The sequence below is a fragment of the Ambystoma mexicanum genome, chromosome 11 (assembly GCF_040938575.1).
Source record: "Ambystoma mexicanum isolate Mex_15411 chromosome 11, UKY_AmexF1_1, whole genome shotgun sequence".
In the NCBI taxonomy this organism is placed as follows: domain Eukaryota; kingdom Metazoa; phylum Chordata; class Amphibia; order Caudata; family Ambystomatidae; genus Ambystoma; species Ambystoma mexicanum.
This window is the reverse complement of record NC_090934.1, coordinates 471860405-472004583: the sequence shown is the minus strand read 5'-3', so window position 1 is coordinate 472004583 and position 144179 is coordinate 471860405.

Here is a 144179-nt window from a genome sequence, read left to right as displayed (position 1 = left end):
CCCATTTTTCTTTGGGAGGAGTTCCCCCATCTCTGAAGCAGAAGATCCTTTTCCCAGGATCCCCTGAGGATCCCTTTCTTTCAAACTGGAAGACTTGTACCTCCTCCACAAAATGGGTCTTTTTCGGTTCATTATTTCTCCTACCCCCTCTCTGCTCCTTGGGTTGCAGACTTTCAGGGACAGGAGATTTTGGTTCCGGTTCCTGGGTTTCCAGGGGCTTTTTACAAGTGGGGAAGGAAGCTTCCTCCAAGGCTTTACACCCCCCTTCCCCTTGTGCCTCCTCCGTAGGAACCGGTGGGTTGTCGAAGTTCTTTCCCCGTCATTGCTCTGGAGCACCAGGTCCTGGATTTGAGGCATTCTGCGCCGCCATGCTCATCCGAGGGTTATGTTGAGCCCTCAGCATGCGACCCAGATCCTGTGCCATGTTTTGGACCTGGCGCTCTAGTTATGACACCCGCTCCGGCTGGTACGGGGCCCTCATGTCTCCCCTGGGTTGATCCCGGGAAGGGTAGCTATCCCTTCTCCCAAAATAACCTGGATTAGGAAAGTTTGGGTACCCCTCCACTCTTGGCCTCCCCTCTCCCGGATTGGGTTGTCTGGGCTCAGGAAAGTGGGGAAAGGAGGATGGTTGTTTTGGGGGTTAAAGTTTTGCGGGTACCTTGGGAAGAAATTCTGTCCAGTATTTGGGGGATTACTGCCCTCCTGGGGGAAATGAGGAGGGAGGTTCCATGGGTTAGCTGCTGTCTGGTTGGACCCCTCCGCCCTGGGCTGGAGGAGTCCACACATAACATAGGATGGGTCTATTGCCCTTGTAGCGTGGGATGATTTAGTCAGGGGAGTTAGGGGTCCCATTTGGGGGGCTACCTCCCTGGCTCCCTGTTTGTGATTGGCCCGAGGGCCTTCTGGGTTTGGGGTTGTTTTGATTCTGTGCAGGCAGGTTTTTAGGCCCCCCATCTCTAAATCTAAAATGGGGGCAACCTTCACCTCCGCCACTTTGGTCGCAGCAGGGGTGTTGGTTGTTTTGGGGCTTTTTGGATTATTTTTGTTTTCCACTAGCTTTTGCACCGCATAAAAGCATGTGTCTTTTTCAAGGACCCAGTATAGTGATCTTTTCTCATGAAAGTCCCTCACTAGCTGGGTTATGATGTACTTGGGGAGAGCATTGAAGAAAGTATTTACAAACTCTTTGCTGTCACCTTTCTAGTGGTCTGCGCAAAGGCATGTTTCAACTCTTGAACAAATTCTTGTGGGGCCTGATCTTCCCCACATTGCAAATTATAGGCTGCCTGAGGATTCCTGTGCACAGAAAAGTGTTTCAAGATGGCCTCCCTATAGGTGGACCATCTAGAATGATTCTGGTCCTCCAACCCCGCAAAGAAGCTGGAGTACTCGGGAGAGAAGATCCACTTTACATATTGAATACAGCTTTGGCTGTCCTTCAAATGGAAAGTCTTCATCATTTGTTCGAAGACCTCAAGGTGCTCCCAAACCGAATATTTTGCATTCTTATGATAGGGCGTGATGACACTCCTAATGGCCTTTATTTGTTTTAGGGGATCCTTGAGCAAGACCCTCTTGGCCTTGTTAGCTTTCTTGGTTCAGGTGACCCTGGTCCACTCATCCTCTGACTCAGAGGCACTGCTCCCAGAGGTGCCTGTCTGGTCTTCTAGGCTCTCCCAGATTCTGCGAGCTAGGGAATGGCTGGCAGAATGTGGGGGCCTAGTTACCTGAGCCCTGTGGTGCACAGGGGAGTCTTCTGATTCCTATTTGCTCCCAGGATTTGCTGAGTACCCCCCCACTGTCCTAGCTGGGCAGAGGTTTTCATGGTGCCCTAAGTGGGCCTATTCTCATGGAGTTCCCCACTAAATTTTACCATCTGGTCTCTGAGTAAATGGTATTTTTGAGGATCCATTTCTCTGAGCCTCCCCTCATTGGAGTCTCCCTGATCAGAGAATATGGCCCTAGCACTTGGGAACCCATACCCAGATGCCCGCCCATCCATTCCTTGGAGGTGCTGATCTATGAGCCCCATATTCCTCATCGGATTGAAGTCTGCCAGCCCCGTGGCCCTTGGCTCATGTGCGCCAGTGGACATGGGGGTGACAGAGTCCATGGGGTAGAAGAGATGAAAGCCTTTGGTACTAGGGTTCCTGAGGTTGTGCTCAGGTGTTTCCCTTTCCCAGCGGACCTCATTTCTCTCAGCCCCTGCTCCCTGTTGCCATACAAGAACCCAACCTTGTTGTTCTTCTATCAAGGCCTTGTTAGTCTCTATTATTTGTTCTTGCATAGCTACCTGTCCATGGAGCCTATCATTTTTCTGACAGAGAGCCTCATTGTCTCTCTGTGCTTCCTGTGTAACTTTAGAATATTGGGCCAATTTTTGCTGCAGGAGTGTTACCTCCTGAGTCCTGTCCTTACAGGCCTGGTCACTCTTTGCCAGAGCATCTTCCATCCTCCTGGAGTGCTCTAACAGTTTTGTGTAATCTTTTTGGAGCTCACCCAGTCCCTGGAGGGCCAGGTGATTTTCTTCCATCTTATCTTTTAAATAACTGACCTCCTGGCCTAAGGTGTCCCTTTCCTGAATAAGAGTACCCCTCTGTGCAGCCAGGTCGTCTCTTTGTTTTGGAGTCCACCAGCTTTCTGGCGCTCCGCATCAAATTCTGCCTGGGTGGCCAGGTCTTTGAGAATTAATGTATTATTTTCTTCTTTTTCTTGGTCTAGGCGGTTTTGCAGGGTGACTACCTGCTCTGCGCATGCTCGGTTAAAATGTATTTGCTGTCCCAGCTTTTTCTGGCTCTGTAGTAGAGAATCCAAACTTTCTTGGCACTCCTTCTGCAGCACCAGTACTTTGGTATCCTGCTCTACCTTCTCCTGCTGCAGGATATCCATGTCCTCTTTTATTTTTATCAGGTACTGCCTGGTTTCATTTTCTGATTAATGGTTCTTTTGTAGCCTTTGCTCTGCAGAGTCCAGATCAGTTTGTTTGTAGTTGCTTGTTTGCCAGATCTAGGTTTTCGCCATATTTGTCCTGTATTGCTCCAATGTGGAGGTACAGATATGCCGCTATTTTGGCAATCTTACTTTGCTCTTCTTTTACCTTAGGGACCATATACAGTTCACTCAGTGCCATATGTAATGGACCCTGATCCTGCCATGTATTTAATCCTGTTGCAGTGGCCTGTTCTTTGATTTCCTGCAACCACACATTCTGATCCTGCTCTGTCCATTCACCCCTGACAAATAGTTTGTGCAGTAGGTGTTCTTTTGCCATATTGATTTCTACCAAGGTCGCCATTCCGGAAATATGTATTTCCTTTTTGATTTACAGGAGTTTATTTTATTTTTGCAAAACAGACTAAATTCCTTAGAACGTTCCTATTGAAGGGTGCTTTTCACAGTGAAGCACAGTGTGGTAGCCCAACGGGGTTTATGTACCCCGTCAGTTACCACGCTGTATTAGACTGTCACAAGTGGTATGTCTAATTCAGAGATCTCATGACGAGCCCCCAATCTTGTAAGTGATTTCAATCAGGCACGTCACCTGGGTCAATGCCTAGCGTGGGATGCACAACTGAAACCCTAAATTATTTATTTGTGTCTATAAGTTCTTTTGTTCTGAACGATGTACCACTTATATCACGCCCTCTCTTTTAAACCGCCCGGTCACACTGAACCAGGAATCAGGCTGGTTTGCAAAGTTAAAAATATTTATTTATGGATTTCACAATATATATCACACTATTTGAATGGGTATACAGTGATCACCAAAGGGGTGATGTCACACTAAACAATCTCTTTAATCACATGGAGTAATGATGGGAAAAAATAAGGCAGCACAGAAAATACTTTTGTGGGTTTGTTCAATCAAATGGCAATGTGATTACTATTGCCCCTGCACACCCCTCAATCCCCCCAATATGCGAGATAAAGAGATAGAAAAAGAGAGAACAGGTTTCAGGAATGCAGACGTCAATACAATATATCAATCCCAATTTCCCCCCAGCAAACACCAGAGAAAAACAGAATTGATTGGCAAATTGTCAAAAATGGTTTTAAAGTTGGCTTGAATGGAATGGTTAAAACACTGAAAATTGTTTAATTCACTGAAATTGTTGAAATACTAATGGGAGCCACTTTGTATGGTTTCAGACAAACACTAGCAATGATTTGAGAGTAATAAGCAAGTTGAAAATTTATTTTTGAGGTCGGGTGCAATGAGAAGCTATTTTACACATTATGGATTTTAGCCAAACGAAAAATGTGCAGCAAACTTTTCTGTCCGCAGTAATTGCAATTGCGGATGAACTATAAGGAGTTGAGATGCGGTTTTGGGTTCATTGGAAAGCTTAGGATGTTAGACACAAGTAGACACTTACATTCCGTTTCTAGCATAAAGTATGAAGAAGCTATGGACGTTTTCGTGGAGGTTGTTTTTTTCAGATAGAGGCAAAATTTTAAAAGAAGGATGCGCTTTTAAAATACAAACAAGGTTTCTTTACACTAGGATGGTCTATGAAGATGCAAACTGCATGACAGCACAGCCACCATACCAGGACGTCTCTGAATGGTCTTTGCCTGCCGAGACGCTTACCTTCTTCAGATCACTATATCAGCGCAAAGATGATTTTAACAATATTATTACAGAAGGACCATAGGATAAGAGAGAGGGTTCAGGCAAGACAAAAAGATTTCTAACAATACAGTTCTGGATATAGGATTTGATTTGGATAGGGATGACTATGGATAGTACATAGGCTAGTGACAATCCTATACTTTGGATACTCACTACCAATGTTTTGAAGGGAACCGTCAGGAATTCTGATTCTGATCATGGATATTTTCCAGGACAGTGTGCTGGGCACACCAGACTGGTCTGGTTCAGCGATCAGAAAGGTGCTCTGGACACCACACGGCAGGACTGGACAGCAAGGCGCTCTGGTCTACACTGCACAGCACGACTGGACTTGATCTGCAATGGCTCTCTGGTCTGCACAGCACAGCACGGCACCAGGCGGGGTTTAATCTGCCCTTCTGGCTATGAAGAGGATTCTTTGGCAGGCAAGCAATTACAGCTCAGCCTGGCTGCTCTTTGATTTCCCCTTTAAGTTGAGGGATGGGTTCTGGAAGTTAGGCCCAGCTGAAAATGGATCAGCTATGCTCTGAGCCTTTCTGCTTGCAAAGTTTCAGGAGTCTAGAACAAGGAGTATGAATGGATCTCCTTCAGAATGCTTTGCCAAATCGGGATGGTGAGTGGATCAGTGTGTTTTTCTAGGTCCTCAGCTGTCTCTATTTATGTGTTTGATAAAGGGGTGGGTATGCTGAATTATCCTAGGTGCACCCCCTAGGTAGTCTATTGGCTAAAGTCTGCTCTCTCCCTTGATTGGAGGAGAAAACAGTGTGTCACCATGATGATGTAGTTTATGAGGCAAAACATCCTCCTCTTTGCCTTTTGCACATAAAATCTATTTTTGATATAATACATCTTTACGTGTGTACAACCTTGATACCAATAACATACATAGATCACATATTTTGTGGAGCAAACCCTCTTGCAATCCTCGTTGCGGTGAGATCTTGGGTCTGGATTTGACATTTTTTTGCACTTTTTGTCCGGCACACATTATCTGATTTTTCCACAATGTTGTACATATGTGAGCATGATATCTGGGCATAATTTTATGAAGTTTCATGCTTCTGACATAAATACAATTGCTACAAAACCAGAATTTGCACTGTGCCTTCCCTGAACATCGCACCGATTTCTGGCACCTCTTAAAATGTGCACAAAAAATCACATTAACACTGCTACTAATTTTATAATTTTTACAAATGTGTGCAGTCCTTTGTGAGTCTTTTTCAAAAATATGCTTTCTGTGCTTTGGGAATCAACAACAATGTCTGTCTCCGCCTCCTTCTTGTAGCTCAAGAGCAATCTCCGCCCTCTTCCTCTGGCAGAGGCCACTGTTGACACTTTACAATCTGCATATCCTTTCATCCAAGGAAGGTTCATTGTCTCTCTCAGGAGCAGCCCCAGTGCCCCTCCCCCCTTAATCAACATCTGAATGTCAGTTCCTGGTCCGGAGAGCAGAAGGGAGGTGCCTTGCCCAGTGGGGGAAGTTGCTTTGTAGTTTTTCCTGAATAAGGCTTACTTTAAAAGTCTCTTTGTTACATTTTTCTTTGTTGAAAATAAACTTGCAATTTTAAAACAGGCAACAAGAACTCTAATTCCAGTCTCTAAACCATGGAGATTAAATAGTTGCAACCTATATTACTTTTGATAAGAGGCCACTTAATTTATAAACATTTGATTTTAAATGCACAAGTTTAAGCTTCTACTGCGCCCATATTTTGACAGATTTTCACAGGCAAGCACACTTTTTACTGTGGATATTTTGATGATAGATTCTGCTTTTCCTGACATTGTGTGTTCATATTGATTCCTTAAATGAAGTGGTGGGTAACACCCAGCAAAGATATTGGATGTTTTGTGGTGTTTTGGTCCTGTATTTTGTGTTTTCAGCAACCAAGAAAAAGGGACTTAAGAACAATTTCTGGGTTTCCTGCAATAAAGCACTGCCTTTCCTGCAGTGTTCATTTTTACTTGGTGGGCAGCCCAGTAACATGTTTCAGCAGTGAGGTCTCCATTCCACCACTGACAACAGGCAAAGTAGATCTGGCATCCATCGCTTCTGGTTTCAAAGCGCAATTTTCATAGGTTTGGCGCGCATAGGGCTTTTGCAGCCGTTTTTGATGATTCTTTCACCATCAGCACACAGGGATGTCTCAGGGCAGAGCCTAGTGGGCTAAAACCAAATGCCATATTCACCACAGCACAATGGTGTATGATTATCTGCTGCTAATTCCATCTCCTGGTCCTCAAACTGGCTCAATCCCAACACTCTGCATATGATAATCTGCTGCTGATTCCATCTCCTGGTCCTCAAACTGGCTCAATCCCAACACTCTGAATATGATAATCTGCTGCTGATTCCATCTCCAGGTCCTCAAGCTGGCTCAATAGCCACCACCTGTGCGAGAAATTGTTGCTAGGGTAAGTACATCAAAAAAACCTCACTCTTTAAAGTTGCTTCATATGTAAGAAAAATAGTGACCGTTGATATGCTGCAAATAACAAACTACCAGGTTCCTTTGATCTTTTATGGAAGAACCACTTGAAAAAATGTCCCTCTCATGATCTCTACTCTGTGTGTATGCTGGTGTGTGTGTATGATTTTAAAATGACTACTGAAATGTCTCTTGACTCTCTACAGACTTGAACGCAAGACCCGTGCATCTTTAGAGTTTTGCCCAAGAGGTGCTGTTGTAAATGTTTGTGACGTAGCAGTTGCTTGAAGAGCAAAGGCATTGAAAAGCATGCTGGCTCTTGTAGCAACAATGGCGAATGGGGCTGAAGACATGCCGGATCAGCCTGAAATGAATTGCTCTACACATTTGAGGCGTCAATTGTGCTCCTGCAAATGAATTCGGCAGACACCAGTTGTTGATGACCACTGTTTTTACTTTTGATGGATTGATTAATTTTAATGAAATGCTATTAGTTTCATTGTTTAATAGGATCCACATTAAAAAAGTGGAAATGTACTATATATTCTTTGAATCTCTCGCTGGTCAATACAAGGTGTGAAAAAGATGTTAGATTGTATAAAAAGTGGAGTTCTTTATATCTGTGGTGCTTTTAGAAGCTATCTAAATAGAAAAGTTGTGAGGGAGTGCGGAGAGTTTTCAGTATGCATAAGAGATGGAACAGTTAGTGTGCTTGAGAATGTGCTTTTTAGGGACAAGCGTACGAGAGCTAGAAACATATTTATTTAATTTCATTAGTGAAAGTCTTGGGAGGTGCCGGCGCAGGAAATAAACTCCATAAAAATGTACTTAATAGCGATTGTGAAAGTACAAAAAGTTTTGCATTGCATGTCCATTCATAGCGTGTTCGCAGGACTTATTAAGAAAAAGGACAGCTTGAGAAATGTGTAATAGAAACAGTTGGTTAGTTACTGCATAGCTCGCACCCAAGCAACTCTTTCTCATGCATAACACCTTAAGCCAGTCCTGGTTTTTCTTATTGCTTGCTGGCACTTGAAGTTTCATTTTTTCCATTGTACATACTGACCTACAATGTCCAGCGTGCAATAAGAAAACCAGAACTGGCTCGAGGTGTCACGCTTGACAAAGGGCTACTTGTGGAGCTGCTAAATAGTCCCAAGGGATGTGTATGATTTGTTAAAGGAGTAGTGCCAGACAAGTTTGCATGGAGTAACAGCAATGCTATTGCCTGCAACAGTTACTGTCTGCAGACTTGTGTGTTCTACAGTCTCAGTTTACCAGCCAACAGGTTCTTTAGGGACTGTTCTGTAGTATTCCTTGCTAATGGCTAACAATGGACCCTCGAATGACTGCCGTCCATAGTAATTCCGTCGTGAAACGCAGATGACGAAATGGACATCCCTAGAAGACCAGAATTGGAAAAGATATCACATCATGCCATCACAGTTGTTGTACTAAAGAATGAAAATGTGTTCTTGTCCGTTGGTTTTGCGACTTAGCTCATTTTGATCTAGCTTGAAAATGCCACATAGCTGTGACTGACAGCTGGAATAGAAAACAACTTTCTCTCATTTCCAAACATTGCCCCCAACTGAACACAAAGTTTTGTCAAGTAGACTTCGCTTTTCACAGCAACATGGTTGCAGAATAGAAAGGATGATACATACATGATACAACGCCTGATTACAAGTGTCCCTTTGTGGGTTGGTGTTTAACGCCTGCTTTTAGCAGGCGTTAAAAATCCAACCCGCAAAGGGACTTTGGAGCTAATTACGGCACCGTAATTTACGGTGCCGTAATTAGCGCCTTCCCCATTCCCATTATGCCCTATGGGGGCAGAAATGGGAATGGGGAAGGGCAAATGGTGAATGGAGAATTACAGCCCCACTCACCTTGGAATGGGGCGGTAATTCCGCCATCCACAATGGCGGAATCGTAACCTTAGCGGCATGGACCATGGTGCTAATAGCACCATGGTCCTCTGCCAAGGTTGTAATGTTAATATGCATTACTAGGGAGAGTCTCTTGCACATTTGCATGGCGATACGTGATTGTACAAATACCTGTACAGTGGTTATCCTCTGGCAGCCAGAGGTGTCACTAGCGGGGGTGTTTATCCACCTAGTACTGCCAGAGCAGACGATGACAGCTCACCCCTGTGTGGCTGGCCATCACCAGAAGTTGCCCATGGCGTACAAGGGTTGCTTGCAGTGATACGTGCATCGAAATGCTAGGGATGCTCCACAGAAAGCACACTAATTGGACATAGTTACGCTGTGCATAGTGTGTGTACTGATGACTCATGGAGAAAAAAGTGCCCGTGGTTTCTGTTCCTGTAATGCTTTATCAGCATCCTGAGAGGAACTTTAGAAACCTGAGAGCCAATCAGGAGACAGGCCTTCTGCGCATTGGTCCCCGGTGAGTTCCTGGACCCTCACATGATTCCATGCTGGGAATAACCGCCTGTACATGCTCCTCCCTTCCTACCTCTGGCTGCTTCTTTTTCACAACGATGGCTGGCTGCGATCATGGACATGTTTTTGTTCATTTTGATTTCGTTTGCACAGTGAATACTAGCGCTCAGCTGCGTGATCGGCTGCTATTAACATTATTGCCTGGGGCTACAAGGCAATATGGGACGCAGAGTGCCCTGAGGCCTCCTTATTGGCCCTCGCTTCCATCATGCCCTTAAGTCGGGTCACGGGAACATTACATCCTGTATTGCTCTCGGCTCCAGGCAATAATGTTGTTAATTTAGACCAGTTTGAGCTGACCACTTAGGCTTAGAATATTAACCTTAAAGCTCACACAGCAGGCACATTTAGCCACTGATCTCCCATAACCGTTTATAAATAGTGATTGCGCACACATAGAAACAAATCTCCAGAAATGTTTTTCGCATATCTTTTTCATCCTGGATATTTCCTTTTCTCTGGTTCTTTATTAACCCTCATCAACACCACCTATGCATTCCCTTCTGATTTACTGGCCTTAATAGTCAATTTCTTACCACATCTCTAGTCTCATCACATCCTTGTCAATGTCCCCCAACTCTGTTCGAAATTCTGTTTGTCAAGTCACAAACAGATCCTATTGAAACTGATTGCTGACATGTAGGTATTTGGACATTTTACTGCTATGTAGCTGATTCCATATGCATTTTGTAAGTAGTTTTTAATCTCGATTGGTTTCCGTCTGTGTTTTTCTTTAATCAGCAGACTTTCTCCAGTGGAGTTTCCCTTTTCTGTTGGGCAAATGGTGTGCTGTGACCAAAAATCCATGTTACAACTGGATCCAGTACAATCTGTTTTAACTGTCGCCTGGAATTTCCTCTAGGAAAGACATGCTTGGAAAGCCTTGCTAATCAATGCCCCACCAGGAGCTTGACTTGGAGCCAGCTTTCAGTGGACAGAGTCGGCCATGAAGGCCTGCCTGTTGCCGGCAGACAGCCTCAAGCAAGAATTCAGGGGGTCCTTAAGCTGGTTCGAGCAGCTTAACACACCATAGCATGGCCTATGAATAAGACCGTGTGTTCGGTCAATTTACCACTTGCTATAACATGGCTGCCCTCTGTGACACAAATAAAGAAACAGAGAGGGGAGAGGCGCCCCCTCCCCACATCGCAATAATTAGAGGATTTCTTGCTTTGTGTGGTGCCTTTGAAGCATGTTACAGGAATTAGTTGTTGCCAGTGTGGTGCCAGCGGAAGAAGGAGAGTGGCACACTCAGGATATCTGTGTGGCACAGGCCAATGTGCCTGATCCACAGTCCTGTTTGCCACGGCCTATTCGCACACTTCCTTTGAGGGCGGTCCATTCTATCTATATATGTAGCAATGCTTCCCATTGGCAGGCAGTAGACCTGAAGGCCAAGCAGCAGGAGGAAAGGACGTGCACTGAAGAACACAGTTTAGTGTTTGCTCAAACTCTTGAGGTACTCCACTGAATGCAGCACTTGCTAATAATTATTTCTTAAAAGGAAACATTAAAATGTAATAACATGTATTATAAAGGTAATACAAATTCTATATAACATTTGCCCCTAAATGTAAGGGGGGGACATTAAAAGCCTTCAGCATCTTATAGCTCAGCATTGTTCTGCCATAAACTAACATGGAAACCATTTGAAAATTCATCAGGGAACCGAGTACTATGATATGATAGGTTATTTATAACGCGCTTAATACCCAGAGGTTTCTAAGCGCAGACCCAGGGATCGAACCCGTGTTGCTCCGTGTTATTTTGCTTCCAAGGTAAGCACGTTGCCACTGTGCTGCTGAGGGCTTGTTAATAGGCTTTATTACTACATGTAGAGGCTGTTCTCCGAAGGACGATTAATGCAAGGTGCTTCACACAGTTAAAGGTGGGGCGGAAATGTGGTACCCGACTTATTTGTTTAACTCAGACATGCTTCAGGGGGCGTATTAGATGAGACCGGTGGGCCTGCTACAGGGACCCCCAATACAGTTGTTACATTGGAGCCTGGTCAGGTCCTGCTCATGGAATGCCATTTGAGAGATGGTATAAGAAGTCATGCTTGTCTCACTGCCCTATAATTGGGATTCTATGATACCGCACCCAGCGCATTTTATTAGGCAGATGGTGATATGTTAGCACGTTTGGATCCAGTGGCAGAACCGTTTAAAGTAGTGGTGCATAAATGTCCCCGATTTGGCAAAGGGAGATGAATCCACTGAAGAGGGTTTGGTGGTTCTTCACCCAACATATTTTTTTAATTAGTCAACATTGTGCATTTTACCGTTCCAATTATGGGCGATATGGATGTAAACGCCATAACAGTTACAGTTCTGTAGAGGGAACATTTCTTATACTTCAGATGTGAGGCCCCAGCTCTAACTGCCCCAGTTCAGCCCCATGTGGCACTTACTGCCCCCGTTCTGTTAAGTGTCTCTCGGCACACCGCCTCTGCCCAGTGAGCATCTCACTGTCGCAATTCTGCCTCACGTCACTTTCCCTCTATCATTTATGCCCATGTGGCTCCAACTTCCTTAGTTACGTCCTGTGTGGCTCTCACGTCCCCCAGTTATACTCCATATATTACTCACTTCCCCAGTTCTGCACCATGTCACTCTCACTTCCACTTTCCTGTGTTCGGTGGCTCTTACTGCCTCGGTTCAGCCCTGTGTTGCTCTCCTTGCCTCAATTCTGCCCCATGTCACTTCCACTGTATCGGTACTGCCCATGTTGCTCTCACTGCCTCATTTATGTCCTGCGTGGTTCTCGCTTCCCCAAGTTATACTCCATATATTACTCACTTCCCCAGTTCTGCACCATGTGACTCTCACTTCCACTTTCCTGTGTTCGGTGGCTCTTAGTGCCTTGGTTCAGCCCTGTTTTGCTATACTTGCCTCAGTTCTGCCCCATGTCACTTCCACTGTATCGGTACTGCCCATGTTGCTCTCACTGCCTCATTTATGTCCTGGGGCTCTCACGTCCCCCAGTTATACTCCATATATTACTCACTTACCCAGTTCTGCACCATGTGACTCTCACTTCCACTTTCCTGTGTTCGGTGGCTCTTACTGCCTCGGTTCAGCCCTGTGTTGCTCTCCTTGCCTCAATTCTGCCCCATGTCACTTCCACTGTATCGGTACTGCCCATGTTGCTCTCACTGCCTCATTTATGTCCTGCGTGGTTCTCGCTTCCCCAAGTTATACTCCATATATTACTCACTTCCCCAGTTCTGCACCATGTGTCTCTCACGTCCCCTTTTCTGTGTTCGGTGACTCTTAGTGCCTTGGTTCAGCCCTGTTTTGCTATACTTGCCTCAGTTCTGCCCCATGTCACTTCCACTGTATCGGTACTGCCCATGTTGCTCTCACTGCCTCATTTATGTCCTGCGTGGTTCTCGCTTCCCCAAGTTATACTCCATATATTACTCACTTCCCCAGTTCAGCACCATGTGTCTCTCACGTCCTCTTTCTGTGTTCGGTGACTCTTAGTGCCTTGGTTCAGCCCTGTTTTGCTATACTTGCCTCAGTTCTGCCCCATGTCACTTCCACTGTATCGGTACTGCCCATGTTGCTCTCACTGCCTCATTTATGTCCTGGGGCTCTCACGTCCCCCAGTTATACTCCATATATTACTCACTTCCCCAGTTCTGCACCATGTGACTCTCACTTCCACTTTCCTGTGTTCGGTGGCTCTTACTGCCTCGGTTCAGCCCTGTGTTGCTCTCCTTGCCTCAATTCTGCCCCATGTCACTTCCACTGTATCGGTACTGCCCATGTTGCTCTCACTGCCTCATTTATGTCCTGCGTGGTTCTCGCTTCCCCAAGTTATACTCCATATATTACTCACTTCCCCAGTTCAGCACCATGTGTCTCTCACTTCCACTTTCCTGTGTTCGGTGGCTCTTAGTGCCTTGGTTCAGCCCTGTTTTGCTATACTTGCCTCAGTTCTGCCCCATGTCACTTCCACTGTATCGGTACTGCCCATGTTGCTCTCACTGCCTCATTTATGTCCTGGGGCTCTCACGTCCCCCAGTTATACTCCATATATTACTCACTTCCCCAGTTCTGCACCATGTGACTCTCACTTCCACTTTCCTGTGTTCGGTGGCTCTTAGTGCCTTGGTTCAGCCCCGTTTTGCTATACTTGCCTCAGTTCTGCCCCATGTCACTTCCACTGTATCGGTACTGCCCATGTTGCTCTCACTGCCTCATTTATGTCCTGCGTGGTTCTCGCTACCCCAAGTTATACTTCATATATTACTCACTTCCCCAGTTCTGCACCATGTGTCTCTCACGTCCCCTTTTATGTGTTCGGTGACTCTTAGTGCCTTGGTTCAGCCCTGTTTTGCTATACTTGCCTCAGTTCTGCCCCATGTCACTTCCACTGTATCGGTACTGCCCATGTTGCTCTCACTGCCTCATTTATGTCCTGCGTGGTTCTCGCTTCCCCAAGTTATACTCCATATATTACTCACTTCCCCAGTTCTGCACCATGTGTCTCTCACGTCCCATTTTCTGTGTTCGGTGACTCTTAGTGCCTTGGTTCAGCCCTGTTTTGCTATACTTGCCTCAGTTCTGCCCCATGTCACTTCCACTGTATCGGTACTGCCCATGTTGCTCTCACTGCCTCATTTATGTCCTGCGTGGTTCTCGCTTCCCCAAGTTATACTCCATATATTACTCACTTCCCCAGTTCTGCACCATGTGACTCTCACTTCCACTTTCCTGTGTTCGGTGGCTCTTAGTGCCTTGGTTCAGCCCTGTTTTGCTATACTTGCCTCAGTTCTGCCCCATGTCACTTCCACTGTATCGGTACTGCCCATGTTGCTCTCACTGCCTCATTTATGTCCTGGGGCTCTCACGTCCCCCAGTTATACTCCATATATTACTCACTTCCCCAGTTCTGCACCATGTGACTCTCACTTCCACTTTCCTGTGTTCGGTGGCTCTTAGTGCCTTGGTTCAGCCCCGTTTTGCTATACTTGCCTCAGTTCTGCCCCATGTCACTTCCACTGTATCGGTACTGCCCATGTTGCTCTCACTGCCTCATTTATGTCCTGCGTGGTTCTCGCTACCCCAAGTTATACTTCATATATTACTCACTTCCCCAGTTCTGCACCATGTGTCTCTCACGTCCCCTTTTATGTGTTCGGTGACTCTTAGTGCCTTGGTTCAGCCCTGTTTTGCTATACTTGCCTCAGTTCTGCCCCATGTCACTTCCACTGTATCGGTACTGCCCATGTTGCTCTCACTGCCTCATTTATGTCCTGCGTGGTTCTCGCTTCCCCAAGTTATACTCCATATATTACTCACTTCCCCAGTTCTGCACCATGTGTCTCTCACGTCCCATTTTCTGTGTTCGGTGACTCTTAGTGCCTTGGTTCAGCCCTGTTTTGCTATACTTGCCTCAGTTCTGCCCCATGTCACTTCCACTGTATCGGTACTGCCCATGTTGCTCTCACTGCCTCATTTATGTCCTGCGTGGTTCTCGCTTCCCCAAGTTATACTCCATATATTACTCACTTCCCCAGTTCTGCACCATGTGTCTCTCACGTCCCATTTTCTGTGTTCGGTGACTCTTAGTGCCTTGGTTCAGCCCTGTTTTGCTATACTTGCCTCAGTTCTGCCCCATGTCACTTCCACTGTATCGGTACTGCCCATGTTGCTCTCACTGCCTCATTTATGTCCTGGGGCTCTCACGTCCCCCAGTTATACTCCATATATTACTCACTTCCCCAGTTCTGCACCATGTGACTCTCACTTCCACTTTCCTGTGTTCGGTGGCTCTTACTGCCTCGGTTCAGCCCTGTGTTGCTCTCCTTGCCTCAATTCTGCCCCATGTCACTTCCACTGTATCGGTACTGCCCATGTTGCTCTCACTGCCTCATTTATGTCCTGCGTGGTTCTCGCTTCCCCAAGTTATACTCCATATATTACTCACTTCCCCAGTTCAGCACCATGTGTCTCTCACGTCCCATTTTCTGTGTTCGGTGACTCTTAGTGCCTTGGTTCAGCCCTGTTTTGCTATACTTGCCTCAGTTCTGCCCCATGTCACTTCCACTGTATCGGTACTGCCCATGTTGCTCTCACTGCCTCATTTATGTCCTGGGGCTCTCACGTCCCCCAGTTATACTCCATATATTACTCACTTCCCCAGTTCTGCACCATGTGACTCTCACTTCCACTTTCCTGTGTTCGGTGGCTCTTAGTGCCTTGGTTCAGCCCTGTTTTGCTATACTTGCCTCAGTTCTGCCCCATGTCACTTCCACTGTATCGGTACTGCCCATGTTGCTCTCACTGCCTCATTTATGTCCTGCGTGGTTCTCGCTTCCCCAAGTTATACTCCATATATTACTCACTTCCCCAGTTCTGCACCATGTGTCTCTCACGTCCCCTTTTCTGTGTTCGGTGACTCTTAGTGCCTTGGTTCAGCCCTGTTTTGCTATACTTGCCTCAGTTCTGCCCCATGTCACTTCCACTGTATCGGTACTGCCCATGTTGCTCTCACTGCCTCATTTATGTCCTGGGGTTCTCGCTTCCCCAAGTTATACTCCATATATTACTCACTTCCCCAGTTCTGCACCATGTGTCTCTCACGTCCCCTTTTCTGTGTTCGGTGGCTCTTAGTGCCTTGGTTCAGCCCTGTTTTGCTATACTTGCCTCAGTTCTGCCCCATGTCACTTCCACTGTATTGGTACTGCCCATGTTGCTCTCACTGCATCAGTTATGTCCTGTGTGGTTCTCCCTTCCCCAAGTTCTGCTCTATATTGCTCTCACTGCCCCAGTTCTTCCCTATGTGACTTTCACTGCCCTACCTCTGCACCATGTGACTGTCACTGTCCCAGTTCTTCCCTGTGTGGCTTGAACATCTTCATATTCACTGCAGGTGGCCCTCACTGCCTCTGGTCTGCCCCATGTGACTCTTATATACCTGACTATTGCCCATGTGGTTAATTCCTCAAATTGTTTTCCCTATCGAGCCTTCCTCTTCTCTATCCTAAACTGAACCCCAACCGAAACCCTCTCCTTCCCCTCCTCCACCCCATTTCTGAAAAAGCAGCTTCTGCCCTCTACCAGCCCACCACACACCCTTCATTATACCACCCATCTCCCACATTTCCCCTCAAACAACCACACTTGCCCAACCCCACCTGCTGCCTCTTTTTCCCTTCGCAATCTTTCCCTTCCCCAGCCGAAGAAAGAGATCTACCACCAACACGTTCCTTGGAGAAGCGTCTGACCCGAGGGAGCTGGAGGTGGATGAGCGAAGAGCTCGAGAAGGAAGATATTTAGGAAGGGAGAGTTGAAGGTATTGAGGCCCGAGGCCCCAGAAGGCTTTGTGGACAATGCAGAGGGTTTTGAACTTAATCATCGCAGCCACTGGGAGCCAATGTAGAGATTTCAGTCCTGGAGAGATATGATCCCTGGGCTTGAGGCCAAGGGTAAGTCTTGCAGTTCTATTCTGGATGAGTTGCAGAGGGCGGAGAGCAGAAGCAGGCACATTTAGAAAGAGGCTGTTGCAATAGTCCAGCCTAGAGAGAACCAGAGCTCTGGAGACGGTGAGCTTCTGGGGGAAGGAGAGGAAGGGAAGAATACCTCTGAGGAGGTGCAGCTATTAGTGAGACTTGTTAGCGACATCAGAGATGTGAGGATAGAAGGAAAGTGTGGAGTCGAAGATGAACCCAAGGTTTTTGGCCTCAAATGTGGAAACATGAAGAGGGCCAAAAGAGGCCGGCCAAAGAGCGACAGGAAAGGAGGGAGCGGGTGTGGCGATGAGGAGAATCTCTGTCTTAATGGCATTAAGGCAGAGATCATTGGCGGCACACCACTCCTGGATGGCGGACAGACAGTCAGAGATGAGAGAGGGAGAAGAGGTGGCTGAGGGTAGCATGAAAATGAGCTGAGTGTCATCTGCATAGCACTGAAAGTTGGGGCTCAACAGAGACGGTTGAGCAGGATGGCATGGTTGACGGTGTCAAAGTCAGAAGGGAGATCAAGTAAGATGAGGACATAGGGGGAGTTGGAATCAAGGTTGGAGAGTAGGTTTTCACAGATGTTCAGGAGAGCAGTTTCCGTGCCTCTGGCAGCTCTGAAGCCAGACTGATGATCATGAGACAACCAACAGATTCAATGTGAAGGATCAAACTTTGATTCTGCTTTCTTGTTTTGTCTTCTGCACATGAGTACCTTGTCCCCCACTTGCAAGTCAGTGTTCTTGGCTCACCTCCTGTTATCGGTATAATCCTTCATGCCTTGCTTCCTGCAGACATCAAGGTCTCTAATCTGTTCTATGTCCTCACTGAAGCCACTTGCTAGGGGTGGGAGTCTGGTCCTTATCCATCGGCCAAAGAGTAGTTCTGAGGTACATTTTCTGGTATTGCCATGCAGTCAGTTTCAGTAGTCCCTCAGCATGTTGCACACCACCTGGTTCAGAGACATTGGCTGCAGCTAATTTTGTTTGAGAACCCTCTCGAGGCTGTTCATAAATTTCTCCACCATGCCGTTGGCCTCGGGCAATAGTGGAGTAACTTTTCAGTGGTGAATGCCCATGTACCACATGAACATGGCGAACTCCAGACTGCTGAAGGGTGAACCTTTGTCCGACTTTAGGACCTCTGGGATTCCCCATGCTGAGAATATGCTGTCTAGCACAGGTATCACAATGCTGGCTGCAGTGGACGAGAACATGTGCACCAATGGGAAACGAGAATGTTCGTCCATGATGACGAGCCAGTATTTGTTGTCTCCGAAAGGGCCAAAAAAGTCGATGGCAAGGTGGGTCCACGGGCGCTCTGGCATTTCAGACATTAGTAAGGGTTCCGGATTGTTTGGTCTGGAGGTGCTCTGGCAGAGGTGGCATGTGTTGACTGTGTGCCCTACCATCTGGTATATTTCTGGGAACCACATGGTGTCCCTTACTTGTCTCTTCGTGGATACCACCCTGCAATGACCTTCGAGAGCTAGATCCACAACATGTTGTCGTAGGTCGGTGGGGATTACTATTCGGTGTCCTCACATGATGAGTCCTTCTGCTGATACTGCCAATTCCTCTTGTATATTCTTAAACGCTTGCAGGTCAGCTGTGTAGCAGCTTTCCCCTCGGATGCTTGTAAGATCAATGTCTCTCCATCTTCTGGGTTATATAAGTTCCAGCACTCTCGTTAGAATGTTGTCATGCCTGGTGTGCTCCAAGATGATCTCCTGTGTGATTGCCCTTGGGGGTCCTGATGGGGGAGAAAATTGACATACTCCACCGCTATGGATTAATTGGAGGATGGTTCTGGTAAGGGGTGCTGAGACATGAAATCTGTGGGGTTATACTCCTTTCCGGGCTTGTGAACAATAGTAAAGTTGAAATCCTGTAGGCGCAGGCCCCGTCAATCTATTCGAGGGGGCATCTTGCAGTGGGAACTCCCATAAATGGTCACTAGGGCCTGATGGTCTGTTACAATTGTAAATGGTTTCCCTAGAAGGAACATCTGAAAGTGTTCGCAGACCAAAACAACGGCAAGCCCTTCCTTCTCAGGCTGCAAATATCCTGTCTCCACCTCGGACAGGCTCTTGGTATCATGGTCCTGGGAGATTCTCGCCCTAGTTGATGCTGCACTAGAATTGCCCGTAGGACAACGAGGCTGGCATCCACCGTGACTTCTGTGCATATGTTCGGACCAAAATACTTCAGTAATGGTAGCAAAATCACAGTTTTCTGGATGGTCCAACCACCCCACCCTCTGGGCCATGGTATTTCTTGGGATCAAGAAGAGACTCTGGAGAAAGCATGACACTCAGCCTGGTTTCAGAAGTCATCAGGTTTTATTTCTTCCAACAGGCAATACACAGGACACATCATCAGCAACACCTCTGGACTCTGCTCTAAATCACTGAGTTCACCACCCTTATATACAGTTCTAGGGAGATGAGGTAATGGTTTGGTCATAAAGACAACCCCTTTCTATCTGTGATTCATTGATTTTACATGGCATGATCAATGTGCTGTTCCTCTTTCCACTTGTGATTCGCGGGCTTATTGTTGTGTCTTGATGGTCGTGAAGACTATGAGAAACCTCTGTCCCCAAGTACCACACAGGGAGACAGTAAATTAACTCCCTGTGCGATCCTTGAGGCTACAGGTGTTGACTGCCAAAGGAGCAGGAACCAGGAACGCCGGAAACCCCCCGAACGCTGTAAGGCAAGCAAGGGTTAAGTACAACACAACAGTAAAGGCAGAGAATAATCAAAAGGTATAAAGGGAATCACTACAGGGCTTACCTAGGCGTAAGGGGAGCGAGATGACAAACCATACCCTGTGTTGGGACAGACAAGGCAGGAGGTGTTCCCACACCTGCAGTGTGTGGCTGGCAGCAGCAAGTGTTGGAAAACACTGGTCAGCACTCTGGATGGAAACACGCTATGACACCTGTGTGAGCCTTGATGGTCATTTTTCAGTAGTTGGAGCAGGCAATCCGTAAACAATCCAAAAGAGTTCTGAGGTGAAGAGCCAAAGAGTACAACCAAGTCCGAGGGGAAATCCGAAGGAGAACCAATTAGCAGTGCCAAGAGTCGGAGGATCAAAAGCAACATGATACAGACCGTAATCCAAGGGTGAGACAAGAGGAATCTGTTAAGCTTTCGGCAGTGTGAAACCATGATCAAGAAGGTAAGGAAACGCCAAACAATGCTGAAACGAAACAGCTGTGAAGCACTGTGTAAGCTCATACTCGCTGTCTTTAACTGCGCTGGGCAGTCAGGTGACACATGCCCTGGTGTCACGTGATGCACGTCTCTCCAAGTGCTTCCGCGTCACGTGTTCTGTGATAACATCAGTCGGTTTGTTTTTCTTGGTCACGTGATGCGGAACCGAGCTGGGCCAGAGGCTACGGCGAACTGTTGAATAACGCCAAGGCAGCTGACAATGGAGGAACGGTCACAAGGACCCTGGGTGACCATCCATGCCCGTCTTCCTCCGCGTGCGCCACCTATGAACACCACACTGCTGCTGCCACCCTGACTGGGTAAGTGAGGGTAAATGGGCAGAAAGGGAGCTGGAATGATGGGCGCCTGAAGGGGTATTGGCATTGGATTGATGGGAACCCGTAAATGGGACAGTCTGCATGACAGAGCCCCCCCCAAAGGCCCACCCCCCGTGGGATGGACGGGAAATCCCGATGGAACTGGGCGACCAAACGAGGGGCATGGACATACCGAGCAGGAACCCAAGAGCGGCCTTCAGGGCCATAACCCAACCAATCTACCAGACACTGCAACCGCCCTCTAAGGAAGCGGGAACCCAGAATGGCACTAACCTCGAACACGTCGGGGGAAATAACGTACACAGGGACCGGAGGCATTACAATGCGGGTAGGGTCAGTGCAAAGTTTGGGCAAAGAGGTGTGAAACACCGGATGAATGCACCAGGCAGGAGGGACCGAGAGACGATAAGCAACTGGATTCAGGGCCTTAGACACCCGGTAAGGACCAACAAACCGAGGGAATAGTTTGCGGTAGCCAGGTATGTGCAGGTGACGAGTAGACAACCAAACGCGGTCCCCCAAACGGTACCCAGGAGCCTACACCCGCTTCCTGTTAGCTGCCGCCTTCATGGATGACTGGGTCTCCTGCAGGTGGGCAATAGTATGGGCATGGACCATGGCAAGATCGCGGGCACAAGCAGTTGCAGCAGGAGTACCAGATGATGATAGATCAGGAAAAGGAAGGGTCCGGGGATACTGGCCATAGAGAAGATAGAACGGGGAGAAGCCTGTGGAGGAATGGAAAGCGTTGTTGTACGTGAACTCAGTGAGGTGTAGTAAACTGACCCAGGACTTCTGGTACTGTAGAGACAAACAACGTAAGTATTGCTCCAAGGCCTGGTTAACCCTCTCCGTCTGTCCATCAGTCTCCGGGTGGTAACCAGAGGAGAATCGGGCATCAATCCCAAGCAACTTAGTGAGGGCTTGCCAGAATCGGGACATGAACTGTGATCCCCTATCAGACACCAGGATCGTTGGCAGCCCGAATAGACAAAAAATAGACTTAAAGAACAGGTTGGCCAAAGCAGGGGCAGAAGGGATGCCTGCACAGGGGATAAAGTGGGCCATCTTCATATAAGAGTCTACCACCACCCACACCGTGCCGTAACCTTGTATTCGGGGCAAATCAGTAATGAAATCCATTGTGAGGGTATGCCAGGGTTTTGGGGGCACAGGCAAAGGCTGTAGCAGACCCAACGGGTGACCCCTTTGTGATTTGCATTGGGCACACACTGAGCATGTATTCACATAGTTCTCAACGCCGTGTCTCATCGACAGCCACCAGCACCAGCGTTTTAACAGGTCTAGAGTGCGCTGTTGACCAGGGTGCCCATTGACGGCAGCGTTGTGAGACCACTCCAATGCTAGGTTTCGGGTGTCACTAGTGGGCAATACCAGTCTCCCCTGTACAAAAGGCAGTCCGTCATGATAAACGGGATCCCACTCGGATAGCAGATGGGGTTGTTGGGAGACCCAGAGTGGTATAGTGGAGATCATGGGTGTGATGGTGTGCAAATGCAGACTACGTGACCCTGGTCGAGTACTGTTTCCAGAAAGATCAGAAGAGAAACCCCCCCAGGAGAACGGGATAGTGCGTCCGCCTTCCCGTGGGTCACACCCGGCAGGTGTTTGATCAGAAAATCATAGGCCGCAAAAAACAGGTGCCATCGTACTTGCCGGCTATTGACACACTTGAGAGAAGCGAGGTCCTGCAAGTTCCTATGGTCAGTGTGTACAATGGTCTGGTGCTTAGCCCCCAGAAGATGATGCCTCCACACTTGGAATGCGTCCTTGATAGCAAGGAGCTCCTTTTCAGTGACCGTATAGTGTGATTCTGTAGAGGTGAACTTTCGTGAGTGATACGCCACCGGATGTAGGCGGCCAGATTCCGGGCATGGTTGGGAAAGTACGGCCCTCAATGCAAAGGATGAAGCGTCTGCTTCCACAATAAAGGGGAGTTCCGGGTCTGGGTGTTGGAGGACAGGGGCCGTGGTGAAGGAGGATTTGAGCGACTCAAAGGCTGCTTATTGTTCAGTAGAACATGTGAAGGGAACGTGAGGGCTGGTCAAGGCCGTCAGTGGTGCTACGATGGAGGAGAACCCCGGAATGAATCGCCGATAGAAGTTGGCGAAACTGAGAAAGGACTGCAGAGTTCTGAGATTCACCGGAACCGGCCAGTCCACAACCGCGCGGACCTTGGACTGGTTCATGGTTAGTCTGCCTGGGGAGATGTGGAATCCCAAGAACTCTACCTCCTTCGTATGGAATTGACATTTTTCTGGTTTTGCAAAGAGAGCATTCTTGCGTAATCGGGATAACACTTCTCTGACATGGGTAACATGTTCCTCCAGCGAAGGGGAAAACACAAGGATGTCGTCCAGGTATATCATGACGTAAGTATCCAAGATATCACTGAAAACATTGTCCATAAACCGCTGGAATGTGGCCGGGGCATTACACAACCCGAAGGGCATAACTGTGTATTCGTATAGGCCCTGCCGGGTGCAAAAACGCCATCTTTCACTCATCCCCCTCACGGATACGGATCAAGTTGTATGCCCCCCCTAGGTCTAGCTTGGTGTAAACGGAAGCATGAGTCAACCTATCCAGGAGCGGGGAAATGAGGGGAATTGGGTAACGGTTCTTGACCGTGATGGCGTTTAGACACCTGTAGTCCACGCAAGGGAAAAGATCTCCTTCCTTCTTCGGAAAAAAAAATATTGGGCTTGCTGCAGGTGAGGTTGAGGGCCGTATGTGACCCATACGTAGAGCCTTTTGTATATAGTCCTTTAAAGCCAGCTCTTCGGAAGGAGAGAGTGAGTAGACCCGACTCTTGGGTATCAGAGAATTAGGGATCAGGTCTATGGGACAGTTGTAAGGTCTGTGCGCAGGTAGACCCTCAGCTGACCCTTCGTCAAACACTGCCCGGAAATCATGATAAACCGTGGGGATGCTAGCCAAGAATGCGCCTATAGTATGCGGGACTGGTGCGAGTGGTTCATTTTCCTCGGCCACAGCAAGGAGGGCAATTGCACCAAGTGCTCGTGCTGGTGTAGACACCCCCTCAATTTCTACAAGACAATAATGTTGACATATCTCGGACTCAAAAAGGACTTGACCTGTTCCCCAGTTGATAAGTGGGTTATGCTGCCGTAACCAGGGTATGCCCAGAATGACCCCAAACTGGGGTGTGAATATGAGATCGAAAGTGAGTGTTTCCCTGTGGGTATCCTGAATGACTACCTCAAGAGGGGCGGTCTGTTGCCTAATCGGGCCGGAAGCAAGGGAGGTCCCATCAACGGCTTGCATGGGCTCAGGGCACTTCTTGGTAACCAGGGGCAAGTTAAGTGTATTGGCCAGTGTAATGTCAATAAAGCAGCTTGTGGCCCCAGAGTCAATCACTATCTGAATGGGGTGTGTGGTGTCAGGGTGTGGTCTCAACAGGGCATGGACTATGATGGGTCTTATGGATCCAAATGCAGGGGTTGAATCGGAGGGGGACTGATAAGTGCTCACCCTGGCCCCCAATCTCAAGGGCAAGCTTTCTGAAAACCCTGGTTCTTGTTTTTTGGGCGACCTGGGCAGTCTTTGACGTAGTGTCCATTGAGGCCGCAGTAAAAGCAGGCATTGTCCGCCCTCCGACGTTCCCGTTCCGTGAGGGTTATGGGACTACGTATCCCACCAACACTCATGGATTCACTGGGTGCATCAGTTAGAGGGAGAAATGAGTGCCAGAGAGACCGGCTTCTGCTCTCGGCTCGGTTCTTCGAGCATCGAACTGCAAAGCCAGGTCGACCAGATCGGGGTATAATGGCGGGAGTGATGGTAGCACCGAGAGAGTATCTTTCAAAGAGCTACTTTACCCCCTATAGAATACCACAGCCTTTTTGTTCTCAGGCCAAGAGGTCTCTGCTGACAGCTGATTGAAGCGGGTTATGTATTCAATGAGGGTTTGTTTACCCTGAGCAAGGTCAAGCAGCTCCAAATCCCGGGACTGGGCCATGTGGCTAGTGTCAAACACTTTGGACATCTCGTCTACCAATATGTCAAAGTCATATAGGGCTGGATGGTCATTTTCTAGCAATGGGTTTTCCCTGGTAGCTGCGACGCCAGACAAATGGGATAACAGGAAGGCAGCCTTGGTGGTGGAGTCAGGGAACGCCTGAGGTCGGCAGAGGAAGTGGAGCTTACATTGGTTCAGAAAAGTGCGGAACTTCCTGGGGTCACCGTGGTATCTTTCGGTGGCTGCTAATGGGAATGGGGTAGGAACCACCACTGGTATGGGGGCGGGTAGAGTACTGGAGGGACCTGGGGGTTGGGGTGTTGTATCCCCGAATTCAGAGTCAGCTGGTAGGGGGTGCCGTGTACTCTGAAGGGAATCAAGGCGATGATGGATGGCCGTTGTGGCTGCAGCCATGTCCGCGCTTAGGACAGTTATAGCTTGCACCAAAGCGGCCACGGGGTCCCCGGCTGAGGCCTCCATAATCCAGACAACCAATGAGGCTTCACAGTCTGTTGTGTCTTGATGGTCGTGAAGACTATGAGAAACCTCCGTTCCCAAGTACCACACAGGGAGACAGTAAATGAACTCCGTGTGCGATCCTTGAGGCCACAGTTGTTGGGTGCCGAAGGAGCAGGAACCAGGAACGCCGGAAACCCCCCAACCGCTGTAAGGCAAGCAAGGGTTAAGTAAAACACAACGGTAAAGGCAGACAATAATCAAAAGGTATAAAGGGAATCACTACATGGATTATCTAGGTGGAAGGGGAGCGAGATGACAAACCATACCCTGTGTTGGGACAGACAAGGCAGGAGGTGTTCCCACACCTGCAGTGTGTGGCTGGCAACAGCAAGTGGTGGAAAACACTGGTGACACCTGTGTGAGCCTTGATGGTAATTGTTCAGTAGTTGGAGCGGGGCAATCCGTAAACAATCCAAAAGAGTTCCGAGGTCAAGAGCCAAAGAGTACAACCAAGCCCGAGGGGAAATCCGAAGGAAAACCAATTAGCAGTGCCAGGAGTCGGAGGACCAAAAGCAACACGAGACAGACCGTAATCCAAGGGTGAGACAAGAGGAATCCATTAAGCTTTCCGTAGTCCTAAACCGTGATCAAGAAGGTAAGGAAACGCCAAACAATGCTGAAACGAAACAGCTGTGAAGCACTGTGTAAGCGCGTACTCGCTGTCTTTAACTGCGCTGGGCAGACAGGTGACACATGCCTTGGTGTCACGTGATGCACGTCTCTCCAAGTGCTTCCGCATCACATGTTCCATGATAACATCAGTCGGTTGGTTTTTCTTGGTCACGTGACATGGAACCGAGCTGTGCCAGAGGCTACGGTGAACTGTTGAATAACGCAAAGGCAGCTGCCAATGGAGGAACGGTCGTAAGGACCTCGGGTGACCATCATTGCCCGTCTTCCTCCGCGTGCGCCACCTATGAACACCACACTGCTGCTGCCACCCTGTCTGGGTGAGGGTAAATGGGCAGAACGGGAGCTGGAATGATGGGCGTCTGAAGGGGTATTGGCACTGGAGTGATGGGAACCCACAAATGGGACAGTCTGCATGACACCTATCAGCCACTGGACCTAGTCTAGACCGGTTTTATCCACTCCTTGCACCGTCCTTTGTCCCCTACATGAACTCTTTATAAAGAAAGATCTCCACTGGTGTCATCATGACTCACAGCAATCCACCATTTTAGGAATTGCCTGACCATGCCTGACCTATCACAAAATGTTGGATCACCCTATTTCTGGTCATATTTTGATACTTGGTCCGATTCAAGTCTAGTTTTTTAGTAAAATATACTTAACATGTACTACTTAACAAGCCGTCTATCTTTTAAAACATTCTGACCTCATAAACATGAATCGGTTTTAAAGCCCTTTGCTGGGAAGCACTATAATTCTTATTTCTACAACATTTAGAGTCCTTGATCCGCCCACCAAGTTATCTATGTTCGGTTTGCGGGGGAGTGGGTCTATCTCCACTACATTCAGTTTGAGGGGGAGGGGATAGTCGTTCCTTTACACTCCCCCATATTTTATAGTATTTAGTCATGTACTCAATGCTTACAACTACACCCATGTCCACCCTCCTTAATTTTCAATGTACCTACACATCTCTAACCTAATCACCCTTTTCTATAGAAAATTTACTTTATTCTAAGAGGTATTCTAAAACATTTCTACAACATCAGTACTAACACATTATACTCTCCTAGTCTGAAAATGTATGTGTTTCTAATACTACTTTTATTTTCTTTTATTTAAGCCCTACCTCCATTCCCCAGTTTACTTTAAACTAACTATATGCCTCAGATAATTTTACAGCCACTATAACGTGAGAGTTTGGTCAATCTTTGGGGTAAACCATTAGCCCATGTGTCTTCATTCATTTTGCCCATATCATGGCTCATAGTCCACATCCTTTCTGCTACTCCCTCCACATGAACAATGATTTCTTTCCCTGGTCCCATTTTCTTGCTCATTCATATTTTCAAAGTTCAACATATATTTTTCTTCTCATCAATACATCTTCAACTCACATGTCTTCCACCCGACTCATCTCGGTTTGGCATCCGTGGACCATCTGTGTCCTGACGATTATGGCCTCTTTTTTTTTTTTTTTTTAGCTGTTTTGAAGCAAGTTCTTAGGCCTTTGATTCAAGCCCAATTATTTCACTTTGGAGTGTCTCTTTTTGCATAGAGCATGCAGATCCATTGTTCAAATAAGTTCAAAAGAGGGGGCATTTTAGCAAGGGAACACAAGGATGGGGGAGTTTTTTGCAGACAACAACTTTGAACAAAATCGGGCATGTAATTGGGTTCCTCAGTGACTTCTCTCTCTCGTTGTGTGGTTCAATATCAATTTTTTGAGGCATACAGGTCCCTCATTGTCCATCTGTAATAAAAAACTGAATGAGTTTCCTTTGTAAAATAAGTATGTCTCTATTATCAGTACATTTCCTGTCAACCCAATCCCTTAAAAACCTTGTGCCCTGACAAACTTCACCTGCCTTCTAAACAAACTACATTCATCTTATGTTTTGAACGTCCCTGTCTCCTAGAAAAACTACATTTATACATTTTCTGGAGATTCCTACCTCCTAGACACAGCTACATCGTATAGTTTTGTTCTTTGCGAATCAAAGCTACTAATTCTTTTTCTTTGGTGTACACATTGACATTAATTTTACTCTATGTGGTCAACCTGCTGGAACCTAATTTGTTTACAATAAACATATATATTTAGGCACTAAATACATTTGCCTATTTCCTCATTTTTCTCCGCCCTTCTTTTGTCTGGGTTTTCTCTTTATACACATTATTTTTCCTTTGGGGGACACATTTCCTCCTAAGGTCGACCCTTTCAGACCAAGGATAAAAAAATAACAAACAACAAATAAAACACATTTAAAGAAGGACGTCTTCTTTTTTTTCTGTCTTCTAGGCACATCCATAGTAGAAGAGAACACTGCCGGTAGGGATCCCTGTTGTCTGTAGAAAATCAAAATAGAGACAAAAGTCATTCAAGGACTGGCAAGGGGTTCAAGTTACTTCCTAACCCAAACATTTTCTCCTGGCTGCTAACAGAAAATGCATACGTATGATCATTTCTCACTACTTTCAGCCGATTTAAGTTATAGGCTGTCTCTGACCCTGTGATGCACATAAGAACAAACTTGTTTATTGGACCTGTACAACATTTATGCCTATATTTAGCCTTTTTCTCAGCTCAGTTGAACAGTCTTCGTCTGCTTAGCGGAACGTGCTTCCTCTGTTTTGCTGAACATGCTTGCCGCTCAGCTGTAAATGCTTCATTCAACTATGCTGTAAATACTTCCTGATCAGCTGTAAATGCTTCCTGCCTTTGTGTCTCCATCTTTTTCCTGATTGCGTTGGACCATGGTCTTTTCTTCTGTGCTTTGCTTTCATCCTGTTGAGACAAACTAAACGTTTCATTGCACATCATCCCCTCTTTACCCCACTACATTCAATCTAGTCTACCCCTGTTTTTCCAGACTATGGCACCAATTCTTACTATGTGCTTTCATTTTTATCATAAAATTACATTGTTTGTCTATTCTAAAAAAAATGTGTACCCTCACCAAATCAAGCCCCTTTGGCACCATAAATACAAAAATAATTACCCAACTTCAATTTGACTTCTGTTGTCAGCGTTTGTCTGAAGTGGCCGTGCTTTCATCTATGTTCTACTCTCCTTACACCTTATTGCGCCTATCTTGGGAAAAATGGCTACACACTCTGTGTCTCTATCTACCTCTTTTTCTGTTACTCACCTGGATCATCTTACTTTTAGTAATGATCAACTGTGTGTCCACACCCTTGTGGTGCGAACCAGTACTTACCTCTTTTTCTTTTCTCCCTATTTAAGGCCATGCAGACATTCCTCCTACGTTCACGCAAGATCCATGATTTTCATCTGTAACATAAACCAACATCGTTACAGGCACTCAAAAAATGGTAATTTACTTACCCTTGTATTTTCTTTTTAAAATGGCTCTGGCTTGGAACCCTCATTGATACTATTTATTTTCAATTTTTTGATTTTGTACCCATTTTATGCTCCTTGTTTAATTCCCAAACCATTCATTCATTCATCCAATCATTTCTTTATTCATTTTTGATTTATTTATTTATTAACTGAGCTCTTTTACTCCTATATGGTTTTAGGGTAAATCAATTATTTTTATCTTCTCCTAATTCATTTTTCTGGACCTATGCGAAAAAAGGTCCAAAATCTACCCAACGATTTTGACATTTTTTCCAATCTTCTTTTATTTATGCTGGGTGCTATTACATTATAGTATGCTCCTAAAGAAAGCACCACTTAATACTCCATTAAGCCCTATATAGGTATATCACCATCTGTGATGTTACTTAACCTAAACCTTTTTATGTGAACCATTACTATCCTTCATGATCTTATTTTTATTATTCGTTCCTTAATCTTTTGACCTGTTTCTTACTCTATGGCTGTCTCTAATTTCTTAGAGGTCATTTGTCCCCCACACCCTCTTTGCTCATAAATATCCGTGGTCTGAGACTGAATTCATCATATACTCTTACCACCTTTCCACCAGGTCACACAATTATCTATAATTCCACGCTTTTGCCACAACAATTAAAGCCTTTAATCTCTACCAGAACAATCTCATTGGCCTTCTGCCTTGTTCATGCCCCTATAAATATACCCATATTCAAATGGTGTATTTCTCACAATAAAACAAAACACACTTTTCTTTAATTACCTAAACAACATCATCATGCTTAGGCTTTGCCATCCAATCCTTTCCTCAGCCACTGACAAGTGCCTGTTACCCATATACAAAAAAATCACCTCCTCCAGAAACTGTTAATGTCTTACTAAACAAAAACTGCATTTATAGTCTTCAAAAACCATCCTCAGCCTTATTATAGTCATCCACCACCTTTCTGTCTTTGCTCCATGGACACACAGTCCCAATGTCTACTACGAGACCTCAAAATTGTTCTCTCTTTGCCATATTAGTTCTTGGCACCTTTAAAACCTAGTGCCACTAACAATTCTGAATGCATCAAGCCCCTCCTGTCAGGCTGTCCTACTGTTAATGCATGTATTCCTCTGGTTTTGTGGAGGCATTCCTTCTTTTTATATTAACACCTTTTATTCTTGTGTGTCTTTATGTATTCTGCGTTTACACATTGCTGAGCCTCCATGTGGGCTCACTTACTTACCCTCTGCAGTAAATTTATTTTGCATACGGTGCACTTTACTTATTACAAAATTCAACGTTTTCTTCTTTATTCAAACTGCACCATTCCTTGCACTCATTGCGGTGTGGTTCTTTTTTATTGACATACTTATGACAGTGTAGCTATCCTATCACCCTACTATAATGACTACTGGGAGTCGTAGTGCACTCTCACATGGGTCTAATCAATAACGCTGTATGCTGCACAGGAGTGCCGCCCACTCGGGGGTCACCCCTCCCTTTTCAATGTGCTAGTTTTGCGTGTACTGATGACGTCACATGGGCGGAGTCACTGTACACCGTTACTTCTGGATCTACAAGATTTCCATGGCGCAACAATAAGCGCCACTATTTCAACAGCCTGTGATGAAAAGCACGACAGTAGGCATACATTTTGTCAATACCTCAACCATCTCTATTAGTCATGCGCTTTACCCCAGCGGCACCTGTATCTCTAAGTCTATTACCTTGATTGATTTTTAAAGAAATGTCAAAAAAGAGAATCTCTCCCACTGCCACTATCTCTTCCTTTACATTCGAGGGTTCATCATGAAGTTTCTCAGAATACAAACAACAATGAGCTTGCTCAGTTTCTGCTAGTACTTTCCGCTGCACCCATGGCAGAATTCTCTTTCCAATGTCTGACTATTTCATCACTAGTTTTAACACAACCCCCTCATAGGCTGTAGCCCTTGGAGGCGCCAACATACCCTTAGATTTTCCTAAACAGAAAAACCCCTACATGTTCAATACTTTACGTCACAAAATCATTTTATCACCGTACTGTCAGCCCTCAATGGCTGTCATCTTTAGTCGCAAGGGGAGTGACCCCTTATTACTGAGTCCAAAAAATCCCCCAGTAGTGCGTACAAGGCCCACCCTAATATGAGTCACTGCATGTGCACATTTATTATATCAATTCCATCTGCATATGTTAAAAAGGACATTTCCTCAGTATAGTTTGAGCATCCTTGAACGGGAGGGCACTTTGTATTCCTTCTCTCATTCATCAAAGCCCCTCCTTTATTTGTGAGCTGTACACTAGGGGGCGTGCTGTCCCCCTCTCAAGAATTGTCCATTCTGCATGAATCCTTGCTTCTACACATGCGTTCACGGTATTCTGGCTGACATACCGCATATTGAACATACATGAAGTCTCCTAACTTGCTCCTCTCATATGCTTTGACTATTCTCCTGTGTGCTTTGAAACCCACCTTGGTTACTCTGAATGCTTCCCTAATTATTCTGAAAGCCTCTTCCTCGCAGACCCATTATTACTCTGGTCAAACTGCCTTTGGTTATTCACCTGCAGCATATTTGCAATCTGCTGTGAATTCGATCCATCTACACTCATCAACATTGCCCTTCCAATGGCATACTTAGATAGTCTTTTCTGCACCAATTTTGCCTTCTTGCCTTTGCGGGCATCGTCTTTTTTGCGATTCTTTTCTTACAAGAGTCTGCACTAATGCACGATGGTCAGCTGCATCTCTGACCATGGCCTTGCTTTCAAGTCCACTACTTCCTTAAGCTGCGCCAGCACCAGCTCTGACAGCTTTTGGCATTTGATGGCTCTCCCATCTGGCATGTCTGGATACAGTCAGATTACCGCCCTACAATTGTTTAAACAGCGCTCCATTATGAGCGGTAATGCTTAATTATCTCACCTTTGACCAACTGTAATTAGCTTTTGTCCCAAAAAATAACCGCTAGAAAACCTCTACTGTCTTCTGTGCCTAATGTGCCTCTTTTTGTCACTTTTTCTAATACATATATCCACTTCTCAGCGCTAGAAATCAAAACTCGGGAATTTGTACCTTAGATCACCCTTACCCATCTGGGGTCAAGGTACATACTGTGATCTGGCTCGCCCTTTCTCTAGCAAGGGAAACTGTAAAGCCCCAAATTCATTCTCATTTCTCATTGTCTGTCTGTCCATAGCAAGGGCAATGGCTCTGCACCGCCTTTTACCTGGAATGATCTAAATTCTGTTCCCATGAGATAGCAACTTCCCCGCACTCACCATGAGGTTGCTTTTTAAATTGCTCTAACTGCGCCAGTGATTCTGTTGCCTGAGATGCAAATGCATCTAAACCTGCCCATCTCCTTTTTTTATACACTGAAAAACACCCTTCAAGGCCGCACTGTCAGGTTGCTCTGTCCTGGCCTGCATGTTTTAGGCAGAACAAACCTTTCACATTTTCAATCTGCATTGGTGCAAGCTTTTGATTCAAAAGCCTACCAGTGGTGCACTAACTCGTATGTGGTTTGTAACTCTTCCCATTACCTCTTAAATATTTTCTCTGTTTAATTAGCTGTGGGCTTTGCAAGCTGTTACGTACAAAAGTCTCAATTTTTTGAAAGTACAAATCATTCTTAAAAAGGCATATCTTCTCTACTCTTCATTTCTAACAAGCCAAATGCAAAACCTTATTGTATTAGGTTATTTGGACAGCTCAACTGGTCTATTTTTAGCAAATACAAAGATTAACTCCATACTTGCTGGACTTTGATTTTTATGGAGTTTTTAAATGGAAGCACTTTCTTCCTGTTTATTTCATTTATTTCAAACAGAGAAGAGAGTGGGCACCACCATGTATTCAAAAATGTTCAGAATATTCAAGTAAAAATCAAATATTTCAAAAAAGAATATACATCCAATTGAAAAGGAGCTGGCTGTGACAAGTCTGGAGACACCCGGACTTATAATTGCAGCCCTGCAGCTGCACAGTGGAGGATCGTTTCTCTCTGTGTATTACAAGATTGGTTTCCTTGTAAGCACGAGTGGATTTTCTCCATGCCTTTGTGCATAATGTCATTTACAACCCACTGCTGAGTGGGCATGAACGCAGGACGTTCTGTTTTTCACCACTGACCACACCAATGAGACTCGCCCTGATGAAGGAAATAATTTCCGAAATGCATTGGCTTTTTTAGTCTAATACATGTGGATTGTGGCAACTGCTTCCTCACTAAGGATTATTAGTGATAGCTTTTTGTTTGAACTACTATGGATAAATCATTTTTGATATGAATCAGAAAGACTCATCTTCCTTTCTCTAAGAAGTATGGTATATTATGGATACTTGAACATATTGTCGTGAATCAGATATAAATACGTGCCCATCTTGGGCCCCATATGAGAGCGGTTGTGTGACCCAGTATTTTTACTTGGTCTCCAGCGTGTATTTCATTTATTTCACCAGGTATTATTTTAATAAACATAAAAACACACAAACCTGTTTACTTTGATCCATAATATATTTTTAGCTCACTTATTTTCATAATAGATCACTTTTAATTCCTGGCTTAATGACAATTTTTTAAATCAACAAAAAAATGCATTTACTTACTCCTAACCAATAAATAAAAATGTACAGTGCACACATGTGACATAAATCACAATGCATAAAACAAAACATACAACAACAAACAACAACAAAAAACAGACTCGACCGTTCACATGTATCTCCTATGGTTTCCTTTCCAAGACACATCTTGCCCTCTAAAATACTTCAACTGGAGTGTAAGTTACCCCGTTAAACCCCTCTTTAATCGGTTCAGTTTCCTTATGTGCAACTATGGGATTTTGGGTTCAATCTTCTTCTAACACTCTTTAAAGCTTAGTTACAGGGCGTATCCTCTTTATCGTGGCCTCTCTCGCGATTATACATTGCTCGGCCACACTCAAGTCAATATTTCACTAATTCAATTGCTTGGCCTCTCTCAAGTCAATTGCTCAATATATATATATATATATATATATATATATATATATATATATATATATATATATATATGTATATATATATACACTACTCATTTCTTTAAGCTACATTTTATACCATTTTCCCGTTACACCCTAAAAAAACATACATTTTTCCCCCAAAAAAGATTCTACAGGGCGTCCCCTGTAGAAGTGATAACCTTGTCTCTAAAAGCTGTGCGCACATTAAATCAAAAAGCTTTTTTCTTCTAAGAGTGCTTTCTCCAAGTGGCTTTCATTTTTTCTTCAAAACATTGAAAAATGTGTTTTCTAAAGTGCTTCTCCCAAACATTAATTTTTAAATAATTAATGAAATTATTTTTGAAGACCCTCATATTTTTACAAAATTCTAGATGTTTTTGAAGTTTTCCAAAAAAGGACTCCTAAATAATTTTTCTTGAGAAATTGCCAAAAACAAAATAGTCCCCTTCACTAGCCTACTGCCAAGGCCCTCTGCCATGCTATCAGGCCTGCAAGTCCCTTCTCTTCTACCGGTAGGCTGGCAACTGCAGTTTGTCCTCCCCCATCTGTCCTCCTGCCTCATTCTCTCTCCCCTCTATCAGGCGTGATAGCATGGCTTACCTTATCTTCCAGGTTCATTTAGTCCTGGAGATATCAGCTCTGGACTCCTGGCTTTGGCTCTCCAAGTGTTCTCTATGGTACAACCACCCCACCCTTTGGGCCTTGGCATTTCTTGCAATCAAGAAGAGACTCTGGAACAAGCAGGACACTTAGGTCGGTTTCAGAAGTCATCAGGTTTTATTTCTTCCAACAGGCAATACACAGGACACATCATCAGGAACATCTCTGTACTGTGCTCTAAATCACTGGGTTTGCCCACCCTTATATACAGTTACAAGGAGATTAGGTAATGGTTTGGTCATAAAGACAACCCCTGTCTATCTGTGATTTGTTGATTTTACAAGGCATGATCAATATGCTGTTCCTCTTTCTACTTGTGATTCGAGGGCCTATCTGCCACTCGACCTAGTCTAAACCGGTTTTATCCACTCTTTTCCCCCCTCTTTGTCCCCTACATTAACTCTTTATAAAAAAGATCTCCACTGGTGTCATCATGACTCACAGCAATCCACCATTTTAGGAATCGCCTGACCATGCCTGACCTATCACAAAATGTTGGATCACCCTATTTCTGGTCATATTTTGATACCTGGTCCGATTCAAGTCTATTTTTTTTGTAAAATATACTTAGCATGTACTACTTAACAAGCGGTCTATAGTTTAAAACATTCTGACCTCGTAAACATGAATGAGTTCTAAAGCGCTTTACCGCGAAGCACTATAATTCTTATTTCTACAACATTTAGAGTCCTTGACCCCCCACCAAGTTATCTACATTTGTTTTGAGGGGGAGTGGGTCTATCTCCACTACATTCAATTTGAGGGGGAGGCGATAGTCATTCCTTTACAGCAGAGATACGGGCCACAGTAACCAGCCATACCTAGAGTGATCTAACTTCGCTGACGTCTTTAGGGGATGGGATTTCTGAGATGGTGGCAACCTTGCTTAGATCAGGGCTCATGCCTTCATATGAGAAGTTGTGACCGTAAAACTTGAGGCGAGACATGTGAAATACGGATTTCTCCCTATTGAAAGTCAGACCAGCCTCTATTAGTGCTGTGCATACGTGTTGGAGTGCTTGATCATGTTGTACCATGGTCACCCCGAAGACCAGAATGTCGGCACTGTAGTTGAAACAGTTATTCACAGAACGTTTTTTTCCGGGGACTTCCCTTTGTATTACGTGAAACTCGACCTGTGCTCGCTTTTCCTTGTATTGTAGGTTGTAGAGGAGCAGCTGAATGCCTCAGCAGGAAGTCCCGGCCCCATTCTGCCTATATGTTGGAAGCTAGAAATTGTAACATGCGCAATGCCAGTGATGGTGCCTATTCCACCAAGAGCCTTTGAGACAAGGGCTCTCATTCCGAGTTTGGAGGTAGTCATGGCGCTATTTGCACCATGACTACCTCCAATACCGGTATCGAGTCCGCCCTGGTTCAATGGGGACTTACCAGTCTATTCTGACCTTTGCAGTAAGTCCCCAGTGAAAAAGCCATTCCCCATTCTCATTTCAGCCCCCATAGGGCTCAATGGGAAGGGGGAAGGCGCTAATAACGGTACCGCAAATTGCGGTACCGTTATTAGCTCTGAAGACCCTTAACGGGCCCCGTCCATAACGCCTGGTAAAACCAGGCATTAAGGAAGAGACCCGCTAAGGGACCTCGGAATAGGGCGCAAAGGGATTACCGGCTCTGATGTCCTTAACGGTGCCTGGTATCCCTTTGCGCCCAACTCGGAATGAGGGCCAAGGTATCGGTTGAGAAAACCCTATATGATGTAACCTCTCAGAGAGGACAATCTCTTGGAGGAGGTCCCTGAAGGAATATGAAGATGAGAAGAATAGAGGCTGGTGATGTCACAAGAAGCAAGTGTGACGCACTGAGAAGAATGGTTGAAGAAGAGAATGCATAGACCTTACATAATCTGATAACAAAGCAAAGAATCGAGTGAACTTTCATGTGCGGAATGAAGAAAGCACATTTGAAGAGCGCTGCAGAAAATGCAAGCTGTTTTATAACTGTACATTTGCTGTAATGCAAGTAAACTAAGTAATCATGAAGGCTGGCTATACGTAGTGAATAGACTGCAGGCGGTGCCACCATTATATCGAATTCTGGACATCAGTGTCACATATTTAGTAAGCTCAGACCCGTGGAGAAAGAATGATCAGAGGGCTGTGTGTCACAGTAAAAGAAAAACAGCTGAAGATTGAGGAAAGGCCTGGAATAGCTGTCTGGCCTGGTGTCAAAGGATGGAGTAGCTAAGAACCGGTTATCTTTCCTTGAACAACAATGGACGCAAGAAGCAGAATCAGCCCTTGTAAAGGTGCGAGGAAAGAACACCATGTGTGCCAAGTTTATTAATTCAAGACAATTAAATGCTGCAAACCAGGCCCAAATACGGTTTCCTGTCGCGTGAGTCAAGGATGGAAATAGGAGTGGATGTGCAGACCTGAGCTACGATAAGGATGTGCCTATACTCCCTTTTATTCTAAGGAGCAATGATACTTTGCAAGGCCAAGTTCAAAGACATGAATGACAGATGGCATGGTTGTTGAGAGAGGATTGGCTAATTGGGTGGGGAGACATGGTCAAGCCCACCCACTGGCACCTGGGCTACCAGCTTAAGTGCTGCTATTGAGCCGAATATTCCAGAAGGGCAAGAGCGTGCCAACTAATTGTAGAAGGCCATATAACGAAGGGCCTTATAGTTTGAGAGCCAATAATATGCCATGTACTTAGTAAATGATGAAGATGACTTGCACTAGGAGTGGGCATAAGTTATCCACCTGACTGTAGAGACCCAATCACAACCCAACCCCTTATAAAAAGTATACTTAGATGTTACCCTTAAACCAATCACAATCCGACATAGGTTTTCTTAGTTTGCCATAACGAATGACGTCAAGTATGACACATTTTACTATATAAATATGATTTTTTATTAAATGCTTCAAGACTGTGCTGTGTGACATCCATTGATATCTCTTCTAACTCCCTGTTTTAGACAATTGAAAATAAAACAGTCAAGAGAGACTTTATGACAACTTCCCGAGTCAGTCTTATTATTTGGTGTCAGAGTTATTCTGCATCCCCATCCTTTTATGACGTGTTACTGATTTTAAAGTGCCCCTCGTGGTTACACGTGGTAGCATGTCGGATGGTTGCATAGAAGACCCATTAACCTGTTGACTCCAGAGCTTTGGACGATCGTACATCCTTCACCATCTTGTGGAGGGCGGCTGAATAGAAAACGTGCAAGTAGAATCGAGACGGTGAGTGGGGTCCCTCTTTGACAAATACCTACTTGGTTTCCACAGGTGCTTTGTGCACAGAAGGCAAAAGTGGTTGATCGGAGGGGGAAGTCTTCGAGCTGAACGAGCGAATGGTGAGTAGACTAAGGGGAATTGAAAAACGGAGAGGATGGGATGGTGGTAATTTAGAAAGTAACAGGAAAGTAACAGGAAAGTAATGGGAGAATTTTCTTGTGTAAAGAGAGAGAGAGAAAGCCCAGGAGTCCTAACCCAGGGGGTTTTAGAACAGATTGTTTCACTCTCCAACAGGAGCTAACTTGCAGGACAGGTACGCATAAGGCATAAGGTGACAATCTAAACTCTGTAAATCAGGGTATTATTAGGGGCAAAAAGTTAAAGAGTGATCACCAAAGATTTCATGTGAATAGTCGACTAGTTTGTCTTTTTGTGTATTTGTGTCAACTTAAGGTGTTGAGGAATGACACGAATAAATGTGCGAGAATCAAAACAAAGTTAAGAAGTAATACTGTTTATCTAGGGAAACTGTTGGTACCAACCCAGAGGTAGGCAGAGTTTATTGTAGAAATAAAGGTTTTGAGCGGCAACTGTTGGAGTGCGCTCATATTTGTTGTTTTCATAAAGGTATTTTATAAACGCTGGTAAGTATTGACAGTCAATTGAGACTCTTCACAATGGGAGACATTACTCCTGTGATGCATTTATGTAAGACATTGCCAAAACACATGCCGAAGCTCAAACAGTATAGTGCGGAATGGGTGAAAGGCACGGCAGATAAGATGTTCATGCCATGCCCACAAGGGGGATCACTGTCAAAAGTGGTATTGCAATACATGACCAAATACTTGCACGCTGCGAACAAGGGAAAGAAGTTAGAAAGAAGATTAGCTATTTTAGATGTTTGGAAGATGTATCAAGAAGAGAGGGAGGATCCGCGACCTGAAGAGTGGAAGCTTAACCAGTGCAGGGAGGAAGGTGTCGAGCCTTCTTCTCTCCTTAAACTCGCAGAAAAAAACAGCTATAGTGCAGAAGACGTAGGATTGCATCCTTTAAAGGAATTGAAAGCGGCAAAGGGGTGTAGTAATCCAATATACAAACCACCCGCTTATAGCCCAGAGGAAAGTAAGAGAAATGGAGAGATCTTTAAGATCTTACAGGACAAAGGGGAGAAAAATGAACGATCGTATATATCCACCAAGCTAGAACGAGAGATTAAGAGATGGAAAGGAGAGCAGGATAAAGCTGATGAGGTAACGCTTCTACATAATGAATGGATGAGAGGAGTTATTACTCAAGCTAGATGGGAAAAGCATTGAGGAAGTCAGGCAAAGGGAAGATCAAGACCAACAGATAGAAAAGACAGGGAACGAGAAAAAGGATTGAAGGAAGATGAGCATAAAAGTAAGAGCAGACAGCAGTGAGAACAGATGTATCAAGAGGAACAACAAAAGAAAGAAGAAAGGACAGAGGATCAAAGTAAGCATGACAACATGCAGAGAGAAATAGAAGAACTGGGCAGGCAAGAAAGGAATAGAAAAGAGGAGGAAGTGCAGAAATGAAGGGACAAAAGAATACAGAGATGAAAAAAGGCGGAAAGGAGAGCAGGGGCAAGGAGAGAATAAATAAGACAGGAAGAACAAAGAGTTAGTGGGAAGAAAGGAAGTGAAGAGAATTAGATGAAGCAATAGAATGCAACAGGAGACAGCGGGAGCGCGATATTGATTGCATTCAAAAGGAGTTAATGGAGCAAAATCCAGCAGTACAATGGGGTAGCATAGAGAAGTTCCTCCCGTTACAGGGAGCAACGTCAGGGCCATCTAGAGTAGCCTTAGAAGAGATCTCTGATATAGGAAGCATCAGAGATAGGATTGATAAAGTCTGTCAAGAATTAAGGGAAGGTTGCAAATCGGGAAGCCGAGGGAAGGGAGATCTAACACTGGTCTTCCAATCATGAAGTGAAGAGGAACATCCATTTAGCCTTGAGCATAGAGCTTTATCATTAAGTAGACTGATCTTAGATAAAGGTGAAGGGGACGAGAGTCACACTAGTTGGGGACTAGATATGTCAGACGAGCAAAGGGAATCCTTCCATGGAGAAGAGGGAGGAGGTGCATGTGCCCCTGAGGGAAGCCTGCAGGCAGACAAGGAAGTAAGATGGTCTGATGTAGAGCAACCTAAGGATATACTGGCATTTACAGGGCAAGTGACTCTGCAAGGAGTTCCAATGGAGCCAAGGTTTATCTTTATGGTTTGAGCATTCTGTTGACATGGCTACCTGGCTTAGTGGGAAGGACTTTGAGAATACCTGATGGATTTCTGTTTAGAACACAGATACCCATTAATGAAGAGGGGGGACAGACCATCCCAATAGATATAGATGCAGCCATAGTACAAGGGGAAAGGGCAATGCTTGAAGGAACAGATGACGAGGGTAGGCCATGGAGAATATTGATAGCTATTGGATCAGGATACAGGTTGACTGACATCACTGAAGATTACATGTTTAGAGATGATCCATCAGATGATGAAGTAGTGTTCTTTATAAGCATTACATCTTGGATTAGAATAGAGAAAAGGGAGATCCCACAGCGCATGATGATAATGCGGCAGCGCACACTATAGTTTGACAAAGACTTGGAGAAGGTGCCAAGCGCCTTATGGATTACAGACCCTTATGACATAGGCCTATTGAAGGGGATATGGGTAGTTGAGATAAAGCTGAAACCAGGAGCAATTTTACCTCAAGAAAGACAGTATCCAATGTCTCGAGAGGCGGATGAGGGCATTTGTAAGACTATCTCAGCATTGATGGAACAAGTTATTCTGATGCCATCAGAATCATCGTGCACACCGTGGTGTACCCTGTGAAAAAATCAAACGGAGGGTTGTGGAGATTTATACAAGATATGAGACTGATTAATCAGATTGTAGAGGCAGAGTTTCCTTTAGTTCCTAACCGAGCAACGATACTATGCAGTATCCCAGTAGTAGCTCGACATTTCACAGTGATCGATTTGAAAAATGCATTTTTCTCAATCCCATTGCAGAAGGACTCACAAGACTTGACGTCATTTATGTTTTGCCAAAATTGTCTGAAACACACTTGTTTGCACCAAGGGTATTGTGAGTCCCCATCAATCTTTAACAGAGTCCTGCAGATGGACCTATGTAATATTGATTTGATATAGTACGTAGATGAAATTTTAATTTGTAACACTACAGAAGATGAGTGCAGACAAGACTCAATTCAGTTAATGACTATCCAAGTAGACAAGGGATATAAGCTAGACAAGGAGAAGGACTGTCAAGAAGAGGTGTTGTACATAGGCCAGGTGATCTCACATGAGGGTAAAAGGTGAGGCAATTATGAAGACTGCAAAACTGCACACGGTGAAGCAGATGCAACATATATCCATCGTATCCCTTTCATGATTGACACGCAACATATATCCATCGTATCCCGTTCATGATTGACACGCTTAACCCCCAGGGCAAGCCCACAAGCCACTCCCTGCCCCATATTGCTACCATGGGTGAAGCTGCCCGCCCCCAACACTCACCCGATGCGCGCGCCTAAGAGCCCGCACCTACCCCCAGCATTACCTGATGCACCCAACTCCCTCCGCCCAGCGTAACCGCTACCTCTGGCTCAGAACCCGAGGGCCTCGACCCACAACATCACACCACCTGCACCAAAACGCAAGTAGACTGCACGGAAAAATCACCCCGTCTACTGCCGCTGCTCAAGCCTCGCCTGACGAACTTGACGTTAGCCCTGAAAGCACACCCACGTTGGATCTAGACGCTGATGCTGTGCAAACCTCTCAGGTACACGCTTCAGACTATGCTAATGCAACTACTACCCACTCTGTGTTTGCCACTAATATGTCTAATGCAGATGCTACCTATACTATGATTTCCCCCATTATGCCCATTTCTGATGCTACCCACTCTGTGATTGCCCCTATGGAGCCCATTTCTGATGCTACTCGGACTGTGATTGCACCTATTGTGCCCATTTCTGATGCTAGCCACTCTGTGATTGCACCTATTGTGCCTATTCCTGATGCTACCCACACTGTGATTGCCCCTATGGATGCTATTTCTGATGCTACTCCTCGCACTGTGATTGCACCTATTGTGCCTATGCCTGATGCTACCCACACTGTGATTGCCCCTATGGAGCCTATTTCTGATGCCTTTCGCGCTGTGATTGCACCTATTGTGCCTATGCTTGATGCTACCCACACTGCGATTGCCCCTATGGAGCCTATTGCTGATGCTACTCGCACTGTGATTGCACCTATTGTGCCTATGCCTGATGCTGCTCGCACTGTGATTGCACCTATTGTACCCATTCCTGATGCTACTCGCACTGTGAATGCCCTTATTGCGCCTAAGGCTGATACTACCCACACCGTGACTGCCTCACACATCAGATGTGCCCTAGTCAATGCCCGCTCCGTTAATGCCCATGCACTAGACATTAATGACCTAATCATCACACATGACCTAAACATTCTGTTCATTACTGAATCGTGGTTACACGAGGCCTCAGGTCCAGCACTATCACTAGCACTACCCGCTAACTACTCCATCATCAGACAAGACCGACTTACCAAAGGCGGAGGAGTAGCCATGATAGCAAAAGAATCACTTTCTTTTAGAAAAACAGACAAGATCATAGACAACAACAGTGATTACCTCCTTACCAAAATCAACCTTTCACACAATTGCACTATCTCACTGCATCTGGTATACCGCCCACCTGGACCAGTAGGCGACTTCCAAGCAGCCCTCACTCATCTCCTATTACGGGCCCCACACATATCTAGGGTCGGTCCCTCGACTGGATTGCCCAACACAACTGCCCCCTCACAATCACAGCTAACTCACCGACCCCTTGGTCGGACCACCACATTATACACTTCGCCATCCCCACCGCCAGAAAGAAACACATCGCACCGCCACTCATGCCAGGCACCATCGCCAGAAGCTCCAGGCAACTCCCCAAAGAAAACCTCCTACCGCACTTGTCAGGACCTGCCTTCAAACCCCCATTCTCAACTGATACAGAAATCCTTGCTCTCTCTTACAATAAAGCCATCAGGGCAGCAGTAGATAATATCGCACCACTGAAACTGCGCCAAGCCAAACCCAAAGGCCATGCTAAAGCATGGTTCACCACCGACCTCCTAACAATGAGAACCAACAAACGCGCAGCACTAACACTTTGGCAATCCACCCAAACTGACAAAGCTAAACTTGACTTAAAAAATATTGCCAAAGAATACAAAAAAAGCCATCATCAGAGCCAAAGCCACCTCCTTTGAATCCAGAATCCAAGAAGCACAATCCCACACCAAAGAAATCTTCTCCATTTTTAGAGGCCTAGAGACACCCACTGCCACACCACAAAACCTCAACAAAGACAAAACATGGTGTGAAGGAATCCAATCAGCCATGCTCACTAAAATAAACACACTTCAAACCAAAATTGACTCATCCAGACAATCACTAAAGACTGCCCCACCACCGCCAACTGATCCACCCTCACTCAGAGACCCTTGCACTCCCTTCTCCTTTAGTAAAATTTAAGAGAAGGACATGATTAATATCATGAAATCCATCAAGCCTTCCAAGTGCAAATGGGACTCATGCCCGGCCAGTATCATTAAAGAATGTGCCAGTACACTAGCACCCTTCCTAACAGCTTTTGTAAATGCCTCCTGTGCCACCAGCAAAGTTCCAACCTGCCTTAAAGAGGCCTGGGTATGCCCACTACTTAAAAAACCTACTCTAGACCCAACGTCTCCCAACAACTACAGGCCCATCACTACTGTACCCTTCCTGCTCAAAATACTGGACAAAGCTGCCTACATTTAGGTGCAAAAATTAATTGAAGATAACAAAATCTTAGGGGTACGCCAATCAGGCTTTCGCCCAGGATATGGGACGGAAACCACCCTATTGGACTTGAAAAACCAGATGGACGAGATTGGAGACACCGGCAAACCGGCCCTCCTCCTCCTCCTAGCTCTCTCCGCAGCATTTGACCTCGTAGACCACAAGGTCCTATGCCACCACCTAACGAATACAGCCAAATTCTCACCGAAAGCCACAGCAGGGATATCCTCCTTCCTGCAAGGAAGAACCATGCAAGTCTTCTCAGACTCCGCCTCGGCCTCCCCATGATCATCCTTTGTGGGGTCCCACAAGGATCCTGCATCTCTCCTACACTCTACAACATTTTCACGTACCCCCTCTTTCTCATTCTGGACACACTAGGCATCTCGTATACTAATTACGCCAACGACACACAGATCCTCCTAACCCTATCAGGAGACTATGACACCGACTCCACTACACTAAATAACATCTACAACACAATCCAAGCCTGGATGGCTGAAAACAGGCTCTGCCTGAACTCTGACAAAACTGAGCTACTACTAGTAGGCACCAATGAAACACTCAAGAACTTAGACCCCAAGTTCAGTCATTTCAGCATTGACAATAACAAAATCCCAGTGGCCAGCTCGGTAAAAACTCTAGGATCTACATAGACTCCAAGCTATCAATGTCAAAGCACGTAAATGTGATTGCCTCTGCCGCAGCCTACCACGCAAAACTTATCACAGCAGCTAGACCCTTCCTATCCAAAGAAAACTCCATCACCATCGCCCGAGCCATTACTGTATCAAGACTAGACTACTGTAATGCCCTCTTCTTAGGAACTTCCTCTAAGAATCTGGCCAAACTACAGGTCATCCAAAACAATGCCCTATGTGTAGCGCTAGGCATCCCAAAAAGACAGCACATCTCAGATGCTAGGAAAGAAGCACACTGGCTACCTATCAAAGAAAGAATCATTTTTGAAACCCTTGCACTTACACACAATTGCATTCACCATACCGCTCCCACCTACCTCGCTGGAAAAATCCAGCCCATCCTCACAAACAGACCCAACAGAACGCCTTACGCAAACATGCTCACGGTGCCCAAATTCAAGAGAGCCTGAGCTGGAGGCACCAGCTTCCCCTACCTAGCAGCTACACAATGGAATGCTTTGCCACCAGCACTCCGAGGTGAACACTCGCACATAACCTTTAAAAAAGCTGCCAAACACTACTATTCACATAACGGCGTCATACCACAGCCACTCATACAATATGTGTATACCTGAACACATACTGTAATGTACTTTTCTGCCTAAATGCACTGTTGTTTTTATAATGACCCCTGTTTTTTTCTGTAACTAAGTTGAACTACATGTAAGAGCGCCGCGATGCCCTGGGGCTGCCTGTGCGCTATACAAATGCAAAAAATAAATAAAATAAATAAACAGTTCTTGGGACTATGTTATTATGTAAGAGCCTGGGTATTTGACTATAGTTCGTACATAAGACCACTTTTGCAGGCTTTAAAGAAAGCACAGGTGAACAAGGAGAATATAGAATGTACTGAGGAAATGGAGGGAGGGTTTGAAGATTTGAAGGAGGCAATTTGTACAGTTCTGGTTTTAGGAATTCCCAATTATTCTGAGGAGTTTTTCTTGTTTTCACACACAAATGGGACAGTCATGACAACAGTTCTTACACAAAGGACTACATTAGGGTAAAAACCTCTGTCATATTATTGTGGGATTTTATATCCAGTTATGAAAGGTCATTTTCCTTGTGGACAGTCATTGGCAGCCGCTGTGTTTGCAATTGAGAAATCTACAAGTATAGTAATGGGCTGCTCTATGACGCTTTTTGTGGAACATGCTTTGTTTGCCATATTAGAGAAACCCAAGGGTACATTGACATCCCAGAGAGCTTCGGCATATGAAGTGATGATCTCAAACCCAGCAATTAAAATTGTCAGATGTAAAATACTGAACCCTGCCACGTTTGTACCTGAGCCAGTGGCAGAGGGCGAGCATGTGCATGATTACGCAAATTATATAGAGTTTTATGATGATATACCGTGCGTAAAGGAGAACACATTGTCAGGAGGGGAAATTCTTTTTATTGATGGTTCTTTGAAAATTGATCAAACAAGTGGCTGTAGTGAGGTACATAGCAAATTGCGAATTGGAGGTTGTAGCAAGTGCATGACTACTTTCTCACTTTTCAGCACAAGCGGCAGAAATGGCAGCGCTCATTATCGCGCTTGAAAATCATGCAGGGCAGGATAGATGGTGTACAGTGACTGCGCCTATGTGATGTCAACTGTACACGCAGGGCTAACAAGTTGGAAAAGGAGGACTACCTCTGAGCGGACGACCCTCCAGTGCAGCACGCATCGTTATTGGACAGGCTTATCAAGCAATAGTGATAGTTAAATGTGCAGCAAACTGTATTCAAAGACCTTGGCTGTGAAGCCAGCGGTGCGGGCTGCACTCCTGTGCCCACTGTTTAGTGGTTTCTTGAAACTTAAGATGGGTTGTTATCCGAACTCATAAAAAATCATGTATGCTTAGATTCTTATTCATATAGTTATATTTAATTCCAAAAAATGGTAAAGGTAGGTAAATTAAATTAATGCAGGTGCCTTTAGGAATGGCCAATGCATTTCGGAAGTCAAACTTCCTTCATCAGGGCCTGGTAAGGGTTATCATTACAAGAGTATAGCGAAACAACATTAACAATACGACCCGGTATTATCAAAGTACCATATTCAACCATGTTATACAAAATCATTTGATGCATGAATATTGAATCACAGTTATTATGCAAATCGATCAGACAGTATTCATCCGTTAAATGTCCCAAAAACACAACCCAAAGTAATATACATTCATACCATTAGAAATAGAAACAAATAAAGTATACATACGGGTTGAATGAAAAAATGCAGCATGTGCATGTAATCCCCACGTGTATGTAGAATTTATAAGAAGAAAAGAGAAAGAAACAGTATGAGCGATGGTGAATAGTCGTTCCATGGGGAAAAAACAACTTAATACATGAAAACTCTGCGGGGAAACTGACCTTGTTTCCCTTCGGTGTAGGGGTGCGTGTAGAGTTGAGATTAGAAGTCACCCTGCTTGTTGTCTAGTGAACGCGCGTTCATACGTAGCGCTTACACTTAAGCTCTGTAATAATAAATTCAGGGTCAATGTCAGCTTCACCGATGGGTCGGGTAAACTGAGTAATTTAGCGCACGGATGCTAAAGCTTACCTTTATTCATCGAAAACGATCGTGAAACTGAGCGAGAAGCCGCGAGGACGCGTGTAACTCGGCAAATGGCTAAGTTGTTGTACGTTGTTATGGTTACCAATATAGGCTAGACCGGGAAGTGAGGTTGGGTCGTTATGGCGGCCATGTTGTAATATGACAGCCTCTCTATGATGGAAAGTAAAGCGTGTTGTGTATGGTGCAAGCTGAGAGAAAGAAACATTAGGAAAAAGAGAAATACTCATCAGACTTGTTGCCGTGCCGGCTCGTGGATCTTATTTACCATCGATCCGACATACAATCTAAAGTAAGGCTAGGTAACAAATAAACTGCTGCCTCGGAGATCGGAAACAATCTATAGATCTCAAGTGAGGAAGGGGAGAAAAACAACTAATATTACCATCTATAACCGAACTCATGTGTGAGTCACAAATTGAAATAATGCGAATCCATGAAAAGTTCAAACAACTATTTCACAATTACATACATCAAAGTAAATTTTGAGTCCTATATTAAAGTAACTATTTCAGAATAAAAATATATACGATCATCTTTAAACTCCTTCTTCTACTTCCCAGCTATTGATACTAATAGCCCTAACCACATGATTTAAAAAATCCCGATCTACATCATTGAATACTGTGATTTGACATCAGTCTATTCCACAAACATCATGAAAACAAATGAAAATTAATTACAGTCATGAAAATTCTTACACATAGTTAACACATAATTCAATTTATAAAAAACAACTCAAATCGAATTCTTCGTTAATTCCATCAGGTGACAATGCATCAAGTTTATCAATCCAGAACGCTTCCTGTTGCGCCCTCCATTTTTTCATGTCCTTATTAGCCTTTCTTGTGGGTTGTACTTCCAACACTGTAAATCTTAATTGTGTTACCGAATGTCCATTCATCATAAAATGTCTTGCTACTGCTGAAGTAGTATTTTGATTTCGGATACATGACTTATGTTCGTTTATTCTGACTCGTATCTTACGAGCTGTTTCTCCCACATAATATATGCCACATGGGCACCTTATGGCATAAATCACGTTTTCTGAAAAACATGTCGCATGATATCGCAATTTAATTTTTGCACCAGTTTTAGGATGCATTAAGGTATTGCCCTTCATCACATTATTACAGTTGTTACAACTCATGCACGGGTATGTTCCAGGATGTTTGTCTGGTTTCCTACTTGTATCTTTACTTCTCGTATTCACTAACATGTTGCGTAAGTTATTACTTCTTTTATACGCAAAAACACACTAAGCAAACTGATGTTATCTCATGCAGGAATGAAGCCGCAGACGCAGAAGTCAAAAGGGTTGCATATTTACCAGATATTTCATTTTTTGATACTCCAGATGTTAAGGAAAAAGTAGTCACGATTAGGTAGTGAACAAAGGATTTAATCATTTACCGAAATCCCAATTAATGGAGATTCAAGCAAGTGCACTATAGGAAGAGCAGGAATTATGGAAACAAAGGGGGTGTTCTTTATCCCCCACTGAAGCATCATTGCGACAGGACAGCACTGGAAATACAGTGATTCCAGTAGACTTGTTAAGGGTAGCGCTTGAACAGCTGCACTACCCTGTGCATGTAACAAGTAAAAGTCTTGCTGCAACAATTGCTGAAGACTGGTTTGTGCCAAATTTGTTAGAACACATTGCGTTTTATGTCGTAAACTGCATCGAATGTCAAAGGTTTACTGCTGGGCATACACTGCGAACGATTAGAGGAGTAATTCCTTGACTGAATGGTCCATTTCAGCATTTACATATCGATTATGTTGATATGCTGCAAGTATGTAGTGGATACAGGTATTTGATAGTGGTGGTGTATCCCTTCTCTGGGTGGTTTGAAGAAGGTCCATGCACATACCCTGATGCCACTTGCACAGCAAAGTATTTCGTGCTTGAAGGCTTTCCAAGATGGGGAGTGTGTGAAGTGCTGAGATCTGATAATTGGCCACATTTTGTTAATGAAGTATTTGAACAGATAGAATGATTGTTGAGCATTAAGCACAAGTTGTTTTCTGCTTATCACGCACAAGCGAACAGAAAATGTGAGAGACTCAATGACCTCCTTAAAGAAAGGATTGCCGAGCTCAAGTTGACACTGAAAAGGGGATGGCTATATTTCCTGCCCTTAGCTTTATATGCCCTAAGGAACAGCCTGGTTTGGACCATCACCTCACACCCCACAAACTAGTGTCAGGAAGGAGAATTAGAATGCCTTTAACTCCTCCATCGAGGATTAGAAGTGATGCCCAGAGTACAGCAGAAATGTTTGGAAATTAATTACGTGATTATTTGACATGTATGACCACTAGTATCTCTGTCATTTCAGATCAACTCAAGCATCAGGGGGGTTGGTCTCAGAACACAGATGAAAACAATTCAGCAACCGGATCTTCAGAACTGTTATCAGTGCCTAAACTCTTTGTTGGTGATACCGTGTTGATAAAAAACTTAACTAGGAAGTGGCATGAGCCAAGGTTTGATGGCCCATATGTAGAAGAGAACATTACTCCCTCAGCAGGGAAGGTTCAAGGCAGACAAGCTTGGATCCACCTGAACAACGTCAAGCTCTACACCCTTGATGCCACTGCACCACCAGCCATCGATACAGAAGAAAGACAAGAAGAATTTCAGCGTGTGCAGACTCGATCAAAGACAAACAAGAAGGACGATAAGGCTACAACCTGACTCATAAATGTGATTTGAATTTGGACTGTGGCTTGGACACTCCTTATAGCTATCATAGCAGGTGTGAAACTCTATTTCTGTGGCTTGAGCCACAGGAATCTTGAGAATGAACTTTAGAGAAATACCGATATATCGTGATTATGCTTAAATAACAACATTTGGTTAATAATTTGAAACGTGAACAGTACCGCGATTCATTTCTCACTGAATATTTGTTTGACTCATTTTATGGTTCTCCCGAAAGTAATGTGCGTTGTATCGTGCTTGCTATTTTTGTGTTTATTCTTCGAGCTTATTTGGCCATTGTTAGAAGAGATGTGGACATCAACACTTTTTTTACAGGATCCTAAGAATGGCCCTCTAATCAGATGGTTACCCATTGCAATAGTGGAGGAAGTACTGCAGCTGCCAAACCTATTACGGTTAGCTGAGTAAAGTGTTTTCCTTCCTTAAATTGGAGCAAAAATGAGAAATATTGAAGATAACATGATTTTAAAGAATGAGCAAGCTCAAAAAATTCCAGAGTGGCACAAGTGGTGGGGATTATTATGTTGGTTTGCGATATTACACGGCCATGGTAGTGGCAGTGTACTTATGGTTAAGTTGCTAATCCCATAGGAAGAGCACTTTTTGGGTGGCTTATAACTTCGTTCCCCCGGACAAATCCTCACCAAACTTTAGTATATGGCCTACTCTGAATTTATTTGCAAAGTTTGATGAGGTTTGGTCCATTGGGGCAAAGTTAAAGGGGGGGGTCCCAAAATTTATTTTTTTCCCATAGACTGAATGGGGGAAAACTTTTGCGCACAGATACAGATCAAACCGCTGCATGGATTTTTACCAAATTTTCGGCAGGAGCAGCGGATTGGTCCCGAAAGCGTGCTTTTGCAAATTTGGTGAAAATCCGTCCAGTACTTTTTTTTTAAACGATCAAAAAGTAGGTCTAAACAATTTTGTGATATCTATGTCCGCTCCGCAGTCACACTTCCCTGTTCGCTCCGCAGACAAGATAACGATTGGCTAATTGGGCGCTTCATGTCCGCGGACATGTGACGCGTTTGCTCATTGGATGGTGAAGAGCGTGAAGTGCGTCAAATTGCTCCGATGTGCCTGCCATCTTTCATCTGTGTTTTGATGTCACAAAAGTTATACCGTACATTTGGAGGTGTTCCTCAATACAATATGCGTAAAGTACAGGCAAAGGACTAATGTGACTGTGTTACAATGCATTTAAAATAATATTGGAGTCAGACTGGTGCCCCCTAGAGTTTGGCATCTGAGGCAGCCACCTGCAGTGTTTGATGGAAAAAGCGGCTCTGCACGTGTATGCGAGTACCAGTTACATGAATGCGTTGAGCCATGTTGTTGCAAAGTGAGAATGTATTTGATTTCCGAGTGAAGGTCAACAGCTTTGATTTGTTGGTTGCGAGCTAAGGAAGCCCACGCATGGGACAGAAACTATAAGGGTCAATTGTTTTTTGACCTTGAGGGAAAGGGAATATTCAGTAAGAATGCAGCGAGGAGGTTTGGAATAAGGAACATTTGATAAGGTTATGCATTCCAAAGGTTTGTAAGGAACATGTAAAATCAATTCAGGAAGATTCTTTGGTGCGAGCGCATTGAGCATTGCAGTCTAAATTACGCGAAAAGAATGGAGACAGTGAATATCATGTAAGTTTGCTTTTGACGACTGTACACTGGAACGAGCTTTAATTTATTATTATATGAACATTAATTTTGGCAATGTAACTGAAGTACTATCTTTCTGTGTGGTTGTCATTTTTTTGTGGTTATGGGGAGTGCAGAATCTAGATGTATGTAGACTATCAGTAGATTCACCCAGGTTCAACGCTAATATTTCTTTAAAATGTCATGTATGACCATATCGATTTGTGTATCAGTTTCCACGTTCTTTTTGTCTTTTTTGAGATTGTTTGCTGTGCATGCTAATCGTTAGTTTAAACTGTATGCCGAGTTAAGAAATCAATAGATGTATTGTAATAAAGGTTGGGTATTGATGTATATTTTCTGTTATGTTTTCCAAATAGCTACATCCTGCCTTACTGTGATTAGCATGGATTCCAGATGCCTGCTGATGGATTCTTTATTCGCCAGGTGCACGTAGTCGTCAACGGCTGGATCACCGTCACGATCGCCCAAGGCCCATGTGCCCGTACGCTGCACTAGCGATTAGGAGTAACATAACATCTTTTATGGTGATCTAGGCCCAAGTTCGTGCAGACACCCTGGAATTCACTGTGCGACCCAAGCGGTTCCTTTATCGAAAACAAACACTTTGTGTATGGGAAAAGAACAATGTGTGCCTCACGATTAACATTTTCGATCACGAGCGAAGAAACAAATTTGCAATTTGATTGAATATGGGAATAGTCGGATGTTCTCAGAGAGTTTATTGTGAAATAAAAGTACTTCACAAATTGTACAGTCTTATTGTTTTCTTTTAAAGACCAGTTTAATATTTCAAATTGTGACGTGCTATGTTGTTAGTCGATGTGTGTTGATTTTCGGGTTCTGCGTCACGGCACGGAGGTGATTATGGGTGCTTTTGGCTACGCTGAAGAGGAACGTCATTGAGAAAGGTGTTGAATATCACTAGGGTTGGTTATGTGAGGGTCAAGGGCGGAGCATATGATCAGGGTCAGGGCGGTTCACCTTAGGCAGATGCAGCAATGGATGAGAATAGCACAAGATGGACGCGCCCTGCTATCAGATTTTGTATGTTTGTAAAAGAGGAAACATGAGGAAAAATGGAAATGTTTGCGATAGATGAACGTATGTACAAAAATACATGGTCGAATCCTCGGGACAATAATATTTTCTGAGCGTTGCACTTGTGAAACTTATGAAATAATGTTTGGGGAGGTGAGGGGTAATGCTGATGGGTGGAATATTTCTGACGTGATTTCGAATGGGTTTACAAAGTTTGTTGGGATTTTGTGCACACCTTATATGACAAATCATTTGTGTATTCTTTTGACAGTTTTGAAAAAATAAAATGTGGGTGGATTTCCAGCAAATTTGTGTAAGGCTCATTGGCAACGATCGAAAAGCATAGTTTTGCAAATGTGGCAGTGTTTTTTTATTTGACAAGTGTCATAATGTAGTTTAAAAAATAGCGGTACAACTTTAGTGACTGAGGGATAGGCTGTAGCCATGGGCAGTGGCCAGAATGTCGGGGTCATGGTATTAGGTCATGCTCCGGACAATGTGGCTACTGGCCATGACCAGAAGGGACAAAACATAGTATTAAAGTGGCCATGTCCACCTGGGACTGGCTTTGTGGTATAGTTATTCGAAATTAGGATAGTTTTGAAAGGGAAGAAAAATGTGCTCATGGTAATATGGTCACAGAGTTTTGTTTTTGCCTTTTGCAGGCTGCCATGGAAAGCGAAGAGGGGCCCTGTATTGAACCCCCACCTTGCCTTTCCATGGTTGCCATCTTGGAAAAGGATTTTCCTTCCTAAACCGGGACGGACGAAAAATCCTCTTTTTTTAGTAGCACGGGTTACCGCTTTGGAAACCTAGCTTGCTAATGGCATTCATCCCCCATTTTAGGGTCTGGATTGGGGGGTAATGGCCTACAGACCTCGTTATCCACTCTCGTTTCGAGTGGGCTGCTAACTTGGCCTGCTGGCCTTTTATCCACCGTTCCAGTCCCTGAAACGGAGGATGAACGCCACAATATTCCCATTAGCATAACACAAAATGCAAATTGAAATGTTGGAAAATCTTATTGCGTCTATGTACTTTACTGAGAAATATAAAGTAGATGGAGTCTATGCATTTTTTTTAGTTCTATTTTTTAACTGTGCAAGGTGATTCCTAAAGGAACATTTATTTTGTTTTTGGATGGCTTTTTTTTGGCAGGAGAGCTAAGAACGAAGGTTGGGGAGGAAACTGAGGGAAGAGGCACCAAACAGTAATATGGAGGGCCAGGTGGACAGGGGAAAATGTTGCGCATGTGTTATTTCTAAGGTAGGGCGCAGTGTTTCTCATGCTCCTTCATTACAGCAGTGGTGGTGTCTCTTGGGGAGGAGGGATGGCTTTAGCTGATGTCATTTTAAGATAAATAGCAGTTTTGCTAAAAGTGTGTACTTTGTACTACATTGTTAATGGCTGAGTATGAATAGGTGTTGGAGCTGTGTGTTATAATGTGTGTCTTCCCTCCTGTGTCTTTCCTCCATTCCATTACCTCCCTGGAGTGGTGATGTCAGTGGAATGAGCTGATGTCACTGTGCTTAGAGTGTTGACATCTGAATATATGTTCCATGGGGGGCAGTTGGAGATAGAGAGCTGACTGGCAAGGATGTGCCAATGTTCCTGCTGTGTACTTAACTAATAAACCCAAAGTAACTTACCTGCTGGCTCAGGAGTATTGATGACAAGTCCACATTGTTACACTGGCGACGAGGATGGGATCCTGTCGTGGAGGGGACAGCAGTTGAACAGGACACCGCCCTCCAAGTGTCCACATCTTGAGTAGCAGCCAGCTGTGCAGCCTTGGGGGCCCAGACCGAGGTTGCAGCCCAACAGGCCGGGTGGTGCTGGAGGAAGAAGGCTCCTTTACAGTGGGAGCTGGGGCCCTGGAGGTGTAGGGTCCTTAACTTTGAGTGGAGAGAGGAGTTGGAGTGACAGCATTGCAGTGAGTGTATTGCGGGGGGGCCCAGGTGCGGCCCTTCCAGGAGACGTTGAGGACAGTGGAGCGTCTTGCTGCCTGCACCTTGCTGTTTTGCAGGGTCCGGGGGGGCCAGGAGCAGCTCTCCCAGGACACGCGGGAGGACAAGTGCAGTGTCTCCTGGCCTCGTTGTGACTGGAGGCCGGGTGGTCCAGTCGTCTGTGCGGAAGGATCAGTCATCTGGTGAGGAGACCTGCTGGTCCTCATTGTGCCGTGCCGCCTGCGCTCCCCGGTGCAGGAGGGCGTTGAGCGTGGTGGCGGCAACCCAATAGAGAATGGATTTGCCCTGCGGTCGCCTGGCCCCAGATGGTCCAGTGTTGTGGCTGGCGGCCGCGTGTCCAGCGATTCGGGTATGGAAGGTGCCAGGTTTGAGGTCCGCACTTGCTGGGAGAGGTGTCTCATGTCTCCACAGCATTGCTGGAGGAGTGCTCATGTCAAGGACGGCGTGGGCATGGACAGGCGCCCTAGTAATAGAACTGGTCGTCCTGTTGGGGGACGTTGGAGATGTAGTCCTGGTGGATGCAGCCGTGTAATGATGATGTCTCCGTTCCAGGAGATTCCAGAATGCATGGCGCCTGCAGTGCGCAGCGAACGCAATGACGCTGCCATCTCTGTTACGTGTACAGGGTCACGCCTTCCTGTGTCCAGGGAAAACTGTGGACCTAGTCACGGCGTGTTCGTGGAGGATTGAGGATGTGCGCTTTACTACTGCGGGGTGCCGGGTCATGGCAGAAGTTTTTGAACTGATCGTCCTGGAGTTGCTTCAGGAGCAGGGAACAAAGAGGTTGAGGTTGCTGGAGAGAAGATGTTTCCTGGGTGGAGGAAGGAACTTCTTTTGCCTTAGCTGGAATGCAGCGATGTTCGTAACCAGGACGTTTTGAGATTTGCCGGATCTGGTTGCAGTAGTAAGGCCTGTGTGGTGTTGTCGCGTGTATATGTTGTGGCCTTTAGTATTAATGCAGTCTTTGGTGTCGGGCCGGTACGCGAGTGTGTGGATGTTTATGTTGTGGCCCGTTTTGCATTAGTAATGTAACTTTATTGCAATGTGCCGTATTTATCTATGTATTGTTGTTAACTTTATTTTTATTCCCTAGGAAGGGTTTGGTCTGGGGCATTGGATTGGCGCTTCCCACCAGTTATTGTATTAATCTGTGAATGGGGGCTGGGGGGCCATTTCTGCTCTGGGACATGTGTAGACGCTAACTAAATCATTGGGAGTTTGGTTTGTATTGAATTCGGCTGGTGTTTCATTTTCTTTTCACCAGTTAAGTTTTGGGAAGATTTTATCCTTTTCACCATTTCAAGTAAAGAAATGTTCTACCATGTAGCATATGCCAGTATGTGAAGACTCCAGCAATTGTGATGGTGTTTTGTGACTTTTGGACGTTTGCCATTGAGTTAAGAGCTCCAGTGATATTTATTATCTGTTGTGTGTCTTTGTTGAGGTGTGAGTGTGGGTGCGAGTGCGCATGTTGAGTGTGCACATGTTTATGGTGCGTGTGTGGGGTAACACCTGTGGTAGCCTATTAGGTGTTGGGGGTCCCATTGTAAGGTAGTGTGTGCCAATTTGGACGTTTTTGGTGGGTGTGACCACCGTGGTAGCCTTGCCGGTGATGGGGGGTCCCACATTAGCGGGTGGTGTACCGTGTTTGGCGGGGACTTGGGGTGCCGGGGAGTATAGAAGTTTACTGTGTTTTCCAGGGATTATGGTCCCGTGGTGTGTACAGGTTCTGTGTGGCAGGGAGTAGGGGTCCTGTGGTTGTAGAGGTGTTCTGTATTTGGCAGGGACTAGGGGTCCTGTGGTGCATTTAGGTGTTCTGTGTGGCAGGGACTAGGGGTCCCGTGGTGTTAGGTGTGGTGTCTAGGTTGCACCGTGATATAGGGTCTTTTTAGATCCTTTTGGTGAGCTTGTGTGTTGTTTCACAGGGACTAGATTTGCACAGTATTTTCAGGTTTGGTTGAGGTCAGAGTTAATGTGTTCCCTGATTTAGGGTGTTTTGGGAGCTAAGGTTGTTAGTTGTGCTTGTTGTACTCTTTTGAGTGGGTTAGTGCCCGGGGGTGGCAGCCCTGGTGCCGTGGTGTGCAGACCAGGGTGGAAGGATGTAGGTGCACTGAGGATTGTGATTGTTAGGTAGTATATCCATTTTGGGGACACTGGGGTGTGGCAGGCTCTAGGCTTCAAGGGGCAGCTTGAAGCAGGTGGAGTGCTTGTTTTTATTGTTTTTGTTCCTCGAGTTGTAATTTCCAGTTCAGTTGAAGGGAGGTGCAGCCCTTACTACATGTCAGTGGGTTCCTCTTTTGTGAGTTTATTGGTGGACAGTTATGGTAAGATAAGCAACCACAACTCGCGCCACCACCGTGCACTGCTAAGACTAACACCTGGGACATCAAAGATGACATCACAAATGTCATTGATGACATCACTGATGACATCACACATCTGGGCCACTTGTTTTTGTTCCTTGACATATATAGGCCAGGTGGTTTTGTTCACTGGCAGTCAGAATAATAAAATGTAAAAATGTGCTATATATCTAGATGTTAACCTTGTCATATGTTCTTTAAGTACTTTCCTTAGGGTTTGGTCTCAGCTCATGGTGCACATACATGGGGAAATGAGCAGGCCTCAAACACACAATTCATTTGTATACATGAAGATAAACTTTAATGTCATTAACATTTTCTGATGATACAGTTTCTTTCTTCCTTACTTTAGTTTCCCTGTATGTGCCTCTGATTTGTATGCATTGTGGTGCTTCATATATATTGTTTGTATCTTCACAAGTGCTGTAAGTCTTAAATTGTTAGCTAGTTATTACATGTTTAACATTACTAAAAACTCTGATAAGGGAGCATTCATTATTGTACTATCAAAAATTACAATATTATAAATAGTGTACTTCTATGGTGCATGCTGCAGTCATTGCCTATGTTTATATATGATTACATTTCTGTATTAACAACAACACTCCAATACAATGATTTTAGCTGAGTACATTCTTTAATAGATTAAGTAGTTCATGATAGGTCTCCCGATCACTCCTGGCACTTTGTTATCAACAATATAAACACAACTCCTTGTAGAGACTTTTCATCAAAATGTATTTCACGTGTGATGTCATCAGTGATGTCATCAATGACATTTGTGATGTCATCTTTGATGTCCCGGGTGTTAGTCTTAGCAGTGCTCGGTGGTGGCACGAGTTATGGTTGCTTAGCTTACCATAACTGGCGAATTTCAGGGGTTTTTCGGTTTTACTTGGAACCATCACGTCCGTTTAACAAAGTATTTTCTTTTGAATTTCATAGGTTTTTATTAGTCCAACTTAAACATAACGTCTCTTTAACAAAGTTTTTTCAGTGAATTTCAAAGGTTTTTATTAGTGCAACTTAACCAAAACGTCCCTTTAACAAAGTTTATTCATTGAATATATATATATATGCACAGTTATGCTTTGTGTCTTTCTGTTTCTTGTGATTCACCTTTTCTATACTTTTGATCCAAAAAAGGCAGAAGTCCCTTTGATTCTCCCCACTCCAGGACCTCTTGTAGGTTTGCCCATTAGCAATGGGCCAAGGTCTCGTGTTTTTTTCTCCACAGCATATAGCTGCTTTAGAGTTGTTTCCATGGGCTGCAGACATTTTGTTAAAGAGACAAAGGAGAAATATAAAGGAAGACACTAATGGGATAAACACATATCTAGACAGTACAGCACACTTGGGTAATAACATGTGGTATCAGCACATGGAAAAATTGGGAGAAAGAACATCTAAAGAGAGTTGCTATGTCTGTGCTCTCATACCATGAAAGCCGCACAAACTTCTAACACCTGAGAAGTTCCGGAAAACGACGCCAATTGTCTTGTTCAACTTGCAGCATGTAAGACTATGGGACAGTTTCAAGTAAGTTGAGCCGCTCTGTGATGGAGAGAAAAATGGTTGTTTCCATTCCAGGATGATTATATCAAGACTACACAGATGGAAAAAGAGCTTGAATGGAAAGACAAAAAATGCTTGGGTATTCTCCTGCAGGACAGGATGAGGTAATTGTTAAAGTAATGAAGAGACTGAACTGTCCTGATAAGCTGCTGATCTATGAAGAGTGGAATCTAAAAAGGGATGGGAAGAAGGGCTGATATCATGCACAGCTCATTTACTAAAGAATGAAAATAAATGAGAAGTATATAAGGTTGATAGTGAGTCTTCTAAGTTATGGGCCAGGTATGCAAACTATTAACGGGTGGAGGGTGAATCAGACCCAATGATGGTGATTCTATTGATGAATGCAACATTGTGCTTCCGAAGAGAAGGAAGCATTTGTGTGGGAAATAACAGAGGCTTTAAGAAAATAGTTGATGTCTCCAAAATGGGAGAAATAACAGCTGTCTTAAAGGACCACTATTGGGCTTGTGGGTCCAGAGCCTACATGAAGCTGCCCAAGGACTGCGGAGGAATGGGTTCTATAATGCTCCATCATGTTCCAGCATTAGTGATTCCGAAGAGTGAACTGAACATTGGAGAGTTTACAAAGGCAGATGCCAATTTGAGGAGGAGAAGATCATCCGAATTTCTCAACCGAACAAAGAGGGAGAATTAATTTTCAGTTAAGTCAATAGAAACCTTTCATTCTATTCCATATGAGCACAGGTTGTTCAGCCAGACTCCAGCAATATTTACAACTATCTTTATGCCAGGAATCCAGACAATGGTGAATGCAAAGTGGTTACAGATCCCTTGCTCCGAGCTCCGGCAGACGATCAACACTACCATAAAGATATTCAATGCGATCAAAGAATTGAGGGCCAATGATGACCCCCCAGAATAGATATGTCCTGTATATTATCACAGCAATACCTTCTCATGATGACAAGAATGGGACCTTGCCAGAGGCCGTAACGTTGCTGACGAAGCTGCACGATAAGATCGAAGATCAGACAGAAGACATTGCAAATGACAGTTGGTTTGCGTCTATTTTCTCATGGGTTCCACAATGGATGGCGAACATCCTTAAGTTCCTGGGAGCAGTATTGGTGATGATAATGTTTGGACTCTGTGTGATTAGGATAATAATCTCACAGTTCAAGAAAACAGCGAAAAAGGCAGCAGGAATGAAGATTTTGATTGATGTGGAATCAGGGTTTGGACTCAAGGAGCTAACGGATGAAGAAATCAGAAAATATGTAGAGGACAGCATCTTATCACCTGAGGGAACAAAGTTCCTGCATCCAAGAAATCACAGGAAGTACATGGCACGATGGATCTACTGTAGCCCGAATGGACAGTGCAGTCACATAACCTGGAGTGTTGATGAACATGTAAAATCAGCAGGCTCCCTTAAGGGAGTATTGAAGATATGGACTCCGAAGAAGCACTTCTTCAAGAGAGGATACCAAGATGTGAAGACTGATGGAGGAGTGGTTGATGAATCAACCAGAGGACGGAGTGTAGAGGAGCAGCTGAATGCCTCAGCAGGAAGTCCCGCCCCATTCTGCATATATGTTGGAAGTCGGAAATTGCGACATGCCCAATGCCAGTGATGGTACCTATTCCACAAAGAGCCTTTGAGACAAGGTATCTGTGGAGAAAACCCAATATGATGTGCCCTCGCAGAGATGACAATCTCTTGAAGTAGGTCCCCAAAGGAATATGAAGATGAGAAGAAGAGAGGCTGGTGATGTTACAAGAAGCAAGTGTGATGCACTGAGAAGAGTGGTTGAAGAAGAGAATGCATAGACCTTATAGAATCTGATAACAAAGTAAAGAATCCAGTAAACTTTCATATGTGGAATGAAGCTTGCACGGTGAAGAGCACTGCAGAAAATTAAAGCTATTTTATAACTATACAGATGTTGTAACGCAAGTAGACTAAGGAATCATAAAGGCTGCTATATGTAGTGAATAGACTGCATGTAGTGCCGCCATTATATATAATTCTGGACATCGGTGTCACATATTTAGTAAGCTCAGACCCGTAGTGAAAGAAGGATCAGAGAGCTGTGTGTTGTAGTAAGAAAACAGATTAAGATCGGGGAAAGGCCTGAAATAGCTGTCTGGCCTGGTGTCAAACGATGGAGTAGCTAAGAACCGGTTATCTATCCTTGAACAACAATGGACGTAAGAAGCAGAATCAGCCCTTGTTAAGGTGTGTGGAAATAGAGGATGGAAATAGGATGGAAATAGGAGTGGATGGCCCAGACCTGAGCTACGATAAGGATGTGCCTGTAATCCCCTTTATTCTCAGGAGCAATGATACTTTGCAAGGCCAAGTTCAAAGACAATCTGAATGGCAGATGGCATTAGTGTTGAGAGATGATGGCCTAATTGGGTGGGGAGACACGGTCAAGTACACCCACCAACACCTGGGGTACCAGTTTACGTGCTGCTACTGAGCCGAATGTTCCAGAAGGGCACAAACTTACCAACCAATTGTAGAAGGCCATATAAAGAAGGGCGTTATAGTTTGAGAGACAATAATATGCTGTGTACTTAGTAACTGATGAAGATGACTTGTACTAGGGGTGGGTATAAGTTGTCCACCTGACTGTTGAGACCCAATCACAACCCAAGACCTTATAGAAAGTAAACTTAGATATTCCCCTTAAACCAATCACAATCCCACATTGGTTTTCTTAGTTTGCCACGAAGTATGACATCACATATGACACCGTTTTACTATATAAATGTGATTTTTATGAAATGCTTCGAGACTATGGTGTGCGACGTCCATTGATGTCCATTGTAACTCCCTGTTTTAGACAATTGAAAATAAAACAGTCGAGAGAGACATTTTGCCAACTTCCGGAGTTGGTCTTGTTATTTGGTGTCAGAGATATTCTGCAATTTTCTGTGAATTCGCAAGGGTCCTCTTGCGGCCCACTGGAAGATCTTCAGATTGGATGGCTGTAGTTGCGGGGGAGACATCATCTTGCGTTACTCTGACACACACATGATGTTTAAGGTGGCACCTCTGCCAATGATAAACTTGGCTGGGTGATTTCCCACTAGCAGACTGATATCGCCCGCCGGCAGAGTCGTGGTCCCTTTCATCATGTACTCATAGTCTTGCTGGTTAGCCTCCCAAAGGGGTGACGGTGATGGGGACCTTCCAGTAACTTGGCTGACATGTCTGAGAAGATCCCCCGCATCTCTTCTGTGGTCAAACCCACGTGGGCCCGATTCTGGTTTGGAGAATGGGGAGCATATCCTGATGATCATCCAGGAGGGGTGTTGCACACAACTGCTAGGTGGATTTCTAAGCCACACTTGGCGCACGCTTGTCCAAATGTAGGGCATCTGACGCCTTTCATGTGAGGAAAGGGAAGGCCACATTGGTAACATCTCCCAGATGATGAAGGTCCCTTGGGTAGATGTCCACTCATCTGATGTCCTCGAGTCACTGCCACAACTTGGCATATTTGTTCCCTTACAGCGGTCCTGGCAGTTTCAATTTTGGAGGCTTGAGTGTCCGCTCTGGATTCCATCCTAGCCATTTGCCATATGGTGGTGAGTGGGAGCGACTCCCTGAGAAGCTTGTTTCTGAATGCCGAGGAGAGGCATCCTTCCATTATTCTTAACCTAATGGCCTCTTCATTCTTAAATTTGTGTAATTCGCAGTGTTCCACCAACTTGCGAAGGCGAGTCGCAAAGACATCCATGGACTCGCCAGACATCTGGCATGCCATGTTGAAGGTGTGCTTCTCATGGTCGATGTTGCGTTAGGTATCCGAGTATGCACTTAGCGCTTCTTTGAGGCCTGCATATGTTTTAACGTCATCTGTTGGGAAAGTGGGAATGAGATCTTCCACCTCGTCCCCCACCAGGCTCACTAGCAGCCTCTAGGTGAATTTGTCAGGCACGTTTTCATCATGGGCATGTAGGTTTTCTCGAACCTTCTTATCCACCTTCCCCAGCATGGGTCCAGGGCTTGCTGATTGCTCATGTCAAATGGCCCTGACAGGCGGAATGCAGCTGCGCTGCGCACATCTTGCTCTGCTGGCTCACCTTCTGACATCTCGCCGGAAGGTGAATTTCATCACATTCGGGGGCAAGTGGTTTACTGCTGGGATCCTTTCACTCCCTCCACTTGATAGGCCACTGCTTGTGTGAATGGCAGCCCCTATAGGGACAAAGACCCCATCCTCATCACCATTGTCAGCTTTTTCAGGGATTTTACATGAAGGAACACTGGTGGACAAAGTGTAGACATGTGTGCCATGCAGTGTCAAGAAACACAGTAGCGGTTCTGCAGAGATAACCATCTTTATTCCCCACCGCAGTGAACTGCCTGCTGCACAGGCTTTTCAGTGCACATGCGCGCACATCGTCGCATCCCATTGGTTGTCAGAGCTTCCTGGCTCCACTAACCGTGTCCTCTCTGAGACATGACACCCTCCTCGCTCCTTCTCCCATTTTTGAATGTCCGAAACCCTCCAACATATCATTACCCTCTGCCCCTCCTGACCCTATTATTCTCAACATTTCTTCCCTCGCCACCACAACGGACCCTCCGAGTATGCACAGACATGTAATCAACCATGTCTACCACCTTCTAACCTAACCTTTCTTGTTCCAAACTCGGTAATACCACAAACATGAACCTTATCCACACCTATTTCACATCCTCCGAGATCTTCTTCTGGGCCTGATTTGGCCATTATCCTTACTGCTTCCTTTCCCACCCTCTCTAGTCCTCCTTCCGCATATGGTCCTATCTCCCCTTCCTGCACAATCCCAGCACCCTCTCCTTTTACAACTCAATTGTCCATAAAACCTTTCCTCTGCCTTGTGCACTCTTTCAAACTGGCTTCTTCCACTTTCCCTAACATCCCTCACCTCTTCCTAAGTGTTTTGATGCAGTGCCTGTAAACAGATCCAGTCACTTTCTCACCTCAATGGTGGCCTTCCACTCCATTGTAGCTCGAGGTGAAATGGCTTCTTCCCTTCCTCAAATATTTCTCTACCACCTTGCCTTCTGTCCAGTCCCACCCTTTGAAAAAGAACATTCCATCTGACCTTACCCTTCCCTGCCAAGTTGCCCAGTTCCAATGCGTGACACCTCAAGCCAGTCCTGCGTTTTGCTTCGAATTCTGGAACTTGTAGTTTCATTTTTCCCATTACAAGGGTGGGCCTAAAAATGGGGAAACTTGGCAGCTATGTTAAGGCCCTGACCAGTGGAGGCCCCAGTGTGCTCTAGTCTGGAGGGAAAAGCTCTATCGACCTCCAGGAGGGTGCTGCACCTGGGCACCTGCCTTCCATGCTTGTCAGCTGCTGACCAACCTAGTTGTAGTCCCTGCACATCCCGGCAAGGGCCCCATCCCTCCTGGGAGGGAAAAGCTCTATCACTCCCTGTCCAGAGCTCCAGGATGGCCGGGGGTGCTACCCCCTTCCTTGGGTGCCTGCCTTGCACCTGGGTTGACTGTCCAACTGCCCAGCAGCAAACCTGGGGTGCTCCTGCATGGTCCTGACCCTCCCTCGAGGGAAAAGCACTATCACTGCCTGGCCAATGGTCCAGGACGGCCGGGGATGCTGCCCCCTCCCATGGGAACCTGCCTTGCATCTAGGTCGAAAGTCTCCCTGCCTAGTGGTGGCCCTGGGGCACCCCAGTGGGGTCCCTGCTCCTCTCTGGAGGTCAAACTCTTTCCCGCCATGGCATGAAGGTCGACGGTCCCCCAGCCCAGTGGCAGTCCCGGGGCCCTCAGCAGGGTCCCTGTCCCTCTCTGGAGGGAATCTCTGATGTGCCCCGGCCATAGCTCCAGGACAGCCGGGGGTGCTCCCCTCTCCCTTCAACACCTGCCTCATGTATAAGTCAACTGTCCCCCTTCCCAGCAGCGGCCCCGGGGAGCCCGGCAGGGTCCCATCCCTCCCTATCACTTTGGCCAAAACTCCAGGACGGCTGGGGGTGTTGCCCCTTCTCTTGGGAAACCTGTCTCACACGTAGGCCGACAGTTCCCCTGCACAGTGGTAGTCCCGGTGTGCCTCGCCGCGGTCTCCATCCCTCCCTCGAGGGAAAGGCTCTAATGCACCCCAGGCAAAGCTCTGGGACAGCCGGGGGTGCTGCTTACTTCCTTCGGCACCTGCCTCAATCCTGCTGCCCAGCGGTGGTCCTGAGTTGACCCAGCAGGGTTCCCATCCCTCCCTGGAGGGAAGCTCTATCATTCCCCGGCCAGAACTCCAGGAGGGCCCTGGACACTGTCCAAAACCCCTGGGAACCTTCCTTGCACGTAGGTCAACCATCGCCCAGCCCAGTGGAGGTCCCGGGGTGCCCCAACAGGGTCCCAGTCCCTCCTGGAGGGAAATGTTCGAACACACTCCAGACAAAGCTCCAGGACAGCCAATGGTGCTGCCTTGCACGTAGGTCGACCATCCCCTTGTCCAAAGGCAGTCCCGGGGTGCCCCGGTGGGGTCCCCGTCCCTCCCTGTGGGGAAAAGCTCTAACCCACTCAGCCCAGCCAGAGCTCCAGGACAGCCAGGGCAGGGGTGCTGCCCCCTCCCTTGGGCACCTGCCTCGCACGTAGGTAAACAGTCCCCATGCTGGTGGCAGTCCTGAGGCGCCCTGGCAGGGTCTTCATTCCTACTTAGATTGAAAAGCTCTATAGCTCCCAGGCCAGAGCTCCAGGACAGCTGGGGTGCTGCCCCCTCCCTTGGGCAGGCGATTGTATAGTTGCGTCATTGGGGTACAAGCTGTGTTGGTTTATTTTGTGGAGATGGACACGAGTGTGGTAGTTAGAGTCATGCAGTGGTGAGGGCTCATGGTGGACGAGTCAGCACCAAGAGGTATCGCATGTAAAACAGCAGCCTTTCGCATTTCAACAGCGGGAGTGTGCCATGATGCATGGTTAGACACTGGACATTCTTGTGCTAACATAGGGAATGGTGAACCCTTGGAGAGGGCTGATAAGTACTAACACTGAGAGAGTGGTCGGGCCTGTGGAGACGGGCATTGTGAACGAATGGAGTGTATGGTAGAACGCGTGGAGAGGGCCAGAGTGAATGTTGAGAGGAGTGATTGGGAATAAAAAAGGGGGAAGAGTTGAGAGAACAGAAGGAGGAGGAACTCAGGGCAGTAGAATAAAAAGAAAGGAAAAATGGTGTATGTGGACAGCCCCCTAGACCACATGTGCTGCAAATTTCCCCCATATCATGAGAAACTATTCAAATACAATTTTCAGTCGGCCGGGAAGGCTGCAGGGCAGTGTTTCCATGTGTGTGTGTCCAAGGGAAGGGACATTTGACAGTAGGATAATAGAGAATATGTTCTTGTACCTGTTAACAAAATATAAAGGCTCTAAGATAAAAGCAGGCAAAACATACTGGGTCTCTGGAAATTATACGAGGAGAACAAAGGGGAAAAACTGAAGGAAGAAGAAGATTAAACTGGATGGAGCCCAGCCGGCCCATAAGACTGGCCCTTTAAGATGAATAGCAGCACCCTCGAGATAGATGGGGATGCAGATTTGTACTCTTGCATCAAATAATAATGACAACTCAATAGTTTGGCAAAGGGAGTCCGTTTAATGACAGAAAACAGGGAGTTCAATGAACATCAGCAACCGCTCGATGTTCCGTCTCGCTTAAACTCCAATTAAATTCAGAAAAAACACAACATTTATACCAAAAACTCGTCATCATTGATGTGTAATCTTAAAAACCTAACATGCAACTTGATTGGTTATAGGAAGGTAACTTTAACATAGATACTATATCTGTATATGGCAATGGAGAGAGGGGTTTGGATACTAATGTCAGGTGGGGAAACTAAGCTCTTCCTTCAAACTGCCCACTGTAAACGTCACTAAAGGTACGACATCCCATTGGCTCTACTCTCTATAGGAACCTAGATTACCTGGTCCACTATGATTGGGTTGGCACAGAGCCCATGAATACTTTTCCATTGCGCTTAGCAGCATGGAGAATAATTAGCAGGTGCAGGGAGTAAGTCTGCACCCCAGCTTCCCTCCAAGGCATGTTACAACCATTCATTACCTTGGTGGCCGTGTGTTAATTACTGCTTTGTAGTTTGGCCTTGAGTCTGCTTCTTGTTCTGAGAATGTTAAGGAGTATGGGCACGGCAAGGCTCCATGCGTAGGTGTGAAAGTCCTTTCCGCCTGCCTTGCCACGTGACTCGGACACCATGCAATTGGACTCTTCTTCATGCACTTTCGGGTATTTGATTTACTTCTGCCAGTCTTCTACCATCTGCGGTTTATCTTGACCTTGCGGAACAGGAGACTCTGTTATTTTTTCTCTTTAATTGTAGGCATTGCTAGCCTATTCCTGCCTGATACGACCTTGGCTTCTTTGCATGGTTACCTTCAGCTGGGTGTCTCTCCGTCTTTAATTCTTGATTTGTTTGCTGCAGCCCTCTCCTCTTGAGACTTTTAATAACCTCTATTCAATTCTGCTGATGTGCATAGTGGATTTTCACTCATCTATAAAGTGCTTTTGAGGTAGATATATATGTATAGTTGACGCTTGCCACAACCTATTTTCTACTAAGCATACCAAGTTTCACAATTTCTTTGCTCTTGCAGTTTCTTGCGTATGTACATGTTTAAACTGGCTTATGGTCTTCATCATGAATATGGCAAATTGTTTCTTCATCTTGAAGTCAACTGTTTCACCTTAGGCTCGAGATGTCACTTATCCATGGTATTGCGTCTCTGTATCAGCATTCCTAGGTCATTATATACTCTATATGTGCATCAGTCCGATTTCTCATGACGTCACCAGTCGTCTTCTTTTAGTATCTTGTTGGCTTCTTCGGGTATTCTATTCTGACAACCGTCCTTTTGTCATGTCTATAGATATTGATTTCTGGTTATCAGGAAGAATAACATTTTCATTAGAATGGGAGGAACAACCGGAAGAAAGGAAAAAGAACAATGAAGGGGATGAGGAAGATGTAGCCTCAGACAAAGGGTTATTAGGAGACAAATGGAGTGACGGGGGCAGTGACAAATAGACACCCAACAAACTTAGCAGAAGGGGAAGAAAAGAGCAGAAATGACAGAAAACTGACAGTTGTGACAGGGACTGGTTCACCTCTTTGCGTAGGAGGACAGGGAAGGTGAAAATGGGATTCATAAAAGCTTTCAGAGAGAGAGGGATGGGACCTACAACAAGGGTAATGCTGTTACTACAGAAGGGACGAGGGGGGCCCATTATGTGCACTGTCAAGCAATGGACATGGAAAACCTAATATGTAGCTTTCCCTTCCTCGTAGCCAGGGTCAGTAAATGGATGCATGCACTTGAGAAAAAGATAGCAGGGGTGACACTGGCCATAGGGGACATGAAATGTTTGTTTGACGAATTTATAGGAGAACAGGCAGACAAAAATTGGAATCCAGCTGGCTATAAAGGTGTGAAATTGAACACCAATGCTCATGATGGAGCTCCATTTAATAATTGTCGAGCACATGTCTGGGAAGTTTTAAGAAGCATGTATTCAGACAGTTATGACCTGTGCACAGTGATGGGTTACAAAATGAAAAGTGATGCTGACCAGCTCAATATGTGAAGCAAGTCCAAAATGTATGATCTCAAGAGACGCAAAGGTCATTGAACGAATGCATGCCATTGTTCTATCACCTATTATTAAGAGGACTGCTAATAGAAGTACAGGCTTCCTTGCACAAGGTAATGGGTATAGAAGCTAAGGGATGGCCCAAAGTACAAGCAACAATAGTACATTACTGTAAGAGGAAGCATGAAAGTAAGAGGCAGCCAGCTGAGAATGCTGCGTAGGCAGAAAACAAATTAGTACAAAAGAAACAGGCCAAATATACCATGGAAGGAACACTGTTAGTGCCGGACGCCACCACTGTGGTGCCAGCACCACAGGGAAGGTTTCCTATAGGATAAATACCACAACAAGGAGGGTAAAAGCAGCCGTAATATGGACCACAATGTGGAACACCAGCACAGGGGAATTATATGCATGGGGAATACTTCCCCATAGGAAGAAGGTTTTCACAACGGTGAAGAAGGGGGCATCAAGGAACAGGATACAGGGTTTTTGGACCATGCTACATATGTCAGAACATGGGACATGTGGCGCGCACCTGTCCATTTATGCAACAGGCACAGGCAATACAATTAGCGCAGCACAGCAGGGGCTCCAGTGGCAGCAGATACAGTGTCCTCCAGGGAAGTTACAACAACACAGATACCAGCACATCAGGGAGGAGTGCAGCCCCAAGGAAGGACCACTGACAGTGGGTAATGGTCCCAGTGATGGTTCAGCCACCTGCAGTAGCAGGCAGAACCAAAGTGATGCTAGGAAAATGTGGTGCCCTATTACACAGGGGTCAACGTGGTAGGGGGAACCCTTTTCCCTTACTGCCGACTAACACACAGCAATAGGGGGGCCCACAGAAAGTGTGAGCGTGTCCAGTCCTAGCTTGTAACTGAAGAATCTGAAGAGCAACCCGAGGTAGCAGTGAAAATAGGACCAAAAGAGTTCTCATTTCTCATAGATACAGGAGCAACCAAATCCTGCATCAGGGAAGGAGGGATTCTCATTATCTAAGAAAGTGATGGATAAGCAGGGGTTTTCTGGGCGGTGGTCGTAGTTCCAGTAATAAAAGATTTATCATTAACGATAGGGACAGAACACCTCATAGCTCCTTTACTGTACTCCAAAGACACAACGCTCAATATCTTGGGGAGAGGCCTGCTCAGCAAACTGAATGCAACAATATCATTCACAGAGAAGGGACGGTGTGCTCCACACCCAGCATTTACTTTGCCCGGGTAGCAGCTCTTCTCTTGGCAGCACATGTGCAAAGCACATTGCAAGCACAGCCACTATACCACAGCATGGTATACTATACCCCTGTACAGGGTTGAAGTTCTTCTGGATTGGGTCCTGGGAATAAAGGGGAAGATGTTCCAACTGGCTTTGGAATTCTTATTCAAACCACAGTGCCAGAAGGATGACTTAAAGGGGAAACAATGGTGTTACAGCTGGAAGAAGCAGTAATACGCAAAGACATGGGGATTCTGTGTGGAAGAGACGATGACAACATGGAGTAGCGAACAGTACTGTGCATTTACTCCACCTTGATAATTACCGGAGTAGCAGATGAACAGTTGTTGTGCCGATGAGGAGGAGGAAGGGGAGATGGTGTTCCAGATACAGATACCTTGCCCAGTTCAGATATTGGAGAAAATGGTGCCCATGTTGACACAATTAGTGAAGAGGGAAAATAAACAACACAGAGGGAAATCTCAAAAGGGGGCCAGATAAGTTGTGGACCAATGGACCTCACGATGTGGGGGTACTGTAAGGGATTGGGGCAGTAAAAATAAAAATAAAACAAGGAGCCCTGCTGACCAGGGCAAAACAATAGCCATTGACCAGAGAAGCAGATGAGGGATATATTCCACTTTGCATGCATTATGGCAGCAAGGAAGAATTCAGACATCAACATCAACCTGTAACACAGCAATATATCCGATAAAGAAATCAAAGGGCGGGTCATGGCATTTCATCCAGGATTGGAACCCCCTAAATGAAGTGGTGGAAGACGAATTTCATGTAGTTCCAAATCCCACAACCATATTGTGCAATATCCCAGCGAAGGCAGAGGACTTCATGGTCATTGACTTGAACAATGCCATCTTCTCTTTATCTATGCACCCAGACTCAAGGTATCTGATCGCCTTCACGTATTGCGGATCTAGATTCGAAAACACACACGTTTGCCCCAGTGGTACTGTGAATTGCCCAGTATTTTCAACAGGATAATACAAATAGATCTATGCAATGTGCAAACATCAAGCACTGTGATTCAATATGTTGACAATCTGCTAATATGCAGTAAGACAGAAGAAGAGTGTAGAACAGACTCAGTACCCATTTTGTCACTACTTTCATAGAAATGGTACTAGCTGGATAAGTCAAAATTACAGTATCGCCTCGAAGAGGTTGTGTACCTGGGGCAAATAATATTGATTGAAGGGCGTAGAATAAAACCCAAAAGGACATTCCACCACCTGCCCATGAACAGTGAAAGAGATGCAGAAGCTTTGAGGTCTAAGCAGAGCATGGGTATTTCATTATGCCGCATTTACTTAGCCCCTACTGCACAGTCTCAAGGAAGCACAATAAGAAAGTAGGGAAATAAAATGGACATCTGAAATGAATGAACGTTTCACAGAACCAAATGATGTACTGACACATGCACCAGTGTTAGCTACCCCAAATTACAGTGAAAACATAATATTTGTTCTCACATTCAGATGACTCAGTGATGGATGGCTGTCCTCATACAAAAGAAGCTGCAGGGACATCAACCACTAGCTTACTACGCTGGAAGCCTAGACCCAGTAATGCAGGGGAACTTCCCTTGCTAACAATCGCTTGTGGCTGTAGTGTTTGCATTTGAGAAGGCATCAATGATTACCAAGGGGTGTCCTGTAGTATTGTACATGCAAAGCTCATTATTCGCCATTCTTGAGAAATCAAAAAGTACACTAACTGCCCAAAGAGCATCGGGATATGAGGGCATATTAACCAAGCCGGCCATAGAGGTCGTAAGGTGCCTGAGAGTAAACCCAGCAATCTACCTAGCAGTACCAATACAGGGAGGGGATTACATACATGATTGTGCAGCACACATGGACAGGATGGAAGGGAACGTACAGGTAAAAGAGGAGGAAATAGTAGGATCAGACATGGTCTATCTTGACGAGTCATCAAGTATTGACCCAGAGACAAGAAAGAGATACTGGTGCAGCAGTAGTGTGCTGCATAAACAGGGAATATGTAAAAGCATCTCAGAAGCGACTACCTTTGCATTATCCAGCACAGGCAGCAGAATTAGTGGCAACGATAAGAGTACTAAAAATGATGGAGGGGCATAAAGCAAACATATTTTCCGACTCTGCCTATGTCATGTCAACTATCCATTCAGTGGGAAACAAAAAGGGGGGCTCCAACCACATATCAATTTGCTGACACTATTAACACATTTTGAGTGTCTACTGTGCTGTGTCAGTTAACATTATGTATTAGTGCTTCAAAAGTAAGCTAAGTACCCCATAGTTGGGTTATTTTACTCTGGGTTTCAATCCATGCACACACTTTGAGACATCAGTTTTATGCTCAAAACAAAGCTGCGTTTATTTAGCAGATCCAGTCCTTTGGCTGGGCTTACACATATCATATTCAAGTTCCAACAAATGGGTAGAGTATAGATATTGTAATACTTATAACAGTACTTGAACACAGTGCAATGTTTAAATCAATGGTGTGTTAGTATTGTTTGTGAGGTAAATAAAGCAAGAGGCAGAGTAAACAGTGTTGACACATAAAACAAATGCAGAAGTGCGAGAAGCGCACACAATGGTATCATACATTTTCCCTTGTACCTATTCACCACAGGGATGTGTTGATACAGTTTGTTTGAAGAGGAATAAAAGTAGAAGCTAGTCGGGTGGTTCTAAGCTAGCTAGAGAACTGGTGCTATTTAGGGTGACCAATTCTATGGTGGGTTAGCTATTCCCACAGAGGACCAAACCGTTGAACTATCCATTCAGGACTGGCATGGTGGGAAAGGAGGGGATTCAAAAGAAGTGACGGGTCACCATACAACATGCAGAACTATTAAAAGAATTAAGTGAGGCCATAAAAGTTCCAGTAGAGGTGGCAATAATAAATGTGCCGCACAAACAGGAAAACAAGGCAGCATATCAATGGGGAACGAAATGGACGACAGAGCAACAAAAGCAGCAGCATATTTACCAGACAGAGGGGGATTTGAGAGGTACAATGGAGAAGGGGTAAAGGTGCCACTCATTGCACCAGAAAGGAAGAAGAGTGGGGAGGAAGAAAGGGAGGAACATGTAAACACAATTCCCATAGTACATATAATAGAATTACAAGTAGAGGTACCAAAAGAGGAAAAAGAACTGTGGATAAAAGAGGATGTTCACTGTCACCAACAGACCTGGTTTGGCAGCCGAACAGCACAAGCAAGCCTGTAATGGCCCAAAAACTGTTACATGTAGCTTTAGAACAGCTACATTTCCCCACTTGTGCATCCAAAGAAAGCATAGCTGCAGAACTGAGTGAGGGATGGTACGTTTCAAACATGCACGAGCCAGTGAATAAGTTCATGGGAAATTGTAAGGTTTTCAAAGAGTTTCTGTGTGGCCATACTTTAAAAACTTTGTTGAGGGGGTCTCAAACCCCCCTAGCCAGCATACTCCCAAGATGACGGATGGCACCCATTGAAGCAGCCCCACAGACCATACCCGGATGACATCACCAAAGTTATCATGAAAAGGCGACATGGCTGAACAAACCGCAGAACATTAGCCTGGTGCAAAACAACATACATGAATTGATTGCACACACCAAAAAAGTGATTATAAGCAAAATGGAAGCCATAACTGCATTGAAAGGAAGTGGGAAAGCTCAAAACACATGGCTGAGGCCTGATACACTGACTTTTCGGAGAGATTTCAAACAGGCCCGGCAGCATGTCCAGCCCTGCCAAAAGATACAGCACCTGCAAGGACAAAAAGTCGGAAATCCCTCATAAATGCCAGCAGAGAAAATCATTTTTACAGTTCCTGAAGACGTGACCTGGAGAACAAAGCCCATTCAGACAGATAAGGTTGTTCCCATCAAACTGAAGACAGAAGATGAAAAAAAATGCAATACAACATGAAGATGGAGAATGGAGTGTCCTTGGTCAAGGTCGGGGAAGTCACAGGGGTGAAACAATAGTGGAAAGTTGGCGGTGCTCTGAGCTCACCTTCCCCACCCATCATTTTTGCTCACATGTTGGTAAATATCCTAAACTGACAAGGCTGGCACTGATCTGGGGGGTTATGACAGGTGGAGCTACCAGACCTAGCCAGACCAATCAAATTATCTGTCCTCTATAGACTGTAATTAGGCCTATACTGTTCACCCAATCCCATTTTCTCCTAAGAGCAAGGAATGTATCCTTTCGTTGTGAGGTCACGGCAGCTCAAAAACTCACTCTCTGCCTGTAAAGAGCTGAGAGTACATTTGGAGCTGTGGATTCCGTGCGTGTATCCCTGCTTGGACTAAATAAAGCAGCAATTTGTCACACATCTGGACTCCTCTGTTTCTGGGCATGAGGGCATTTCCCTCAAGCCTATTTCTGTTTTCCCAAGTACAATTCAAGTGGTAGCAGAAAAATGATAGCTCATGCTCTCACAGGCAAATCATATCCCTCTACCCCCCTTCACTCCTACCTGCTATGGATAGCAGAAGGTGGGGATGGCAGGCTGGGGGATGACAGCGAGTCCGCGAGCTGCAGCAGACCAGTGGAGATGTAAGTATGAGCCAAGGAATCAGACAAATACAGGGGGGAGGGAACAACTATGGGACTGTTAGTTCTTTTGTCAGCAGATTATGGTATATTATATTGCAAACAGGGTAGTGTATGGACAGGTTCCGCTTGGTGTTTGTGTTAAAATGTTCATTTTATATGGAATGTTGGTGTTAAATATTTTCTTCATGGTTAGGGAGCATTTGGCAAGTTTTGGATTTCATGTCAGATACGCGTTTTAGCTTCCTTCAAGGATGAGGGTTTCCTGTGAGTAAGGTTGGTAGAAATTGCTAGCCCTTATCATGGAAGGTGAGTGCCTTGGTTTTTTTCCTCGCGGAGGTAGACCTCTACAGGCGACGAAGTAGATAAAAGAGGACCACAAAAACTATTGGAGAATTGTTGGGGTTCCCTGTTAGACAGGATGGTGGCCATGGATTGTTATTTATGTATTGTTATTTTTGTCAGTGTGTTAGCAAAAAATGAATAGTGAACAACTTCTCCTTCAATACAAGTCCGCTTCAAACACTTCCTGTTTAAAGCGAACTTGTATTGAAGGGGAAGCTAGTCACTATTTATTTTTACCTTGCTGTAGTTTCTGTGATGTCACAAATTATGTTATTGAATAAGACTTTTGTTGTTATGTGGGGAGAAATGTTTTAACATTTATGCATTTGAAAAATGTATTGTGATCCATAGTAGAGCATGGGTTTGGTGGAGAACATATTGAGGGGTTTAAGTATTGCAAAATGAAAACAAAAATGAAAACCAGAAATGAAATGAGAATAATGTGACATTATTGGAGTGGATTTGAGAAGCAGGTGAAAGAATGGTGGACTGGCCTAGGGTGGAGTTTAAAGTTAAGGTAACTTCTGATATGCAAAACAAGGGGGGTTCTTGGAGTCCCTCTTCAGGCACGAACATGGCCCATTGACCTGTTCCTGGGTGGATGGCCCCCAGGATAGTCTCAACCAAGTATTTAGCTCACTGTCCCTTTCACTGAGGAGAAATATCTGTGCAGATCAGTCTTTGTCCTGCTCAGGGGCAGTCCAGCACTGACACGCTAGGCAATTCCCCTCTGAACAAGAGTACCAAATGCAACCCCAGACATGTGTTTCGACCTAGTCGGACCTCATCAGTGAGGTGGAGCTGTGTAAGGGGTCCACGTCTGGATTCCCCTGGTAACCTAGGGTGAAACCTAAAGTTACTTAATATGCAAAACAAGGGGGGGTTCTGGGAGTCCCTCTACCGGCACAAACACGGCTGATTTACCTGTTCTTGGGTGGATGTCCCACAGGAGAGTCTCAACCAAGTCTTTAGCTTACTGTCCCTTTCACAGAGGTGAAATATCCCTGCATTTCATTTTTTGTCCTGCCCAGGGGCAGTCCAGCCCCGGAATGCTAGGCAATTCTCCTCTGAACAGAGCACCAACAACAACCCCAGAAACGTGTTTTGGTCTCGTCAGGCCTCATCAGTGAGGTGGAGCTGTGCCTCTCTAAGAACAGTGAGCAAGGGATCCATGTCTGGATTCCCCTGGCAATTTAGGATGAAACCCAAAGTTACTTAATTGCAAAAACAAGGGGGGTTCTAGGAGTCCATCTACTGGCACGAACACAGCCCATTGACCTGTTCTTGGGGGGATGGCCCCCGGGAGAGTCTCAACCAAGACTTTAGCTCACTGTCCCTTTCACAGAGGAGAAATATCCCTGCATATCAGTCTTTGTCTTGCAGAGGGGCAGTTCAGCAACAAAATTCTAGGCAATTCTCCTCTGAACAAGATTACCAACAGTAACCCCAGACAAGTGTTTCAGCCTAGTCGAGCTTCATCAGTGAGGTGGAGCTGTGCCTCTCCAAGAATAGTGAGCATTTGCTTCTTGCCTTGGTGTATGCTCCACTGTTTGAGTACATGGTTCTTGTATTATGCTCTAATTGGTGGACCTCTGACTATGGCATTCTCCCATCTGAAGGCAGCCTCCTGACCCTTCAGTGTATGAACTGATGCCTGTGCACTTGCTGAAGGAGGGGTGCCCACTCCTCTCCCGTGCCCCGCACTGAGTACATCAGTGGGAGCCAAAATTAAGGGCTCAGGATTTTATAGATGCAGCTTGGTCAGTCCTCTTTATGTGTCCGTGGGGCTGAGCCTCCTCACCTCCCATGTGACTCTTTGTCGGCATTTATGTGCCGGAGCACATGCCCGCACAGCGGATGGGTACAGCGGGCATGCTGTCAGCGCGGCAAAGCATGCTTAAGGCAATCCCGTCTGTACCCATCTGTGCACGGTTGAGGCATACCACCACAGATATGCCTCATAAAACATAATCGCTGACTCGTAAAATGCTGCTATCTTTGCCCCCTTCAGAGACCAGATGGCCTGCTGGTTTTAAACCTCCTAAGGCTAATGTTGTTACATCTTACAGCCTTAAATGCGGCCTGTTAAATGTGCGCTCACTGGTGGCGCATGCTATGCACTGCCATGACTTAGAGCCTCATTACACGTTGTGCGGTAAAATCTGCAAATTACCGGCATGGCGCCCTTAACGTGTCCGCCCTCGCAGGAGGGCGCTTATAGCGTACCATTACAAGTACGCGGACACGAGCATTGCGCCATGCCGGTAATGCCCCTGCTGCCTTGCCGCTAAACTCCCCCAAATGTCACTCACCGTCTTCCTCGACAGTGCAGATAGCAACTCCGCCTTGACGCAGCATGCAAATAGCGGCCACCGCTAATAGCGGTGACAGTTAAATACCGGAACCGGAAAAAGCGTCATCGCACAGGAACGGGAAAGAGCACGGCGGCCATCTTTAAAAACACAAGCCATCCTCTGCCCCCTGGTCCTGTTTGTGTTACCTTGCTGTCTGAGATCCATTGCAACACCGTTACCATGCCCAAGGCACTTAAAAAAAACACAGACCGCTAGCGGAAGGAAAAGTTCTCTACTGAGGAGTTACTCATGCTGACTCAGACCTTATCGGACAATGCTGCAGTGGTCTTCGCAAATGACATGCGGCGGGAGACCCTCCTTAAGAAAAAGGCTATCTGGGACGAAGTGGCAATGAAAGTGAGTGCTGTGGGCAGCAGCACGCGCACTGTACGTGAGTGCAGGAAAAGATGGGATGACCTGAGACTCTGGGTCAGAATGATCCTGTCAGAGAATCATAAGACTGCCACCGCTGGTGGATCTGGGTCGCCAATCAAGATAAAGGAGTGGGAGGAGACATGCGCCAACCTCATCGGAGTCGAATGTTTTGAGGGAGTTGGGAGGATGGAGCATGGCGTGGCAGACACTTCTGATGGAGGTAAGTGCACTGATGCAAGCATGCAATGTGAATGTACAGGTCCCCACAAATGTCAGCCCTGGATCACCTCATGGATGGCCAAACATAAACACATGCATCCCACCCTGCCCATGTCAGTGCCAGACCCAAAAACACACACATGCACACATCAACAGAGCCAAGTGCCACACACATCACCTGCGTCCTTCACAATGAAGTCCAAACAGCCCCAACTGAATTCATGATGTAGCCTGCATTGAGTACATTGAACCATAACCAATGACATCCCCCTTCTTGTCCCCGAGAGGGTCACATACCGACAGTGAGGAAGCATCCCAGGCACCCCCTGTGCAGAAGAAAAAAAGGCCACAGCCCAGCGAGGACGCCCCAACGACATCAAGGGGAAAAGGCTCAAGGCTCCATTTGCAGCATTCAAAACATCCTTTGAGCGCCACTGCCAGTGCCACGCAAAACCCTACTGCCCCGCCTCTGGAGGTTCACTCCCCCCCCAATCACAGCCACCGAGGGTCCACCCTCAGCTAAAGCCAGTTCGGCAGGAGAGGCGACAGCCATTACCCCATTGTCTGATGTGGATGAGCCTACAGATCTCGACCTGGCCATGCACACCCCAAGCTCTGCTGGAACCCCAGGGCCATCACCCCAACACACACTTGTCTCCAACGTCACTGGTGACGAGACCATGGAGGCCTTCAGAGCCCCCCAGAGCCTACATCTGTACACCAGCCAGCATCAGAATGCACAGCAGCCACACCCCCACCGCCCGACACCGCCCTTGACCTGCCCAGCATCATCCAGCAGCAACAGGCTCTCACTGTGCTGGTTGGTCAGCATGTCGAGGAGGCTGCCCGTCTCAGGGCGGAGCTCGGGGAGACATCCAAGCACTCAAGGGAGGGGATGGAGTTGTGCACAGACAGGCTGTGTGGGAGGTGCTCACACGCATTGCGGATGCAATGGACCGCCAATTCCCACCACCACCAGCACCAGGACAGTCTGCCACCTCTTCGTCCACCAGTTCGCGGCAGACAAGCCCACTCAGACGCTCTGCACGCACCACCAGGCGCACCTCCAGCCAGCCCCCAAATGCTGGTCCCGCCAATGACCAGTAGGGTGTGAATGTCCATTCCCCTGTGTGCATGCCTGGACACAAACATTGTTGGAGACTCATGAGGGACAGTTGTGGGGGGTGGGGGGAAGGGTGTGATGGGACAGTTGTGGGGGGTGGGGGGAAGGGTGGTGGGATGATTGGGGACTTGCACATTTTTCTGTTTCAGTTCATAAATACACTGTTGTTTGAGCAAAACACAGGCCTAGACTCCTTCATTGTGTATGTGCAATTTATTGACGCCAAGGTCCATTGTGAGCTAGCAAACAGACACCAGTGCATCACTAGCCATATACACGTGACAGTACGAGTACATGGTACTCAGAAGATTTGGTTGATCAAATGCTGTCCCACAGCACGTCCCTCCTGGCCATCCCCTCTTGCATGACCTGCATCCCCTTCACCTCCATCCTCATCCCCATCATCATCCTCATCAGGTGCCACCATTTCAACGTCAGGGAGCAGTGGCACATTCCGTCTGATACACATATTGTGCAGCATGACACATGCCATGGTGATCTTTGCCACCTTATCATGGCCATACAGGAGAGCGCCACCAGACCTGCTAATGCACCTAAACCGTGACTTCAAAAGTCCAAAAGTCTGCTCGATCACGAGGCGGGTACGGGTATGTGCACGATTGTATTCTTCTTCGTGCCTGTTCTGTGGGTTCCGTACAGGTGTGAGGAGCCACCTCTTCAGGGGATAGCCGGCATCACCTATATGGGGGAAGGAATGGGGTCCTGTTACTTTTCAACACAAGTGTGGCCTGTTTATATCACATACTTTGACCTATCATTGGGATTCATGTACACAATCAACTACATAAATGAAAATGGTCTGTGTAACTGCTTTGTGCAAAGGTGAGCGCAAGCCTGCAAGTAGACATGCCCCATTGATGCCTCCAACAGTAATTGACATGTTCTGGGTGAGGCCAGGTCATATGTGTCCATGTGGCCAGGCACATTTGGTACCACACTGGTGGTGTACTGTCCTTCCAACATTGATGTTGCCATGCTGAGAGGCATCACTTCAGTGGTGCCATGGGTTTGTGGTGCATTGCCATGGCTAGGGGGTATCCCTTCACATGCATCGAAGGGCACAATGCATTGTTGATGTTGTTCTGTAGGAATGCTGCATGACTGTTGACGGCATGGATGCCATTTGTGTATTTCGTGGCGTGGAGTGTCGTGCAATGTGGATGAGGATTGATGTTTGATGTTACTAGAATTGGATTGTCAGCTGTGTTGTGTAGCATATACTTGCATGTCCGTTCATCTCAAGTACGTTGCTGCTCTCCCAGATGGACATTTGCGTACACCTGTATGTGCATTTGGGCGACGGACTACAGGCTATACCCAGTTGGAGTATCTATCTACCCCCCCAATGCACCCCGAGTTGGAGTATCTATCTATCCCCCCCCCAATCACACTGCCATGTGCTTGGCCTGCTACTCACCAAGTAGCCACGAACGTTGTCCCATTTGTCGCTCCATGCAGCGGGGGATAGTTGAGTTCTGCAAGACCATGGAATCATGGGTAGATCCTGGAAATCGGGCACAGCAATGTGTGATTATCTTGTTGGCGTCACATACCATTTGGACATTGATGGAGTGGAATTGCTTCCTGTTTCGGTACACTACTTCATTGTGATGTGGGACGACCAATTGCACATGTGTACAGTCGATGGCCCCAATGCAACTTGGGATGCCTGCCAGTGAATAGAAGCCAACTTTGGTGTTTGCAATCTCCTGGGCAGTCCGTGGCATGGATATGTGTTCGGGTGCATGCTTCAGGAGGGCATCGAGTACCTGGTTCAGTATGCGTGAGAATACTGGTTGGGAGATGCCATGCATCTGCCCCACTGTATGCTGGTAGGTTCCTGTGGCCAGGAAGTGGAGCACTGTTACCACCTTCAGTAAGGGGGGATGGCAGTTCTGATGTCTATGAGGCTCACAATGTTGTTGTGTATCATGTCCACGATGATGGTGATGGGGTCCCGGTCCAGACGGTACAGGGTGTGTATCTGCTCAGGTGTTAGGTTAAATGGACTGGCTCTGATCCGGGGAATTGGTGGGTGCCTCTGTGGTATGATTAGGTGGCGTGGTGGTGCTTGCTGTGCCTGTCTAGCCCTCCTCTTCCTCCTGCCTCTCCTCTGTGCTGCCTGTTGTTGTAGCAGCAGCGCTGCAATCAGGTCCTCCAGGCCATGTAATGCTGCCAGTATTGGAACCATCTTGGTGTGTGAAAGGGTGTGGGAAGGGGTGTGGTGTGCTTCTTTTGAGCAGCCACAGTCTCCATTGCCTCCACCTGTGCTGATTTTGGCCACCTGTGGTAGGTGTTAACACTGCTCAGTTCTTTTAATGGGTGGTTCGCGATGGCGGTATTAGCGCCATGCCGCTAAGGGGTTTTGGGGGATTTACCATGCCGCTATTGCCATGTGCACTTGCCTTGTGATGGTGTGCTATTAGCGGCATGTCGTTATTTACGGGATGGTGGGTCGCGCGCACGCAGACTGACCGCTATTAGTGGCACCGTACTTAGCGGTGCCGCTAATGGCGGTGAGCCGGGTCGTAATCCGCATGGGCATTTAACGTTACCGGTATTCCATTACCGGTAACGTTAAATCCCTACCGCCATCCGTGTAATGAGGCCCTTAGTGTCTGCATCTCAGTTTGATTTCATTATTCTCACGGAAACCTGGCTGCAGGAAACCTGCGGACCCCCCATTGTCCAAGCTCTGCCTCTAGACTACAGTCTGGCTAATGTGGACCGCTCCGCCCCTCACCCTGGGGGTGGCCATTATGCATAAGGACATATATAAAACTCGGTGTAGCATACCGGCTCATTCGCTGAGGATGGAGTGTTTGCTTACCCGTATCTCTATTTCACCGAAGCTTAGGCACACTATCCTAGTAGTTTATTGCCTGCCTGGAGCTGACACTACGTTCTGCACTGCTTTTCCTGAACTGGTATCTGAGCTTCTGATTAAATACCCCAATCTCTGGGTTGCCAGAGATTTTAACCTGTCGGCAAACACCTTGAACCAAAATCAGGTAACGACTTTCTTACATTAATGGAGGACCTTGGGCTCCTCCAGTTGATTACGGAACCTACCTATCAACTGGGTCACACTCTTGGCTTAATTTGTGCTCCTAAACTCTCTATGTCCATTTTCATCCCTTATCCTCTCTTATGGTCTGATCACTTTTTGATTTCCTTTTCTATCCCTCATCTGCTCCCTACCTCTCTGGCTTACAGACATTTTCTTCTTAGACGTGACTGGCATAAAGTATCCAACTGTGAGCTACTGCCATCCATTCAGGTGCAACACAATCTAGATAGCTTCTGTTCTTTTACTATTCTGGAAACTGCTTTTTCTGATGTGGCTGACCAATTGGCACCTCTGACTTTCCAAAGGAACTAAACACAGATCTGAGCCATGGTTTTCTGAGGTACTTAAGGCAAAGGAACTGTGTTGCAGACAAGCTGAAAGGAAATGGAGGCTTGGCTATCTACCTGAGGCAAAGCTCACTTTTCGAAACCTCTTGACTGACTATCAAAAAGCTCTTATGCTAACAAAAAAAGCTTTTTTAGCACAAAGGTAGAAGGTGCTATGACTAAACCCAAGGCCCTTTTGGAATTGGTCCAATCCCTCTCCTCCCCGACAAAGTGGGCTCTGTGGTCACTTCATCTCAAGATCTCTGTGACTACCTCTCGGCCTTCTTCTCTCAAATCGTGAATATTCGTAATGATGTTGAAGACGTGGCTGCTCACTCTCCAGCTGCCCCTATTTTTTCTGTATTGTCTGCCACTAGAGTCGAATAGTCCACCTTCCCTGTATTCTCTGACCTTGAGATATCTCAAGCTATTCACAGTCTTAAATCTGCCTCTCCGGCCAACGCTATTCCTCTAACTTTGCTTAAAAATATTTCAGGTGAGCTGTTTCCGCACATTGCTGTCAATTTGTGGGCTACATTGACCCACTCAGAAGAATTCCCTTTCATAACCAAGCTGCGCTTTCGCAGCACCATTGCATCAAAACTGCATTTTGCAGCGACAAAAGGATGGCTGCACCATCTTGCCAAACCCCTATTGGGCGAGTTGGAAAAGGGGGAACACTGAGAAATGTTTGTTCTTGGGTGCACCCAAAAGACGTGAATCAAAGCAGTGCTGTTCTGCTGCTTGCAAAAAGTTCCCATTGAAAAGGGAATATTTTACACTGAAAAGGATGCTGCCTTTTTCAACTTTTCTACATCACATTGTTTTAATCAAAATGAACCTGCCATGCCCATCCATATCCACATTGTGCTTCAGCAGAAGAAAGCATGATCCCTGAATGACAGGCTGTGCCAGCCAAATCTGAATAAAATCAAAAGAAACTTCATTTTTAGCTGCAGAAAACGCTTGACATTTGAGTCACAAAATGTAAAAAAGATCAATGCTTCAAAGAAACCCCAGCTCTCTGGGCCTATGTCAATGTCATTGCATCTGTGTTTCAAACAAGTTGCTGCATTCAAGAAACTAACTATGGCTACAAAACAATGTGGGAATTCAGATGGAAGAGAAAAACCCAATTTGAAAGGAAAATGGCAGCAGTCACCACATGTTTAAATGTACTTTTGCAAATAAGAAAAATACCTGTTTAAAAGTGTATGTTGGATAAGGCCCTTCCCTTATCTAGCAATGCAAAGGGGTTTGTGCTATGAAACATATATGGGAGTTTTTATTCAACAGGCTTTCTTCTGATTCTGAACAAAAATAAATAAAATAAGGATTTAAATTGCATTGGCTACATGGGGGAAATCAGCCCCAAACAGGTTTCTGCTTGAGGGTTGCTAGCAACAGAACGCCCCTCACAGTAGATTCTAGCGCACACATGGGTGATAATTGCTACCTTGGCAGACTTTTGTCTGGGCTGAGGCCTCTTATAATAGAAATTCTGGGACACCAACCTGTGAAGTGGAGAAATTACAATAAACGTTCAATCAAACTGGGAAACCCCCATCCCTGCCCTGGGCTGAAATGACAGTTGGTGGTAACTGAGAAAAAAATGGGCCAAATGAAGGACAAAGGCCCGCCCCATTTCAAAGACCATGTTATTAATAAAATGTTAAGACTTTTATCTTTGCAACAGGACTTCGCAAAAAATTTAAAAGTTAACAGTGTAAATGTTATTTTGGGTTTTTTAGTTTAAGACGTGGTAGCTTTCACTGCCATGTTGGGAACAGAAATGTAAGAGAAGTGGACATTCTGAGGAAACTGTACATGATGCCATTGTCAATGCTGATATGCCTAATAATAATCTATACACATGTATAGAGTTATAGAATTTTAGGCTGAATATTTCTCACTGAAAATGACAAAAAATGTTAAAGGGACAAAAAAAGTCCTACACCTGTGAGAATTGGACTGCCATGCTCTACATAAAATATGTAATCTGCCTATGTGATTTGTTAAGATGCCACAACTGTAAAAATGTGCCATTTATGTCAAAACTGGGTTGTGGCAAATTAACGGTGGGAGGTTCCATACATTTTAAACCCACATCATAAAGCTGATGTCATGTCTTTAAGAGTCCAATCAGTTAACAAGAAGGTGGTAACAATCACCCTTGACCAATCCAGTTGTTTAAGGGCGTACTCAGCTAGGCCTGCCCTACCATATAATTCTGTGATTTCACCATGCTTTATATAAAGGGTGGCTGATAGGACTGATAGGACTCTCCTGAATTTCCAGCGCCTGCGTTCCTGATCTTCTACATCCATCTTGCCAGGTTCCAGATTCCACTGCCAGGCCAAAGCATAGCTGACCCATCCCAGCAAGGCCTTGATCTAGACATCCCACTAAAATTCCATTAACCAGGGAAAAAACAGTGGTAACCTCTTTGGGGGGCATCTTGAGACCAGACCGGCTTGCTGTCCACTAACTGCATCCAGCTGTACCTGTGCCATCCAGTGACCAGATTTGCCCAGCTGTTTGCTGTAAGGGGCGCCCACTGTGAAGAGACCCGAACCCGGGTGACTGTTCCCAAATCCCAAACTCAAGCATGGACTGTGAGTGTTTCCCATCCCATAGAAACACATAGCCTACCCATCTTGACCCTTTTATCTTTATTCCACTCTCTAAGCCATCCTATCCATGCCTTGATAATTTGTCCTACTGTCAGAATTCTTTGTGCATCTTGTCTGTGATTTCCTAGTGTTAGCGCCATTCTTTCATTTACTCCATCTTGTAACTCCTTAGTAATAATCAGAATAATTGAAATCAGTTCCCATATAGATCTGAACACAGGGTGAAAGGGTTAAGTTGCAAATTAACCCAGCATCCTACCGTGTCTTTCTTTAACAATATAGGGCCTCATTACGACCCAGGCGGTGGACCATGGTGCTAATAGCTAATAGCACCATGGTCTATGCCGGTAACTTACCGACTCCGCCATGGCGGAATGGGGAATTACCACCCCATTCCGAGGTTGGCGGGGTGGTAATTCCCCATGCCGCCATGGCCCTTCCACATTCCCATTTTTGCCCCATAGGGACCTCGTAATCAGGCGCTAAGTGTTTAACGGCGCCGTGGCCTTTTACGGCGCCGTTAAACACTTAGCGCCAGGGTCATAATGACCCACATAGTCTTAATAATCTAGTTTAAGTAAAATCTGTCTTTCTTTCCGAGCCAATTTTCTCTCTTTCATGGCTTCACTTTGCCAAAATCTGGCAGGAACTGTATTACCTCCCCATTCCCTCTCCTCACCTGTGTCCTCAAATGTTTCGTTGGAGTTCTCAGACACCTTATTCCTCTGGGTCCTCTTGGTTTCCTTAAGCTTCCTTTCCTTTTTTACGTGCAAGTAAGGGCGAGCTCCCTCAGAGGCCACAGTGACCTGCAGGGGAACAGGTTCACGGGGAACTCCAATGAGCAAGCTCCCAAAGTTCCAGGGAAAAAGTCAGTTGTGGCAGAAAAAACCCTGTTTGAAAAGGATGATCAGATCCTGAAGTTCTATGAATTGTGTTGGTCTTGAATAAAGAAGCCCTGTTAAATGTGTGGAAATAGTTCTTCCTTACAGCAGGTACGGACGTAATATTGTCAGATGAATACTGGAAATCCGATATGACCGCATCCTGAACTCCACAAGAGAAATCAAAGGTAGACAACAGAAAAAATGTCCAGATAATGCCTAAGAGGAATCCCCGAAGAATGGAGATACCCATTGATATGAAATAGTAGTAACAGAAGGGAAAAGGAAAGACAGTCAGACCAGAGGAAGTAGGATCTCTCGACAGGACGTCAGAAATACAGGTAAGGATAGAGTACACTAAGATAGTACTGAGAGTAGCGTATCCGATACCACAGTCCAAACCAGCAAGGTGTGTGCCTTGTCGGTCACAGAAGCAGATTAACCGAAAAGAGGAAAAACTGAGCACAGGGTGAAAGAATAAGAAAGTAAATAACTCAGAGGGAAAGAGAGAGAGAAAGGACAAGGCAGATTGCCTAATGGTGATGTAAGGAGAAAGACAAAACGAAAGTAAACCAGGTACCGTAGAATAGCAAGCAAGAAGAAAAGGAAAATCTGAAACTGAAACAGAATGAAAACCTAATACAGAGAGAGAGGAGTGAAAATGGCCAAAATGGAAAAACTTAGTCAAATGACTAACAGCGAGAGAGCGCTAGCACTAGCAAAACAGGTACGAGCAGTGCAGGTCCAAAAACGGATACAACGCATCATGTATCTGGAAGTGATCGCCTATATTACCCAGGTGGCCATCTTGGGAGTAGACTAGACCATTGAATGTGGTTCAAGCGCACCTTACCACCCAACCTCCACTGAGACCAGCATTTCCGAGGACGAAGCATGACAAAATCGAACCTCCTTTGATCTTGCAAATCTCACCCGAATCTTCAGCTACAACCATCCTTTCACTCTTATATTGTCTCTGTGATACACATCTATTCCCGAGTCCAAAGAATGCATTCCAAATCCATTTATTTCACCTCTTTTTCATAAAAACTGTTTGTGACATTTAAAAATGCATCCATGTAAAATTCAACTTTACAACGTGTGATTCGGCTGCATCATGTTCTTACTTTCAACTTGTATTTGAACTGTATATCTTTTGTTGAGATAGTCTTAATAATCTAGTTTAAGTCAAATCTGTCTTTCTTTCCCAGATGATTTTCTCTCTTTCTCGGCTTCATTTTGCCAAAATTGAACCTCCTTTGATCTTGTAAATCTCATCCAAATCTTCAGCTACAACCATCCTTTCACTCTTATATTGTCCCTGTGATATACATCTATTTCCCAGCCCAGAAATCGCATTCCAAATCCGGGTATTTCACCCATTTTTCATAAAAAACTTTTCTGACATTTAAAACTTCATCCGTGTAAAATGCAACTTTCCAACGTGTGATTCGGCTGCATCGTGTTCTTACTTTCAACTTGTTATTGAACTGTATGCCTTCTGTTGAGAACTTGCCTTGTGATTGCCAGTGTTTATCCATTCCTGCTATCGTGAGAAATCATATTTTCCTCATAGATTTAACCGCACATTAATTATTTATTTGTCAATTTCTGAGTGTCATTTTGTGCCATTACAAAGAGCTTTAAATTACCTCTTATTTTATGAGGGAAGGCCGGATTTTGATTCTGTTTCCTGCACAATATCCCTGACTCCCTGTTGCTTCTTTCTGTCCACTCCAAATTCGATTCCCAGGGGTTTGGGAGAACATTGCAGGGGGAAATCTTAACTCAGGTGCTATCCACCCAAAGAGAAAAAGTGCTCCTATTAATTTGTGCTTTGTATGTGTTCTTGTAGAAGGCTAACCAAGTGTATTGTTCAGTTTCCATTGCAATTATCACCCCATTGGTGATTACTGCCCAATATTAAAATTTGTATGATTTCCTTTGAATTTTAAAAATAAATAAATATTGCATTCACACCAACGGCCTGGTTTCTGGTCCATTGGGACCCGGGGTATTTGAAAAAGGGGGTGTGAGACAGGTTGTGTGCCATCTCAAATTTAATTAGTAGACTATAAAGAGAAAGCATTCCAATTGTGCGCTACATATTAGGCTAAGACCACGGTGTGTCGCCCAATTGAAATCCTTAACAAACCAATGCGTCTTTTCAGGAAGGTCTGATTCCTAGCCCTCTGAAACATGTGCTGGTACTTCCATTATTGAAAAAACATCCTTTGACTCTGAGGTGTTGGCCAATTTCCGCCCCATTTCTATTCTGCCTCTTTCAATGAAGGTTCTTGAGGCTCTGGTGTCCCCCATTCTCTCTTCTTTTTTGGAATCATCTAGTTTCTTTGATCCATTTCAGTCTGGCTTTTGACCAGGGAGGGGGACTGAATAAGTCATCAGCTCAGTAATGGACGATCTTGCCCGTCTGGTCAACCAGGGTGGGGTTGGAGCGGTACTACTGTTAGATCTGTCTGCTGCATTTGACATAGTATACCACCCCATCTTGATGTCCCGGTTGTCGGACGCTGGCATTTCTGGTCAGGCACTGGACGGATTTCATGCCTTTTTGGCATTCCATTCCCAGTCAGTATCTCTTCCCCCTTTCTGCTTGCAATCTGTGCTGCTGTCGTGCGGGGTCCCTCAGGGATCTGCACTGTCCCCCATTTTGTTCAATATGTACATTCGGCCGCTCCTTCTTCTTATTCTTTATCATGGTTTCAGATATTATTCCTATGCTGACGACATACAGATTTTGGTCCATTTGAACTTTACCTGTGCTGATACTGTAGTCCGGCTGAGATGTCTGGAAGATCTGGCCTCATAGATGGTGAAGCTCAATGGCTTTAAGACAGTGGTGCTGGTTGTAAGTACCCCCCTTCCTCTCTCTTTTTGGATGTCGGAATTTTGGCCCGTTTCACTGGGCCCATGCCCTATGCCTTCTGCCTCAGTGAAAAATCTGGGGGTTATAATGTCATCTTCCTTATATATGGCATATCAAGTGGCAGCTGTGTGAAAATCGGGATACTTTAAACTGTGCATATTGTGCAAAGTGCTTCCTTTTGTGTGGCCAATTATCATGCTCCAGAGGTGGCCGCTTTGGTGCTGAGCAATACTGACTACTGTAACTCGCTTTATCTGGGACAGCCACGCTACCTCACAAATCGGCTTCAGCTACTTCAAAATGCAGCTGCCAGATCAGTGCTTCACACCACTTTTTGAGCACACATGTCCCCGCTCCTTAGGCAGCTTCACTGGCTTCCCATTGAGAAAAGGATCCTTTTCAAATCTATGTGTACCATGCACCGTGCTTTTTATAAGCAGGGCGCAGAATACATTGTCTCAGGAAGATAGCTCAGGGGCAACATGATCGCCTTGGAAGCAAGATGACACGGAGCAACACAGGTTCGATCCACTCGCATAGGCGGACGTGCTTTTTCGATGATGGCTGCAAAAGCCTGGAACGATTTCCCACTGTCTGTTCGAGCTGTGGACGACCATCTGACCTTTCGTCGGTCTTTGAAGCCTTATCTGTACTAGGCCTCTTCCGACTGCCACCGTCCCTCTGCTCTACCCAGCGCCATGATGCCCTTTGGCGTACGCGCGCTTTAGAAATATACATAACATAACACAAGCAGCAGGTCAGGGTCGCTCGGTACTGGGAGCAGTAGTTTTTGTTGTTGTAAGATAGTACCTTCCAGGGCCCTCCATCCATTTTAGGTGCCATGTCGGTGCTGTGTACTGTCTGACTGGTGAGAGGCCTGGAAGAATGTAGAGTATTTTCTTGGATGGGATCTTGCGACTAGTTCCCTCGTTTTTAAAACCTTCAGAGATCTAAGTGATCATGTGAAATTGTAAAACAAAAAGAGTGCAGATAAAAGGAACACTAAAGACTGGTGAAACACAGTCATTGACTAACACAGGTCTGTGCTCAAAGGGAAAACATCAGTTCCCCAGAGAAAAAGTCTTCTAGTTATTGAGTTTTCTGTGTGCTGGTCAGGGATGTTTGTGAACTTCCAAAAATGTTTTACAATTCGGGCAAATGGTATTCTAAAGCAATTGTATTACTATTTTGGATAATGAGCTATAAAATTGGGACACTTGTGTATAGGAAGGGAAGCCCATGCGACACTCCAGTACTTTAAAGTGTGATACAGCAGTCAAAACACTACCTCACTGAAGTAAAAAATTGAATTAATGTATCCGTCTTAAGCATTCTTCTTGGTTCAGTAGTAGCGTGCTGGGAAGGAGTCAGGACTTTGAGGTATCAGGTAATATTATCCACACCAATTATATCACCATATAGATAGTCGTGGGGTAAGGCCATAGGTGATATTATTAGTGGGAATAATGTATGGGATTATTGGGACCGGGGGTTGCGGGTTTGTCCCCTGCTCCATTAAAAAAATGATGGGGGTTGCGGGGTTGTCCCCCATAGGTTCCATGTCTTAATATCACAACAAAAATATGGTGATATCTTTGTATGGCGATATTTTTGCGGGACTATTAACACATGGAACCCACTGTGAGTGGTAAAACGTCCTCTCACTGATTATGACCAACAAGGCAGAAACATGTGTCACGGTTTGTTTTTGATACTCTTCGTCAAGGAATTGCCTTGCACTTTGTCCTTGATATGCAAATGGCATTTATTCCTTCCTGGTAAAGCACAGTGGGATGAAGAGAGATTATAGACTCTTTCATAGAGCTTCCCACAGAACAGGCTATTTGAGCCGCGCTCATCCAGAGTAGATGGGCTCTTACATTTGCGTGTAATTCTGAAAGATTTGGGGTTCCACCCTAAGTCAGGGGTCTGCAACATTTGGCTGTCCAGATTTACTGAACCAGAACACCCATCAGACCTGGACGCATAGTCAATGAGGAGGGGTCATAAAAGCCATAATCGAAAACTTCTGAAGAGTGGCAGCTTGCAGACCCCTGCCCTACGTTACAAAGGCCCCCTTGCTCTCTGTGCCTAGAGAGGCACAGATTTCCCACACAGATGATGCCCACCGAGGCAGAAACACGTGTCTGGGATTGCATGTGGTACTCCTGTTCAGAGGATAATTGCCTAGCATTTTGCAGCTCAACTGTCGCCCTGGGCAGAAGCAGAAAGATTTTAAAATGTATATTTTTCCTTTGGTCTAGAGAGTGATTGTGGACCCTCCTGGCTGGGCATATTCACACAGAACAGGCTATGTAAGCACTGTTCATTCTCATTAGAGGAGCTCTCACACTTTTGCCTCATTTTGAAAGACTTGGCATTCCATCAAATGCAAATGTTTTGAAAGGGAATCCAGACGATGGCCGCTTGCTCTCTGTGCCACTGTTTCACTTCATTGATGACACCCAATAAGGCAGCATCTTACAATCCATAGGGGTGCACAACTCAAAAAAGGTCTTTATTACAGACTAACAGTCTCATTTAAAGTGGGGTACAGTGGAACGTCATGATGTGAAAGCAAGGTGTAGTATCTTGTGCCTTGATTGACCTATTTGCCCCATTTTCCAGCAGTGACAAGAAGGGGTAGGTAGGGCATGGAGCAGAGGTAGGATCTCTAATTCTTCTATCCTTTCATTATTCAATTTGGTATCTTTCAGAGGATTCTGCATTAAAGATGTGATTGAATTCCAGAACCCAATGGTAGCTACTATTATAGATCCAATCATGTATTTTCTCCTCTTATATTGGTTCTTCGTTGATGCTGCTTTTGAAGAAGAACTGTTATAGAAGAAAATAATCCTGCCGGCAATTGGAAAATAATCAATGAATTACTAGTGCCTATTGCGGTAGTAACACTGAGTAATGTTCTTTAGTTTTGCCCTCCGTCTTGGGAAGAAATAAATGCTGGTTGAAAATTACGCTTTGCAGGCAGCATTTATTCATGGATTCCTATGCAACCCGCCTGGGCTTTAGCAGCTGCTAAACCAGGGCATATTCCATAGGAGTAACGCATTGACAAGACAGAGGAGGAATGCACACCAGAGGTCTATTCCTCTTGAAATTCAGTAAGGAGAACTGATCCGGACAGCTCCTGAAGAAGGGTACAAAGCCCGAAACGTGTTAGGAGAGGATCATTTCAGATTCTATTTAGAGAGATTGTCTGATTCTATCTGTGAGAATAAGTGAATTATATCTATGACAGATCACATTGTATCTGTTTATTTCTGGGAAATGACATTGATAAACATTCATCAGTTCGAAAAAGTATATCTTTAGTAACATGAAAATAATTGATAGCTTTATGAGCATATGCAAACACAATTAGATTCCATCTGTACGTTATAGACTAGATTGCAATTAATACATTTTACATGTGATGAATACGTGATGTGAATTAAAACCTTCTACCCAACAAGGCGGTCAGGTGTTGCTGTTGGTACTCAGGGGAGAATTGCCTAGCATGTTGGTGCTTGACTGTCCTTGTGGGCGAGATCCGACTGATATGCAAATAGTTATTTCTCGTCTGGTAAGGCACATTGTGGATCCTCCTAAGTAGGCACCTTCTGACAGAACAGGCTATTTAAGCTATCATGTTTTTGCCTACGCATGGAAACAACGCTGGCAGAATTGTTGGGCCGTGGCCCCTGTTTCAAATTAAAATCCCATTCTGGGAACCTGACAGCCCTGGCCCAAAGAAAGCACTGGCTGGAAAGGTGGGGTCTTCCAACGCCAGCACATCTTTGTACCTCCATTACACTTGATTTCAATATGGCAGTATACGTGGGGACACTTTAGGGGGATTTGTAAGACCTCTGTAGAATGCAGGGGTCTTTCAAACCCCTAAGGTTTTCCAATTCACGCTGCTACGTTCGAATAAGAGGTTTAAGTGACCGCTGAACATATCTGTGTGTACATTTAAGACCACTGCCTTGAATGCTGTTAACATTGGTTCAGCGTTGGTCCTTCTGCCATTGATAAAATAAGTGCCTTTATACTTCATGGACAAGCGGCATTGTAAGGGGGATTTTCGAACGCCCTGGGACTTGACACTAGTTGTCCCCACTCATTACTTCTACATCCCTCTTTATCGTCACAGTACCTATCTATGGGGCGTGTACTGTGACGAGGAAGAGTAGAACTAGGAGCAGTGAAGATTACTGGTAAGTAATCCAATCATGAATGTCAGTGGTTTGAACAGGCGCCGCAGGTGTCTTTGTGTAACGTAAAATCCACACCAGGGAATCCCGGTAGCACCAACTAACCCTTTAATGCTTCTGAGAGGGGTGCAAAGAGTAACGTCGGCTACCATTCATAACACAACCGCCTGTTCTGCTTATGGCATGTGCTGCATCAGTTGTCTAGGCATCCTGCAACTCGCTGCTGAAACATATCAGACAGCAATCCAAATACATGTCAGATTAAGTGCGATGGAAATTGTAAAATTGCTTATTCGATTAAAGCATTCTCTGCGGAGATGTGTATATAACTAAAGGTCACGTGCTCCAAGTTCAACGTGGCTACTCAGCCTTTTATCATTCTGAACGCGATAAAATCAGAATCAATTGTGTTGGGTACGGACGTTCTACTGCAAACTTTAAGCAGTTGGTCACTTTAAAGGGAGAGCTTTGTACTGTGAAAAAAATGCATCACAGCCCGATTTTAGCAGGAAAGTCAGCAATATCCGTTTAAGATGAGATAGTTACAAATATTACCGAGGGAGACAGGCTTCCGACACACTGCAATGAGCAGGCTTAAAGCTACGTGGCACCTGGGTAATGGAAAGCACTTACGCAGTGCTTAAAGTGAGCCTCTCAGTTTGAGCCATCCTATAAGCTGAAACTATTGTATTAGAGTAGGAGGAATGGCATACAGGAGGGACACACAGCCTGTAGGTGTTGTCTGTCTATATTCCCATGTATTGACTTCCCATGGCCATGCTAATCCCTATGGCCATTCCCATCCAGTTCTTGCCCCTCCCCGCCCAAAACACCTCCGCATGGGAACTCTTTGAACTTGCTTTAATAGAGTCTTCTGAGAGTTAATGACTTAATTGGCGTTGTAAACCCTCTACTGGTGTAATGATGTGTTACAAGGCCTGCCTTCAGCCACTCCATTTATAAGCATACTGTGTGTCCTTCACTGAAGTCCTGTTAAAAACAAGCATTGGCAAAGCCAACCGTTTTGACATGTGTATAAGTATTAGGCATTTTCCCAAGTACTCAAACCATTTTGCACCTTCTACCATCAATGGACGGTTAATATCAGTACGGCCATGCCTGGCAAGTAGCTTTCCTATGCCTACCCAAATGCCCAAACTCTTGGCATTACCAATGTTTGTTTGTTGCTGTCCGGAGCCCCACACTGAATGCCTTTTAAGCTTCCGTCCCTGGAGGAAAGCTAACTGCATTCGTGGAAGGATTGTCAGTGTTGTGATCTTGGGCACACACTTCATGGTAGGAGCTCTTGTTTTATCAACTAATGCAAACAAAACACGAAATTAATCTTTAGCAACATTTTAAACTTTATTAACTTCCATTAAAATTAACCAAATTTCAAACAAGTGTCTATCCTAGCCTCCTCCTTTTCTGTAAACTGACCATTTGATTCGGTCCCCAACAATACAGATGTGAACCCAGCCCTAATGTAAAGGATATTGACTGGGCTCAGACTGGGCCCTGTGTCTCCTTAAACAGTCACATGCCCCCATTGATAGCCCATTAATTTGCGGCAGGCTGCTCATTTCCATCGGAGGAAGTCGAGGGGAGGGTGGAGGGGCCTTTACCATAGCTTCCATTATTCTCAAAAGCGCCCCCCTTTCTAATTAACAATTACACGCGGGCCAAGCGTCCCTTCCTAGAGCGTCCGTGCATTATGGAAGACAGCTAAATAAACCCCCTCCTCGTAGGGCTCACTGAGGGCGCAGAGGGACAAGAGCACTGGCTGTGAGTGAAAAGTGGAACACCCACCCTAGGGGCCTCCGAGCCCCCAGGGGCAGGAGGACCACTCGAGGCTCCAAGATCCAGCTGGTCGACCTTGAGAGCCTTTCTCCTGGCCAGCGAAAGGTCTTCATTAGGGGATGGCCTCCGGGCTCAGTGTGGGCGCCTTCACCTTTTGCCCTGGAAGACACAGACAGTTTATTAGTGCACGGTTCAAGCCCATGTCAGCAAACGGTGGTGACAAAGGAGCCCATTGTCGGCCCTCAAGCACGCCAGACAACGCATGTTCAAAATGGCCGGTCAGTCTGGCCCAGTGTTTGGTAAAGGGAACACACCGTTGTTAATCTTGGGAGTCATGAAGCCTCTTCCTACTGTTTTGGCAGGACACAGGGGAAATTCCTACAAAATATGCATGTCTTATTTTGTACCCAAAATAATGTCAATGGAAACTTTGAATGTGTAGCTATTATCACCTAATCAAGTTATAAAATTCGGCAAATGAAATGTCTGGGTTGCTCTGGTGAAGTTTGAACCGGCAGCCTGCGCATAGATCTAAGGAGCGGTTCTTGGAGTCTGTTTCCGGCAGTAAAACGGATCTGCCCTATTAGAATTATAGCTCTGAAGGCTTCGCCAACACTTGGTGAATGAAGGTCCAAGACTGCCATTCTCCGGGCTCAGTTCCCCTTCGATTTACTTTGATTTCATTTTAGACATTTTTAAACGATTTTCAAATAGGGAACACAGCTCAAGAGTCTCTGTTTGGAGTCAAATGTGAAAGTAGTTGTGTGCCGCATATATGTGGGTGCCGTAGAGTACACGTTGCACAGAGATCACGTGGGACACCATTTCGATGGTTAAAGTCGCCCCTCACCTTACTGTGTCTGAAGACGAGGGGATCATAAAACGTGATACTTCTCGAATTGGTCTCCTGTGCTCAATTGCAGAGCCACGTGCTATGGTGGAGATCAATACAATAGCGGTCTCAATGCAAAGAGGCTTGCCTGGAAGCTTGTCTATTGTGTAACCACCTGGAGTAAGCTGACCGTAGTGTTCAGAGGAAAGAACAACATATGGGGGCTCCTTGTGAGTTGGCTGGTGCAGTAACAACATGCTGATATTAACGTATACAGGCACATTACCGCACCGGTCAACTACAAGCTTACTGATGAGGTGGCGGACTGACCTCCAGCTAAAGGTCATTGAAGGTCGTTCCACCACCTTAATGGCAAATATCGCTGGTATTACACAGGCACGGGTAATAGCGGTGCCTGTAATACCAGCAAAGTCTCCAATGGAGTTCAATGGGACTCCATGTAATCGCGACCAACACCGTCTACCAGCACTCGTAATTCAGTGGAAATACCACCGTACCGAGTTGCAGCATCAGAAGTCTTTTTGCCAGTATTCTGGCACATTTACCGCCAGAGTACGTGCTAACTTGTAATGAGGCCCATATGCCAGGGGCACAGAGGGCCAGGGGAAGATGCTTCAGATGAAACAAAGAGGAGTTGCAACTGAGGTGGGGCAGGTTAAACGAAGAAGGATTGTGTTCCTGACCGCTTGGGTGTAGGTCAACACAGCCAGAGCAGATCTATGATCTGGATTGCAGGAGGTTAGGTGGAAGGATAGCTCTGGGGCAATCCGTTTTTCATGGAAGGATGACAACCAGAACGTCATAGCTTGAAACCCAATACCGCGTCTCTGGCGAAATAAAAGCTATGTTTTAATTCTTTTTTTTAATTCTATGGAATAAGAAGGAGAAGGCAACCCAACATTTACGTGGGGGACAGTTTCTGAGAGATAAACAGGTATTACGGAAAGAAGAGTTGGCTGTGAGATGGACGTGTGATTTTCTCAAGCAAACCACTGAAGTATGTCAACTTACAGTGCCTGGGAGTGCTTATAACATCTCTCACAAAATAAACGCCAGAGTAGTAATTATTTGACTGCCAAGCCTAGTGGCCAAGTCATGAATAGGCTGTGTGAAAGGAAAATGTATATGAAGAATCGGGGCAGAGCCAGTCTGAAAGGTTTTGGGAGACTGGATGACAGTTTTGAAAGCTGGTCGTGAGTGGGGCCAGGTACCCATTGGGCTGCCAGCCCCCCTGTCAAGCCCCCTTCCTCTGAGCCCAGGGGGCTTACTAGTGAAGAGGAAGTGCCAGGCATCGTCCGCATGCCAGCCACCCACTTCAAAGTGCCAGGAACGTTCACACCAAAATATGTGACGTATGGAGAACAGTTAAACGAGCAGAGAGCCACAGCGGGGCTCTGCCCAGTGCCTATTGGAATAACAGCACCTATTGAAATACCGACACCTAAGAAAACCTGGACAGTAAGGTACCCACTGAGGAATCCATAGCTACAGACACAACAAAAGGACGTTTGTCAGAAGGGAATACCCGAAGAAACCAAGAAGATATTAAAAGAAGATGACAGGTGACATCATGAGAAATTGAACTGACCACATACAGAATATAATGACCTAAGAATGCTGATAAAGAGACGAAACACCATGGATAAGTGACATCTCTAGCTTAAGGTGAAACAGTTGGTTTCAAGATGAAGAAACTTAGGCCATATGCCAGATGAAGAAATTAAGTCAGTTAAAACATGTACATATGCAAGAAACCGCAAGAAGCAAAGAAATTCTTACGCTTAGTAGAATAGATTTCGGCAGGTGCCAATTATACATATATCTACCTCAAAGGCACTTTTAGATGAGCGAAAATCCACTGCGCACATGAGCAGAATTGAATAGAGGTTTCTAAAGGCCTCAAGAAGAGAGGGCCGCAGCCACAAATCAAGAAGAAGAGGCGGAGAAACCCCGCTAAAGATAACCCTGCAAAGAGGGCAAAGTCGTATCAGGCTGGATCGGGCTAGCAATGACTACAGGAACTGGCTAGCAATGACTACAGTTAAAGAGAAGAATAACAGAGTCTCCTTTTCAGCAGATGGAATACGACTGACAGACCTAAATCAAATACACAAAACTGCATGAAGAAGAGGCCTATTTCACTGTGTCCTAGTCACGTGGCAAGGTGGCAGAAAGGGATGAGACATTCACACATACGCATGGAACCTTGTTGTTCCAATACTCCTTAAACTTTCTCAGACCAAGAGGCAGACTCAAGGTCAAACTACAAAGCAGTAATTGACACACGGCCACTGAGGTGATGATTGGGTGTACCATAAATTGAAGGGAAACTGGGGTGCAGGCTTACTCCCTGCACCTGGCTAATTATTCTGCATGCTGCTAAGCGCAAGTGTAAAAGAATGTGTGGGATCAATGCCAACCCAATCATAGTGGAACATGTAATCTAGGCTCCTATAGAAAGTAGAGCCAATGGGACGTCATACTTTTAATGACGTTTACAGTAGCCAGTTTGAAGGAAGGGCTTAGTTGCCCCACCTGACATTATTATCCAATCCCCTCACCCCGTTACTATGTACAGATATAGTACCTATATTAAAGTTACCTTCCTATAACCAATTAAGTTGCATGTTAGGTTTTTAAGATTACACGTCAATGATGATGAGTTTTTGGTATAAAGTTTTTTTTTAATTAGTCAGAGTTTAAGTGAGAAGGAAGATCGAGCGGTTGCTGATGTTCATTGAACTCCGCATTTTTTGTACTTGTCATTAAACGGACTCCCTTTGCCAAACTATTGAGTTGTCATTATTACTTGATGCGAGAGTACAAACTGCGTCCCCATCTATCTCAAGGGTGCTGCTGCTCATCTTAAAGGGCTGTTTGGAGACCCCCAGTCTTATGGGCCTGCTAGGGTCCATCAAGTTCACTTGGTAGCAGAGATTAGATGGTTAGATTAGATAAAGACATAAGACACGTTTTGACCGTCGACATAAGTAACTTCGGGTCCTCTGCAATATCACGAGTCCTTTGCCATCCGGCTGATAGAACAAGAAGCTCCCCGTAAATAATGGCTAGTTTAACTTAAAACCCTGCAGGTTAGGTCTAAAGGAACCTTTGTTTTCCCCCAAGAATTCCTCCCAAGCGTCCGGAGAGGAAAAAAATGCGAACGCTGAGTGAATGCTTTGGCAAAAAGTTACATGCCTTAAAAACAAGTAAAGGGAAGGTAACGGAAGGATGCAGGAACAAAAATAACACCAGAGTAAGAGTATAATGTATATAAGGGGAAAATATTGACTCGAGGCTGGCCGAATAAGAGAGAGAGATACCAAGAGTAACTGAGGAAAAGAGTATACGCCCAGTTTCCTAGGTTTTTAAAGAGCGCTAGAAGAAGCCTTCATTTAAGATCCTGAATTAATAGGACGACGTAGAAGACCAGAATTGATTAAAGACTATCTGAAAGAAATGGGCTTACATTCCATGTCAGAGTACAATTAGGAGCAGAATGCATCCGAGGAAGCAGATGGCATGAGATTTGTGTAGCCGGCCGGAGTCTGTCTTGTCCATTTTATGTTTTATGTTTTTTTTCTATGACGATATAAGGTAACAAACTTTTTAAAATAGCAAGAAAATTGCACAATTGCGATGAAATGATGTTGCATGGCATGGATTAATGCTTGTGGTTAACAAATAGAAAAATTAAATTCTTGTTGAAAAAACGGGATTGGAGCTTGCGACGATTGGTGCTCGCTCATATTGTTGATCCTGTTTGTGAAACGTAAAGCATAATAAAGTGTTATATAAGGATAAGATAAACAGGTTAAGCATGGAATACATTACCCCATTGGCACACATGTGCAAACAGCGGCCGAAACATGCACCTAAGCTTAAACGGTACCGTGCAGAATGGGTTAAAGGGACTGCAGACAAAATGTTTATGCCATGGCCCCAGGGAGGATTGCTATTGAAAATGGTCCTGCAGCATATGACGACATATTTGCACACCACATACACGGGCAGAAAGTTAGACAAATCCCTAACTAGTTTAGAACTTTGGAAAATGTACCAACAAGAAAAGGAAGAGGAGCCACTGTTAGATTGGATACTGAATTATGCACAGAGGGGGGGGGTGAAAAGCCTTCTGCGCCATCCGCCCCGTCTAAAGCAAAAAGCTAAATTAGTAAAGACGAAGGATTATACCCGTTGAGGGAATTTAAGGCAGCCACGAGATATAGCAACCGAGCGCATGAGTCACCAACACAAAGTAGTGACGAAAGCCAGGAAAAGGGCAAAGGCAGAGATATTACCTCTATGGAGAGGTGCGAAAAGGAAAGAGGAGACCAAACACCAGCAAGTACATCTCTAGATACGGGAAGAGAGGGAAAGAGATGCAAGGGAGATGAGGATAGGACTGATGAGATGGCATTCGCACAGAACGACTGGATGGGAGGTCAGATTTTATTGAAACTCGATGGTAAAAGCATTGAGGATATGAGAGAAAACGGTGAGAGGAACGAATTAGAATGGAGGGAAAAGGAAAAATTATCTAGAGACGAAGGGGCTAAGAAAAAGGATAGACAGAAACAAGAGCAGTTATATCATTACGAACAGGTCAGAAAACAGGAAAAGGCAGACGAGCAGAGAAAACGCGATCATAAGCAGAGAGCAGCAGAGGATCCAGATAGAATAGAACAAAGAAGGATAGAAGAAGAAGAACACAAGATACGGGAGAAGAGAATAAAAAGACAAAGGGAGGAGGAAATGCAAAGGGCAAATGAACAAAGAGATGCAAGGAGACAAAAAGAAGATAGGGTCAGAGAGGAAGTGAGAAACTGTAGAGAGTTTCACAAAGACATAGAATGTAAGCAAAGTCAGAGAGCAGGGGATCTTAAATATCTGGAAAGAGAGGGTAAAAAACCTGATCCACTAGTAGACTGGGAAGAAATAGAAGAATTCTTCCCTGAGTACGATTCATTACCAGGCACGTCTAGGGCAAATATCAAAGATGACTTTGACACCAGAAGCATCAGAGAGACGATCAATAGAATATATGATGAGATGTGGCTAGAAGGAGTACCCCAAAGGGAAAGAGAGGATGAGCGTCTGGAGAGCTCTCAGTTGTACGATACTGAGGACACCTCACAAAGTTGCAGAAACAGAGAGCTGTCATTAGATAGGCTGACCCTAACCAGAAATAAGGGGAATGAGAGAAGTTGCACGAGTTGGGCACAGACAATGTCAGACACAGAAAAAGGAGAATGTCAAGAAGACGAGAAGAGATGCGAAAAGGGGAAAGGTAGTAAGATCGTCAGATTCTAGTGGGTCTGCACCTAAGACATCAGAGTCAGCCACAACAGTAGATTGGCATGAAGGAGTATAATATGGTCAGAGGGGGGCGTCTCGACCTCGCTATGTGAGCAGACTAAGGACATTGCCAGGCAGACAGCGATGCAGGAATATTACCCCTGCGATAGACAGAAGAATGATGAGAGAGGAAAAGGAGGGTCATGTGTCACAGTTCCCTTTACTAGAAAAAGGAGGTGCAAGGCCACAATATATACCTGTAACGCTCACCTGATTCCCACGGAGGCGCGGGTCTTGGCAGGAAGGTGTCTGTAACACGAAACGTGATGTGCAGGATTCGGTTGGCTTCTGGGGTCGACCCTCTCCGCACTGTGTGTCGAACTCGAAGGGTGAGGTTTCTGCAGGTGAAATAATATGGGGATTAAAGGTCTGGGTTGCTGAATGTCCCTATCTCTCTCCTCCCAGCTTGTCTGTTGAACCCCCCTCCCAGGTCAACGTGCTCACCTTAGATAGGTGAATGCTGGGCTCTCCATCTGCGTCTAGTGCAGGGTGCCGTTGCCAGTTCCTTCACTGGTGAAACGTGGGCCTCTTGACTTCAGAGGATGGGTACCGTCGTTGACTGCACGACCGGTAAGTTTCTGGACACCTTTAGTCTTTATAGTCTTTTATGCGTGGCACTGAAGCGCCTGGAGTTGCGTAAGTATGGCAGCGCTCTTACTGTCTCTTTCTTTGTCTTTGCAGGAGACGATGCAGAATGAAGAAATCCGGAATTCGCCGCGTGCCGGTAAGTGTGACACTGCTGTTGTCTTTGCAGGTGAAGATGCGGCGTGAAGAATCCGGAATGCACTGCGTGCCAGTAAGTAGAATAATGCTGTTTATCTTTGCAGGTGCAGATGCAGCGTGAAGAATCTGGAGTGCACAGCGTGCCGGTAAGTATAATAATGCTGTTTATCTTTGCCGGCGAAGGTGCAGCGTTAGACACGGCCGCTGCCGATGGATCAGGTAAGCAAGCACCGCGTGTGAAAGTTCGTTCTGCTAACCTGTTGTTTCTGGTCTTTTGCAGGTGCTGATGTTGCTCGGGTACAGGAATGGTAAGTATAATTCTTGCAGGTTCAGGATCCCAAGAAGAAATGCTGGAACAGACTCGGTGAGCGTTCTGCTGCAGATGCAGAATAACGCGAAGCACGTTTCATCAATCGGGTGTGGTTTAAATAGCCTTGGAGTGATGAGGAATCTCCTTCCACGGCCCCGCCTAGGTAAGAAAAGAGTTCCTGCTTCCAGAAGAGTTCCAGTGCTGTATCCAGGGAGTGGAGCTGCCCCACCCAGGTAAGAAAGTAGTCCCAGTTCACCGAGGACTTCTAAGAGTCTGGCAAGTAAGCAGCATGGTCTGCCGCAGGTAAGTCCACCCAAGCACCTTCACACCAATGATGAGCCCGGCGCTTCCAGTGCCGGGACCGATGCTTCTGATGAGCCTGGTGCCACCGGCGCCAGGACAAGGTCCAAAAGGTCCCTGTGGGGACCGGCTGGTGCCTAGGATCACGGTTAGGGGCCTGCTTCCAAGGACGTTGGGCTGATCCTGGCTCCTTGGAAGCAATGATCATGACAGTATCCCCCCTCAAGGCCCCTCCTAAGTGTGTCTTCTCCGGGGGCTTTGGCTTGTCGGGGTGATTCAGATGGAATCTCTTGACCAGACGAGGTGCGTGGACGTGTTCTGAGGGTTCCCACGACCTTTCCTGGGGACCGTATCCTTTCCAATCAACCAGATAGTATAATTTAGTTCTGGAAATTTTGGAGTCTAGGATGTTCTTCACTTCGAATTCGAGTTCTCCGTCTACCAAAACGGGTTCTGGGAGTTCAGTCAATCGGGTTTCTGGTTGTACTGGTTTTAATAAGGAGACATGGAATACTGGATGTATTTTCATATGCGTAGGTAATTCCAATTTGGCAGCCACCGGATTGATTATGGCAGATATGAGGTAGGGCCCAAGGTATCTCGGGATGAAAGTGCGGGGTCCTTTTAAAGGCAGGTGCTTAGTGGATAACCAGACTTGATCTCCTACAGCGTAGTGAGGGGCCTCTTTACGGTGCCGATCGGCTGCCTTTTTGAATTGAGCTTTAGCTCTTTGCAGATGGGCAGTGGCTTCCTTAAAAGCACAGGTAATCTCCGAATGCAAGTGATCCACAGCCGGTGCTTCAATTTCTTGGGGAGGATCCAGGTTGGAGGTTCTAGGATGGTGTCCATATAATAGGAAAAAAGGAATCTTCCCGGTTCCAGAATGATTCGAATTGTTGCACGCGTATTCAGCGATCCAAAGAATGTCCTTCCAGGGGTTTTCTGTTTGTTGGAGCATGCAGCGTAGATATTGTTCTAGTGTCTGGTTTGTCCTTTCGGTTTGTCCGTCCGTTTGAGGATGGTGACTGGTCGAAAGTCTTACATCAACTTGGGCTAGACGACAGCAACTGCGCCAGAAGTGGGAGATGAATTGACTTCCCCTATCGGAGACTAAAACCGAAGGAAAACCGTGTAAGCGAACGATGTTCGCCAAGAATTCCCGGGCCAATACTGAGGCTGAAGGCAGACCCTTCAAGGGTATGAAGTGAGCCATTTTCGAGAATAGATCCACGACTACTAAGATGGTAGTATATCCCAAGCATGGAGGTAAGTCCGTGATAAAATCCATGGACAGGGTATGCCATGGACAGGGAGGGATGTCAAGTGGCTGTAATAGGCCGGCTGGTTTTTGCTTTTGACTTTTATTCTGGGCACACACACCACAGGAGATTACAAAGTCTCTAATATCCATTTTCCACGATGGCCACCAGAAATTTCTTTTAATCTTTTCCATGGTTTTGGTAATGCCAGGGTGCCCCTCCATTAGAGAATCATGATAACCGGAGATTACTTGTTTTTGTAGTCTCTCACAGGGCAAGTGCAATCGTCCTCGGAAATATGGTAGGTCTTGATCTACTGAGAAATCTTTTCCCTTTAATTGCCAGTCCTGCAAATCGGTCGGAGTTAGGAGCGATTTCACCGTGTTCTTGATGTCTTCAAAAGATTGAGTGCTGACAAAACCCAAAATCCATTGTTCTGGGATTATGGGTATTGGATCTGGATTGATCAAATGTTCATCTACTCCCATTCGGGAGAGGGCATCCGCCTTTCCGTTCTTACTACCTGGTCGATAAGTAATTATAAAGTCAAATTCTGCTAGGAACAGAGCCCAGCGAAGTTGTCTGGAAGACTGAGCTTTGGCTGTCTTTAGGTATTGTAGATTGCGGTGGTCAGTCATTACGGTGACTGTGTGTCTGGCTCCTAGAAGATAATGCCGCCAAGCTTTAAAGGCCGATCTGATGGCCAAAAGTTCCTTGTCCGTAATTGAATAATTGATCTCAGGAGGCGAAAACTTGCGGGACCAAAAGGCAACCGGATGTAGTAGGTTTGTGACCGAATCTCTTTGTGATAACACTGCTCCCATAGCAAGACTAGAAGCATCCGTTTCCATGATGTAAGGAAGTTCTGGGCGAGGATGTTTTAAAACAGGTGCAGAAATGAATTTAGCTTTTAAGTCTTGAAAAGCTTGTTCCGCTTCAGAAGACCACTCAAAACGTTTGTTCTTTTTCAACAGAGCGGTGATGGGCTGGACTATCCGGGAAAATTCAGGAATGAATCTGCGGTAAAAGTTAGCGAATCCTAACATGCTTTGAACTCCTTTTACAGAGGTTGGTGATGGCCACTTGATAATTGCATCACCCTTCTTTGAATCCATATGGACTCCGTTAGGTGACAATATGAAACCCAGGAACTCGACTTCTGTTGCGTTGAAGACGCATTTCTCAAGCTTAGCAAAAAGACTATGTTGACGCAATCTCTCGAGAACCTTTTTAACATGTCTCTGATGTTCTTCTTCCGATGATGAATAGACGAGGATGTCGTCAATGTAGACAACTACACACACGTCAATGAGTTCTCTAAGGACATCGTTCATAAAATATTGGAAAGCAGCAGGAGCATTACACAGTCCAAAGGGCATCACTTGATATTCGAATAGCCCGTACTTGGTGCAAAAGGCCGTTTTCCATTCATCGCCCTCTTTGATCCTTACCAAGTGGTAGGCTCCTCTGAGATCCAGCTTTGTGTATATACGGGCATCTTTGACTTGGTCCAGGAGTTCAGGGATCAAAGGTAACGGGTATCTGTTTTTAACAGTGATCTGATTCAGGGCGCGGTAATCTATGCAAGTTCTAAAGTCTCCTTCCTTTTTCGGAACGAAGAACAAAGCCGATGAAGCTGGAGATTTGGAAGGACGGATAAACCCGTTAGCTAGGTATTGGTCCAGGTACTGTCTGAGGTGAAGGTTCTCTGGCTCGGTGAGGGCATAGATCCTGCTGCAAGGAGGAGTTGTTCCAGGTATCAGATCTATTTGACAGTCGTAAGACCTATGAGGGGGTAGGGTGTTAGCTTGATCCTTCTGGAAGACGTCTTGGAACTCCTGGTATTCGGGAGGTAATTTGAGAATCTCCTCAGAAGAGATCGCCGCCAGTGAAACATCAGGTCGAGGATAACAAGTGGTAGAACACTCTGGAAACTGAACCGTCTTTGCTCGCCAATCAATCTGAGGATTGTGCTTCTCCAACCAAGGGATTCCCAGAATGATCTGGAACTGAGGGGCCTTGATTACATCGAACACTATTCTCTCCCGGTGTCCATTATGACTCAACAGCGTCACTTCTTGGGTGGCATGCGTTACTGGTCCGGAGGCTATCTCCGTGCCATCCACAGTAGTGATGACGTCTTTTACTGCCTTAGGGACAAGGGGTAGATTCATCCTTGACACCATTTCACGGTCCACATAGTTACCGATTGCTCCGCTGTCAATGTAAGCTTCAATTGCGTGCAAACGATCCGGACGTTCAGGACTAATGAGGACCATGGGTATCACGAAATGCGAGGTCACGGGACAGATCTTAACGCTCGGCAAGAGGACCTCTACTCTTGTCGGGCGAGGTCGTTTCCCTGCTCAGAATTTGTGGTACAGGTATCCGCGGCTCCTGCAGTCTTCTTAGCTGGTTTCACGGGACAGTCCCGAAGAAAGTGTCCTGAATTACCGCAATAGAGGCATAATTGCAGCTGCCTTCTTCTTTCCCGCTCTTTCTGGGTTAAAGGTCCTCTCATGCCCCCTATTTGCATGGGTTCCGCAGTGTCAGCTCCCTTATTCGAGGTCTGTGGTTTGGAAAACACTCGGGTATCAAATCTGGAGCGATCTGCCTTCCTGTTCTGTAGTCTATGGTCTAGTTGGACAACTAAGTCAATATAGTCTGAACATTCTTGTGGAGGATTCACAACCTGCGCTATCACATCCTTGAGCTCTCCACGCAGACCTCTGTAGAAAAGCGTTATTCTCTTGTCCTCGGGCCATTGTGTTTCCACTATGAGTCTATTGAAAGAGGCTATATAAGTCAAGAGGTCTTGGTTACCCTGTCGTAATGAGAGAAGTTCATTGTCCAAGGCCTGCCCTTGTGCATGTCTTGCGAACAGTTTCTCCATGCTGGCCTGGAAGGCTTGAAAATCGTGTAAAACCGGATCATCCTGGGTGACTAAAGGGATCGACCAATCTGCAGCGCTGCCACTGAGATAAGAAAGCACGAAAGCCACCTTGGCCTGGTCAGTTGGGAATGCAGCTGGTCGACATAAGAAGTGCAGGCGGCACTGGTTGATGAACACTGCGAATTTCTTTGGATCACCAGCAAAGCGTTCGGGCGGAGCCAAGGGCACATTACCGGGCAGATTGATTTGCACTGGATTTGAAGCTGAGGCAGAAGGGTAACTTCCTCCTGGAACGGGCAAAGGTGTCTGTCCTGCCTGCGTTTGTAACAACTGCCTAGCAAGGTCCTCTGTTCGCTCCTTAGAAATTATCAGTTCTCTTCTTAGAGAGCTTGTTTCCTGGCGAGCTGCATGTACGTCTGCTCTTAATTCCCCAAGCAACTGGGCTAGTTGATCAGTATCTGAAGTTTCCATTGCGCCTAGGTAGGAGTTTAGTGGTCGGCTTCGCGTTCTGTAACGCTCACCTGATTCCCACGGAGGCGCGGGTCTTGGCAGGAAGGTGTCTGTAACACGAAACGTGATGTGCAGGATTCGGTTGGCTTCTGGGGTCGACCCTCTCCGCACTGTGTGTCGAACTCGAAGGGTGAGGTTTCTGCAGGTGAAATAATATGGGGATTAAAGGTCTGGGTTGCTGAATGTCCCTATCTCTCTCCTCCCAGCTTGTCTGTTGAACCCCCCTCCCAGGTCAACGTGCTCACCTTAGATAGGTGAATGCTGGGCTCTCCATCTGCGTCTAGTGCAGGGTGCTGTTGCCAGTTCCTTCACTGGTGAAACGTGGGCCTCTTGACTTCAGAGGATGGGTACCGTCGTTGACTGCACGACCGGTAAGTTTCTGGACACCTTTAGTCTTTATAGTCTTTTATGCGTGGCACTGAAGCGCCTGGAGTTGCGTAAGTATGGCAGCGCTCTTACTGTCTCTTTCTTTGTCTTTGCAGGAGACGATGCAGAATGAAGAAATCCGGAATTCGCCGCGTGCCGGTAAGTGTGACACTGCTGTTGTCTTTGCAGGTGAAGATGCGGCGTGAAGAATCCGGAATGCACTGCGTGCCAGTAAGTAGAATAATGCTGTTTATCTTTGCAGGTGCAGATGCAGCGTGAAGAATCTGGAGTGCACAGCATGCCGGTAAGTATAATAATGCTCTTTATCTTTGCCGGCGAAGGTGCAGCATTAGACACGGCCGCTGCCGATGGATCAGGTAAGCAAGCACCGCGTGTGAAAGTTCGTTCTGCTAACCTGTTGTTTCTGGTCTTTTGCAGGTGCTGATGTTGCTCGGGTACAGGAATGGTAAGTATAATTCTTGCAGGTTCAGGATCCCAAGAAGAAATGCTGGAACAGACTCGGTGAGCGTTCTGCTGCAGATGCAGAATAACGCGAAGCACGTTTCATCAATCGGGTGTGGTTTAAATAGCCTTGGAGTGATGAGGCGTCTCCTTCCATGGCCCCGCCTAGGTAAGAAAAGAGTTCCTGCTTCCAGAAGAGTTCCAGTGCTGTATCCAGGGAGTGGAGCTGCCCCACCCAGGTAAGAAAGTAGTCCCAGTTCACCGAGGACTTCTAAGAGTCTGGCAAGTAAGCAGCATGGTCTGCCGCAGGTAAGTCCACCCAAGCACCTTCACACCAATGATGATCCCGGCGCTTGCAGTGCCGGGACCGATGCTTCTGATGAGCCTGGTGCCACCGGCGCCAGGACAAGGTCCAAAAGGTCCCTGTGGGGACCGGCTGGTGCCTAGGATCAGGGTTAGGGGCCTGCTTCCAAGGACGTTGGGCTGATCCTGGCTCCTTGGAAGCAGTGATCATGACAATACCCTGGTCTCACATGGACAGAGAGAATCTGAAAAATAAGCTCCCAATGCTGACCTTGGGAGCCGGAAAATGGATACATGAGTTAGAAAAATTGACAGGGGGGAACACGTTAGCTATAGGGGATATTAAGGGTCTTTTGATCGCCAAAATTGGTGATAGAGCTGACGATGTGTGGGCACGAGCAGGTTACCCTGGAGTGACTACAGTTAATAACACGCATGACGGAGCGCCATTTAACAATTGCAGAACCGCGGTATGGAAAGCGCTTTGAGTGGTATACCCGGAAACGTCTGATATGGGAGCTTTAATGTCACGCAAGATGAAGGAGTCAGATGATCCTTTGCTTTATATTCAGAATTTCCAAGACACCTGGGTGCTGAAAACTCATGAGTCTGGGGAAAATCTATACCCGTGTTTTATCATACACTATGCCAAGGGCTGCCAGAACAGGTGCAGAAGCATCTCAAGAAATTGGTAGGGATCGAGGCTAAGCCATGGTCTGAAATACAATTGACCATTGCGCACTATTGCAGGCTATTGCAAGAGAACAATCGTAAAAAGGATGTTGCACAAAAACGTGAAGAGCCAAAATTAGTGCAGAAGAAATTATCAAAGTATGCCATTGAGGGGGCAATGATAACTAATACAGATGGATCAAACATGCAGCAGGCCAATAGCCAAAGACAGTTTGTTCAAAACAATAACAAGCTTTACCCAAGGGGAAGAGGCTTTGAGGAAGAGAATGGCAGAGTAATCAAGGAGGTTTTCAAAATATGCAAAATGGGCAGATAATCAGACCACCGCCAACAAGTTGGAGGTGTGGAATGACAGGGCATCTAGCACGTACATGCAGAAGTCAAGGCATGGTGCAGAACGACCACGTCACAAGAGGAGGGATGGTGAATCCACCTGCATTCTCACAGCAGGGTGGAAATGGAGATGCGCAGAATCACACGGTGCAGCAGCAAGCACGAAGAGTGCAGCAAATTCTGCAACCCCAGAACGTGACACATTTTCCACAGGGTCAGTCTCAACAGTCGCCAATGCAACTGTCACAAATAACAGGTACAGGACAGATACTGAATTCAGGAATGAGAAAAGGCACAAGTGACCGAGGAAACCCGTTCACTCAAAATGGGACAAGATTATATATAGATTAGGACAGATCACTGGGAGACCTGATGTGTTCTATCCAATCAGTGACACCGGACCCTCACCAGGAACCAAGGGTAGATGTTTGTATAGGGGATAAAGAATATTCTTTCTCAGTTGACACACGTGCGACATGCTTGTGTATACGTGAAGGCAAGTTTTCTTAGTCTGGCAATGCCACAAATACTCAGGGCTTCACAGGTGCAACAAGTCGTGTTCCTTTTACAACAGAACTTCCAGTCTCCGTAGAAGAATGTGGCATGAATGTGCCACTGCTATATTCAAGGCAACTCCCGGTGAATATATTGGGATGAGATCTGATGACAAGGTTAAACATGACTATCTCGTTCACGGAGAAGGGCATAGTATGCTCGACTCCAGGAATGCATTATTTGAATGTGTGCAAAATGATTAGAGCACACGCAGGACAAATGGCTATGAGAGCTATTCCATTGGAACCAGAAATATTTGCTTACAGAGTGTGCATATTAATCTCATGGCTGCCAGACCTTGCAGACAAAACCATGAGAATGCCAGATGAGTTTTTATTCAGACCAGGGGTACCTATGCATGAGGAAAAGGGACAAATGTTTCCCTTGACAATACAAGCAGCCATAGTGAGAAGAGAAATGGCTCTGCTTGATGGTTGTGATGATGAAGGCAGACAATGGTGTGCAGTAATCACCATTGGGGAAGGTTACAGATTGACGGACGTCACAGATGACGATCTGTTTGAAGAACAAACAGGTGAAGATTAAATGACAGTTGAGGTTAATCTCATCTGTTTGGTGAAAATGATCAAAAGAGAAGTGCCCCAGAGAATGACGCTGGCAAAAAAACATCCTGAATATTTTGATGACGACATGGCAAAGGTGCCTGTCTCAGTATGGACTACAGGCCCCTATGACGTACGCTTACTGAAAGGAGTTGGAGAAGTGAAGATTAAATTGAAACTAGGAGCAATTCTACCAAAAGCACGACAGTATACCATGTCTAGGGAAGCAGATGAAGGGATTTTTAAGAGAATTTCTGCCATGATGGAGCAGGGCATCTTAGTGACATCAGAGTCGTCATTCAATGCTGCGGTTTATCCAGTGAAGAAATCGAAGGGAGGGTCTTGGCGTTTAATCCAAGATTTATGACCAATAAACCAGATTGTCGAGGCCGAGTTCCCTGTAGTCCCTAACCCATCCGCGTTCTTATGTATTATACCTGTTGAAGCAAGGTATTTCATGGTGATTGACTTGAACAATGAATTTTTCTCAATCCCATTGCACAAATACCCACAAGATTTGACATCGATTACTTTCAGACAAGTTTGTCTGAAAAGCACAAGGCTGCCTCAAGGGTAATGTGAGTCTCCTTCGATTTTCAACAGTGTCCTGCAGATGTACTTGAGCCATATTGCATTAGAGAGTGTTGTCTTGCAATACGTGCATGACATTCTAATTTGCAGCAAGACAGAGGAAAAGTGCAGACACGATTCTATTCAGCTATCGACTATACTGGCTGAGAGAGGATATAAAGTTGACAAAGAGAAGTTACAATATTGTGAACAAGAACTGCTGTATATAGGTCAGCTAATCTCACATGAGGGGGAAAAGGGTTACCCCTGAAAGAGCTGAAGCCATTTTAAGGACAGCCAAACCACACAAGATTAAACAAATGCATAGCTTTCTCGGATTGGGCAATTATGATAAGCCATGGGTCTTTGACTACAGTTCATATACCAGACCATTGTTACAAGCCTTGAAGAAAGCACAGACAATGAAAGAAAAAATTGTCTGGACCGAGACCATGGAAGAAGGGTTTGTTGAACTAAAAAAGGCCATTTTCACAGCACCAGTTTTAGGGATTCCCAATTATGCAGAGGAATTCTACCTGTTTTCACACACGAATGGTAGTGTTATGACAGCAGTACTCACAAAGAGAACCACGTTGGGGTACAAGCCCCTTGCATACTACAGTGGGAATTTGAACCCAGTGATGAGGGGTCACTTCTTGTGTGAACAAAGTTTAGCTGCTGCAGCGTTCGCCATAGAGAAGGCTACAACCATTGTAACGGGATGCCCAATAACGTTGTTTGTCGAGCACGCATAATTTGCCATTCTAGCGAAACCAAAAGGCACATTGACATCTCAGAGAGCTTCTGCTTATGAAGTGGTCATATCAAATCCAACGATCAAAATAGTTTTGTTGCAAAATAGTGAACCCAGCTAGGTTTATAGCAGAGCCAGTCACTGAAGGAGAGCCAATACATGATTGTGCGAACTATGAGGAATTCTATGATGAGATTCCCCGAGTGAAAGAAAATGTATTTGCAGGAGGAGAAATCGTCTTCGCTGATGGTTCGTCGAGGATCGATCAAAATGACGGACAAAGGTACACAGGCGCTGCTGTGATGAAACACATGGCAAATGGGGAATTTCGAGTACTCATTAGTGCATGATTACCCTCACACTATTCAGCACAAGCTGCAGAATTAATGGCATTGATACTCTCACGTGAGAATCACGCAGACCAGAAAGTGACAGTGTACAATGACTCCACCTACGTGATGTCAACAGTGCATGCAGGCCTAGCACGCTGGAAAAGGTGGGGCTACCTCTGAGCAGACGGGACGCCAGAGCAGCACGCAGCCATATTGGACAGGCCCATTAAGGCACAACAGCTCCCAGTGGGCATAGCGTTCATGAAATGCGCCACCCACATGAAAGGGACAGATTTTGTCTCATGTGGAAATCAAGCAGCAGATGATGAAGCCAAGCGTGTGACGGCTAAAGATGAGACAATAATGAGTGTGAAAATAACTAATGTGCATGAGAGAATGACTGTTGCATGAAGCGAGCCTGAAGGTTATAGCAATCTGGCGAGAACTCAGTTAGTAGAGCTACAAGGGGAGGCACCAAAGGAAGAAAATAATTTATGGAAGCGACAAGGGTGTTCTTTAAACACCTCCGAGAGCTTGTGATGACAAGACAGCACTGGTAAACCAGTGATTCCTATAGCCTTATTGAAGATAGCACTGGAAGAGTTACACTATCCAGCGCACGTGACAAAGGAGAATCTAGCAGCAAAGATTGCTGAAGACTCGTTCATACCGAACTTGGCAAAACACGTTGCATTTTTTATGGTGAACTGTGTAATTTGTCAGGAGTTCACGGCTGGGCATACACTATGTGTGATTAGAGGAGTTATCCCAAGGCCTAATGGGCCTTTTCAGCACCTGCATATCGACTACGTCGATATGATTCAAGTATGTAACGAGTACAGGTATCTAATTGTTGTGGTGTGTCCATTCTCTATATGGATAGAAGCAGGTCCATGTACACACCCAGACTCTACCTGTGCGGCTAAATTCTTGGTGGGGGAGGTGTTTCCCAGATGGGGTGTGTGTGAAGTCATGATGCCAGACAATGGTCCTCATTTTGTTAATGTAGTATTTGAACAGATTAGCTTGTTGCTTGGTATAAAGCACAAGTTTTCTTCGAAGTATCATTTGCAAGTGAATGGTATATGTGAGAAGCTCAACGGCTTGATAAAGGAAAGGATAGCCAAGTTGAAGCTTACTCTGCAGAAGGGATGGCTACACTGTCTTCCACTGGCACTGTACGCACTCAGAAACCAGCCTGGTTCTGACCATCATCTCACGCAGCACGAAATCGTGACAGTCAGAAGGATGCGCATGCCATTGACCCCTCAAAATAGAGCTAGATGTGATGCCCAGCCAACAGGAGAAGTGTTAGGATTGGAAATGCAAAACAATTTGAATTGCATGACATCTTGTCTTACTGTAATTTCAGGACAGCTGCAGCAACGACAAGAAGGGTGCAGAACAGCACAGAACACAGAAGGAGATACTACAACAGATCAAGTTCAGAAATTACGTGTTCCATCTGTTTTCCCTGGGGACACATTCCTGGTGAGAAACCACGCAAGGAAAAAGTGAGATGAGCCAAGCTTTAACGGTCCCTTTAAAGTAGAGGAAGTGACAACCTCTGCAGTCAAACTACAGGGAAGAAGAGCTTGAATCGTCCTGGGTGACATCAAGCCGTACATCGGAGAAGACCCTCTGCCCGCACCCCACCGCGTAGAGACTACAGACAACGGGGAAGAACCACAGCACGGGCAGACGAGATCCATGACGAGGAAGAAGAATGCATGACCAGCAAAATAGAGACAAAGAACATTTTGTGCAAGATGTGGTGTGATTTGGACACTTCCATTGAGCAAAATAAGGGAAAAAGGGACATAAAAACACAGACACTCTGTGCATCCTAGTTGCAGGGTGAAGAAGAATAATTGCACATAAGCCACAAAAGTAGCTTGTTGATTTTGACTTTGGACTGAGGCACAACAAAGCCTTGAAAATAAAAGATATGCCAGATTTCGATAAAGGACACGTAAATCGGAACAAAAGACAGTATCCTGAATCGTTTGATACAGAAGCCTTATTTGGACTTACTCATGGTGTCACCCAATAGTGACCTCACCAAAGACATTCGGATCTATTTTGAGTTACTATTGAGGTCATTCCCATCGTTGGTGGGAAGAACCACAAGCATAACAGAGTTTCTTCAAGACACTGAAAACAAAAAGACAATCAGGAGGCTGCTCACAGTGATCACAGAGCAGTTCCTTTTGCTTCCGGAAATACAACAAGGAAAAGACAAATGTCCGTGTCGCGCGAAGATAGCAGACTAGCTAGTAATGTGTTATTTCGCTTAATTGAAGCCGTTCCAGAACTTGTGGGGAGATATGCCAGTGTTGATGTCCCCAATTTCATTACAGACCCAGCGAACTCTGTACAGATGAGTATGCTCCTGCATGGCATCGTAATACAGGTCGAACATTATAACCAGCAGCAGAATCACCGGAGAAGATCGTAAAACCTTCCGTTGAGGGACAGATCTTGAAGGTGTTGCCAATGACTTTGGGTTTTTGTTTATGCTGACAAAAAGGAACGGCATGTCATCCAGAGCGAAACAGGAAAGAGACATTGACTGGGAACTGGTTGATTTTGAACATGAAAATTAAAGGACTTGCTGAACTTATTGCCTCATTTTTGGAATTTTCGTTTTTAGAAAAGGAACTGTTTTCAGAGACAAGAGACAGTCTATTATTCAAAAAGGATAAGCAGTTAGCTTCTGTAACCTGCAAACAGAGACAGCAGAATCCAGATAAAAATGGCAAATTAGCATGTATTAAAAGTTAGTTTTGCTCATTAAACGATTGAGATGGGAAACCAGAACCATAACGTTGTCCTCCCTCATGAGGAGAGATGTTCATATTGGCAAAAGGAACACATGCTGTAAGCTCACATATAAGTGCATTATTTACATGTGTATAATATTCATTATCATATTACTGTCATTGACTGCATTTTTCATTGGTGCACAGTGCGTTCAGTTTCCCGTGCACCCACCTAATGATGTACGCATGCAACCTACAAAGGTACCCAGACCTTACATAGCCATTCCAGTTCCTAGAAAGAATGACAGAGTGACTGAACTTGAAATGGATGCGATAAATAGTGACACACACATGAAACATGGGGCAACAAAAGAATTGCAACGCCAGAGACAAGGTCGGCAAAGTGAACCCAAGAAGGAGTTGGGGGAAGACGCACATACACAAGTAATGAGTATGTACACACCTGGTCTAGTGTCAACAACTGCAGAATCACCTTCCAGAGAAGGGGAGAAGCTTGGACAAACAACAATGAGAAGTTCCACATCAAGAGAAGTTGAGAGACAAATGGAGAAAACTGAACCTTCAAGAAGACAAAGGACTAGAGAATGAACGAGCAGAGATAGCACCTATGAGCATGTCTGATCCAGTAATGAAAGAGATGAGCACAAGGCCTACAAGACAACCACGTGCAGAAATGATAGCAGAATCAATACAGCGTTTATAGCTGCTGCCAGAAAGAGGCAGAAGGATAAAGAAAGACTCGCTGAACTTTGTTCTACTCAAATGATACAGACGAAAATGCCTGGATCAGTGATGAAGATACCTGAGAATCCTCCAACAAGAAGAAGCCATACAGATGTGATTAAGGATGTGGTTATAGTAAACTACAGGAAGACCATAAGAATTAGAAGGAGCAGACAAGAAGACAATAATGAATTGAACGATTACTTGGACAGCACAGCACACTTGGGGAACAACATATGGTACCAACACATGAAGGAAGTGGGAAACCAAACTTCAGAGGAAGAATGCTTTGTGTGTGCGCTCCTACCTTACAGCATGGGAAAGTCAAAATTCTTCGTAGCTGTTGAAGTAGATGTGCAGACAGCACACTGTCACACATAGCAATGTGCAAGACCAGAGGTCAGTTCATGGGTGGTGATGGTTCACTCAAATGGGCAACCGAAGTGACTGATCCAAATAAAGATGATTATGTACAAGACAAAAAGACAAGAAACAACGGCAAAACAAAGAACATTGTGATAAGATATGAAAAGCCTGGAGTTAAGGGGGCAGAAATTCGAAGAGAAACAAACAAAAACCTGAACGTAGAAGGGAAATCTCCAGAAGAAGCGGGAAGATGGAAGAACAGAGGTCAGATGCAAATCTGTGAAACAGTGCTTTCACCAGACGGATGGGAGAAGGGATTAGTGATCTGCAGAGCATGCATGATCATAGAACGCTATAATGAAACCATTGAAAATGCACAGAGGGTATGCAAACCATTATGGCCGAGACTGGCAAAACTGCTAACATGGGTTGAAGACAGAGGAGGACCCCTACAGATAGTGCCATTGGAGAATTCCAAACAGTGCTTCAGAAACAATGATACAAGGAAAATGGGAGAAAATCAGAACTGTGGACGAATATTCGATGCTACAGGAATGATGCATGGAACAGCAGTAATCATGGATCGCTATTGGGCTTGTGGATCCGAAGCCTACATCAGACTGCCTAAAGATTGGGGAGGAATTTGCACATTGGTAAGTGTCCATGTTCCAGCGTTGGTGATCCCAAAAGGTGACCTGAATATCGACAGTTTCCCAAAAGCAGATGCTCATATGAGGAAGAGGAGATCTGTGGAACTGATGAGCTGAATGAAGAGAGAAAACTACTTCTCTGCCAAGTCAGAAGAAGCCTTTCATGCAATCCCATACGAACACAGGTTGTTCAGTTTGACCTCATCAGTGTTCTCAACAATCCTGATGCCAAGAGTTCAGGTTGGATCCAATACTAAATGGTTGCAGATAACCAGATGGGAGCAACTGCAGACCATCAACACCACAATAAGGGGATTCAATGCAATCAAAGAAGAGTTAAGAGCGATGCGACAAATGGCTCTCCAGAACAGACATCTCCTAGACATGATCACAGCTATGGATGGAGGTGTTTGTGCAAACATCAGAGATCATTGTTGCACATTTATACCATCTCAGGATGACGAAAATGGAACCTTAACAGAGGCCATAGGTATGCTGACAAAACTACAGAATCAAATGATTGATGAAGCCGACGAAGTCGATGATGACAGTTGGTTTGGATCACTGTTTTCATGGACCCCACCATGGATGGCAGATGCATTCAAGTTCCTAGGGGCCCTGTTGGTGATGATATTGCTTGGATTCTGTGTTATGAAGATAATAATCTCTCAGTGCCAGAAAACTGCAAAAAAGGCCATAGGAATGAAAATCATGATTGATGTTGAGTCAGGATGGAAACCTAAGGACCTGGCTGACGAAGAAATAAGAGACTTTGTGAAGGCCAGCATTTATGCACCAGAAGGAACAAAGTTTCGGTATCCAAAGAAAATGAGAAAATATGTGGGAAAATGGATCTATTGCAATCCAAGTGGAGAATGTCAACTAATGACATGGAACAAAGATGAGCATGTAAGAGCAGCAGGATGTTTAAAGGGAGTGATAAAGATATTGACCCCAAAGGAACAGTTCTGCAGACCTAGATGTCTAGATCCAGAGAATGACAGAAAAGGAAATACAGAGAAAGAAGTGAAGATGAAGTGCCAGGCAGCATCTGCATGCCAGCCACCCCCTTCAAAGTGGCAGGAACGTTCACGCCAAAATATGTGACGTATGGAGAACAGTTAAAACAGCAGAGAGCCACATAGGAATAACAGCACCTATTGAAATACCGACAACTAAGTAAACCTGGACAGTAAGGTACCCAGTGAGGAATGCATATCTACAGACACGACAAAGTGACGTTTGTCAGAAGGGAATACCCAAAGAAACCAAGAAGATATTACAAGAAGACGACTGGTGACATCATGAGAAATTGAACTGATGCACACACAGAATATAATGACCTAAGAATGCTGATAAAGAGACGAAAGACCATGGATAAGTGACATCTGGAGCCTAAGGTGAAACAGTTGATTTCAAGATGAAGAAACTTAGGCCATATGCCTGATGAAGACATTAAGTCAGTGAAAACGTGTACATACGAAGAAACAAAGAAATCGTGGAGCTTCCTTACGCTTAGTAGAAGAATAGATCGCAGCAAGCGCAAACTATACATATATCTACCTCAAAGGCACTTTAAGATGAGCGAAAATCCACTGCGCACATGAGAGGAATTGAATAGAGGTTTCTAAAGGCCTTGAGAGGAGAGGGCCACAGCCACAAATCAAGAAGAAGAGATGGCGAAAAACCCTGCTAAAGATAACCCTACAAAGAGGCCAAAGTCGTATCAGGCTGGAACCGGCTAGCAATGCCTACGGTTAAAGAGAAGAATAACAGAGTCTCCTGTTCAGCAAGGTCGAGATAAGCTGCAGAAGGTATACGACTGACAGACCTAAATCAAATGCACAAAACTGCATGAAGAAGAGGCCTATTTCACGGTGTCCTAGTCACGTGGCAAGGCGGCAGAAAGGGATGAGACTTTCACACCTACGCATGGAGCCTTGTCGTTCCAATACTCCTTAAACTTTCTCAGTCCAAGAAGTATACTCAAGGCCAAACTACAAAGCAGTAATTGACACATGGCCACTGAGGTGATGAATGGGTGTACCCTAAATTGAAGGGAAGCTGGTGTGCAGGCTTACTCCCTGCACTTGGCTAATTATTCTGCATGCTGCTAAGCGCAAGTGGAAAAGAATGTGTGGGATCTATGCCAACCCAATCATAGTGGACCATGTAATCTAGGGTCCTATAGAAAGTAGAGCCAATGGGACGTTGTACTTTTAGTGATGTTTACAGTAGCCAGTTTGAAGGAAGGGCTTAGTTGCCCCACCTGACATTATTATCCAACCCTCTCTCCCCGTTAACATATACAGATATAGTAACTGTATTATTAAAGTTAACTTCCTATAACCAATCGAGTTGCATGTTAGGTTTTTAAGATTACACGTCAATGATGACATGTTTTTGGGATAAAGGTTGTTGTTTTTCTGAAATTAATCGGAGTTTAAGCGAGAAGGAAGATCGATCGGTTGCTGATGTTCATTGAACTCCCCGTTTTTTGTACTTGTCATTAAACGGACTCCCTTTGCCAAACTATTGAGTTGTCATTATTACTTGATGCAAGAGTACAAATCTGCATCCCCATCTATCTCGAGGGTGCTGCTGCTCATCTTAAAGGGCTGTTTGGAGACCCCCAGTCTTATTGGCCTGCTGGGGTCCATCCAGTTCACTAGCTATTATGTCTGCCTGTGGCCCATTAGATCCATCCTTCAGCCCAATTCAGAGGATACTCAATCTCACAAAGTAATGCTGATCATTGCAGCTGTGTGCCATCTTAAAGTGGTCCAGCATTTAAGTCTTTGGCTTCACCATGGGGGGGTTGTATTGATGTTCCTGCACGAGCTGTTGTCCTCTCACTCTGTATATTTACTACTGCTGACACATTAATGATTGTTTAATACTCTGTTCCCCTTTCCCATCGGAGTCTGGGGCTGAGCATCATGCCAGAGTGTGGCCTTCTCCCGCTACCTCCTGAGTGTGGGAGGAAGTATAGACGGATGATGCAGATGTCTGTCCTTCTATTTGCAGTTACAGCCTGGCACCGTTTTGTGTGAAATGTTTTAGTAATGCAAAGGGATGGTCATGCTGTGAGGCCTTTTGTCTGCAATGTCAATGGGCCTCATTACGAGGTTGGAGGTAGCCATGCCGTCATTACCGGCATGGCTACCTCCAAACTCGTGTCCGGGTCCCAAAAAAGGGGAATTACCGGGCCATTCTGACTTTTGCGTGCCCGGTAATTCCCATTTTCGGGACCCGAACCCAGTACGTCCCCATTCCCATTTGAGCCCCCATAGGGCTCATTGGGAATTGGGAGGATGCTAAGAACGGACCCGTTAATGACGGGTCCATTGCTAGCATCCTGGTCTGCTCGCGGGTGCCGGTATGCACTTTTGGCCAGACCAGACGTGCATATCGCCACCCGCGAGCAAACTCGTAATGTGGCGGCCAGGTATGAACGGTGCTGTTACCTTACCGGCACCATTCATACTGCGGCTGCCAGGGTCCTAATGAGGCCCAATGTGTAATTATTAGCCTAGGTATGTTGAAACTACGCAAAATGGACCAGGAGAGTAAACAGCCACCTACATATTAGCTAGGCACCAGACTGCTATGTTCCTTAGACAGGAACTCTAGGAAGAACTACAGACACATTTAACTGAGGGTGGGTTTAGAGCTGTGGCTCCTATGGGAGTAGTGCATTGACTGGGCAGCCTGGAACTTCTTGAGCTCTGCTAAGACCTCTATGGGGTGGTTATGGGGAAGTGGGAGGCAGGATTCTCTGCTTAATATAACCTTGTCTGCCCTTCTCGATCCAAGCTAAAAAGATTTCACCCTGTAAGAGACCAGCCCGGAAACCTTGTCTCCTGCCAGTGTGTCAAGTCTGCTTACCAGGTCACATTTGCAGGTATACTTTGGACATTAGTGCCCCTTTCCTTAAAGGAATGCTGTTTACATGTGTTATTTATTTATGTGGTTGTTTTTTGGAGGGCTACATATCCTCACTCATCTTTGTCGGCCTTGTACAAAGTTATATGTTGTTAATGTGAAATGACTTAACAAAATATGACACAATGGAACTCATGTTCCATAAGGGCGTAACGTTAATGCAAGGCATAAAAGCCTTGAATAAGGCTTTAACGCCTTCCATTAGCGTCACGCCCCCTATTTCAATCATTGGTATGGTGGAGAGGAGGGGCTCCAACATTTGTGCTGGCATGGATTTTCATTTTCATGCAAGTTCCACTTGGACAGGGTTGGTTTACTATGCCTGACACTTCCATCATTGTTAAGTCATACTTTCTTTGCCTTATGTTCTGTCTCCTAGTTGCCTTAGGAGGCAGTGCAATGATGGCAGACACTTTTAAGAATTAAATTGTTTGAAATACAGAACAGTTTTTGAATTGACAAGACTCTTTCATGTTAAAAATATTACTCGCTTAGTGGGGTTGTGGATCATTTCTCTCGAGATTCTAAGTTATTAAATGATGTATTAATTTTTACTTTGTAGATTTGCTGTCCAATTTCCCCATGTGATGAAACTGGAACTGCCCTGAGAAAGGCTGGGTAAAGGAATTACTACCCCCATACAGCCGAAACTCGAGTTGGCACACAATGACTCAGTCTTTGGGAAATGTGTTGATTCTTGGACAATATTAAGTAAGTATGGCCTAATGCCTGAGTTTCCATTTCAGGCTCTGCACGAGTATAAATAATGTAGGAACATGTGATAAGACATAATTAGATGCCTTGGTCACATCATTAATGACCACCTTAGGTTGTACTAACTGTTAGCTCTTTGCACACTTAGGACCTCATCACGAGTTTGGCGGTAGTCCTTAAATTCAGTGGTAACCGTGTTACTGCCGCTTTTAAGGCTCCCCCCAATCACGAGTCTGGCGTGTTTACCCCCAGCTCATGGCTGGGGGTAAACACGCCAGAAAAATGCAAATTTTCAGTGCAATTACCGCCAGCGGTATTACCGTACAGTAATTGCGCCGAACATTCCCCATTGGGTCCATGGTCAATGGGGAGTAACATTTAGCGGCCAACCCATGATCCAGCGGTAATACCACCGGACGTGTGGGTGCTAATGCAAATAAAGTTGGGCGGTTTCTCAGTCGGGATAACGCCCACCTCGTGATGAGGCCCTATATGTTTTGTGGTATGGATGCGAGTATGTGTGTATGGGTTGTGCAAGGATGTCACTGGGGATTGTTTTTATAATTGCACTTATTGCCCTATGGAGTATCAATTCATGATTTTCACTTGTCTAAATGTATGTCTTTCTGTACAATTAGTACCCAGCGGGGCATGGCTTCGGCCTCCCAGCCAATGAGGATGCTTTGAGCCTCCTCTGAGCTGCATGCTGCCAATCATCCCCTGCTGGATAATCAGGTAAGTGCTCCCCTGCACCCTCACGTCCCCGTTCCCCCACAGCCACCACCCTTTTCCATATATTTAGCCCCAGCTCCACCCCACTTACCTTGCACTGCTGTCCCTTGCCGGTGCTGGGACAGTAGTGTTCCCGGCGCGTCCCTGATGTGCAAATATACACCATAGAAAGGGAGAAGGGACTACGATTAGTTCCCTTCTCCCCAATCAATGGCAGCCATTTTATTTTGTAGTTTTTTTAAAGTTGAGAAATGGCAAACACTTTGTTTCCCAACTTAAAAAAAAACACTATTTGTATCCCACTACAATGTGTCGGGGTACTAATAACAATATTACCCTTACAGGTGGGGCTATAGTTAAAGCCCTCGCTTCACTCGGGCTTCTAACTGGCCCAGTAATGGCCCTCCCCCTGCTCAAGTAATATTGCTTAAATAATTGATGCCCCCTCACTTAAAATAAAAGAATGTAATACTAGCTGTTTCACATGAATACTCTATCTTTATAGATTGCTATAACCCAATGATCTCAAATGCATTACTTGGATAGCAACCATTGAATCCTGTGTTTGTTATTGCCATTGCTGAGTATTCCAGTAAGCAGCTCCCATTGTTGGCCTTCAAGTTGAGTGCATGCCATAGCTGAGAATGCAAATAGGCCAGTGCCAATGCTTGTCTGAAAGTAGACTGCTGCCATTGATGTTCTTACCAGCAGATACCACCATTGCTGGGCTTGCCAGTATCTTGCCATTGCTGGAAATGCCAGTTTACTACTGATCCTCATTGCCGGGTTTACCAGCAGGCTGAAGCCATTAATGTTTATTAGTAGGTAACTGATATTGCTGGTCTGCTGTTATTACTGGGTCTCCCATTTAGGGCTTCCCAGTGGACTGCTTTATTGCAGTGCTTGTTGGTACGCCAGTGCCATGGCTGGACCTACTGATAGACCACAGCCATTGCTGAGCATGCAAATAGGCCCCTGCCATTGCTTGTCTGCCAGTAGACCGCTGCCATTTATGCCTTACCAGCAGATACCACCATTGCTGGGCTTGCCAGTAGTTTGTTGCCATTGCTGGGATTGCCAGTTTACCACTGAGCTTCATTGCTGAGTGTACCAGCCGGCTGAAGCCTTGACTGTGCTTGTTAACAGGTCACTAATATTGCTGGACTGCTGTCATTACCTGGTTCCCATTCAGGGCTTCCCATAAGACTGCTTTATTGATGGGCTTGCAGGTAGCCTGCTGTCCTTGCTGGACCCACTGATAGATCACTGTCATTGCTGGGCTTGCCAGCAGTCTGTTGCCATTGCTGGGATTACTAGTTTACCACTAACCCTCATTTGTGGGGGTACCAGCCGGCCGAAGCCTTGACTGTGCTTGTTACTAGGTCACTAGTATTGCTGGACTGCTGTCATTACCCGGGTTCCCATTCAGGGCTTCCCAGAAGACTGCTTTATTGATGGGCTTGCAGGTAGACTGCTGCCATTGCTGGACCCACTGATAGATCACTGTCATTGTTGGGCTAGCCAGTAGGGTGCTGATGTTGCTGTGCTTGCTGGTAAATCATTGCCATGAATTGCTTTGTTTGCCACTAAGCCGCTGCCATTTCTCACATGTCGCTATAATTTCTCTGTTTGCAACTAAGCCACCGATTCTTTTGGGTTTGCTGAAAGCCCTTTGCTCAGACAGGGCAGCCAGCATATTGCTGAGCTCTGGGTTTGCTGCTATGGTACTGTCGTTGCTGGGCTTTCCAGAGCATCTTTGCCATAGGCGAGACGTGATTTGAAAGCAGACTGCTATGTTTAAGGACTTCTATCAGTGCAGAGGGTGTCGGCTCTTCTATTACCAGAATTCCGGCTTCTCTTGTTTTCCTCTACCAGTAGTTTCCAGTAGCCTTGCTCTCTTATCTGGCCTATCCTTCTCCTGTGTCTATCCTCTCCATACACACACATTCATGTTGTCAACACACGACCAAATGCGAAGGTGCAGTGTAATACATAAGAACAAGCAGCTATTGTATATGTATAGAGGCAGGCTTGCCTAGAGAGAGGCAGATAGGCTGGCTCATCTGCACCTCTAGTAGTTCTTGGGCAGAGCCAGATTCTGCAAAGCACACCCAACAATGCCTGGGGTCTATGTACAACACTGGAGAAAGTCTGGAACATACACTATCTGGAGGGAATGCCCCCACCTCCCGAGGATGACGCATGGACCTATCCTTACCCATAGACAAGTCTGATCTCCGCTGGGATCAAACGTCTGCTCCCTCCGTGCAGTAATCCACGATTGGCAGTCAATCAGACAAATAATTAGCTATTTATTTGCAGAGCAAAAAGGGTTGTTTCACAATAGTTTTTCCCATCAAAGTGATCTACGCAATTGAGTTAAAGAAGCAAAAGTGCTGCAGGCAATGGTTAGAATCAGATTATCATAGAGTTGCCAAGAAGGAAGCGTGGTTGATCAACACACGCTTCCCAAATATGGAACATCGAAGCAAGCTTGGAGCTGTAGCACGTCTGAGATGTGCCAATATCGTCTCTTTTTGCGTATCCTTACTAATTACTTTGGTTCAACCTGGGGTCAGATGCCCTTGCCTTCAGTAAGGTAAAGGTTGGCTTCTGTGTCGAAGATAGGCCCCTATTGGGAGCCTACACATCTTTGGCCGCTCTACGTTTCACCCAAGCGGTTACATGTGAGGGTTGCACAGGTGGTGCCAGGGTATGTGGTGGGTTTTAAAGAAGGTGAATCTGAACATGTCATATGTAATGAGCAATTATAGTCAGATTTATATACTCATGCCTATACTTAGAGTCGCAGAAATATACTGTGAGCTTCATTTCGTGATATTGCGGAGGTGGAGTAAGTCTCACGCATGCCTAATTCGCCATTTGGTCATAGAGAAATGGAGAGACTTTCCAGCAAGACCGTACCTGTATGACCGATTCTATCCCAACCATAAGGGCCTTTCTGAGACTGTGGCCCATCAGGGAGGAATTTCCTCTGGTGAATTGCGCTACATGTGGTATTTTTTCTATGTCTAGCATGAACACTGCAATGCCTACTGTGCCTGCTTGTGATGATGTTGCTGCTATTGTAGGCCCTAACGCCACTGCAATGCCCACTCTGGCCACTATGCCCGCATGTAATGATGTTGCTGTTACTGCATGCCACTCCGCTACCACACACCCCCACACACCACCCTTAGCTGTGCCCTTTATCAATGCACGGTCCTCCCAGCTCACGCCTCAGACCTACACAACCTGATCACTGTTCATAACTTCGACCTCCTGGCCAGTACAGAAACTTGGCTCCATGAAGCATCTGGCCCAGCTCTAGCATTTGCACTCCCCACTGGCTACGCCATCTTCTGCCATAACCGCCTTCACGCCAAAGGGGGCGGGGCAGCCCTCATAGCCAAAGAATCCATCTCCATTCGAAAGATTGAAAAAGCAGTCTCTAGTAACTGGGACTTCCTAGTCCTCAAGCTGAACACCTCCCACAACTGCACATCATCTACCGCCCACCTGGTCCTCTTGCTGACTTCCATTCGCCCCTCACACCTCCTCTCTGACAACCTGAAGATCTCCTCCAAGGTTATCCTGGCAGGCAACCTCAACCTAGGACTTCACGACTCCAATGATGTCCATGCAAAATCCCTTGCTAAGGCTCTGGAAACACCAGGATTCAAACATCCCACACACATCAAAGGGCATACCCTAGACTGGCTATCACCCCACAACTGCCCACCGGTCATCACTGCTAACTCTCCCCTCCCATGAACTGACCACCACCTTATCCAGTTTACCCTCACTCCTCCCAAATTCCAGAAACTGCCCGCTATGCCTCTCCCCCTCCTTAGCCAGAATCTCACGCCTCCTCACCAAAGAGACACTCGCTCCCTACCTACGAGTACCAACTTTGAGGGCCCCATTCTCTAACAACCCTAATATTCTTGCACACTCCTTTAACACCATTCTTACATCTTACAGAGGCAATAGAAGCCACCGCATCACTAACTGCCCGAAAACCAAACCAACTAAACACTCTAACTCATGGTTCTCCCTGGAACACCTTGACCTACGCTCCAAAGAACATGCAGCCTTGTCTCCGTGGCAATCTAATCATCTGGACACAGCCAAACTCGAGTTCAATAAACTCTCCAACGAATATAAAAAAAAACAATAATTCAGGCTTAGGCCAACTCTTTCAACAAAAGAATTGCAAATGCCAAGTCCGGCTCAAAAGAAATCTTCACCATCTTCAGAGAACTGGAAACCCCCAGACCATATCGAGAGACGCCGTCTGGTGTTCCGACATACAATCAGCCATGCTGCGCAAGCTAGACACCCTGCATAATAGAATACTAGCCAACAAACTTCACCCTCCCATCCCTAAACCCGTCCACTCACCCGCTTCTAACTATGAGTCCACCAACTCACCACACTTCTCATTCAGGGACGTCAATGAAACGGAAGTCATCTCGCTCATGAAGAACATTAAAGCATTCATGTGCAAAGGGGATATATGCCCTGCCACCCTCATCAAATAATGTGCAGGCACGCTTGCACCTTTCCTCACTGCATTCATCAATGTCTACTTTGCTTCAGGATCTGTCCCATCTTGTTTAAAGGAGGCATGGGTACGTCCCCTCCTACAAAAACCATCACTCGACCCGTCCCACCCTAACAATTACAGACCCATAACCACTGTGCCCTTCTTATTAAAAATCCTGGACAAAGCAGCTTATTTACAAGTCCAGCACTTCCTAGAATCTAACAACATCCGTGGCTCCCGAGAATCTGGCTTCCCTCCTGGTCATGGAACTGAAACCGCCCTGCTAGTCCTCAAAAACCAAATTGACGACATTAGAGATGCAGGCAAACCTGCCTTACTTCTCCTTCTAGACCTCTCGGCTGCCTTTGACTTGGTGGACCACAAGCTACTCTGCCAACACCTCTCCTCAGCCAACTTCTCCATGAATACCATCAGCTGGATCTCCTCCTTTCTTCAAGGCAGAGCCATGCGAGTCTTCTCTGACCCACCCTCTGCAAAACCATCCACCATCCAATGCAGAGTCCCACAGGGCTCCTGCTTATCCCCAACACTATACAAAATTTTCACCCAACCTTTCTTCAACACACTTGACTCGCTCAGCATCATGTACACTAACTACGCCAATGAAACTCAAGTCCTCCTTCCTCTGTCTGGTGACTATGATACAGATGCCAAAACCCTTAACTCCACCTATGCCACCATCACTCCTGGATGGCTGAAAACTGGCTGTGCCTAAATTGGTAAAAAAAAGCTGCTAGGACCCACAGACTCGCTGAAAAAACTTGACAAACGATACTCATCCTTCAATATTGACAACACCACCATCCCGGTTTCCCAGGCAGCCAAAACACGTGGTGTCTACCTAGACGCTAACCTAACCATGACCAGACAAGTCACTGCCATAACCTCCTCTGCAGCCTGTTACACAAAACATCTCAATTCAGCCAGTCCATTCCTCTCCACCGCTAACTGTCTGTCCACCGCTAGAGCCCTAATTGGCTCCAGGCTGGACTATTGAAACGTTCTCTTTACGGGCACATCGGCAAAAAACCGGGACAAACCTCAAACTGTCCAAAACAATGCCCTATGCGCCACCATAGGCATCCCTAAAAGGGAACACATCGCCGCAGCCAGACTACAAGCTCACTGGCTGCCAATCCACAAACGTGTCCTCTTTAAAACACTGGCCCTTTCTCACCTCAAGACCTACAAGAGCACCTTACGCCAACATGTCACCTGTACCCATTCACTGCTGCGAGGCAATGGAACTCCTTCCCTCTCGCCCTCAGACCTGAACCTTCACACCTCGCATTTCACAATGCTATCAAAACCAGACTATTCACCTAAACCTCCCAAGTAACCCAGTAACGTTCCCCAGGTCCACCCACATGTATAACCAGACTACAACAGATATATGTAATTTGCTATGCAATGATATGCTACACACTATGTAACCTTGTGCAGCCCTATCGCCCTCCATGTAACGCAGCCTGCACAACTAAGTATGCATATGTGCAATTGTAACTAAGTCAAGTCCATGCAACAGTGCCACAATGCCTATGGGCTGTTTTGTGTGCTTTATAAATGCAAATAAATAAATATAGTTTGGAATGTTGTGTTTTGCAAAATCAGATCAAATTTTGTTTTCAGATATTTTTCTTTGTTTTTTGGTGTTCATCCTTTCATTACAAATGTTGACAAAATTAGAGGAATAACAGGAACATGGAATCATATATGTGCAAGACTGCTTTTTTTGATCTCATTAATTGTGTATATCAGGCTTGGAGCTTTGGTTATGAATACACAACTATTATTTGCGTTTGATTTCAGCTGGATGGTTCACCAACTTTTATGTAGTGAGTGCAATACTAAACTCTGCAATAAGTCATATTTCTGATAAAATGTCCCCAACTAAACATTATAGGGATAGTGTAAGTCACTAAGTAGAAATATCACAGCATAGGGGCGTCAGACCACAGGCCAAATGCCCTTCTAAAGTCTGAGAACTACAAAGTTACTTGAAAATACTTTTTAGGTGCAGTGTTGCGTACCTTTTGCCATTTAATAGATGGCTACATCAACATTTTCAATTCTTTGGGACTCATTAGAAGTTGATCAGTGCGGGTTAAATGCAGGGGTATTACTGTATACCGCCCCATTATGTCACCACTTAACTATAGGTGTGGTGGAAGGTTGGAGGATTCACCTCCAGAAATGAGCTGAAGGTAAATCTGCCAGTTTTCTGACAATTTTCGGCAGAATTACTGCTGCGGAATTATCACAGCAATAATTCCACTGAAAATACCCTACTGAGTCCTACGGAATATCATAAAATGGGGATTTATACCGCCAGCGCCACTTGTAGTCCAGCGGTAATACCACTGCACCAAGTAGGGGTAACAGTAATACAGTTTGGTGGTATCTGAGCAGATTTACTGCCCAGATACCTCCAAAAGCTTAATGAGACCCAAGTCGCTTGTTCCCTTCCATGCAAGACATCTTTATGTTGTGAAAACGTAGACACATGTATAATGTGTACTTAAACAATGAGTACACACCATTGCCTAGCTTACGTGTTGCACATTTTTATTTTTTATTGTTCAGTAAATATCACTTTAATATCTTTTTTGTGGTTTAAAATGAGTGTCACTGTAGGTCGATGCTCATTCTCCTGTTCCACTCACCAACAGTGCACTAACTAAACATATAACTGCAACATTTATCCTGACCAATTTACAACTTGATTGTCAGAGAAAATTCAGGAGAAAGGGATGTAAAAAGTGAGCATCAAGTATATGCTCTGACCACAGCCACATTGACGTCACAAATCACCTTTAGTACATGATTGTAGTTTGTTAGTGTTGTTAATTTTTTTGCACAGGTGAGTAATGAGGCCCCAATTAGATAGTTATATATGTAAATGAAGGTGGGTAACTACCAACAATGGTGATATATTCCACTGAGGGGCTCAATGTCACGCAGAACTCTGAGGCTAAATGCACCACAGTGTTGATAGCTGACCATCTACAATTTGAGGTTGCATGTGTCTCCTTGCGCCCCTCTTCCACTGTCTGGGATGGCCCAGAATTCAAGATGGGCATAGATGGGGTGCCCCTCACCAACCCTTGCTACCACTGCATCCCAAGCCTCCTGTGTGGCTCAAAGGGACTTTGGCCTGGGGGTGAGGAGCAAATGGCACTGGCAAGGGCTGTCTGACTCAGACAATACATCATCTTTTTTTGGGTTGGGTGGGGTCAGTAAACCCACACATTTGAAAAATCTCTAAATATAAAACGCTTAGGTATGTTTCTTTACTCAGCTGATGCAATTAATCAGTGATAGGTTGTCCTCTGCTGTCCAAATGTTAAAGTGCACCTCTGTATGCCCTTCCAGTTCAACAACAGCTATCATTTTAACAAACAGAATGAGCACAGTTCTATGCAGTCACCGTCACCTTCCACTATCGCAAACATTTGGAATAACTTCAAGTTACTTCTTCCCATCTCCACTTCTCTTCACACAGGGCATAGCGGTTGCAGTGTCATTGAACAGTTAATAACCAGCTCAAGGTTGCAGGCTCTAAAGAGGAAGAATGCCTCCTCACAAGCTAAAACTTAAAGTAGGTGCTGTAATTATGCTACTACGCAATCTTATGCCATCACATGGACTCTGCAATGGAACAAGGTTGAAAATAACGCATCTACAAACACACATCATAAAGGCCTGTGTAATCAATGGAACTTAGATACTTTTCTTGTACCGTGCATACCTCTCATTCCATATGATACAAATATGCCTTTCAAATTCAAAAGAAGATAGTTACATATACTTTTAGCCTTTTCAATGACCATTAATATGTCACAGGGAGCTATGCCCCCTTCCTGGAAGCAATCCGTGATAATTCCGATATTTAAGAAGGGGGACAAAAGTGAACCTATGAATGACCAACCGATATTGACCTTTAAGATATGCTAGATTGCCATATGTCACACCGGGAATGGCTAGTTACAAATATATTTCTTTGTATGGTGAATATGTTGTAACAAAGAAATCATTTCCACTATGCACAAAGCCTAACTGTTGCTGTGTCAATAACACAATATTGCCTTGTAAACCATGAGTGGGGCATTTTTAATAACCTACACCGCAAACAGAATCACTCTTAGGTACTGCCTATTTTGACAACTGAGGCATAGTGAAATTAAATAAATTGCCCAGTATCACATGCTTTGGTTAGGAAGTGAAGCTCGGATTTTAGCACACTCTGCAATTTAGGGATCACATTTTTTATAGCTTTATTTGCTTTAACTATGTATTAATTACTGTATTACCATAGCTGGGATAATAGTCTGCTTATTAGAGATAACTTGAAGAAAAGTACCCTAATGACATAATAAACCAACCTGACAATACATAAATAGAGAAACATGCTACCCAAAAAGTACAATATTATCTTCATTCTCCTTCACCCTAAAGCGACTTTTAGACACACAGAAAAAAAGTGAACAATAAGGTTACCTGCTTAAAACACTTAAGGGTCTAAAACTATCACTCAGCTGTTCTGTCATATTAATTCTTTCACACCTGGTTGCACTCTGATAATTAGGTCTTGTATGGCTGCCTTCTCTAATACTGGGGAATTACTACTAATTGATCATCTGGAATTATCAAAGTATTGCTTAGCCCACACTCTTGTACTGTGCAGTGCACACAAAGCATTTCCCCCAAAAACCCACCGAAGTTAAGTTGTACATTATTCCACCATTTGTGTTGATATTTTGTTGAGTTTTCAGATTTAAATCTTGTGATTCTTCGTTTTTCCATCAGCAACTCGATAACAAGTGATGTCATATCCCTGATCTTGGCCCAATCACCAACGGTTTATCCACAATGAGTCAAACAAGTGGCAAATCTAGACCAGCTGCTGAAATCAACTGCCAAAGAAAGTGCTGGGTTAATGGACGGCATGTCTTGTCTTAATTTGGAGAAATTGCAGACTGGATTTGGATGTACCCATTAACAGAGCATTACACTAGTCAATTTTGGTGTTAACACGGGCACCAGCCAGATACTCCGGATTCCTAGACGACAGACAGGGCTTTATCTGCTTCATTAATTTAGCGGCATAGGCACAGGTAGATCGAAGATGTGCCACATGAATTCTCATAGTGAGATTTGAGTTAAAAATGACCCCCAATGCTTTTACAGTTTGGACCAGTGGAATATTAGATACATCCTGCAATTTTAAATTTGTGGTAGGAGCTGTTAAGCTTTTTCAAACGCTGGGCTGATCCCACCAGTAACCTGGGGCCTGCATAGAAGTATGTGGTAATCTAGAGGTGTCCTTTTGAGTGATGTCTTCATGTCTATACTGGTAACAAAGCTCTTGTTCTACTGGATGCAACACTCTGTGCACACCACTCTGCTTGCTCCATTTACTGCCTGGGCTTATTTTGACTGACTTTGAGGCCACCCATGTTATTAGTTCTCCTGGTGGAAATTGTATTTGGTAAGTTAATCATGTCTTCTACTGTATCCATTTCTGGCATGTGAGGTTTGCATGTTTTACAAATTTTTGTCCAGCATAAAAAGGAAATGTAGTTCTAGTGGTTTCATGAAAAATACCAACAGACACCATTATATAGACAACAAAGCATGTTCCAAGTTGCAACTGGATGTCCAAAAACCCACATGTAATCATAAACTGGATGAAGCATAAATCATTTGCATCTGATGACATGGAAGTCCCAGCAGCTCTACAGTTCATCTGCCATTATGCGCTGCTCCTCAGCATCTCAGCTCCTAGCCCGGTCAGCTAAGGCTTGGTGACATTGGTCTTTGCCAACAGCAATCTGCTCGTTTTTTTAAATCTCACCTTATTTCTTCCCTCACTTCCCAGATAGCAGGATTGTAACAAGACCGACAAATAGACTCGCATCCAAACAAACAGTCCCACATTAACACATTTTAATGTATAGCTTTTCACGAAGAAATATTTCAATGGTATCTGGGGCAGGGACAGATGCAACATTTCGGAGAAAGTTCGGGCCACTAAGATTAGGTAAAACCCCTGGGTGGAAAGTTCAATAAGGGCCCGAATCATGGAATTTTTCGCACGGTTCAAAGTGACTTTGCACTGCTGAAAAGTGACTTTGCACTGCCAACACAAACCCTGATTCATGGAACTGTATTTTTGCAATGCAAAGTCAGTCCAAAGTCATTTTTGCAGTACAAAATGACTTTGCACAGACTTTGCACTGCAAAAATACATTTTGCACAGTTCAATGAATCAGGGTTTGTGTCGGCAGTGCAAAGTCACTTTTCAGCACTGCAAAGTCACTTTGAACCATGCAAGAAATTCTATGAATCGGGCCCTAAGTCTGAGAACTATGCAGATTGGCCCACAAAATTAGCCATAACTGGCAATTAGACTAGCCCTCCGGTCAGGGGCACTGAGTACGCGGGTGCTCCATTGTATACTACCAGGGCTTTTCCACACCCTTTCGGTCGTGGTCTCGACTTGCACATATGTTATTGGTGAATATCCTGTTCATCCTCACTGTGGCTATAGTCAATTATTAGATTGTCTGTGCTAACCAATAACAACACAAAGAATTACTGACATCACTGAGATTTTCAGCCGAGGTCACCAAGTGAATGTACCCTTAGAACAATTCCTAAAATGTTTAACAATGTTGTGAAAAAGCCTTCCAGCCATATGAGTGCACAATACAAGCCACTGCATATTACCAATGTCGTAGTTTAGAAATGTGTGTCAATATTTTTCTAAAGATTTTTTCTGTAAGTGAAAACCTAAACAGTGCTTGTTTTTTACTGTTTCCGTTAAAGCAATCTGTTTTGATAAAATATATCAGAAACCATTGGCTCCCCAACAAAGTTATGCAGTACATGTTAATGTACTCGTTTGTATTTCATAGCTGCAAATTTGTCTTGTAGCCACTTCAATGTACACATAAAAAGAAGTTGTTCAAACTTGCGCAGATGGGTTCCAAACACCTTGGGCCTCATCAGGAGTTGTGCGGTATACCAGAAGCAAATCTGCCAGAATACCGCCCAATGCAATTACTGCTACTGCCTCTTGGTCCGGCGGTACTACCGCTGCATGGCAAGTAGTGATGCAAGCCCCATTTTTGTTTAGTCAATAAGACTCAATATGGTATTTTTGGTGCAATTACCGTAATTGCGCTGAAAATGGCCGAGAGGTCGGCCCATTGACCTCCAGCTGTGAGGTGACTACTCTGACTTTCTCCCAAACTCGTGATTGGGCGGTGCGATGATGCGGCAGTAACGCTATTACCACAGCATTTTTACCACACTCGATGAGGCCCCTAGTGCCAAATTTAAGTCATGCAATCTTTGGCATTGCCCGTCTCTAAAGACCGGTGTGATGTTCCAACCCTGCTGACAGATGTAGGGTCTGGACACCCCAGGTACCATTTTGGCTTTCCGCCCTCATCCCGCACACACACTATTTGGCCCTAAAGTCCAGGTACCCCCAGGAAATTTGAAATGCTTCCAGTATTCTCAGAAGTTTGATACAGCCGCAACTTGCCTCTGAGGAAGCTTTGCCTCACGTGCCATTGGATTTTTGTGGATGTGATGCCTGTGGGTCAACCAAAACCTCCCAGGAATCAAGGCATGGATTATGAAAGCCCCAGTTGTGTACTTGTTGCACCCCACCAAGGATGCACGCAGACAGTGGAGTAACTTTGCTGAAAACGTAGGGGGGGGCATGACATCTAAATGAAAGGGGCTCCTGCCAAATGAGTGGGACAAAATGGTGTGCCACAAAAGTTGGGGGCGACAAACAACCTTGTCTCCTGCAAAAATGACTCCCATGCACTGAGCACCCCATGGTCATGTGCCTTACTATCTACCTAACAGAAACGTACCTTTTCGTTTGCGGATACTGCACAGCACATTCTTACAGTGTAGCAGCACTGGCGTAACAGGGGGGCGGTGCGGGGGGCCCCGTTAGCACATGTCCTGGGAGGGGGCCCCACTTGGGAAAAAAATGAAAACATTTATTTTTTCAAATTTTTTTTTTTTTTAATTTCTTTTTGAAATCACTTTGCCTGCATAAATACATTATTTATGCAACAGAAATAATGTCTTTATGCAGACGGGGTAACTACAAAAAGAAAAGTTCTTTTTGAAGTCCGAGGGCTCCCCCTACCCCATGACATGGAAGACCCCAGGCTGGAGGCCGCCATGTCATGGGGTAGGGGAGCCCTATGACTACAAAAAAGAAATAGTTTATTTTTGAAGTCACTCTGCCTTCATAAAGAAATGATTTCAGTTATGGTTCGGTCCTTAACAGAAATTGTTTCTTTATGAAGTTAGAGTGATTTCAAAAGAAACAATCCGCCTCATTACAAGTTTGGCTGTAGCCTTGCCGGTAAAATCGGCAGGCTGCCGCCCAACTTGCACTTTTTTCCAACACCCGCGAATGGCAATTACCGGGTCATTACTGCTCCACCGGACCCGGTAATTGCTAATGCACAGGCGCCAGGAAAAAATGCTCCCCATTCCCATTTGATCCCCATATTCCAATGGGAACGGGGAGCTTGGATGCACCGGCACCATTCAGAATGCTGCCGGTGCATCCAACATGCTCGGCTTGCGGGTGCCGGTACGCCTGCCAAGTCAGACCTGGCGAGTGGGAAGGCACCCACGAGCAGAACTCGTAGTTTGCCGGTCTGGTAACAACGGTACCGGCAAGCTTACCGGTACTGTTGTTACCGGACCAACAAACTTATACTGAGGCCTAATTTCTTTTTGAAGTAATAGGGCTCCCCTCAACCCCATGACGTGTGCGTGTGTGAGTGTATTGGGAAAGGGTGTACACTCAAATGTGGAGGTGGCTGCCTGTGTGAGTGTATGGTGAAAGGGTGCACACAAATGTATGGGTAACTGGGTGTGCGTGTGTGCATGTACAGTGAAAGGGTGCACATTTAAATGTATGGGTGGCTGTCTGGGTGTGCCTGTATGGTGAAAGAGTGCACACTTAAATGTAGGGATGGCTGGGTGTGCATGCGTGTATACGGTAAATGGTGTTTGTGCTTGTGTTCAAGGGCGCAACAAAACATACATTTCGGGGGGCTGAACCTTCAAATGTTGGGAGAGGCGCTAACTTCACGGGTGGTGGGGGAGGCAAACTTATTTGTGTGGGGTCATCTAACTTCTTTACGCATTTTAATGAGACTATTCTAGTGCAGCATCAATGTTACAAGCAGTTAACTCTCTACTTTAAGTGTGAAAGCACCCTCTTATGAACGGTCCCCTGTTCCCTTTCTACACTTCCCTGGCATGAAAGTACTAAACCCACATCAAAATTTCAATTGCCTAAAAAATGTGGCATTTGAATGCAGGTACTAACAGTGAAATGCTTTACGTTAGTAACTGATGGGCCCTTGTTAACAGCGAAACCCATGTGCCGTTTAACATCTGTCTCGTGTTCTGTCCGGCAACTTCTCTGAAAGTCAGCCAGGTTGAATCAACATAGCCCAACATTTCTCGGGGTGAGTGCTGCAGCCCAGTCAACTGAATATTGTTAGGCCGCTACTTGTGTTTAATGCCTTAATTACTTATTGGTAATCATCATTTCTCCTAGCCCTATTCTTCCTTGTCCCTGTACTTGTGTATGAGGCAGTATGCCTCAAACACAAGCACTGGGATGAGGTAGAGGTACATGGAGGTAATCCCTGACTTAGCTACCTGTATCTTCATTACTCCTAATGCCACGCCTCCTCATCCCAGTACTTACCTGTGAGGCAAGGAGCCTCAAACGTAGGTTCTGGGACAAGGAAGAGGGACATTAAGGTAATTCTGGGCCAAGCAGCTGATTTTGGAGGTTGGGGTAGGGCATAAGAGGGAGAGGGGATCTCTGGGCGGTGGGATTGTGCGATAAATCATAATGGTTTGGTATGACTTTTCTTTTTACTGCGCAGTGCTGCTAAGTGTAATTACCTGGCTAGATTGGCATTTGGGTGCTGCCAGTCTAGCCATTTCTTACTGCAGCATTGTATATTTTTTGGAGCATCTGTGATAAAATTATATGATATAAGTCTATCATAACATGCCTGTACACAAGTGTTTCTTGGCGCAACAAGAAATGGAGTGAAGAAACAGGGTAGAAAAGACAAATGATCTTACTAGGTCTTGTGTTATTCAAATCGTGCAAGTGTGAGAATGACAAATGCAAGCGGAAAGGGAGGAGGGAAGTGCAAGGAAGAAGGGAGGGGAAAACAGGGCTGCAAGGCTCCTAGTAAGTGCAGCCAGGACAGTGCGGCTCTGGGTACTGCAAGGATAACAAGGGACTGTAGGGTTACAGTTACAGTCCCTAGGTGTGTGGTAGGCTGGAGGCAGTGCAAGGGTGACTGATCAAGAAAGAGCCTGTACTCAGTGAGACTCACCAAGCAACCAGTCAGTACAGCAGACAGGTAGGTCAGCATGGGAGGGAGAGAGCAAAAGCAGAGGAGAAGAGGAAAGTTTTGAGCTGCTTCCGGAACATCAGGTGGTCCGCTAATGTTTGAGTGGAGCAGGGAGGCCATTCCAGAGGGAGGCATTTGCAGAGGAGAGAGATCTACCCCCACTCTCTGCCTAAAGAAGCATCTAGCCCTTAGAGAGCTGGAGGTACCTGGGGGAAGGGCTAGAAAAAAATGGTATTTTGGAAGAGAGCGTTGGATGTATTGTGGGCCCAACCCCACAAAGCCTTGTGGATAATGCAAAGGGTCTTGAACTTGATTCTTGCAACCACCGGGAGCCAGTGGAGAGATTTCAGGGCTGTAGAGATATGATCCCTGGGCTTGTGGCCAAGGATAAGTCTTGCTGTCCTGTTCTGGAGAGGGCAGAGAGTAGAGGAAGGCAGCTTGAGAAAGAGGCTGTTGCAGTAGTCCAGCCTAGAGAGAAACAGAGCTCTGGAGACAGTGAGCTTCTGGGGGAAAGTGAGAAAGGGAAGAGTCCCTTTGAGGAGGAGCAGCTGGTAGGTAATGAGACTTCTTGGCGATGTCCGAGATGCGAGGAGAGAAAGAGAGATTGGAGTCGATGATGACAAAAGGTTTTTTGCCTTGCAGGATGGCGAAGGAGGAGGGCCCAAGGTGGGCGGCCACAGTGAGAGAGGGAACAAAGGGGCAGGGGTCCCAATGAGAATGATCGCCATCTTAATGGCACTAAGGTAGAAATTGATGGAGGTGCACCAATCCTGAATCACAGATAGACAGTCAGGAATGAGCAAGCGATGAAAGGAGCCTGAAGGAAAGCTGAGTGCCATCCGCTTAACACTGAAAGTTAGAGGAAAAGGTAGAGATCAGGTGGGCCAAAGGGGCCAAGTAGAGGTTGAATAACCAGGGTGAGAGGATAGAGCCCTGGGGAATGCCACAGGTAGAGAGAGATGTGGCAGAGAGAAAGGGACCAAGTTGGACCTGGGAGGGGCAGTCCAAGAGGAAGGAGGTCAGCCACTCCAGGGCTTGATCCTTGATATCCAGGTTCTCACATAGTGGATTGATCAGGATGGCGTGGTTGACTGTGTCGAAAGTTGTGGGAAGATCAAGGAGGATTAGGACAGAAGGAAGGCTGTAATCAAGGTTAGAGAGCAGATCTTCACGGGTGTTCAGGAGAGAAGTTTCTGTGCCTCTGGCAGCTCTGAAGCCAGACTGATGGTCATGGAGACAACCAACAGATTCATTGTGGAGAGTAAGCTGGGAGATGGCCAGCTTTTTTCCAAGAGTTTGCCCAGGAAAGGGGTGATGGAGATTGGGCGATAGTTTGCCGGACAAGTAGGATCGGCAGACGGCTTCTTGAGGAGTAGGTGCACAAGGGAGTGCTTAATGGGAGAGGGGAACGTTCCAGTGATGAAAAACTGATTACAGAAATCGGCCAAGGTGCAGCAAGGGTATCAATATGGTCCTTGATGGTTCTGGAGGAGCTGGGGAGCAGCTGTTTCGATGACACTGCCATGGATCAGACTTGTCTAGAAACCTTGTCAGGTGTTGTCAGAGAGAAAGAGGAGAAAGGAGGAGGAGAGGTAGAGATGGCCAAAGGGAGGACGAGAGAGGAAGAGGGAGAGGAAGAGGAGATAGTTGACAGGATGTCCTGAGTTTTAGCACAGAAGTGAGAGGCCAGAGCCATGCAGAGGGACTGGGAGGGAACAGGAGAGATGGATATCGCAACAGGATTGACCAGTTCTGTGCAGCTTTTAAAGAGTTTGGCCGTGTTGTTAGAGGCAGCGGAGATCCAGGCTTCAGTGTGTGCTCCCTTCTTGATGAGTGTTATTGCTTCGACTGGAATTTTTGTGCAACCAGTCTAGGTATGTCTAAATGTGGCCTGGCATGCTTTACTGTAGTGTTAGGACGTGTCTACACTGGTCTATATTGTGCAGCCAGTGGGACCTGTTTTCAATGTGGCATGAGATTTTTAATAGCAAAGCATTCATGTTCCTGTGCACTGTTGGTGACTAGCGTGTATTGGATTGGTGTTACCCTACAAAACAATTGCAAACACTCTGGCTTTTTAGCCAATTATTCTCAAAGTGTGCTGTATATTGTATTAAAACACATATTTATATCTTTCTCCTAGTACAGTGTGCGGCATACCCCTTCAGCAGCACGTTCATGCGTATTGTGCAAGCGTGATAATCTAGGTCTGCCCAGTGTGTGCACAAACCATGATTTGTTGCTGAGTTGGGGGGGGGCCTCAGAATGGCTCGCAGGGGGGCCCCCACATTTTGTGTTACACCACTGTGTGGTGGGTGAGTACTGGCAGCGTGGCCTCTCCCGCAGTGGCATTGTTTGTGTGCGTGCTTCTGGGTACTTCCTTGCCTGGTGCCCTGGGAATGTGTACAACTTCCCAGGTGGAGCACATTCAACATGTTCCTCTGATGCTTAATTACCCGTACTTTAATGCAACTATATTCACAGCAAATACGTATTCTCTTATTTGATTGGGGCCTCCACGTAAATTCTAGGCCTCCTCTTCTCGCAATGTACAAATGCAAACAGGGGAGGACGAGGAACAGAAAGTGGCAGTGGAAATGTGTTTCAACGTGGCCCTATATTACACCATGTGAGCGAATGAAGTGAGCAAGTCCATACCCAGCTATGTAGGCTGAGAGGGTGGAGGCAGGAGGGATGAGGGAGGGGTGTTTCCCAGTCCAAGGAAATGTTGGAAAAATGCATCCAATTGAAGAATGTTAAAGCACTTGTCCCTACGTGTGTTACACCTTTACTCTTATTACTTTGAAGATAAGAACACAGGACACATCTTACTCAAAGGCTTACTTTATGTAGTAAAGCCTCTTCCTCCCTGAGGCTCCTCCCTTTCCTTCTCCTGCCGCTCTGTCCTTTAACCCTTTGGGTCCCTTCAACGTTCCCTCACAACAACATGGGGATTAAATAGTAGTTACATTTAACAAAACACAACAAATAAAACATTTGGTAAGAATGAGGAATAACACATTGGACGCATTATAATATATTCTTTGCATCAAAAGGTGGTTGGATATTGCGAGAGGTGGAAGGAATGGGATGTGGCAACTGGGAGGAAGGGCAAGAGCCACTCAAGAGGCCCGTGGTGTAGAGACTCATCGGGGAATTATCTGAATAACCCGGGAGCTATAGTCCCCCATCGAATGCAAAACCAGCAGGTGCGCATTCGATATTAAGGACTGGCCACTGCTGCTCTGTGTAAAACAGTATGAGGGCAAAGAGCCGTTTTTGCAAGGACCGCATGTTTGGCAATCCGGGCCCAGATTTATAAAAGATTTATGAAGTGCACAACCCAAATATGCACAATATAACCAAAAAGGAAGTGCGGCGTACAGTGACAGTGCCAGGCCCTGACACTGGTGTATATTCATCCTCGCTCCCCGCTGTGCGTGACTAGTCCTGTTGCACGTGGGCCTCTCTGGACAGACGCTGCGCAAACATTCCATGTGTACAATACAATTATTTTTACTTCGTCCTGTGTCAGAAAGTTCTCGCTGTGTTCCTTTCCAGCGGAAGCAAACGCGCTCTCGTTCCCTGCTCCGGGCTACAATTTTCCAGGGTTTTAACTTTCAAAATAACCAGCGCAGGCAGACAGTGATAGCAAGGCTGTGTGCATTAGTCTGGCTCCCGCATCCAGCTCCGATGCAACCGACCCCCAACCGAACTGGCGCTTGCCCAGAGGACCGACGCCACCCCCCACAGGGCTTGAACCCCCGCATGATTTGCATCTGCCCACACAGACCCCCACATCCCGTCGATTCGACATCCTTGTTGGACTCACTCTGCCAGATATAGACCAGAGCACCAAAAGAACGTGCACCCGCCACACAGAACCTGTATCTCCTCTGTATGTCTCCCACACTCCCGATCCCAACACAGCCAGCACACGCACACATGTTTGTGCTGCCTCAGAAGGCGGCAAGCTCACCTGCTGCAGGACCCACAGCCCACACCAAGATCCACTCTTCTCGACAGGGTCTACACCTTGCTTAACACAGCCGTACTCTCCCACAGGAGCTCACGCCATCCACCCCTTAGATACTGGACCCCCTGCTTCCACAGCACCACACTCTCTCGCAGGACTCCGATAGACCCAGAGAGCCAGACCACAACCTTCTGTATGACCGTACATTGACACACTCTAATATCTAATTTCAGTAGGGTGACCAGATTTAAAAAGTAAAAAACCGGGACAGAGCAACTAACATAAAAGTAGGACTGAGGGCCTCATTATGACCCCAGCGGTAGCTGTGCCGATAAAAATTGAGTCGAGTTTTTTTCGGCACCTGGCTTTTGGGGAATTACCGGGGCATTACAGCCTCTGGGGTCCCGGAAGCCAGGCACTGGAAAAAGTAACTCCACATTCCCATTCGAGTCCCATAGGACTAAATGGGAATGGGGAGGATGGAAGCACCAGCACTGTGTGCAACAGTACCGGTGCTTCCGTCAAAGTCTGGGGGCGGATGCTGTTCTTCATCTCTAGGAGTAATTTAATCTAAGTGCCTGCATAGCTTCATGCAGGAATGCATTTGTGCTTCACGTCTAATACATCTATATCATAGTCTCTGTCGTGACGTCATCAGCTCTTGCACGGTCACAGTCAGTTTACTTGTTCCATCGGCTTCAAACTTATCTCTTCAACATTGTTATCGGGATAGGGTCTAAATGGTTGTCTGAGTGAACAGCGTTTCTCACATCTGCAGTACATTGGCGATGGAGAGGAGGGGGCCACGAACAATGTACACCTTTCATTTCTGTGACGTCAAGACGAGGGTGGGACCAGTGCAATGAGGGCCACATTCATATCTCCCTCTTCATGTGGATCAGTTCCTAATAAACTGTATCCATCTGAAGTAGCTATGGAGGCTGCATGAGTGGTAGCACCACTCAACCAAGTCTCGGTAATGGGCAAGAAATCAATGCTGTGTTCAACAATAAAGACAGCTATCTTCAATGCATTTGCCACCAATGAGCATGCAATAAATGAAGAGAATACAATGAAAATGCAGCAAGCGAAGCTCTGCTAGCTAACATGTGGCAGATCAAAGTAAAGCAATTGAACAAGATAACATCAAACAATTTAAATGATAGAATGACAGTTAAAATAACATTGCTCCTCCAATACACACACGCAGCAAAGCAGTGTGTGCCCAACTAACACGCATTTGATAAATGCTGAATTCCGTCCTTTAGTTGAGATAAAACCAATTTGCACTGACTTTTGCCAACATTCTTTGCTAATACATTTTGACTTGCCGGACATATCTGTCTGAAATATTCTCAAAGAAATATTTTTGGAAAATTCTTTAAATGGTTCTAAAGCTTATGAGCAATGAAAACAAATGCTGCTTTCAGCCTTCTCCCATTTTTTCTCATAGAGAAAAGGTACTGTTGTGTCCCACGTGGACCTCCTCACCCTCGACGAGTCACACTCTCTGCATTCGCACAATGAAGAGAGGACCACAGGAGCTGGGGTGCAACACGTCTTTATTCCATACAAGTACTGGGACTGCACATCCCGCGTTCCTGTGGGCTCCTCCCCTTCCCGCCTCCCAGTGGTCCCTGCCACGTGACATGAGAGTGTGTTACGACATGACACGCCGCTGGTACTAAACAACAAAGTCCGGTTATGGCATTTCTTCTATGAGGTGGTGAGGTTTCTTCCGATCTCTCTGGGGCTTCTGGTTTGTCCTGATAGTTATCTCTCGATCTGCCCATTGGGTAGTATCATTGTCTGTGTCCTCTATGTCTCCTACATATGGGGCGTCCCATGTTGTGCTGGTCTCTGGGGAAGAGCCTGCAGCTGGCACTATGTTCCCAGGTAGCCTCCTGAAGTGGGATGAGTTTCTTGTCGTGGATTTGTGGTCATTTTCCACTGTGATCATCAAGCCGTTCCTTTTGACGATGGTGAGGGGTTCTTCACCGAATGCTGCCATGTTCTTGCAACATTGGGGTTGTTTGACGATAACCACGTCGCCTGGTGTCAGATCATTCTCCTTGGCTCTTCTTCGTGTGTCTGCGGCCCTTCTCATGTCATCTTTCATCAGAGAGTCTTTCTCTTGCATTTCTAGGTCATCTTTGTATTTGTCCTCCAGGGCCGGGACGTGTGGGAGTCTTGTCCTGATGGCTCTGCCAAACATCACTTCTGAGGGTGCTTTTCCTGTGGTGCTGTGTGGGGTGTTCCTATAGTCTCGCATTAGTTGATATAACAGTTTCTCCACCAGCTCTCCAGCGAGTCTTGCTATCTGGGTGGTGCGCTTGATTTTACTCATAAATCTTTCGACAGTCCCGTTTGCTTGAGGCCACAATGGTATTACTCTGCAATGTCGGAAACCCATGTATTCTGCAAAGGTCCTGAAGTCTTGCCCCGTGAAGGGTGGCTCATTGTCAGACTTCACAATTTTTGGGACGCCATAGAGGGCGAACATTCTGTCGAGCGCTGGAATGGCGTCATGTGCTGCCGTGGATGGCACTAGCTGCAGGTCTGGGAATCTTGAGTACTCGTTAACTGCCATGAGTATGTATTCCCCGCCCTCCAGTGGCCCAAAGTAATCAACCACTATTTCTTCCCATGCTGACTCTTTGAGGGTGGTCATGTGTAGTGGTTCAGGCCTGATGTGCGGGTTGGTTACTGCGCAGGTGGGACAGTTCTTGAGCAGTTCCTCTACCCATGAGTCCAGGTGGGGAACCACATTTTCTGTCTCATCATTGTTTTCATGGACACAATGCCCCGGTGACCTTCGTGTGCCAACTCGAGGACCTTTTGTTGCAGGGTGCGTGGTATCACCAGTTTCGTGCCTTTGAGTAACAATCCTTCGTCTGATTTGGCAAGCTCATCTTTGATGGCTAGTACGCACGTGATGTCTTGCTGCACGTCCTCAGCTGCTGTCTCTTTCAGGTGTTTTGCGTGTCTCCATCTGCCCGTCTCTAGGCATCTTAAGATGACTTGTAGACCCTGGTCAGCATTTGACTCTCGAGCAATTTGATCGACGTCAAGTCCTTGGGGAGTATTGCTTTGAATTACATATCGGATGTACTGGTTGGCTATCGACACCTCAGCTTCGGGCTCGTTGCGCGTGTGCCAGTATAGGAAGTGTGCTGGGTTTTGTTCTTTTCCTGGTCTGTGAATGATGTCAAATTTGTAGTCTTGGAGTCGTAGTGCCCACCTCGCTATCCTGGGCGGCATTTTGGCCTGGGGGTTGCCGTATATGAAGATTAGTGCTTGGTGGTCCGTGACGACTGTGAACGGAAGAGGTGAAAGTGTTCGCAGGCCCAGACTACGGCGAGGCCTTCCTTCTCCGCTTGCGAGTACGCCTGCTCGATCTTTGACAGGCTCTAGCTGGTGTATGACACTATATGCTTCTCATGTCCTTCTTTGTCGTCCAGTTGAGTAAGGATGGCTACTAAGCCTACGGGACTTGCGTCTACTACTAGTTCCGTTGTTTTCTTGGGGTCAAAGTAGGCCATGTTTTTGGCACCAGCGATGCGGTCTTTGATGAGTTGGAAGGCTTCTTGGCATTCGGTGGACCAGTTGAACTCAGCGTTGAGCTTGGTGAGCGCTCTTAGGGGCTCGCTGACGGATGCAAAATCTTTGATGTACCTTGTGCAGTAGCTTGCTAGTCCCAAGAATGACCTGAGATCCGTGGTGGAATTTGGGGCCTCTGCATTTGTGAGTGCGCTTACTTTCTCCGGGTCTGGCGTCATTCCCTTCTCGGAAAAGATGTGTCCAAAGAATCGGAGGGTTTATTTGCGGAACTCAAATATTTCTCTGTTCAGTGTAAGTTGGGCTTCTTCGAGGGCCATGCATACTCTCATGAGGGTGTCATCGTGTTGTTCCTGTGTCTGCCCAAATACTAAGATGTCATCACTATGATTGAGACAGTTTGGCACGTTTATGATCTTGTGGATCTCCGCTTGAAAAATTGCAGCTGCTGATGACACTCCAAAGCTTAGTCGTTTGTGTACCTCAACTTTTTGCTGAGCTC